The sequence below is a fragment of the Passer montanus genome, unplaced genomic scaffold, assembly GCF_014805655.1.
Source record: "Passer montanus isolate IOZ18808 unplaced genomic scaffold, ASM1480565v1 scaffold21, whole genome shotgun sequence".
NCBI classification, from domain to species: Eukaryota; Metazoa; Chordata; class Aves; order Passeriformes; family Passeridae; genus Passer; species Passer montanus.
This window is the reverse complement of record NW_024366703.1, coordinates 4288826-4433004: the sequence shown is the minus strand read 5'-3', so window position 1 is coordinate 4433004 and position 144179 is coordinate 4288826. Positions and strand designations below refer to the sequence as shown.

The 144179-nt window shown below is 39.2% G+C and overlaps 3 protein-coding genes and 1 long non-coding RNA gene across 14 annotated transcripts; 3 read left to right on the top strand and 1 right to left on the bottom strand.

The window, feature by feature from the left end:
• Positions 1–27872: 27872 nt before the first annotated feature.
• Positions 27873–37823, top strand: CCNJ (cyclin J). Of its 2 annotated transcripts, none has more exons than XM_039709337.1 (5): positions 27873–28208; positions 29899–30109; positions 32435–32734; positions 32860–32986; positions 34429–37823. In XM_039709337.1, the coding sequence occupies exons 1-5, from the start codon at positions 28140–28142 to the stop codon at positions 34838–34840; spliced, it is 1119 nt and encodes a 372-aa protein (XP_039565271.1). In that variant the 5' UTR covers positions 27873–28139; the 3' UTR covers positions 34841–37823. The 2 variants fall into 2 exon arrangements, with proteins under 2 accessions (XP_039565271.1, XP_039565270.1); XM_039709336.1 differs by having other exon boundaries at positions 32827–32986.
• Positions 37824–41993: 4170 nt separating this feature from the next.
• Positions 41994–52029, bottom strand: LOC120502149. Its single transcript, XR_005627469.1, has 3 exons — positions 51953–52029; positions 49444–49610; positions 41994–47037 (listed from the first exon to the last, which is right to left on the bottom strand). It is a non-coding gene; the product is annotated as an uncharacterized LOC120502149 (long non-coding RNA).
• Positions 51922–74161, top strand: LOC120502148. 9 transcript variants are annotated; one of them, XM_039709277.1, is made up of 13 exons: positions 51922–51989; positions 52430–52617; positions 52821–52897; positions 59387–59462; positions 62854–62985; positions 63990–64113; positions 66370–66430; positions 66531–66577; positions 67016–67091; positions 67957–68058; positions 68605–69516; positions 70319–70429; positions 71568–74161. In XM_039709277.1, the coding sequence occupies exons 3-13, from the start codon at positions 52869–52871 to the stop codon at positions 71875–71877; spliced, it is 1980 nt and encodes a 659-aa protein (XP_039565211.1). In that variant the 5' UTR covers positions 51922–51989; positions 52430–52617; positions 52821–52868; the 3' UTR covers positions 71878–74161. The 9 variants fall into 9 exon arrangements, 8 of the variants coding, with proteins under 8 accessions (XP_039565211.1, XP_039565216.1, XP_039565212.1 ...); XR_005627467.1 differs by lacking the exon at positions 51922–51989 and having other exon boundaries at positions 52099–52617; positions 71568–71929; positions 72563–74161; XM_039709278.1 differs by lacking the exon at positions 51922–51989 and adding an exon at positions 52101–52327.
• Positions 74162–80289: 6128 nt separating this feature from the next.
• BTAF1 (B-TFIID TATA-box binding protein associated factor 1) lies at positions 80290–125400 on the top strand. Of its 2 annotated transcripts, none has more exons than XM_039709273.1 (38): positions 80290–80372; positions 91276–91399; positions 92418–92532; positions 94850–94996; positions 96828–96991; positions 97283–97419; positions 98068–98179; positions 99458–99526; positions 101926–102015; positions 104076–104171; positions 104412–104588; positions 105113–105253; positions 105368–105492; positions 106666–106786; positions 106863–106967; positions 107184–107333; positions 107920–108062; positions 108228–108402; positions 108875–109078; positions 109979–110405; positions 111399–111589; positions 112501–112654; positions 112745–112854; positions 114146–114347; positions 114756–114904; positions 117244–117396; positions 117887–118008; positions 118214–118381; positions 118569–118646; positions 118727–118856; positions 119517–119658; positions 119813–119943; positions 120359–120484; positions 121204–121356; positions 121968–122179; positions 122338–122497; positions 123072–123242; positions 123479–125400. In XM_039709273.1, the coding sequence occupies exons 1-38, from the start codon at positions 80305–80307 to the stop codon at positions 123623–123625; spliced, it is 5589 nt and encodes a 1862-aa protein (XP_039565207.1). In that variant the 5' UTR covers positions 80290–80304; the 3' UTR covers positions 123626–125400. The 2 variants fall into 2 exon arrangements, with proteins under 2 accessions (XP_039565207.1, XP_039565208.1); XM_039709274.1 differs by lacking the exon at positions 80290–80372 and adding an exon at positions 82647–82667 and having other exon boundaries at positions 123479–123625.
• Positions 125401–144179: the final 18779 nt, after the last annotated feature.

Here is a 144179-nt window from a genome sequence, read left to right as displayed (position 1 = left end):
ATTTATTTCATAATCTGCTGGACTATCAGAAATGATTTCTATCAGAATTTATTTCACACCAAATAATTGGGACTGATGCATATATTTCCTCAGAAACACTGAAGGGAAAAAATGTGTTTTCAAAAGTATGTGCTAAGGCAAACACCAGCCACGAATAACCAAATGATTCTATGAACTAATTTTCTGAGGAAAACCTTGCTCATGCATTTGCCTGAAATCACTGAATTCAGTCTCAAAGGGGAAAGCTTCTTCCTCAGTTAGAAATAATAAAGTGTTGCTGCTAGCATGTTCTGTATTTGAGTTACAAAGAAATGGAAATACCTGGCTTAAGGTGAGAACATTTTTTTCTGTTGGATTTTCACATTTTCAAATATTCAGTGTTGGTATGTGTGATAGCCAGATTTCACAAATTTTTTTTGGTATATGAAAATTTTTATCTTGGTTCTCTCACACTTTTTATTCAATCTAACATGAATTTAAACTAATGAAGTTTACAAAATCTACATAATAAATCAAGATAGTCATGTATTCTATTTTTTTAGTGTTTCTGTGACTTTACTGTGTAAGGACATAAGAGTTAATAGTAAATAGCTCTTTCATTCAACTCATAAATCCTGTAAAAAAATCTGTGTCCCATATGCCTTCTTCTATTTTGCTTTCACTTAAAACATCAATTTTAAGTAAAAAAATCCATCTCAGACATAGTCATGCAGCTACCTCATTCTTTATGGCACTAAAACTCCTGGCTGTGATCATACTGGCTTTGTTGCTGTTCATTTGCTCTATAATCTTTTCTACTGACATTTTGAGACAATTTGACAGTCTTTTGCACATCTTTCGTAAAGAAGAGTTGGAATGCAGAAACCTCCACAAGTTTGTTGTTACAGATGTAACAGATGCAAATTCGTTTTGGTTTTTCTCCAGTGGTTTGAAATTCTGAGCGCTCATTTATTGGCTGTATGGGTTTTCTGGAAGAGTTCCTGTTTCTGATAGTTTTCTTATGGTGTGGGCTAAATAATTCCATAATTATAGCAGATAAAATTCTGAATCACTTTGTGGTTTTTAGTGACAGTAAATAAAACTAAATCTCATGCATTCTTGTATGTCAGCATTTAATAAATATATTAAATACATATTTTATAAAATATAATTAATTGCTATTTCTTTCTTGGCTTGTGTGTAATGAGATTATAAACCATTTTCTTATGTACTGCTTGGCAGCTAGAGCTTCTACTCAATGTCAGCAGAACAGCTTCAATGATTATGTGTTTCTCCAGAAGACAGCAAGTTCTGAATATGTCAGTGAAAAATGTATTAAAAAACATATGTCTGTCTTCATGGTACAATTGGGGTGGCAATATCACAGGTATCAGAGGCTCCAAATTCATGGAGGAAGGAACCTGGGGCTAAACAGATGTAGGAAAATTATGTTTAGGAATTGACAGGTCTTACTTAGCCTTGTAGGCAGACTACACAGCAGGACAGTCTTTGAATGATAAGCAAGAAAGAATTAAGATTCTGTTTCTTTTTAAAAACATCAGGATCACAGGAGTTAGAAAATACCTGTTGTGATAGTAACAGTAAGTCTGAGTCAAGTAATCTTACTGCTAGGTGGTTGTTTCAATTTCTTGTAATGACTATAAATAGAAAGTGTAATCTTCCAGGTAAACAGCACAGTACAAATGGAGGGTTCAAAGAAAATCCATCCATTTTTTTCTGTTCTGTGCCACTTCACTCTTGAGAGGTGCTAACTTGACTTTCTGTATTAAACATTTTACTGGTGAATTCTTACATAAAAGCCTTTCAGTGGAGCCTTTGAGTTCATTCTTCAAGTCTAGTATTTTATACTGCTCTGCTTGCAAAAATCTCCAAACTGTGCTTGTCACTTAAATAAATAATACATTGGCTGGGCAGAGCTCATTTCTTTCACAAAGTACAGTGTACTTCAAACAATGCTTATATGAGTAAGCTGTAGGGCTGTAAGAAAAGCTCCATATTTCTAAGATGAAACATCAGTACACAGAGAAAATAAGAAAATTGCCCTTTAAAGTAGTTTCTAATACACTACCTTATTGGTTTTGACAATGAAGTATTGAGCAATGTATGGTTGCCTATGTGTCACTGTCAGTGACATATGTCACTGTGATTTTGATTCTGTATTTCTTATGATAAATAGCCTACTTTTGTTTAGAACAAAATGGCAGGAAAACATAATGTTAAGGCTTCCTTTTCTACATATATTATCTTATAAACATAACAGCTTTAATGGTGACAGCTAAAGGTGTTATTATTAATATCAGAACATCTATGAACGCTTTCATGTCTCCACCTGCACATCTAAAGGAATATTGCAACAATGAAGGAAGTCAACAACTCAGTTTTCTTTGTAGATTTCATGGCAGAAATCAGTCTTGGAGCTATCTGAACCATAATTGTTACAACTTCAGGAATAAAAGATCAAACAAAAATGACAGCATTCAATCTAACATAGCATAGATTCTCAGCATAGATTTTTCAAGTACAACTTCTGATCACTTGCATACAAGGGGTCTGTTGTACAATTAAGAAAACATTCTTAGGTACTTATAGAATCTTCTTTGGAAACTTGTGAAAAAAGCATCTCTCCACCTTCACAATATGTGAAATGTGTAAGAGACTTTTTATTATTATAATTTGTGGGGAAGTGTTGCCAAACAGCAAAAGGAAGAAGCACTCTTAGAAATGTATAAAGAATTTTTTTTAAGTTTATAATTTTATTTATGGTTCTACGACGTGTAAATGAATTACTGATAATCTGCTAAAAGATGTGATTCACCTTCATGAGTAGCTTGAGCTGGAATTTCTACAGATCTTATTTCTTGTTTAGACTATCACTGTCTAGTCACTGTCCTTGGAAAATGTTTTAATCTCATGAAAGCTAAGGCTTGCTTGGTTAAGTGAAGATCCCATTTGGCTCATTATACTTTTAGTCTCAGTGTTTGCAAGCGTCTTCAGCATCATGGGCAGTCCACACTGCAGCAAGTTCAGGCAAGCTAATTTAAAGCAGAAACTGGAGCTGGAAAAGAAAGAGGCAAGATCTAGGAAGATGAAGGGCAGATTAAGATCTAGCACTCAGTAGGAGGAACTAGGACAAGATCTAGATCTAGAAAGCTGGAAATTGGATCAGGATTTCAGACAGGAAGTAACACTCAAATTAAGAATCTAGAGCACAATTACAACTAAAAGGTATTACACTTCCCAGAGTACCTGGCCCTATTTCACATGTACCGAGACAGGCTATACCAGCCTCTCAGAGGTGAGGCCATTACCCTTTGGAAAACTAATTGTGGCCAGATGACTAATGAAGAGGTGTCTGAGCTGGCTGTGGGAGACACCTTGACTTCACAGTTTTCAGTGGCAGCTGAGCAAGCAGGATATCTTGAGTGACAGGAGCATCTTCCTCATTGGCAGGTAGTCATGACCCCAGCACCCCTGCAGTCAAGTGACGTGTGAGCAGTGAGCTGGATCATGATTGCCCAGTGAAACAAGAGAGACTGGAAAACTGCAATGATACTTCACAGTTTTCAGTGGCAGCTGAGCAAGCAGGATATCTTGAGTGACAGGAGCATCTTCCTCATTGGCAGGTAGTCATGACCCCAGCACCCCTGCAGTCAAGTGACGTGTGAGCAGTGAGCTGGATCATGATTGCCCAGGTGAAACAAGAGAGACTGGCAAACTGCAATAAGGTTAATGCACATAAATGCTAAGAAAATGAGATTAACTTCATGCCTTTCTGAAAATGGGGAAGATTTTATTCTTGGTAGCAAACAAACTAGAAACCACACACCATTGCACATACTGTCCTCATGCAACGTTGCAAAATACATCCTGGACACTGGGCTGGCGTTCTTTAGCAAGGCGGGTGCTCATTTCCCTTTTGGAAGGTGCAGATAAACAGAAATATCTAAACCAACAAGTTGTTCTGTGCCATAACATAAGACATGGCACTATATATTTCATAACACTATAACTTCTGTCAATTTTTGCATTTCTAATAGTTATGAGTATCTGTCAGTAAAGCCCTCTGATGAGTTTTTACCATCTAGATGCACATGTCCACACCTGCACAGTTCAGGTCAGGCTGTTTACCCTCTCTGCTTCAGTGTATCTATCAGTGGAAGTGAAGGTGTGCACTCCTAAATAATTAGTTCATATAAGATTAATTTGTTTTTTCTGACCAATAGCTTTATACATTCTTTGATATCAGTTAGGAGATTCTTGAGTTTCTTTTTCAAGAACTACATGACATTTATCATACAACATACTTTTCTCATGAGTATTGACAGGACTTTCTGCATTTTAACCAGAGACACATACTCTTCACACCAAATTAAAACTGGAGAAGTAAACCATTCAGGCATGACTGTTTACTTCCTGTTGAATTCTGTGGAAATTGCAGAAGTATCTCCATGAATAATAGGACAGGACTTGTTTATCCTCTGCTGCTTGAACAATAACTTCCATTCTAGTCACTGCTGATAAACCTCTCCTCATAAAATACATACCGACTTTGACACAATGGGAAACTAAATTCCTTTCTTTTCCTTACATACCTTTGTTCTTTTTTTGTACCTCTGTTATATCATGACGTTGAATTTTATTTGATCTTCTAGAAGTTGCTTTGAAAATGTGTCATCATGGTAGCAAGTTAGATATTGGCAGAAATCTTTCCCAGTCTATCCAGGTTTGATCTGTTTCATTGGCTCCCTACAAGGTTTCAAATTTATTTTATATTATTATTCTTAAACTAATATCTATCAATCTTTTGGTTTAATATAGTTTTCAATTCTTAAATTTTGTGTCATCTTGCATCTTGAATCTTAGGCTAGCAGATCTGCTGCTGCACTGCAGGTATGACACAGGCAGCATCACAGGAGTTTCTCTGCATAGCCCCACAACTATGTAATTGCATTTAATCATCGGTAATTGCACTGCAAATAAGTCCCACTTCCATATTCATTCATCTGATGCACTTTTGCTGAGATTACTAAGAACTAGTAACTTCTTTTACTAATTACTAGTAACTTTTGGAGAGTGGAGATAGAGATTGAACTCTCTTTATGTAAGAGTCCCGGCCTTTAGTATTAGACTAAATTTGAAGTAGGAACCTACCATGGATAATCCTTCATATACCATCCTCAGCCTCTTGATAAGCTGTGTATTCTTTTCCCACCCATTTCAAAAGGTTTATTGAAGACTGCAAGTGTCAGGTTGCCTTTTAATTGTGCTCAGTGGCTTTGGGTTTCACTGCCTAATGGCAGGAGATCAGTTACACTGTGATGATGTAGTTTAGCAACAAGATAAATAAAGCATTTTTGTTTTTCTGGCTCCTTAATCCATGTGTTGGCTATTATTTTAGTTCTGTGCCCCACAAGGCTTTCCAAGCAGTTCTCCAGACTTGTACATTGTACCCACTGCTATTTACAGAAACAGGCAGACTGCTGGTGTGAACATGTTCATTGGCTTGTAATGAAGTGTCTTTGTGTTGGAAAAACTAAGCTTTTAATTAAAACCAGCTGGCACGATAAACTGTTTGATGCTGCTTAATACTGACCATGGGTTTCAGTTAGAGAAAATCAGAGAAAATACCTAAAAACTGTGGTTGCTGATTTTCCTCCTAGACTACTCCATCCCACACAAGAGATGAGTAAAACAACTGCATTGTAACAGTTTTGTATCCAAAATGCTGCAGTATTTGCATCACACAGAGTTTTACAAAAGGATAAATAAACCATGTGACAACCACCTTGTTACTGCTCCTGCATTTCCAGTCAGCCAACTTCCTTGAGTTACAATAAAGATAAATAAATGCAGAGTCCAGAAATTTCAGCAATTATCATGCTCTCACCAGCCTACATACTGACAATTGATAAGGGAGAGTGGTTGGATGTGCACAGTTTTGAAACATAAGAGATCAAGAAGAGAAGCACAACACAGCCATTACAATAACATCTCTCAGAAGCAAAATCCAGTCCTAATTGTTTTCCATTTCAGTTATGAGTTAGCTTTGCTACTGCTATTTCATTATTTCCCTTCTCATGAAATCTATTCCCCCAAATTAAGTGAGTTTGCCCAGAACTTTTTGTTGGTAAAACTACAAAGATGAACCTGTTCAGTATTTGCAGAAAGAGACTACAGTGATTAATTAGGCAAAAGATTAGGAGCAAGGCCGATCTGGGTCCTAATCCCAGCTGAGCCATTTATGGTGTAACCTTGGGGAAGTTACTTGACCTTCATGTTTCTCAGCAAGCTCTGCTGGAAATTGGATACCAGCTGCACCTCAGAGAATACCAGACAGTCTGCTGAACTCCTCCCAATTAGCACTGTTAGAGTAATGGTGGGAAGGTTTGCATTATTGTTGTGGAGTACTATGCACATAAATACAGCCAAGGACCTTCTTTCCCTTTCCTGGCAGGAATAAACTAATATTAAGAGGTGCCCTATGAACTACATATCCTGGCCAGTTGTTGGCTGTATCGTACATTAAAAAAATCGTGATCATGAGGCAATTAGGCTTTAAAAGAATTCCAATTCTTCCCTTCCAACCAGCATTCTTCTGCACTTTCAGAAAGGACATTTATCAGATTAACTGATTAGAAAGACTAGATTTATAAGCCCAGACTCTTAGCTGCATCCATTATGAACTCTGTGCAGTCCTTTAATAACAGATCAGTTTTATGCAACTGGAAAAGACAAGTCCAAGAGTTCATAATCCCTTAGGTGAAGTACCATTTTGGCCACATTTACCCCAAACACAGCCACCAATTATCCTATGCCAGTGACTAAGTCCTTTCATGCAACTAGGTTATTTTCCTGAACTGAGCCTAAATTTTCTTCTGTCAATCTTTGTTATATTATTAAATTAGAAAGAAAAAAAGAAAATAAATGAAAAGAACAAAAATTTAAAAAAAAAAGAAAGCAAAAAATGGAATGGTGAAGAAAGGCATGGTGAAGAAAGACCCAGTCACTTTGGCAATAAAATGATAAGAATCCCACATAATCCTCAGGGGCACAATATGGGGTCCAGTATTGTGTAACCTCCTGATAAAAGGCTTTGATGATGGGGCAGAGTGCCCCCTCAGCAGGTTTGCCAGCCATACTTGGGGAGAGTGGTCAATACACCACTCATTTTGCTGCCATTCAGAGACACCTGGACAGGCTGGAGAAATGGGCAGGATTCTCAAGGACTTCAGCATAACTAAGGACTAGATGATCTCCAGGGCTCCCTTCCAGCCTCGCCATTTCAGTGATTTTGTGAGTCTGAACAGAGCCAAAGAAAAAATCAAGGATAATTTTGTTGACTTCCTGATCAGTCCTGCAAGGACTTAAAATCCATAAGTTTATGCAATATCTATTTTTACACATGGTCAGTGGGGTTTTATTAGAGATTAATAGCTGAAATTTCACAGATAGTTATTCCTGAGCAGAATTAAACTTCCTTGCAACTACAGATGAAAATAGTTGAGCATACCTCTTTTCCCTTCTTTCTCAAAGGATCTTACAGAATTTCACTCCATGGATAGCAAAAAGCCTTCTAATTCCCACTTTAATTTTCTTCATAATTAATTATAACATTTCCCTCTTACACTGATACTGCTATTTGATATCTTGTTTAACTTTGTAAAATGAAGGTTAAAAGAAAACAAAGATTGTGTGAATTTTTTTGAGAAGTAGGTATCAAGCTAGAAGCGGTTTCAGGACTAAGGGTGAGTTGAGAAAGTTGCAAAAGAAGAGAAAGAACTGTCAAAAGCCCCTTGGGTTTTGTTAGGAGCTACTGGTGGCACACTAAGACTGGTGATTGTTGAGGAATGCAGGAGGGGAACCACAACCCTCAGGTACAATCAGCTTTGTGTGATGGGGCATTGTGGCTGACAAATTACTAAGGCAAGAAATCTACATTGAGAAATGTGTGAAACAGGGGTAAGCTTACTGATTAGGAACCTGAGGATGGAGACACAACTGGAATGGGTATTGTGAACAAACTGAGGGGCAAGCCTGAGACACAGGGAAGAGCTTGTGTGGGAGACTGACACTACAAGCTGATGACATAACTGAGTCAATATGTTGCAATCCGATAGAATCATTAATCTATGGGCTTTTTAATAAAGTTGGGAAATTATGTTTATAGAAGTTACTTAGTTAAAATTAAAACTAAGTAAAAAACTTGAAGAGTAACAGGACTAAGACTTATTAAAACATTTTATTCCATCAGTCTCAAGAAAAATCTGTTTATTATAAGAGATTTTTTTTATTTTTAGAAAGTGTGAGTTTAAACAGTAGTTGATAATAGCAACATTTGGACCAGCTCTGCTTTTAAGTGCTAATTGGATGCTGGATTGCTGACATAGGTAGGATCAGATTAGTTCCTTGGATGGAATGGCAGAAATGCTTGCTCAGGATTTTATGCTTGTGGTGGTTAATGTGTTATTTTGTCCTACTGTCAGCTTATTTATATTCCTTGAAGTGAAAACAGCGGCTAAGCTTCCACTGACCCCCTTAATTTAGCTTCACTGTGCATATGCAGCTCTTGCTCCAGTTGCAGAGAGCAATTTGCTATGGGATTGAATAGGGCTGTGTAGTGAGGGATGCTCTCTGTCAGCCAGGGAGCACCAAGTGGACAGGACAGGGTTACTGCAATGGTAAGAACAGCTTTGCACAGTAGGTGCAGCTGCATGGAATGCTGGAGAACAGTGTTTTATGTCTGTCTTTTCTAAAAGTCCCCTGGTATGCTGACTAGGCCACTGAAGCATCAAGTTACCTCTGGAATTTCAGTGTCTCATTTTCTGAATAAAAGCTATTTACAATCCCAGTGAGCAGAAGTACACAGCAGTTGAATCTGCCACCCACGCCAGTGGAGAACACTGTCAATTTGCACAGTGAAATATCATGCTGAATTCTCTGAAGGGTTACCTTTCAGTTTTCTTGAATCAGGCATCCAACATGAATTTCAATTTTATTCTCCTCATGACCTAGGTCCACTTCTATACAAGGAAGATGACACTTATCTCAAAGAGATATTGTGAAGATGACTATTAATGAAGAGACCCATGAAAAAGTTCAAACTTATTTTTTCAAAAGTCTAACTGAACTGCAGTGAACAGAGGCAGAAATCCTGCAGGGAAAAAAGGAAGTCTGTTGGGATGTGTGGTCTGTCCTGCTCCAGGCCACAGTGATCAGGTATGGGGCTGCTCAACAGAGACCCTACCACAGCCCTGTCTGCCTTGTTTTATATCCCTTCCCCACACACACCTTAAATAAGCAACCAACCCTGTTTTACTCCTTCCCCACTGGCTTCCATTTTGCTGCCTACATCTTTACTTGAGAGTTTCAGCCTCATTCCTGCCACTGTCCTTGAAAATTTAAACCCACAGGGAGCCCCCCCTCCCCTTCACATCTTTGTCTGCAGTCCCTCTTGTTACTCTGTTGCTGTCTTAGCCTTGGCTTGGCCCACTCCTTTCTCGTTTCCCCAAGGCCAGCAGTTTCTCAGCTCTCAGCCCGTGTTGCCAGTGAGGAGTGAGGGCAGCTCCAGCCCCGGAGCAGCCCTTGAGCAGCGAGGCAGCTGCGCACAGCGAGCGCTCTGCAGCGCCGCTGGAGAGGCTCTGCCTTGGTGGCACTCACCAGGTGTCCCTGGCCACCAGGTGAGGTGGAACACACTCCTCCTCCCCCTGGCTGGTGACACGAGGTCTGGGCCCTTTGCCTGGCTTGTTCTACGGGCAGGTCTGACCACCAAATGATGGAATATCCCTCCCGGTGACACACTCCTGGGGCCACTGCTGCGCTGTCTTTCCAGCTGACCCACTCTGCCTTCCCAACGCACCCACACAAACCACAGGAAAAATTCTCATACATTTTCACAGGAGCCATGCTCTGTTTCACAAAACAATGAAACTGACTTAGTGGGAATTTCTGCTTCAGAAGGGTAACTTGGATCAAAGCCAGTTTGGTGTCATTCCCACCTAGCACCCGCTTACTGTGTTGTAAGTGGGGTAAAGGAGTGCGTGTGTTACTCCTTGGGGATGTGTTCACAGCTGCTTTTAGGACTTATTACAGAAATTGGATGTTGTCCCCTGATATTAAATCAACCCTTAAACTGGGAAAACAAACTTTTTAATTACAACTAACATTATCTTCTTATTCTGGTTATTTTGTCATCCAGATACCCAAGCCTCTAAAGTTTCTCAACAAGACTATAGTTGACTTCTTCCATTTTTACCCCCAACATGATGATTTCACTTTAAAGTTTTGACTACTGCTTTCAGTGTAATTGTTAAAAGGGGAAAAAAAAAGACAAAAAAAAGCTGATCCAGGAACCTAAGTAAAGTTGGGGTCTGCAAGCAGCAGATGGAAAACAAATACAGACCACTAGAAATAATGTGAAAATGGGGTCAGCAGGAAAGTGAATGTAGCTTCCTCTATGGAAAATACATTTGCATTGACTTCATTAGCTTTGTTTAAGAGAAAAGGCAAACTTTAGGCTGCAGAGTTTTTTTCATTTCCCTTGAAAGTTTGCTAATACAGATTTAAGGCATTTCATAACTAGATAATTTCAATAAATAACAAACAAATGGAAATTAGAGGTACTATAACTCTTCAAAGCCCCTTCTCAAGCACGTATCTATACCATACCCAGCGTAATGACATCCTTGTCAGTGACTGGGCAGAACTTCCCATGGCACCTCTCTGTTACAAACAGCAAATAACGAAATAGAAAAGTGACTTGTGAATATGTCAAAAATATAAATTTTAAAAGTAGGGTGAAATTTTACAGTACAAACAAGTGTCTCAGGAACGTAGTTAGATCTCCTCTTGCAAAAGTTGATTGGAAGTGTTTGATCCATCCCCTGCTCCCTCTGGGGTTACTGTCCATGTGGCTGACCATGGCCTGTCCATGGCAATCATTTGTGTCAATGCAATTTGACACTTCGATTCTGGGGGTGAAACCCCCCAGGGAAGGAGTATTAACAGCAGTGAAAGAAGGTATGTCAATGCATGAAGCCTGAATATTAATTCTTTTCAGACTGTTTTAGACTGTGACCCATTTATTTTACTGGAAATAAAACATTTACATATAGATTTTAGCACCGTGGTCACTGGGCCTAGTTTTAATTCCAAGTCTACTTTTGTATACTGGACAAAAATGAACATGAAGTTATGGTAACCTCCTCTAAATTTTCTGGGTTTTATGAAAAGGAAAATCAGAAAATCATAATGTAATTTAATATCAGACAGACATTTGCTTTATAGTCTATTAGACACATAAACAAACAGACACAAAAAAAAGCCACCAGAAGCACTTGAATGTACAGGCAAAAGAAGTGAACCACTAAAAACAAAAAAAAGAGGGAAAAATTTTGTTTTAGAAAAGGAAAATAAGAAAACACAATAAGGCAAAAACCTACATTCATTAAGGATTCCCTAATCCTTCTAAGAGCTCTGTGTATCCAGAGGAGAGCAGCAGAAGCATTAAAGATGGAAGATCAATATAAAATAGTCAGTTCTTGTGAGCAGTGACTTCAGCATTTAAAAGTTCAGAGATCGCTGGGGGGAAATTAACCTCTACGCAGTGTTCTGTAACAAGGAAATAAAAAAAAAACAATCTGGGCACACTGCCTGAAAAATTACAATACTATAACATTAAATATGAGAGTAAATAAAATTCAAAGCAATCAGAAAAGCCTACATGTTTTTCTTTCACAGCAGCAATGAGAAATCACATCTTGTGAGCATGTAACTGATACAGAACATAATTCTGCAGATGCTTCCAAGAGTGTAGAAGCTGACTCATGCAAGTAAAAGCTTGCAGGAGTTGTGTGTTCAGCAATGCAGGTAACAAATTCAGTGCATGATAATGAAGACTTCAAACCTGTTGGGCAGTAGAACAGGTTATTTTGGCATCCCTGACACCCATTTCATTTTGATATGCTGCCAAGAATGGATTTAAAACAGCTCTCTGAAACTGCTGGTTGTGATACCCACATTGCTGCCACCTAAATGAGGGTAATGTCCCTTTGTTTAAAGATAATTGAAACGATTGAAAACCCCGGAAGAGATTCAGAGAAAATGGACAGTAATACTGTGTGGGGTTTTCCAAAGGTGTGATAAAGGTGGGAGAGGTAAAAGTCTGGTTTATATGGCAGGATGAATAAGAGATTTAAAAAGAGAAATGCCCAAGGAACACTCCAAGAGAACAGCAAAGCCATTACACAGGGCTGTCCCTGGAATTTTTCTGCTACTTTCCTTTTGCATAATCTTCAGAAAAGATACAGCAAAATAGCATGGTTGCTATGAAACTGCTTCCTGCTGTTTGGTTACTCTCTATCTACAGGATGCAAGAACAGGATGGCAGAGGAAAAAAAAAAAAACCAAACCCAACCCAGTTACCTTCATCAGCACAGTCTTCTCCTGAGAGTGACTACCTGCAACAGCCTGACTGTAAGGGTAGCTGTAGGAAGATGAAGAGTTAGCATGGGGAAAGGGTGAGGCTGTTTTCAAGAAAGAAAATGTTGAGCTGTTCTTGTAATTTAGCAGGGGGGAAACTGTAGATGCCTGCAAAAAAAGAAGTCCCTTGAGCATTATGATCTGAAAAAATTAAAGAGTTGATTATTTCATGGAAGGAATCAACCAATTTCAAAGTTTCTATGGAAAACAAAACTCATTCCATAACTGCTGTAAAGCAGCAGCAGCCCCCCAGCCATGCAGAAAAGACAAGTTTCATCACCCACTGTTGGAGGCAGCAAGCCAGACCACAAGGGTGGCCTGTATTATGTGGAACAATTTCTCCAGAAAAAGGAAAGTCATAAAAGAGCTTTGGTCAGCCAGCTCTCTCCTGCAACTACAGCCATCCCTTTACATCATGCAATGGTCCCCTCTCTTCCTCTTTACTTCTTTCTAAAGGAAAAGAGGTGAGAAGTATCCCAGGAAGACACAGCTCATTCACCTAAAAGACCTCCCAAAAGAGGGTTTTCCCAGAGATGTGACCCAAACCAGTGAAAACATATAAACTACACTGCCTAACCTACAGATGTTGGTCTTGGTTACTCTTACAACAACAAAATCTATGGCTGGGAAGTCTCCTGAATTTTGCAGTTGGTTTGTTTCTGACAATTTGTTTTGCAACCACCAAGCGGTAACTTGGTGCTTGCAGCGAGCTGCTCACTTGCTACATTCAGCTGTTGCTCCACAAACGTAGACATCCGGTGATGTGTAAGGGTGAATAAAAACACACTGGGAAGTCACCTTGCCTCCAGTCTTTCAATTCTCCTTTGGAAGCAGAGCAGAAGCATACACAGCAGAGCAGGGCTGAGCAGTGAGTGCAGCAATGCCCAGCATGTTACACCAACTCGAGTTTTAGTGGTGGAGCTCAGAGCTCCACAAAGCAATAGACAATCAGCACCCTGAGAGCCTGCCTAAGTAGACACCAGAAAATAAGTATTATTATTCTCATTGCAGTGATGGCAAATGGAGCCTCAGAGAGATTAAATGACCTGCCCATGGGTGACAAGTGATATCTTGCAAAGCTAACTTGTAAATCCAAGCCATCAAATTACTAGTCTAACATCTTAATAACCAAGACACTCTTCTTCAGATTTTTCAAGAGTTTGTCACTGAAGGCGAAGCAGAACTGTAGAAATTTTCTCCCATTTTTTCCAGTGTCCCTCAGTCTTTTCCAGTCAGATGCAAAGAGGCTACAGGCATCACATTATCCTGTGGGCTCGCGGATGTTGAGGAATACATTTGGTGCAGGTAGCTGGGTGTTGCAGGTACAGCTCCGGTGATGGGAGCCCGAGACAGGGACGGGAGGCCGTGAACTGCTCCCTGTGCATAACAAAGGGCCCGGGACCCCTGGCACCGGCTGGGGACCGGACACTCACACACAGCAGGAGCCGCTGGCCCCGGACTTGCACGCACGTGGATTTTAAGGGCATAAAAACTCCAGGGTTTCCTTTGTTCAGGATCCCTCCTCGAAGGCTCAATCTCGAGCTGTTATGCTGTTGTTGAGCCAAGATTAAATTCTTTTAGGGATTCAGACGCCTGAGGCTCTGCTGTGGGAACCCTGGAGTCGAGCCACTGAGGAAACCTGGTGTGGCTGTGAGCGTGGCGAGCCAAGGGAGCCCAGCAGGGCTCAGGAGACTCCCTGGAGCCTCCCGCTGGGAAAGGGCCTCGGCCCCAGCTCAGACTGTGACTGCCAGGGCGGCTCCTGATGGACGGGAAAGTTTCCTTAACACAGATACACGCTTCAGTGTAAACCTAAAGAGAGATGTTTAGTCCAGGCTTTCCATATGAAGAGCAAACAGACGTTTCAACTCCACAAATATCAGTAAATTCAACACCAAATCATCTTAGGTAGAACACAACTATGTCAATAGTCAGTATGGAGCAATATAATTTAAAAAACATGTATTGTGTGATCATCCAAGCACGGCCCAGAGCTCTGAGCTGAAGAGGAAGGACTCTGCCTATTGGAAATTTTATTCCAACTATTCTTTTATCTGGCTACAGTGTTTTCTATATAACTACATTTTTGTACCTAAAGTTCCCCATTAATAGAGGTTTAAGATCAAAAAGCTGAAAATGTTGTCAAAGCATTTCACTGTAAGTAGTTATCAAAAATAAGTAAATCAAAAATCATGGAGACATTCAGCAAAGAGTATAAGGAAACTGTTCAGAAAGAGTCATGCTGAAGAGCAAGCTCAGACTAGTTTGGAGAGACAGTAACAAAGAAATCATGCTCACCTTGTTCTATTCTGAATCAGAGGCCAATGAGTGATTTCTCATCTTTTGTCAAGTGCTGTTTTCTTCCCTAACTGGTCCTAGCAGAAATTTCACAGCGCAAATGCTTAGTGCAGAGACAAAAATGCTACAGGCACGTCCAGACATCATGTAACCCACCATATTCTGAGGGCTCATCCTGCCCTGACGGTGGTGGCAGAGGCCAGAGTGGAGAGAAACAATGCTTTAAAGTTGTTTGAACTGCAAATACAAATGACAGAAAGCAATAACACTGCCTACATGAAGCATGAATGCAATCATTTGCCTACACTGGCCTCTCTCACGGTGAGGAAGAAGACGGAGCAGAAGACATTGGAACCCTGTCAGGAGGGATTTTTCACAGCCCTGAACACTACACGTTGCCAGTGTCATTCCTGTAAACATTTTGCTTCCCGCGGTTCCTCTCCTTTCAGGATTTCGGTGTTGCTGTTCTGGAGAAGCCTGGGGCAGAGCTGTGTCCTGAGGCAGAGCAGGTTCGTGAGGGGAGGCAGAGCACGGAGCGGCCGCGCTGCCGCCCGAGTGGCAGCGCCTCATCTCCGGTCCTGGGCGTCCCTCTAGAGGTGAAACAGCAGCCTTGTCCCCAGATCTGCTAATGTGCAGGGCTGGCAAACAGCGACAGGAGTGTGAGAAGCTGGCACGTATCCGAGCAGGTCTCGCTGAGCTGCTACAAACGATCAGGGTGTCGTAGGCATCGAGCGGCCCGGCCACAACCCCACACGGGAGCTGAGCACGGGCTCCGCTGGCCCGGCCCTGCTCCCCCCAGCTCCTGAACCCCGAGGCTGAAGATTCCAATGTACTAAGAATGGTTATGCTTGATGGACTATTTCTTTTTCTGAACCTTCATCCCTTCCCCCTACAGCATTCATGTCTGAATAAAGGGAAAATACAATCACTTAAAGGAGGACTGTTATGTGAATAAACAAAATTACGTTAACTTTTTTGTTTGTTAACTTTTTTATATCATCTAACCTGTTTAATTATGATCAGAAAAAATATCCAAGTATTTCTAATTAAAATATATATATATACACATGTGTGTACATATATATATATGCAAAAAGATCTACTATTATATATATGCAAAAAGATCTATTATATGTAGATATGAAATACAGATATATAATATATATATAAGATCTATTATATATACCTATAAAAGCTCTAATATATATATATATGCAAAAGTTCTACTATTCCTTATATATTTATAAATAAATATATAAGGAGTAGTAAATCTTATGCTTCTTTCTCACAGTGATTATTTATTGATCGAAACAAACTCCTCAAGAGAAGAGATAGCAACAGAAGCTCTTTGTCTGATTGCTCTGCTGTGAATTGATAGCATTTCACAGTCTGGATGCTCAATTTCACACACAAATACATTTGCCTCTGCTCTGCAGTCACACACAGTCAGTGGAGCTCTAAGCCACCAGCTTGTCACTTACTGTTACCAATGAACTGTGCAGTTCAAATGAGCAAGGCACCCAAGGGAGTTCAAAGGATTTTGCCATTGCATTTCACGGGAATTGAGCTGGATCCTTGGTGAAGAGTACAGAAAGAAATGTACACGGACAAACCTGGAAGCCACAGCTGACACAAGCCCAGGACCAGTGCCTTGCACTGTGCCTACCTGGGCTGTGGCATCTATCTGGGAATGCAGCTACTCAGCCACAGGCTGCATTGCTCCAAACCTGAGTCTTTGCTATCAGCACTATTTTCTCACCACAGCCCTTCACTAGATCCCAACCAATCTAAGCATTATGGGAGACTTTCCAGGATGTATATTCTGGAGCCAGACATCCATACCAGCCTTTTTCAAACCAATATGGGATTCATTATCTAGCAAAATCAAACATTTGTGCACAGGCACCTACTAGACAAATTCATAAAAAGCCAGAAAATTCTCCAGCGCCTTTTAGTTGAAGCAACTAATCCAAATGGCATACACAAGATATCCACAAATATAAGTTCAGTTCTGTACCTAGAATGACAGAAAATTCAATAATCTACCAATTCACTTATATCTGAAAATGATCTTGAAACTAAGACACTCCTATGCATTCTCAGAGTTGAAATTACTTTCAACTTGTGAGCATTTAATAATTTCTGTTTCTTTTACAATAGCACTGTGCATATTGTAACCCTGTTTCAAGTGAGGTACTTCGAAATTCTTTGCACACAAACAAACCTGACAGGCCTCCTTGCAGCATCCACCTGGCTAAGTCTTTGTTCACAGGACATAGATGCCACCTGGCTTTTCTTTTACAGGGCAAGCAGTTTTAAATCACACTGCATTATCAAGAGCCTGCAAATGACCTGTAATCTGTCATAGCTTCCTATTCAGTAACTCTGAGTCTTGGAATTTAAATCCCTAAGACGCATACAAAAAATTGTGGATCTACATCAAATTACTGCAAAGTAAAAACTGTTTGCCTTTGCTGCTGTCTCCTTATTCTCATTGCAAAAGCAATTCATTACTTAGTTTCTGCATGCAACACCTTCATTTACTGGAAACTAATACATGTAGATATTAATTTACCCAGCTGTTACTTTTGCTAACAACATTCAATGCCTTCTTTTAAAATATGTGAATGGGGCTAATTCTAGATATACACCTCAAAAGGCTCTGCTAGTAGGAACAAACTTGCAGCAACGAATAAAGAGAGTTAGGAAGAGGGCTTGAGTTTTGTTTGTTGTTTTTAATAAATTGTTTCCTTGTCCTGTTTAAACCAGAACATTGTGTGAATACCACTGAAAAAACAGCATCATTAGATACTATTGAAGAATTAGAAAGCAAGTGGCAGTGCTAGATTTGACAGCTCCATAAACAGAAACATTACATTATCAGGAAAAGGGCCATGGCAAGTTCAGCAAATTTCAGCCCAGAGCCTTCATCATTCTCAGCCAGGGTTTCACGAGTCCTTGTCTATGCTCTTTCCAAATACTGACCCTCAAAGTAGCCCCGATATTCTCTGAAATCCATTTGATTCATATTGCAAAAGGCAGTTACTGTGACAGTGTCTGGGAACATACTGAGGATGAAGGATGGAAGATGCACTAAAGCCACAAGCCACACTAACACAAATAGCCCCCTTAGGGTTTCTAAGTAACTGCTCTTAGTGAGCAGGCAATTGATGTAGTCTTTTAAATGGCATGCATACAAAATTATTCAATCTTCTGTTTCTAAAAGACATATTTTCAATTATATCGTTAATATCTCAGGTAAATAGACTCTGTGTGAGAGAGAGAGCTACACTTAGATTACAGCTATTCTTACAACTGGGAATAGGAATGGTACCAGAACTGCTTCTGCTGCATGTGGCACTGAAAGCAATAAATTATTTAGTAAAGACTGTACAGGTCTGATGATTTAAGAAAAAAAAATTCTCAGTATCAAAACTTCAACTGACTTCAGTGGGAACAGAACCAAACTGTTGCAGTAACTAGAATCAATTTTTAAAATCTGGATTATGGGTAGCCCTCAATTAAACCTTGGTGATGATATGCTTATGACATGTTTAAATTATGCTAATACAGCCTTTGAATGTTTTATCAATTCCACTGAGCAACCTGGCTGTTTCCCAGCTGGTTGAAAGCAGGTCAAAGTTAGGCAATGCTTCCAGGGCAGCCTCCTGCCAGACATGAGTAATTACCCTGGAATCTTACTCCTGAGAACTCTTTCTAAATGATGTGAAAAATAGCCCATGTTAAGCTGCATTTTCCAAACGGACATCTTCTCTCCATACCAGGCTCTTCGTTAAGTAGTTCAGGTGTTCATAGGAAAACCCTGGCTGTAATTGTACCATTTATTCCTCTGTTTCAGAAAGTAGCTAAAAACAGAAGGCAAGACAAATGCTGTGTTCTTCTACAATGCTGCTCAGCTCATTTGCCTGCTCCTCCTGATACAGCTAAATAAACGTGATGATTCCATGAAAGTATAAAATTAGTCTTGATACATTTATATAGATTTGTGTTGCAAATAATCCAAATTTGAAAAAGGCTGCAAACAGATGCGTGCACTGCACCTGTTTTCAACTTCTCCTACATCCATATATCCACTTTTCCTACTTTGTGGAGATTTTTCTGATCATATTGCTGAATTGTTCCCTCATTTTCTCTGCCTAAAGTATGTCTTAAGTGAAATGTACATTACCATTATTAAATTTACATCATGACATCAGTAGTTTAATGAGAAACACAAAATCCCAGTCAAAGGGAATGAGGAGAGTGAAATAATGTTTCTCCTGTTGTGAGGGGGACGTTGTAGCTAGGCTGAAGAGCTCTGTCAATTCACTTTGTATTCTGCAACCTCAAGAGTATTTCACTGCTTGCCCTCATTTAACTGCAGATCATTAATCAGTCAAAAATGTATATTTTGGCTTTGGAAAGAACTCACAAACCACTAGAGAAAGACCATGAAATAATACTCAGTATGACCTAATCTGAACTCAGAAGCAAACCCAGTAGATTCTTTTATTACTTCTCATGTGTTTTTTCTTTGAATTCACTTAATCTATATATAAGATCCACAAAGTTGATCAATAAGGATGCAATTATATCTTTTTAAAATAATTTCAGTTTTCAACCTCCTCCATTGATGGAAAAACAAAAATAAAAATCTAAGTCTTCATTGTTTTTTGCTTCCAGTAACTACATTAATAGTCACTCTATCTCATGTACTCTGCCACCTCATGTTATTAATTTGATTTCAGTTTAGTATTTAGGTGAACATGATTTGAGGGATTATTTGCATCCAGGGATTGTATGGCACAAGTGTCACAAGTTACTTGGGCCACAGCTAACTAACAGTTTTCACAGAACAAGGAAGTGAAACTCAAAAACCCTGGATGCAAATGTTCCTATCCACAGCTAAGACCAGGCTTCCACAGGCACTACCACAGATCTATGGCTGTTGGATCAGTCAGCAGCAGAAATCTGAACAATAGAAGGATCTACACAGATCACATTTAGATGTGATAGAAATAGTAAGAATATAAATTACTGAGCTTATACTGGCTTTATATTTTTACATGAGTTTTCAGGGTCTGTCAGAGGACAGGTGATTCCTGTTCTTGTATAATGTAAGTGTCATAGTAGGAGACAACTGTTGATATAAACAGCACAAGAGTAACTCAATAAGTATTTTAAACAAAGCTGAACTATCAGAGAAACTTAATGCCAAAGATCAAAGTTTTGGTTTCTGCAGCAGCACATTTTGAAACTACTTGTACTAATCCAAAAGTTGAACTTAATATTTTGTTAAACCCTTACCCAAACTGGTTCTAGCATCTGTGATTCCATGTCTGCAGCATTATACCTCTGATTTTCGTAAGTAATGTGGGTGAATTTTTTAATTTCACTTCTTTCAGTTTATCACCATGGAAGTGCTTATTTGAAACCTTAAATAAGCATCATTAGGCAGTAAAACCTAAAGATTAGAAGTCAGTCTAATCTGACATGATTTCTTTCCTCCACATTTAGCCCCTGTGATCTAACAGACATGAATAGATCTAGCAATGAATACCTGAAGCTGTTTGAAGCACCAACTTTTCCATGGTGACCCCAACCAAGCACAATATCAGCGTCTGAGCATTGCTTTGAATATCAATCTCTAAAGATTTACCAGTTCATGGTCAATCCTATTAATCATCTGTTTCTGCTCTTCTCCAACTCCATCCCACCACATGCCCCCATCCCAATCACCCGTAGTCACACGTTCACACCAACACTGCTGAGGTGCATTTACCCTTCACCTTCTGCAGTCCAGAGCTCTTGCTCCCCTACAACATCATGGAGATACAAAAAGCCAGTTTTGAGCAGTAAACACACTAACACATGCTCAGGATCACTTTTAAAAGGCACTGTTTATGTTCACGAAACCTTTAATGGAAGATCAGAACTCAGTTCAATTCAATTCTGATGGTTATTTACAGAAAACAACAGTAAACTAACAATAATAACACTTGGCTTTTACTGCCAAGTAACATGGTAAATGACCAACTGCAGATGTAGCTTCAAATGGCATATTCCAAAGAATTCTACAGACATTTTCAAGCAAAGAGTAATTTACAAACTACTCTCAAAAGCAAACATCCACAAAACAAAGACCCAGCAGTATCAATCAGCTTATTTCTTACAAGCAATACCTACACTAATCACAGTCACATACCAGGCAAAGTAATGATTCAAGCACAAAGATTGACTTTTACCATCTGCTTTGAAATTGTTGGATCACCACTTAAAGAAAAAACACAAGCTGGCATTTCATAAGACCGAGGCCATTAGTGAGAAGAGAAACATGAAGTGCGAGTTTATTTTCTTGCCAAAGAGAATCTTGTACAAATTTAAGATATGGTAGTGTCTGAGTGTTTCACAGATACTGTTTATTTACCATATTGCTAGCTCTAATTTCAGCCTGAGATTTATATCATTTTTTCATATGCAGTGTTTTGCATTCAAAATGCTAAGCAAACATGACTCCATTTTGCAAGCAGCATGAAACACATGGTTCTTAAACATTGTCCTTTAAAGTACTTCTGAATGGGACAAGAAAATGAATATATGAGTTCCTTTGAAATTGTGCACATGATCACGGCAATGTGCAAAGCAACTAAACAGAGCCCACAGATGCACACTGACTCTTGACAGCACTTTTCCCCCAGCTCTGAGGTTGATTAAAGCACGAAATGAGCAATGCCTCACCAGTTCCTCCCATCTCTTACACAGCAGTTGTGGAGATAGGTTCTGCTCCAAGAGCAGGGCAATGTTAATACTGTCTGTTATTGTCAGAGAACCAGTCAGTGCTGACTAATTTCAACAGAAAAAACACTCTCGACTGAACCCTTCCACCCACAGGTTGTTAACTACTTGTTAAAGGCATTGCTTTTCTGCATGTGTTCATCAAACACATGTCCCAAACAGTCTAACTCAAAATAAGGGTCACAATTTCAGATGGGAGCACCACAAGCTGTGAAACCAAACATTTTAGGTTAATTTTACCCTTCCATCCGGAGATCCTTTCAAATGTATTGATCATTTAACATACCTGTCAAACCAGTTATCACAGTGCTTTTAGCAATATGCAAATGGAAGTATGTTTCTGCCTTTTTAATAATGCAGTGGGTGTAATGAGTCACAATGCAATGGGTGAAAATAAGGAGTACTGACTCATGTCTATTAAAACATGTCTTGACTAGATGTGTGGTGAGTAGGCAATGACACACTAAGGAGCATGAGGATATTAGGAAGCAGAAGTGAGGGTCTGCTTGCCCATAAACCTCAAGAAAGATACATCCACACCATCTAGATATATTGTTTATCAGGTCCTTCAATATGTGATTACGTGCCTGACAGTCAAATGTGTCCCAAACACATAAAAGTTTCAAATTCTTTCAGCACAGTGAGTGAGATGCTAAGATTACATTAGGAGCTCCTGGGCTCTGGCTGTCAGAACCAGATTTGGCCACATGCATCGGATACTAATGCAGAAGGAGATCCCAAATCTCACTGTCATCTATGATCACGTTGGGAATCGCTATTCCTATTTACTGCAGCCCCAAACCACAGGCTCATCCCTAACAACACAAGTGATTAAGGCGCAGTACTTCTGAATAATGGATCAAGGAGCACAACACTTTGAATATACATAATCCCTGGGATTTGTGGGATTTGGCAGAATTTTCCCCAGCCCCAAATCTGCTGAAATTTATCATTCTTCATATTTGGCCAGGGTTTTTTTGTTTGTTTGCTTTGTGGACACAGAGTAAACCATGCTGTGACCCTGGCAAACATCCTGGAGGGAGCACAACACAGACCAGCTAGCACTGCAGGGAAGCTGAAGGCTCCTACAGCGGCAACATGAACAAGAGCCAACAATATGCTCTGGAACTGAAGAAGGCTGACAGCACTTGGCTTGTGTTAACAGAGTCATAGCAAAATAAGTTATTTTTACCATTTCCTTATCACTTGTTGTACCATATCTAGAATACTGCATCCAGTTTTGGGACACCTTCCTTCCCCCAGTACAACAACAACACTAACTGGAGCAAATGCATCAAAGGGCCACCAAGATGGTTAGAGACTGGAGCACTTGCCCTTTGAAGAGAAGCTGAATGATCTGGGCTTGTCCAGCCCAGAGAAGATACAGCTCCAGAAGGACTTTGGAGTAGCCTTCCCTAACCTAAAAATAAGTGCTGCACTCTTCTCATCTCTGCCCTACCTCTGTGCATGTAAATCCCAACAGAGGAAACCAGTTTACCAAGTCCTCTGATCAGAAGACAATAATTTTTGTACTTTCACTAGCAACAATTGGCTGTTCATTAGGAAGAAACTGGAAGTGTGAGGTTTTCCCCTTGTGCTGCTGCTGAGATGGAACCCCACTAGTTAAGTACTTCAACAAGAAGCACCACAAAGTGCCCCTGCCCCACATCTGCAGTCACTTCTCCTCCTGGGCCACTCCTAGCAGACAAAGCATTAACTTTGTGGTGCTCTGCCTGGGCAGGCATATTATATTTAAAAAATAATATAGATATTATATTAAAATATATTATATAAAAATAATTCTGTGATGGACCTCAATTTTTAAATGACAAGGAATAGGCCAGCTTGCCCTACTTAAATTCTGTGGATATAAGTAAATCAAAACATTTGACAGGAACAACTAAGTATTCCTAACTGTTCTCCCCCATCTCTAAGCTAACTGCATGACAAATAACCTTTACTAAATTCCAGTCAAATGAGCTGCAGCCCTCCAAGCAGGAAGTACATTTGCTTTAGATGCAAAATTCCTCCCATCTTTTTAGTTACTGACAACCATGAATGCAACTCACAGAAAAGAACAACCCCCCAGTACAACTTATATCCACCAACACCCTTCCACTTATATGAATGTTTCCTTCATCCAACACATTATCAAAAACATATACATTCATCCTAATGCCAAATAAAACATTCATGGGTGCACATTTTTATAATAGCTTTCCAGAAGATGGGAAAATATTTAAAGCCAAATTGTTCATTAAAATGCGTCATGAAAAGCATGTATCGGTCAGGCCTGAGCATTCTCAGATGTTTTCTGTATTAATAGCCATATTAACAACCAAAGTCAACAGTTCCAAAGGATATTTACCAGCCCAGATCAAATCTATTAATCACATTTCAGTACCTATTCTGGGAATTCAAATCCCCAGACAACTTTGAAAATCCTACCCACAGAGTACCTTTAGCATTCAATACAGGACACAAATACAGCCCCAGAGTATTTTCTGTACGAGACTTCCTCCATTAATCCTTCTGAAGTGTTAAGACTTTCTACCAACATGGCACATTTTGTCTACCACCATGCTGTAAAAGAGCTCTGTGAGCAATTACAGTCCTGTCTTCAGGGTGATTCACTCCCTTTAATTAAATGTCCTTGAAATATTACTGCTATGAATGTCATCAGATGCAGCCTTTGTTTGAAAATAAGATCAAGAAGCACAGAACAAAAGCAGAACTTTCTCAGCCTCAAGAAACTCAGGAACTAAGTTTACACTTTTTTTGGGTTAAATTATTCTCAGTTCTACAAAACTGAGATCCCCTTACATTTTAATTCCAAAAACGAAGTCCTGCAGAAATGCCTTTTAAGGAATTATCATGTCTTTATTCAGATGAGAATGACCAAGGAGCAACAAAACAAAAGCAAGAACCAATAAACAAAACCCACAATTAACATAGCAATTGAGCCATTATTTAAATGTTTCCTCCAGTGCTATGTCACCCCAGAATTTAGCTTCCATCCTGGGTGCTGATTGTGTATTGATTCATCTCATTCTGCCAGTCAAGATAAATCCAAACCTCAGAGATGTATCTTATGGCAAGGGACACAGAAGAAGTGTCAGTCTTTAGAAACTTGTTCTTTGTGGCTGATGTACCATTAAAACTAAGAAAAGTACACCAGGAACAGATCCTTTTATACTGGGAGGGGTAAACGGGTTCTAATGTGGTTTTCAGGAGCAGAGCATTTGCTGTACTTGGCAATTACTTCCAAGTTCCTAATTTGTATTTTAAAAGTCACATTTCTTTTTTCATAGGCCAAGAACCATCAGAAGAAAACTAGGGGAGAAAAAAACAGCTTAAACACATAAATACATGCATCAACTCCTGAGATACAGATCTAACCTCCCAGTAACTACAAAGAGAAGCCAGCTCACCCACCATGTCTGAAACCGTGTTAAGACTATAACCTGTGAATTACAGGTCCATAAATTTTAAGACTTCTGCAGCGTCCTCTTCAGAAGATTCCACAAAAATGTTACAGGGATTTTAGTCCAGATTTCACAGGTTACATTCTAGCCTATTTTGGATGTAGTTCAGGGTAATAATTTTTCTTGGTGAGTTCCAAGAATAACGGTATTTCCTGCTACTTGGCACCTTTTCAAAGCACAGACAGCAGCTCTCACAGCCAATTTCATTCCCCCCCGAGACACACATATTTGCTCAGGTGATCCAGGGTCATTTACAGAAAGAGGACAGCAATTTCAAAATGATTCCATAACATTTAATTCTGCTGTTTTCTCAGGTTCTATGTACTACATATACTTCATGCTTTCAGTTTCTTGCTAAGCAAATGTAACTACTGCCACTGAAAGTCATGTTTAATATCCTCTGTTTATTCTAAAGACTTGCTGAGCTGGTTTTTGTTCTATCCTGACTTACATACAGGGGACTAAGGTAAGAATACTTAAAAAACTGTACACAGCCTTGACAATTGAAAGTAGATGAAAGCTGAACTGGCTAAAAAAACTCCACTGGTTAGTACACTTGGGATTGATTTTAGGCATGTATAGAAGCTGTGTTAACCTATTCTCATTGCAGTTGTGCTACTCCCATTCCCATTCAAACCTCAAAAGCGTGATCTTGCAAACTCTGAAAACAATCAGCCTCAGTTTTGCACTCCAAGATTATTCTCAAATCCTCCAGCTGGGGCACAAACTGAGGTCACAGAATACCAAGTTGGAAGGAGAGCTCCAGCATCATCTGGTCCACACCTTCCTGGCAAAAGTAAGATGTCCCAACACTCTATCCCACTGAATGTTAAAAGTGTCCAGCGCTGGGGAATCGAGCATTTCCCCGAGGAGATTACTCCAATGGCTGATTGTTAGCAGCTGATAGGATGTAAGCTTCCTGCAGACAACCGGGCTGTACTTAAGTGCTCTGGCTTTTTCAATAGGATGATTTTCTGAATGCCTCCAAGAATAGAAAAATGCATGCCAGAAGCAATCCTGGCCTTGGGCAGGATGCTGAAGCTCTTTCCAAACCTGTTTTCATCGCTGAAAAGCAGACAGATGTAACTGTTCACAAGACCAACAACTCAATTAACACAGATTGTAATGGGAAAAAGAATCTGCCACAGCTCACTCCACCTCGAAGTAGCAAGTAACAATGACATCATTGTTTTTCTTGATTATGTATAAATTGAATAGTTCTCAGAGTACATACCCTCGTGAGATGGTGTTTCCTAGCCAAGCCAATCACACATATCTTAGAAACAAGCCAGCATCAGTATTTTTTCCCTTGCTTAACAGTTCAGCACCAGACTAATCCACACAGTGTTTAAAAGCTCTAGGGGGAGGCAGCACTGCTAACAGCAGTAGGAGAAGGACCATCACCTCCCTGTTTGGGCCCATTGTAACAGGTTTTAGCATGTTGGTGTTTATTAGGCGTCTCTTCATGCAGGCAACACATTTTTGAAGGCAATAAAGATGTTATAAAAGACAGTGTCCCCATTCGGAATCTGGTTTTGAGACTTTGAAACACAGTTTGGTATTGCCTTTCTTCAAAGGTAAACAATTTAAAAACAATATATTTGCAAATATAAAAATTAGATTGAACATGCATTTGCCTGTAAAATAATGTACAGAAATGAGACAAAAAGCCATCAGACCAGGAAAATACTAATGTGTCAATAGTCCATAGATCTCAGATAGCTAATCTAAATAGTTAAAATATTTTGCAATTACGTACCAAGAAAAAAAACCCCAAACTTTCTTGTTTTGTTGGTTTTTTTGTGTTTTTTTTTTTTTTTTCCCAGAAAATTATGTAGCATTTTATGAAAACATCTGTTATCAATGGAAACTGTCCAAAAATGTGTCCTCAAAAAGAAAAGCTTCCACCTATGGGTACACGTCCTCAGATGAAAGGGACTACTGCAGTCTATAATATTACCCATTAAACACAGGAACAGGCTTTTACAGTTCCCACTACAGAGTCATTGAACTGGTTATGTCAAAAAGTCGGTTTCTATTTCCTTAATTAAAAGGAAAAAAAATCATGTCTGAGCATAGGTAGAAACAAAAAAATTAAATATACTCCCTCAACAAATATATTGCACCCAAAGCATTTCTTCTCCATCACTTTGCATCACCTGTTGTACCAGGATTTGTATTCTCATTAACTCGTTGCTTTAATATTTATAAATTCAAATATGTAAAGGACTATGAAGCACTAAGTTTTATTTTGTAAGGTGCCCGTAGCGGGGGGTTAGCAGGGAGCAGAGAGCAGCAGGGAAAAGAGCTCTGTGAACGCAGAGCAGGGGCAGAGCACCCCCTGCTAAACCAGGGGCACGAGTGGGAGCTCTCGGTCACCAGCACGGGACGCGGAGCCCCGCGCTCAGCTGAGCGGCACCGGCTACGGAGAGGGAGGCTGCGTGCTCCTGCAATCCTTCTCCCGGGATTTAAGCAGCGGGGAACCGAACCAGCCCGGACTGGAGCCTCGAAGCTCGGAGGAGGCGTGTGCGCCCCGCACAGCTCCCGGGACAATGCGCCTGCAGGGCAGAGCTGAGCGAGGCGCTGCCACCGCCACGTGCTGAAACCTCACAGCTGAGCCCGACGGGAAAGAGCCGGGGGAAACGAGGGCAATGAGAATAAGGACAAAAAAAAGGTGTTATCTGGAGCTCATGGGGGCCCACAGACCGCTGTGCTCCAGCAGGGCGGGCACGCTGCCCCGGTCGAGGGACCCCGACTGAGGGACCCCGGCCGGGCCGCGCCGCCCGCAGCCTCCCCGGGCGCTCGGGTGTCCCGGGCTGCGCCCCGCCGCCTCCCCCGCGGCCGCCGCCACCTCCGCGCCCCCCTCACCCGGCCGTACCCCGCGGCGGGAGGGGGCGGCTTAACGAGCCGCACTTGTGCCCCGTATGGCGGCCAGCTGGGCCGGGGGGCCGGGGGTGCCCCGCGGCAGCTGATCGCGGTTAACCGGGGGCGAGCCAGAAAGGGGCGAGGGTGGCGCTGCCCGTCCCGCCCTCAGCGAGTGCCGCTTCCTCCCCGGTGCCTGGGCCCGGGCGCCGCGCCGCGCCGCCGATGGAGCTGGAGGCGCAGTGGTGGACAGGACAGCTGGCGGCCGACATCCACCAAGCGCTCCGATACAAGGTAGCCCGGGGGGAGCCGGGCTGGGGGCGGCCCCGCGTCTTTGTGAGGCTCCGGACGGCGGAGCCGCCGCGGGGGCAGCGGGCGGAGGGCGCGCGTGGGGTGGCGGCGTTCGGCCGCCGGGGCTCGGCGGAGTTGGCTTTTGTGATTTGTGTGCTCGCCGTGTCCGTCTGTCCGTCTGTCCGCGGCCGTGACAGCTGATCCGAGCGGCTGGACTGTGCTCTCGCTGCTCCCCGGAGAGGGGAAGGGCTCACGGTGCGGCTCCTAGGACGTTTGCAAGGTTTAAACTCGGCAGAAAGCATTGTGGTGTTACTGGAACAAAAAAACCCCAATCAACCAAGCAAAACCCCAGTGAAATAAACGCTGGGTGCGTTAGGAATAGTAGAGGGTTTCGGTGATTGCTTAGAAGTTGCTTCGACTGTCTCTTGAGTTGTTCTTCGGGACTGTTTTCGTAAAGCATCTCTTAACACCTGGGCTGAAAATCAGTTTACAATGACTGAACCTGCTAAAAACGTTCTTTTGTTGCCTGATGATCCTCGATGAGCGGATTACTTTTCCCGGAGTCTTGATTGCTTTATTCTTTTCCGGTGATGGGGGGAGATAAGGGAAGAACAGGATCCTTTATGTGCTACTAAAGTTATCTTTACTAAAGCTAAGTTAGTGCTGAGAGAGGTGAATTATAAAGCTTAGTAGGTGGGAAGATTGTTTGTGGGCTTTTGTTTCACTTCAATAGCACGTTTCAAAACTTTGAATTTACATTAAAACTTTGAAAAATTTGTGACTCCATTCCAATTTAATGTCATTAAGTTAAATTAATCGAGATATTTTTCACTGGAAATGTAAGCGTACCCAAAATCCTACTTGAACACAGCGTGTGGGTGCACAGTCTATCTCAAATTTATTCATAATAACAGGACAGCACCGCTGTTCTGCTGCATACAAGAAGAGGTAGAGGCTACTGGGCAGGAGCCTGGAGGGTTTTTTTTTCTACCAGTCCAAATTTTGTATTCAAAATAGATCATGGCACAGATTTTCTCAAATGTGGTGTTTCTAGAACCTTTGTTTTGAGGGGCCTTCCCCCTAAATCTGACACCCTGTGAGCATGACTGACTGCCTTAGAGCGCTCTGTAATCGGTGTCAGTGTGACATCAGTCACTCCGGGTCAGTGTTAGCATACACGAGGCGAAGGTTGGTTCACGCACACCCCGTTCCCCTTCCTAAGGTTCGGGTGGCTGTTCATGGTCATTTCCTGGAGGCATGGGCAGGAGATTTGGCAGCTCTAGAACACGCAAACACTTAAGTACAAAGTCTGGTTGCCCAGATTGAGCTGTAGCAAGGGAGCGGTTGAGTTAAACTATTGAACTTTGCATTGAAGCAGCTGAGGAATACTTGCATGCCCTTGTACAGCCTTTGCAACAGACATGGTAAAAGCTGAAGTCACTCTGGCTGACTGCCCAAATGAAAGATGTTAAATTTTAAGTTGTTAATATTGTGCAGAAACAAAGTAATTTTTATTTGTTCTGTAATACAACAAATAGATTGTTTGCTGAAAAGGAATTCTGAAATGATGGGAACAGAGGGAGAAATACTTTCAAACTTCTGTTATAAATATTAAAATATCAGCTGTATTAATCTGATACCACTTCAATCTAAATCATAGTTTTAATGAAATTACCTGCTGCTGTCCATCTAGGAGCTAAAGCTGCCCTCTTACAAAGGCCAGTCTCCCCAGTTACACCTGAGAAGATACTTTGCAGACCTGATTGCCATTGTGAGCAACCGGTTCAGGCTGTGTCCTGCTGCGCGCCACCTGGCTGTGTACCTGCTGGACCTCTTCATGGACCGCTATGACATTTCCACACAGCAGCTGCACGTGGTTGCTCTGTCCTGTTTGCTTTTAGCAAGTAAGTATGTGCCACCAAACTTAAGTAGACTAATCGATTCTGCTGCCAAATGCAAGGCGTGTCTTGGTGGGATGGAGCAGGTGGGGAAACAAAGCGTTCATAAACGATGAGCATATCAGTTTGGCCCAACTGGTAGAACATTTCTTTAGAATTGTTATGATTTCTGTTGGCACCTCATGAAACTGAGGGTGGGAAAAAACAAGCTGTGATTAAAAAATAATGTTTATAGTTGTAAACAAATTATTCTAATGTGAACTTTAAGACTTGTGTTGTAGAAACAGAAAGACTGTCTTTCTAGGGGTATCTCAAAATAGGTACATCCTGTGCTGGAAATGAGAAATTTGCCTATCTGTGATAAAGAAAAAAATTAAATAAACCGTGTGTAGACTGCACTGCATTCTGCTGATTGTGCTGTGTAGTTCTAGAATACTCCACATTTTTGTAAATGGCAAGGTTATTTAAGCAAGCTAAGGCTAACATAAATCCTGTATTGTCACATATAAAATGTAACACAAGTAAAATACACTGGTGAATATACAGTACTCTGAAGACAGAATTAATTACAAACACTCGTTATAAACAGTGCTGCTTATGTTGACCTCAGTTAGATTCTTGAGGCGTGTATCAATCTTTCAACATTTGGGGACCCCTTTTCAACATCCCTGAAAAAATAAGGGTGCTGTTTGCTGGGAAACCTGCTGGCACTTGCTCACAGACAAATACAGTCAGAGAAACTGGTCCTGGCAGTAGAACTAACTGTTGGTTCAGTTTCTGCTGATCTGTTTCTCTGAATCTATTCTTATTTTCTCCAGTAAGGGTTCTAGGCCCTCTTTGCTAGAAAACTGGAGTGCAGTGGTATTGGACAGATTTCATCTTTTCAGTGCATCCTGTGTCCACCAATACAGATATTCAGCAGAGCAGTTAAACCAGAAAAGGGTTATTTCAGATTCTTCTGAGGGTAGACTTTGACTAGGTGCCACCAACCAGTAATCTTCTCTTGGCAAAGGGTGTCATGCTGAGTATGAAAACATTGCCTCAGAAACCACTGTAATCCTTTTAGGAAAATTGATTGACTTTGAACTAATGCCGGATTTTCAAATTAAATTCATGTTCTGAAGAGAATTGTTTTTTAAACAAACTTCTGCCATTGTTCGTGGCAAGCTGCAAGTAGAGATCTGAAAGCCTGGAGTACTCTTCTGAGAAACAGTGTATGGGCTGGTTGAGAGAGAAGCAAAATGCTGTTTTAAACTTTTGCCCTGTATGGCTTAAACAAACAGTGTAATCAGTGGTGTAATAAGTTTTGACACTGTGATATATCTGATAAGGTTAAAGAAGTAATAAGAGAAATTATTATGTGAGTCCTAAAGTTTTTATTTCTGTAATTACTGGAATATGGGAAACAAAAGCTAACAGACTGGCACCAGTATTGGATTAAGTCCTATATAAGTACCTCCACTGCTGAAAAAAGTAAACGTTCCATGTATGTTCAGTCCTGCAAAACTCAAAGAATGTGCATTTACAACCTATCATGTAGCACTGAATAGAAAGTGTAAGATGGAAAGAATTTGCAATGAAATTGAAATAGCACAACCATATGGCAAACTGTATGGAAATGTGACACTTGTTTCTCTTATTAATGGTTTTTCTACATACACAGTTTTGCTTTAGGCTAAAAACATACAGGCCTGACAAGTTGAAAGTCAAAGGAAGGTTGCAACAGTGTGTGTGGTGGGGAGGTTTTCAGATGCACATTGCTGAAATCCACTTGTTTGCCAGATCTCAAGTATAAAACTGCACCTACCATTGCAGGCATTAAAAACAGCCAGGTTGGCTGGAGCTCTTAGCTATGCTCTAATGAGTTTTAGACACAAAAAGGGTGTGTGGGGGTGGGAGGGTGATTACAGCCAAATGCTCTTGTGGTGTGTTTGCCAAGTCACATCAAAGTGGTATTTCATTGATGATGGGGGACACATTATACAATAATTTGGTGACAAAAACTTGCATATGCAGTGTCAGTGTTGTCCTAATATTGTGCTCTTGGCAGCTGGCTTCTGTGTGCCAGCATGGGAAAACCAACAGGAAACATGACACTACACAATATCCTACATAGTGTTTGACATTATCTGCTGAAATTTAGCCCATTTTAGTACATCCCCCTTTTTGTCTCTAATGATATAGTCCATTTGAGCTTTACATCTGCAGGAAAGTCTCAAGCTTGTTTGACATAGTAGAATTAAAATATGACCAACAAGACATTAGCTGCAATCCATTTTATAGTGCATTTGTGCTGAAACTTTTTTTCTCCCTCTTTCTGTTCACCTGAAGGTAAATTTGAAGAAAAAGAAGACAGTGTCCCCAAACTTGAACAGCTGAACAGCTTGGGTTGTATGACTAACATGAATTTGGTACTAACAAAACAGAATTTGCTTCATATGGAGTTGTTGTTGCTAGAAACATTTCAGTGGAATTTGTGCCTCCCAACTGCTGCTCATTTCATCGACTATTATCTTTCTATTGCTGTCCATGAGACTGATCTTCATGATGGCTGGCCAATGGTTTGCTTAGAGAAGACTAAGTTATATATGGCAAAATATGCTGATTACTTTCTGGAAGTATCATTGCAAGGTGAGTTACAGATTTCAGATAATAACTTCTTTGTTGTCTTGACAGACAATGTCAAACTTAAATTAATCTTTTTTCTTATTCCTTCTTTCTAGATCATGAATTTTTAAATTATGCCCCTTCTTTAGTTGCTACTGCATGTGTAGCTTCTTCAAGGATTATCCTGCGTCTCTCACCCACGTGGCCTACGCGGCTGCATCACCTCACTGCCTACTCCTGGGACTTCCTGGTGCCATGCATTGAGCGACTCTTAATGTGAGTTAACACCAGTGGCTTTTTTAAGCCCATTTCTGCATCTGTTGTTATGCTTAATTGCTGCCAGCAGTGCAATTACATTTCTTTATAAATTTCCGTTCCTCTGTTCTAAAAATACTTATGTATAAGTTTGGTACATATTTTTAGGCAATAACTGTTTTGCTCTTTCCAAAAGAGAACTTTATCAGATCTTATCTCTTTCCTGATCTTTCAACAAATAAACTTCTGCCTTGCATTTCCACTGAACATCTGGGATGCTTTGAGCATCTTCAATAGCTTGTTCCCAATCTCTCTAGTCTGCTCCGAAAGCAAAGAGATAGTAAAGAGTACCAAAGGCATAGGAGCTTTTGACTGTATGCCTTGGAAGTTCAAGGAATGCTCCAAAGAGATGATGGATCAAACCTACAGACCATTTAGGTGACCAGCTTTGGCAGAAGGAAGTAACCAGGAATTTGTTTTTATTTTTGCTGTATCCATTTTTGCCTTACAGCTGACATGAGATAAAAATGCCAGTGAATGCCAAGTGAACCTTCCTGGGTAGACATGTTACACAATTTGCTTTCCCTTTACAGAAATTTGCTCTTACCCAAGTCTAACATAGTTGTGATCAGAGGATGCTCAGCTGTATCTGGAAGAACCACATCAGCCTTAGAAATGTGACATTATCACCCTTGATGGCCTCTGTTGGCTTCACTTGTGCATAATGAAAGAAGTAGTACCTAAAGCATGCAAGTGCTGTTGCAGAAGTGTTTTCAGTATTGCTCTGGAACAGAGGGAGGGCACCATCAAAAAGTTAGGAATGAAATGTGTAGGTGGCATCTGCTTAACCTCAGCACAGAATTGAGAGAGAGAGAGAGCGTAGATAAATTTCAGACAGTTGTAAATCAAAGGGAGTTCACATGAGCCGTACTGGATAGGCTAGAAAAAAAGGTGAGAGGAAGGAAAAAAAATTGGTTTTGCTCTCTAGAACAAGATCCAATATGAATATGCATATGATCTTTAAGTACTGTAATGCAGATATTGCAAACCTTTCTGGTATTTTTTTTTTTAAGAAGCCTTATACTGTGTTTAATTTAAATCATGTAGAAGCAACCAGTTCAGGTTCTGGTAATCCAGTAATTTACTGGGCTACTAAAGTACAGTAGCAAACCTTATTGCACTGTAATTCTAGATCCTGCTCTATTACATGTATTGTACTTGGCTTCTATCTATGTTTTTTACTGCCATACAATGAAGTGAAATGCTGGAAAGAGAGACTACTCTAACCACATTTTAAAATCTTGGGTGATTGTAAAGGGTAGCTAAAACTATTTTTTTTTTAAAGTTTTGGAAGCTGTCAGGTACTTGCATAATTTTTTAAAGTGTTCTTAAACGTTAACTCAAAGTGTTTAAATGATATTAATATCTATTTTGATGCAGTCTGTCTTTTCAATTTGTTTTAGTGCGCACGATAACGACGTGAAGGAAGCAAACAAGCAGAAAGGCCAACAGGCTCAGTCCGCCCAGCACGCCGTGTTCCAGCCCCCAGCTCCAAGTGCCCAGCAGGCCAGCGCTCAGCAGCACGTACCACAGTACCTGCAGGCTCATCAGCCCTCCTTGCAGTACCACCACCCCGCATCACAGCAGCAAGGCTGCCAGCAGATCCTGTCATCCGCTCACACGGCCTCCTACCCACTCCAGACCTGCCCTGCTGCCTTACAGACCGGTGCTCAGGCGCGAGGCCACGTCCAGCCGGGCGCTGCCATGTCGCTGGCCGTGCCACTGGAAGTGAAGCCATGCATAAGTGTCTCCTACAACCGGACATACCAAGTGAATGGACGATATTCCTGTATTACTCCCTGCTTTGAGAGGTGATAAGTACAAAATGGGTTTGTGCTTGTTTGTTTGGGGCAGAGAGTTGTGTGGAAAATGGTTTCATTTTTTTGTTAAACCTCTAAGTTGGAGGGCAAAAAATTGAATAAAAAAAGGTGCCTTCCCAGGAAAAAAAAAACAACTGGATTGGCAACCAGCACCACAGCACAAAGAACAGCCTGCAAGAAGTTAGCACACAGACCATCCTCTGAAAAAGAATCTGTATGCTTGGGGATAATGTGTTCTTACTCTGACATTCAGAATATTCTGCTTCTAATGTGTCTGTGAAATACTACTCAAAAGAAAAACAGCTGTGGACTAACTACGGACTAATCTTTTAATGAAGGAGATATGCAGTATTATTTTGAAGACATTTGTCACCCCACCGTACAGTATTAACACTTACTTTATACTTACTGAAACTTAAGAATCCACTGAATGCCAGACTTCTACAGGTACATGGAGATCACAGGAAGAAACAAATCTCATGTGGCTAACTCCATAATCTTGCCCCTTTTTCACCACTTGTTATTTGCTTTAGGCTACCGCACGTGAATTAACTGGTATTTTGGATAGTTTTATAAGTTTTGTACCTTACAGAACCGACAGTATATTTTTGCCTCTTTTATCCTCCCTATCTTTTTTGTGTTTAAAGTAACTCTTTCATACTAACTCAGGGACTTTTCTACTCATTACTCTGTGCTGCTGGTTTGTACACTCATTGGGTAAAACTCGGGGAAGGAAGGCAGAGGGGGAAGAGACTATAACAAATGGAGTGGCTTTTCTTCAGGGCATCTATGCAGAGTACCAAAGGGACATGTTAGTGTTCACAGAATGTAGATGTGAACTACTGCCCAGCAGTGTGATAATTGAAGAAAAGAGAAACTTTCAACTGAACTTGTACTGTACCAGAACTACTACAGTGGCTGTGATTCCTCTGTGTACACACACAAAAACACATGAATATTATTAACCAACAGAAAGCATCCTCCAGTTGTACTGTCAGTATCATCCCTACAGAAAAAGTACACCTAAATGCTGACAGAAATCCAGTTCTGTCATTCTTACAGTGGAGGGAAATACTCAGGTAATAAAGGGGCAACTTTTTCTTCTACTGTTTGGGAGTTCCAGAAGAAGATGTAGAGATTTGCTCTTCCAAGTGGGTGGATCAAAAATATTTTGCAGAATGAACTGCTTCATCACAAGTAAGGTGCTAATAATATAACTTTATGGAATTACACTATCTCCTGTGGAGTGGATGGTCTGAGGGTAGAAAGTTTCACTCATCCACCTCTTGGATGAAAATTATGGTAGAGATACTAATGGAGATGGTTTTTGGGGTCCTTTGTGTGTTGGGGTTTTTTGGGGGGGTGTTTTGTTTTGTTTTGGTTTTTTTTGTTGTTTTTCTTTAAATACAAGAAGACATCAGACTTTCTCCTGTGGTAGAATATGGGAGGAAGTGGTATGAATAACAGGATTCTTACTACTTTAAAATATCTTTATAGTACATGGGCTTAAGGCTTTTTCTGGTAGTTTTGTTTGGTTTTTTACCATCTTCTTCCCTGTCTTAGTGGCAGCACTTAAAATTGTGTACCATCACATGACACTGAATTACTGTGAATTGTTTTGAAAGCAGGGGCAATTAAATTACAATATCAATATGAAGATGAAAGCTTTATCACCATAATGTTCAGAATGGAGGGAGGACAGCTGTGTTCATTCTTTCTGGGACTAAATTGTAACATGCTACAAAAAACTATTTATTGTTGAGGAGAAGAAATCCTGTTTCTCTTGGTTTGTCTTTTAAATTTCAATTTTTGTTGTGGGCTTTTGTAGCATAGATGTGCAAGTCAAGAAGAATAGGAGGATGAATGGAAAAGATGACCCTCTCCCTTTTATCCTAGAGAATCAACTTTAAAATAGGCATAGTGTGGTCAATTCCTTATTAAAATGAAAGTTGGTTTGGTTTTTTTTTTTTCCTCTCCTCTCTTCATCTCTTAATGAATATTTCCCTGTGTCTGAGAGTAGTGTTAAGTAGAGACTTTCCACCTCGTAAGATGCCATGTTTTTTACTCAGCACTGTTACCCATTTTAGAGGGAAATGGACTTCTTTCTGCTGGTTTCATTTTGTTGCAATGTATCCAAGTCCTCAGTGCTCTAACTACCTCTGATGCTATGAATGTACAGTCTTGTAATAGACCATGACTTGAAATAACAGCAGATGCCTGTAGCAATTTTTTTTCTGTAAAATCTTCAAGTCAGCTAACTTGTCATCTTTTTTTTGTGACACAGCAGTATAGGCTCTTCTTTTTTGGGGGTATTAGTAAATTTATCCCATAGGCATTTGATATATAAAAATTTAACTAATACTTAACACTGGAATTATAATGGGTGGGGGGCTTTTTCAGTTAGTTAATACCACAGCTTTACATTTAATAGGGTATTTTTTATTTGACTATTTTAAGACATTAGGTCAATTGTAAAAAGATCCACTACATACTGTTTGTTTTTAATTTATTACTTAGTCTGAGTTTTTTTTTTCCTGACACTACAGCTGCATCATGACTACAGAGAAAATGTACACTGAACAGTTTCAATCTATATTATTTAAAAGGGCTTTATCAGTGCACATTAAAAATACACTGTTCTTACTATTAGAACCAAAATGTGGTTTTTATGGCATAAATAAGAATGGTGCTTCTAAATGCAAAATGTCCAAAACAATGGAATCTTTGTGAGTGCTATGCATTCAACTTATTTTTTAAAATAAAACTAGTTTTGAGTAAGAAGGCTCCAGTGTGTATTATGCTTTTTATTTTTATTTTTTTTTAATATGTAAACTGTCTTTCCTTGTGTAGCTGGCTGAAGCTGTAAGGACTTCTTTCCCTTCCTCCCCCCTTGTTTTCTGTGACATATCATAAGCTTCAGGAGCACTTGGACTTCACAATTGAAAAAAAAAAGTAGGAAGGAAATGGTGCAGGAAGGAGCTTTAAAACTAATTGCAGCCACAGCATATGCTAAATATTGTACACTTCAACAATGAGTCCAGTACACAGCTGTAACAAAGAAATAAAGAACAAAAGAACTCGAGTAGTTCAAGAGCCAGCGGGTGGAATTCATTTTGTTCTCATACAAAAAAGCAACCATTAATGCTGGCAATCTCAGATTTCTAATGCTAGAAATCATTTAGGAGACATGGGAATAGCCTCTTGTCTAGAGCCACAAGCACTTGTGTTATTTACAATAGCTGTGAAGGCTCAGTCATGCTGCAGGCACTGGAGAATCACATGATGTGTCCTAGCACAGATATTTTTGATTGTTTTGAACTTCTGATAACTGCTGCTTACCAGAAGAAGTTCTGTTTTTTCCTAACACTGCACATTGTGTATTTGTAGCAAGGCTGTGATTATGGCTTAAGTCACAGAAATTAATAAGCTTGCTTAAAATTTAATTTGTCTGTAGTTAAAAAAATGAAATTGTGAGGCCTCTTTGCTTTCACCTATCCATTTAGGTATCACTGATAGTGAAAACCTTTTTGGGGGACCTAGGGCCAGAGGGAGAGCAAGCTGTACTCCATCCCTGTAAGGAACAAGGGCAATGCTCCAATACAATGACAGCATGCATATTACATGGATACTTTGATCTGGAAAGTTTGTCCTCACTCTTAAGGCAGCAAAAGTCAAGTCTGTCTAGACTGTGGCCTTGGAATCTCAAGTTTTTGGGGTTTTTTTCACTGTAATTAAAAAATAGGAACTAGCCATGACATTTCTGAATCTCCTACCAACTACAGGGGACTGCCAAATACTTTTCAACGTTTCAGTAGAAGTCTCAGCTTCAGATTTGAAATTGCAAGTCTGAAGCTATTTTTGTGTTTGTACATAACAAGAAAAGCCTTATCTCTGCTTCCCATGACCCAGGTTCATTATTTACTTTAAACATGAAGATATTTATGGTCTTCCAGCATTGCAAATTTAGTTTAAAATATGAATTTTAAAGTCAACATTTTAGTGACTGACACATCACCAGAAATAAAAACTTTTTCCAACTGTAATACTGTGGTTAAATCTATATATAAGCCAGAAAGTAATGTAGCATATTCCTGCAATAATTTATTAACTCTGCATTCAGAATGTTCACAGAAACAAAAGTCTTGTGAATAGATAAGGCCTTATCTGAGTGAGTGCAAGTGCCCAGTTGGTCATCCTGTATTAAAAGGTTGTCAACAGCAGTTTTTCAAAACACCAAGTAAAGCAGCAATAACAAAATTCACACTGTTATTTTTAGTCTCTATCTCAGTGATATTTTAGAAGTACAATTGTGAAACTTACATTAGACTGTTTGCTCTTTCCTGAAATTAAATGTAATGTAAGAAATTGCTATAACTTCAATAAACAAGGCATGCATTCTGACAAAGGAAAGCATTTACTACTGAACATTGAAAAGAAAAACCCCAAACCAAACAATCTGTAAATACATAATTAGTTTCTCCTTAAACACCTTTTTCTATGCACCTTCAGGTATCTACATATCTTTATCATATTGAAGAAAACAAAGGATATATGCAAAGCATTGCTTAGAAACTTTTAGAAAATTAAAACATAAAATTCAATAGAAGTAACTGAAAATTATTGTATGCACAGTTACACTATGGATGTTTCAATACTCAAGCTCACCAGACTGGGTATTTTAACACTTGCCCTCCCTTCAGTTTGACCTACAGATTTATTAATGAGACTCCATGCAGAAGAGGACAGATTGTCAATCTGCCTGTTGTTAACATGGTGTCATAAAAGATTTTGCCAAATGGTGTTCTACTTTACCCTCTCCAACCACTTTCAACTATGTTACTTAGTTCTCTATTTACTTATTTTAAGAACACAAACAGCAGCAAGGCTTTGCTAAGTGCTTCTGTGTGCTTGGATGGGCAGATTTTGCAGGAGGGTGGATGACACTCCAGACAGCACTGCTGCAGATCCCCAAAGGTGGAGAAATTCTTCAGAAATAGCACAGAGCCTGAGTTTCCAGGCAAAGTGCCTGTATTTTGGAGAGCAGCTCTATGCTCCTGACCTTGCATCCCATCTCAGTGTTCATATCTTATCTTAGCTCCTGTTTGCTGTGGTGCAGTAAGGACAATCTCCAAGGACTTGGATATTCCATTCCCTTTTAGCAGAGATTAAACACCTTGAAGACTATCTGCACTGACAGATGAAGGAGAGGCGTGTGGCCACGCACCCAAAACCAGCTGAATGGCAAATGGGAAAATTGGATAAGGCCCTACTGGGCAACGCGTTCTCTGACTAGTAGGAAAGTTCCCTTCAGACATCTATACCTGGATTTAGGTTATGTGCTCTAAAGGGATCCTCCCACAACACAGAGGTGGCTGTAAGACTCTTTTGGGAATTGTAAAGTATCCTAAAACTTGAGAGAACTAGTTGGTAAAAAGGTAGCAAGCATGCAGCACTACACCTACAAGAGACCATCAAGAACATTTCCACTTCCTCAATAACCAGACTGTGACAACACAAAACTAGTTTGGAAGCACTTCCATTGCCACTTTCTCGTGGAAAAAACTGCCTGTTTTGTTTGTTTCCATAAGCCATCCCTGTTTATATATTCCTGTTTACATTTGATGTTAGTACAGGCCTTGGGTTTTTTTTTTTTAACAGGAAACCATACTATCGCCACATTCTTAAATTCTCCCTATTCACAATGCAGTCAGCATTCTGGAGAGGATGAAAAAGTATCAAACTGCTCATAACATATCCCCCTGCAATACAGCCCCATTAAGAGATTCCAAAAGAATTTTTCCAGAGTTAGTACAAGTGCAATTTTCCCTCCTGTATCAACACAAAATGGATAACAGAAATTGCGTGTATTTCCATTAGCAAAAAAAGTAAAAACACTATTTAGCTTCCTTACATATTTGCAGTAATATAAAACAGATTTAAAGCAGCACTTGCTTCTACAACCTTTTGCAAGTTGTTCTCTTTCCTTTGGAAAAAAGGTGCAGGACAACTCTGAATAAATGTAAGTCTTTCAAATGTCAAAAGAATAATTACAGCCAAAATCACAGCTGTCTGAAATATTACTCTGTGTTGAAAAAACAGGATTAAAAACATCAACTTCCATAAGTATTTAATTTTACCTCACAATTGCAGTGACTGCATTGACAGATTGAAAAAAGTGGCATTGTTCAAAAGAAGATTCTAAGGCCCAACAGCAGAGGGATGAAAAATAATAAAATAAAGAAAAAAATTGTGTTCTTCTTCATCTTGCCATTATTAAAAAAAAAAAAAGAACTGAAAGGCTATATATTTAAATAAAAATTAACTAGAACAAATTATCACAGCTTTCAATGAGGGCAAGAGCTTAGCAGGATTTTCAAGAGATTAAGCCCTTACATAGCTAATGAAATCATTCAGGATTTAAGCCAAATACTAATGGATGTGGGGAAGAAATATCTCTCAATGCAAATTAGTCAATAGGGTCTATGATGGGATTTCTTGCACCTTCCACTCAGTGAATCTAATTAAATGCAGAAAGCAGAGCACTTTCCTAGACTTGACACAGTTACTTTTCAATAGAATTTTGTGGTATATTAGATGTGTATATTCAGCTCTGCTGAGCACTGCATGTGCTGTATGCTTTCCTGGGCACAGAAATAAAGATGTGCAAACATTTATTGAATTAAAGACTTAGTTCTAAAACAGACATTCCCAAAAGCACATACTCTTTTAAAAACACCTTTAGGAATTGTGATAAAAATTACATTTTACTGGTTCAGCTTCCACAGCCACTACTAGCAAGTTGTCAATTACTGTATTAAATTGTCAGTCAATGAGTGGGACATGATGATCCTTGTGGGTTCCTTCCAATTCAGAATGTTTGGTGAATCTGTGAAATTCACAAATTCTGCTTTTTTTACTGGATGCTAAAATAACTTATTTAAGTTGAAACAACATTCAATAGCTCTTGTGGCACATTCAGCACTTTTAATACAGTTCATTGGTAAAACTCTTTTTCCTCCTTTGTCAAACCACAAGTTATTATTTATTCCATTTGGAAATTGTGCTTTACATTTCTTTTAGAAATACATGTTCTTTGAAGAACTATTTCTTTTAGTATCCTATGAACTAGAACAGACAAATTACTTTGATTTGTAACTTCAAAGCCTGACTACAGAAGAAAATTATGTAGGTAAATATTATGTGCTCCAAGGCATTAGGAAATAAATGTCTATTTCAAGGTGCATCCAAGTAAAACCTGTGGTATAGTCACATGAAATCCACTACAATTAATTATTCATATCTTCCTCAAAGGATTCTACTTGCTAAGTTCTGTAAAAGGACACCAACACTTGACATGAAGAACAGTAGTGGACTTTTCCCAGGAGGCTATGTCCTGAAAATTATCATGGGAAACCCTCTTCTAGTCTCAGAGTCGAATACATACCTTGGAATAACGCACTTAAAACACTGACAATCTAAGGAACTTGTAAAATTAAATGGACTTGGCAGTCTTCTCCAACCTACATGATTCCATAGTTCTATTCTACCATGTTAAGACATCTAGTATTCTGCTATTCACTTTTCATGACCCCATTCAAGTTGAAAAAGTTAAAAGTTATTTAAAATTTGTTTCAATAAAAGGACTCTGAAACAGCCTATTCAAACATTTTATTGCACATAGCCATATTCTAAATACCCCTTAAGTCAATTTTTTCTTCCAACTTTCTACGGTGTATATGCTCAAGATAGTCATCAGCTATGGCTGAACACAGAGTCTGGAGCTTGAATAGACTAGAATCCAAATATTGTGACTGAACTTTCTATTCTTCTTGGAACTCCTTGTGTTGCTCAGACAAACTTAATTTCAGTTCCTCCTTGAGGCCTCCATGCTCTCCTCACCCTGAGGGAAATATGCCAGCACCTTTCACTGTAGTCACAAATCGGACAAAGAAGTGCTTCTTAAAAAGGTTTTGAGAAAAGCCTTTTTTGGAGTCATGCAACAAAAGCAGGGAGCTGTCTTCATATCAGCTCCAAGACACACAGAGACACCAAGAGCTCTCACAAATGATAATACACTGGAGCTGTTGTTAGAATATGTACTACTGGACTCTGCAGAATGTCATCACTCTGAAAACCTTATCACCTTACTTTTGTAACAACAAAAGCTCCTACAGAGTTTTGCAAATACCACAGAAATATTTTATATTTCATTTTGCATGACTTTAATTGCTCCAGAGGAGCTGAGAACAGAGTGATAACTGATCCAAGCCAGTTCTTTCTCATATGAGTGGCCAATGTGAAACACATCCTATCAAAAGCAAAGATGATATAACTGAACACAAAGCTAAAACTATTTGTTGGCAGATTGAACAAGAAACAACAGTGCTGCTGGTATAGATACCAGAACTGGTTGCTCATATGCTAGCTTGGATCTAGCCAGTTTTCTTAGCTTAAGATGGAGCATAGAGTTGATGCAGTCATATAATTTCCAAAGCCCACACAAGTCAGACATGATTTTCATATATTATTGTACTTTGAAGTAAGCACTGCTGGATAAAATATGATGCTGTGCAGATCAAAGACTCAAGAGTCCTAAGCTCAGAGTTCACCTTTTCAAACTGATATTGAAAATATCAGTTTGAAAAAAAAAATCAAAACCACAGAAGAGCAAAGTAACTATTCCATATAGTATATATACTATATAGTTGCAGTATCCTAGAGCAATTTCAGTATCAGTTCCAGTGTTCCCAGCTGTGAACACTTTCTCATTTCACCACCCCTCAAACTTCCCTGCTCATGGAAAGACAAGCTGTCTGCTTCACATCAAAGCATCTGGAAAGTTCTCTCTGATGACAGATTTGAACTATTTGAAGAACAGTAATACAGCACTAGGTTGTCATAACTGAAAACATGGAAACAGAAGTCTTGTAAAGGGATCTGGAGCTCAGCACAGAGAAAAATTAGAACTTTAAAATATTATAAAGGCAGAGATGTCAGCTTCTGGTTACACAGGTAAAGCTACAATACCAGTATTTTTCTGCCACCTACTGATGCCTTCCAACTCCCTTTTTACCTGGCAGTTTATTCAGAAGATGTTCTATAAATGAATAGGTAACTCCGCTGTTTCTGCCATCTGCTCATGCAACTATAAATTTCTTTGGAATTACTAGAATTTTTTAATTTACACCTATTCAAATAAGCATGTGATGAACAGCCCTGCCCAGTATGGCTGCTACTGACAGCACTCATGTGGACACACCTGTTTACAAGAAAGATGTAAAATAATTTTATAATACCTATAAATATAACAACTGCATAATTAGTCAGGAAGGGATCTTTTTCAAGGTCGCCATGCTACAAAGGGTTTGAGAATTGAGGTAGTAGATACCTCAAACTATCAGTCTATGTGTCAGTTGTTTGTATCAATCATCACAGTTTTTATTTCCATTTATGTTCTCTGTATGGGAACCCACCCTGTTTTTTCTGCCTCATCTGCAACTATCAAGAAAAGCGTAAACATTGGCAGGAAACTATAAAAAATCTCTATAAAAATGGACCTCAAAAACTAGTAACTCCCAGAATATACCCATCCTTTGCATGAAACGAGTTAAAAACACCTTAATTTCATAGCTAATCCTGCCATAAAGACTGAGCACTATGAAAATATTTATAACAAAAAAATCCCTAATTTATTAGTTCAATGAATGGGAAAGCTTCAGAAAGAGTTGCAAGAAACATTTACAAGAAAACTTGCATTCTAGAGACAGAGTGAAGAAAGTCAATTTAATTTAAACACAGAATGCCACCAACAGCCTATCAGCTCTGCACAAGAAGAACATATCTCGTATGGGATCCTGAACTAGCAGATATGGGCACACCACAGAAGAGTCCAGGAAGCTGATTCGTGATAAATTTAAACTGGAGTACGTGACAGAAATAAAGCATTGTGATATCTAAGTATTAGGACAACTCTTGTAAGGGTGTGATAGATATTTCCTCATGATATCCAATTTTTGAAACAACTAATTGAAGGAGGAGCTATAAGACTTTGAATGAAGGAAAAGACAGAAGTTCATACCAGTCAGCTTTTTGAAAAAAAATTTCCAGCATTTCAACTGCAAAAGTATTTCACAGGATGTCAGGTTCTTTTGGAAATTTGTAAATGTAGCTGAAGAGTTCACACTGTAGAGAAGGCAGAATTTTTCCCAAACTAGAAATATTAGAAAGGGATAATGCCCATAGTGCTGTAGTGCCACTGCCTTTGCTGACTCTTGCTCTGCCTCAGAGCTCCATCTCATGATAAATTGTGGCAGCTCAGTGTGAGGGTTCACAAAGTTTCATAGAATATACAATCCCATATATCAAGAATGTGAAGGACTGCAGTCTACAAAAATCAGCATGCTAGATGAAGTATCAAATTAAAATGTTGGGTTTTAACTACATTTAAAAGTTTTTACCCAGAGCTTCACTTTGCAAACATTTGAGAGAAAAATTGTGAATTTTGTTCAGAGGACCATAGCATCTCAATATGTATCTAACACCTGTAAGTAAAATTTTGCAAGCTATAATAAAATTCTTACTGGATTTTTAATTTGTACTGTTAGCTAATATATCTAATATGATTCTAATTACAGTAAATCCAAATGTGTTGAAAGTATAGATAGATCTAACTTGGCATTTAGATTGATAATGAACAAAATTCTCTGCTACATAAACATATAAAAGAACAGGAAATATTGATTCACAAAATATAAAAAAATCAGAGATTAAATGTAACACAACTTATCAGGTACAAGTTTAAAACAAAAACTGTATCTCAAACACCAAATTCCTGAAATACTGTATGTTTTATCTCCCTATAAACAGAACTTTTACTACTGCAACAGCTGGAAGCATTTACACTTTTTAATATCTTTTTCAGTAACAAAGTTAAATTCTTCTTGCAGCTGTTCAAAAATATTTTGGAATGGTTTGTTCCCTGGATCCTGCATACTGTGAAAGAATGTAAGGGCAAGACTGAAGGGTTTTACAAATTGCCTCAATTTCCAAATAACTTTTTAAAATCAGCTATTACTGATAATAACCTGTTAGTCACGAGGTGCATCAGACACGTGGAGCACAAGCAGGTGAGCTGCACAGGACACACATCAATCCAGCACAGCCCTCGCACAGCAGAACTGAGGCCTGAGCTCTCCAGGGTCAATCTGAGCTCACGCAACAAACCCACTGTGTTCAGAACATCCCAGAGCTACCGAGGGCTCACAGGACAGCTGGGTGTCCTGGAGAGGACAGGACCTTTATCCCAGGCACACGAGTGACCTCTCTGCAACTGCAGCAGAAGATACAGCTTCCTCTGTTTGGCTATTCTGGTATGAGACCTAATCTCAGGCAACAGTTCTGCTCTGGGGTTTTAAATAACTGTGATAACTACTTCAGTTTGTTCCCATGCTTTGCTTTTATCTGTTAGACTTTTAAAAAACATAAAGAGCCTTAACTTGGTCCCTGTTATTTGTAATCTTGGAGCCAAAGAATTTGCATGAAAAATATTAAAAGTATTTACAATTACCCTGTAATACCCTAATATAGTATGGACAACATGTATTTCCTTCTAAAAAACATGTGAAGATGGACTATCAAAATCTGCTAAACATTACCATAATCAGTCCCATCATATATGAATACCCTCATACATGAAGACTTAGGGTATTTGGGATCAAACTCAACTGCTTTAGCCTATTTGATAAATTTGTGGGTGACTGAGCAATCAAATTCCAGTAGCTATTTCTGCATTGGTATTTCTTGGCACATTAAAATAAAGCCATCTATCATTAATTGCAGAACATTTAAAGGAACAAATGGCAACAGAAATGTCTTATAACTTTTAGAACACATTTCAAATTCTGACAGATTAATCAGGTTATCTAGTTTAATATTATAGCTATTTTAAAAAATCAACTAGGAAGCACTAAGAAACCCTAAACCAACTTACAAACAGTTCCCACAGATCTGAACATGAAATTCCAACAGATGAGAACGCTGATAAAACTTAAAAATATACAACTCATTACCACCTGCATCAAGCAGAATTTATCAGCTGTGAAACAGGAGCAACAGGAAAGCACTTCCCTCATCAGGTGCCCATGGTAAAGCATGCAGGAGTTTGTCTGGCATCAGAGCATGTAGTTTCTTCATCTAGAAAGAAAGATACATCTAAATCAAAATTTGCTGGCAAAATAGAAAAAAACCCCATTAAATAAGATTGTGTGTGGATACAGATGTTTAATATGTATGTTTAATATATTTCAAAAGTCACCCTCTCTGCCCCTCCAAATAAAGTGAAACTCCCACTTGGTTTTAACGGACCACAGAAACTACATGGCTTTCAAACAAAATATACACTTTGCTGCCTCAGAGCCATAGCAACTCACCTGCATTCTAACATCTGAACTGCTGATGAGTTGTGTTTCCCTGAAAGAGGATGCTTTCTTGAATTTAGAGTTAATGGAGGAGAAAAAATGAATTCTCTAAAACCTTCAGAAAACATGCTCCACAAACAAATACTTGACAAAACAGCTAGAGGTCAATATTGACAGCCTGTCAGATCAGAGTTAAAAGAGGACTCTTTTTGGTGAGGAAATATCATATTCCTTGGTGTCTCCTTTCAGGATAAGGACATGGTGTTCAGAACCCAGCCCAGACTCCATCTGGTTTTTTTGAGCTGTCACTTACTGTAGCTGTAACAGAACTTACTACAGAAAGGGTGCAGTCAGGGACTTGGGCACTAGTAGTACAAAGCATGCTGCCTTCACTTCAAATCATTTTACAAACTGGGGAAAAAAAAAAAGCAAACTGGCACACTTTGACTGGTGTAATTTTAAAACCACCTGAGCACCTCACCACCTTCCCTGTGGCTCTCCCAGTAAACTTCATCAGTTAATGAAGTATCACACAGCCATTTTAGTACAAAAGAGCAAAAAGATGTACCTATAAAAGCATTAATGCCTTTTATTCAGGCATTAGTCATTAAACATCTAAATTATTTTCAAAGTGACTATGAAGAACAAGTTATACTTTGTAGACATAACCCCCATTTTTTAAGTAACAATGACTTTTTAATGGCTACAAATGCAAATTTTCATAACTGAGTAATGAAGAGATCTGCACCATTATGTATGAGTGCCTCCTTCCAGCAGCAGATTTTTTTTCCCCAGTAATTATTTTAGATCATTTTCAGATAAGTGGTATGAGTGCCTCCTTCCAGCAGCAGATTTTTTTCAGTAATTATTTTAGATAATTTTCAGATAAGCAGGAAGAAAAATACTCAAATTTCAGATTATTAAAAATAATGAGCTGTGGATTCCCCATCCTGGAAGTGTTCAAGGCCAGGTTTGACAGGGCTCTGAATAACATGATCTAGTGGAAGGTGTCCCTGTCCATGCAGGGGCTTTGGAACCACATGATCTTTAAGGTCCCTTCAAACCCAAACTATTCTATGACTCTGTGATTGTATGATTCAGACTTACTACTGATTTCACAAACAGTGATTCTGTGTGATAAAAATTTATCCATCTGGTGACAGTTACATTAAGGTCTAATTTCTACCCAAATTTTCATACGTTTAATGTATGATTACTGATACTATACATGAGAATTCTTCCCAATTATTATCTGATTAGGAGTCTTAAAATATATTTAATGAAATTTATCAGCTAAGTATGTAATTTAAGTGATTTTTAAAGAAAGATTTATATTAGGTGAATAATCATATTCTGTCATTCAGTCATTGATAAAATCTCTTATATTATCAGATCTTGAGGCTTGATGTCAACCCTCCTACAAGCAATAGCATTTCTCTGAACCTCATTACATCAGGACCATGCAAAGCAGAGATATTCAGAGTGCTGTAAATTAGATAACTGTATTTTAGGATTAAGATCAATTTGGTACACAAATGCAAAGTATCTGATGAATATCTGATAGCAGATAGCACTTTAAAAACTAAGGAAGACAGTGATGTGCTGAAGACATGTTTATAATTTTAAAATATTTTTATAAAATACTTGTGGAATTTCCAGTTTATTTCTGTTCCAGCATGTGGTTTACAATCCACAGGATTGTAAGAAACAAAAGGAAGAGATTTAGTCATGAAACAAAAACAAATCACCAGAAGATGAATGAAGAATGTCTGAACTGAGGGGAAGAAAGTCAATTGGAAATTGCAGAAGACTGAATTTAGTACTGGTCCCAGCTTTCAGGTAGGAACCTGGCAGGCAGATGTACCTAACAACCTGACCTTGGTGAAAAAGCACAGTTGCTGTAGCAGGCACTGTCATCCTGGACTTGCTCCAAGAGCAGGGGGATCGTGGAGAGAGGTTGTTTGTGAATATACACTTAGAGAAACTTAAATGGGGTCACAGGCAGCTCCAGCAGGACCAGGATATCACGTTCTCTTAGTAAGTTCACAAACTTCCTCCAACTACTAACACAATACAAGTGAGCAATCATTTGTATACTTACTTTCTTCTCATAATATGTTTAATAATATACCTGAATACATATACAAGTTTCCTCACTGATCTCAGTAAAATAAATACTTACATGTCCTAAGGAAGACTTGTTCTACCAGATGCTCCATCCAGAGTACCATTAAGTGTAGATCAAGGTACAGAACTATCACTCTAAATGCACATCATGTATGCTAGACCAGATTTTCCAGTTAACAGCAGTGCCATTTGTCTTATGACACAGCGTAAACGGCAGAGAAGCTGGGGGTGCTAGACCAGATTTTCCAGTTAACAGCAGTGCCATTTGTCTTATGACACAGCGTAAACAGCAGAGAAGCTGAAAAAAAAAGAAAAAAGTAATGGGTCAGATTACAGGTCTGTCTAGGCATTATTCAATCTCCAATAAAGACAATACAATGCATCTGCATAACAAGTAAATGATATTTCCTTTAAGTACTCTTTCAACATTAGGTAGCCTGTATTTTGCATACTGCTATACCAACGTTGCTCAGGTAGGGGCAAAGTTGAGGCTGAGGTGATGGGGAAGGCCAAGACAGCAGCAGGAGTTCCTCATTTAGGGCAGTGAAAGGATTCCCAGAGGTTTGGGAGCATCCCTGCTCAGCAATAAGACCTAACACATCATCTGCAGTTATTGCTGCTGCTGAGAGAATGAGAAAACTAAATTCAGAAGCCTCTACCTTGAACCATGGGAAATGCCACCAAGTTCAATGGGACTACTCAATATAAGCACATAAAAATAAAATTAACATATTCCTAACTGACTTGTTAAGTTTTGCTGCACAATAGCAGGAAATATGTAAATAAGCATTTTTATTGCACTACCTTCCTGCAGGTTCTGATTTACAAGCCATCCTATTTGTCGACACCTCAGTGTCTCCAGCAAGCTATGGAAAACAAATGAGGACAAGCTTCCAGGGGAGCATAACCCCATATATTTTTTTTCCCCACACACTAAGCACTTGCCCAGCGGCTGTGCCGCTCCCACAGGCGAGGATTCAGTGCGGGTTTTAAGAGGCTGGAGGGCCGGGCCGTGTGAGGGCGACGCGGCGGTGCCCGCTCCCTCACGGGGCCCGCTCCCTCACGGGGGCCGCGCCCAGCCCGCCGCGCCCCCTGGCGGCGGCGGGCTGAGCCCTCACCAAGGAAATTAAAATAATGGCTTTATTTCATCTACATTGCTTCTGGCTGCGTTCTCTCAAAAATCAGAGCAGAGCGAAGGCTTCGGTGAAATGCTGTAAAGAACCTACCACAATGTTTAACCCTTACTGGATGAGAAGTGTTGGGGAGTGTCACACTGTACTGCTGAACGGAGAACACCGATGTTGTTCAGAGGGCTCTTTCAACTTTTTGTCAAGATCACCTTTCCAAGATCTTTGGTTTACCGTTACGGCTCAGCCATGATTACTTCGTCTTCCTTCAATCTATCAATACAATCAAACTGTCTACAAGCATCCCTCAGAAATGCAAATATATTTATTTGTAAAAAGTCCAAGCCAAATCACTTGATGGAAGTTTTCATTTTTCAAAAAGGACTCCGCTCTCAGCTATGGCAACTCAAACCCACACATTCAAAACCAAGAGCTATTCCTGATCTACAGGAGCATTGTTATTAACAAAATGTTCTCTTGCCCTTTTCAGTTTCTACTGACATCCCAAAGACTCAGATTAAAATGAACTTCAATGAATGATTCAATTAAAAATATAAGTTCTGATAAGTATACAAGAACTTAAAAAAATACTAAAAGAAATATACAAAAATGAAGAGGTGTGATCTATCAGTTTGTACTGAGCACCAAGAGGACTCATCCAATACGGAATGCATCACAAGCAGTGTATGGAAAGGGGATTTGTTCCATGACTGAGGCACCTCAAAACTGCTTCCCCAAAGCACTTACTGAAGACTGAAGGAAGTCTTTGAGGAAAAACGATACCACAGAGCAAAGAAAAACACAGTAGGGAAAAGAAAAAAAAAAAAGCTTAGAATATTTAATGTACTTGCTCCACGAGCCGTATTAAAGGGTACCGTATCGAGCAGAAATGAAAACGAATTAACAAACAAATTCTGACGACCAACATTGCAACAGCCGTTTCACTGTAAATCATAGTTTAAGTTTTCAGAACGTGCTTCTAGTACTGACAACCATCCCGGCTGCCTCCCACTGACACCAACTCAGAGCGGCGTGCAGGAGTACATTGCAATAACAAATTCCAACAACTTTTCAAACAAAAATAAGTCGGCTGAAGCACGACAGATGATTAGCTGGTTTCTAAATCGACACCACTTGCACATCCTCGACTACTGGAGCTGGTCTATTCCCACACACCCAGCCAAACAACAACCTCGCACCAGCACTGCCGAGGTTGAGGCGCTCCCGGGGCTCAGCCTGGCCCTGCCTGGCCCGGCCCGGCCCGGCCCGGCCCCGCTGCGCCTCCGCTCCGCCCCGCCCCGTCCGCGCCCGCGCGGAGCGGCCGCCGCCCCTCGCCCCATTGGCCGCGCTCCCAGCGCTCCGCGCCCCTCCCCGCCCCGCCCCGCCGCCGCCGCGCAGGCGCAGTCGCGGCCCTTTCGGGAAGGTTCTGTGTCGCACCAGCCTTTCCTTCCTCCGCCAGGGAAATCCTGTCCGGGTACGGGCCGCCCGCAGCCCCGCTCCTCTCTGCCCCGCCCCGCCGCCGCACGGGCTCTTCCCCGTCACCGTCTGCAGCCCGCGCCCTTCCCCTCACAGCCCGCCCGCCTCCCTCCACAGCCGCCTGCCCGCCCCCCGCAGCCGGGCCGCGACCTCTCCCCGCCCCGGTCTCTCGTTTGTCCCTGCCCCGAGCTCAGCCGCTGTGGAGCCCTGGGCCGGCCCCGCAGCCGGTCCTGCCCCGGGGACATGCGGCTGTGAGGGGCAGCCTCATCGGCGTCGTCCGTGCAGCGGGGCCATGGGGGCCGCTCCCCTCGCCCCCCCCAGCCCGGGGCCCCCAAGGTCGGCGGGCGCCCGGCGTCCAGCGGGCTCGGACCGGTCCAGGTTAGGGGGGAGCAGGTGATGGTCCTTCCGTTGCTGAGGTGCCGGCCTGGCCTCTTGCAGCTCCCTGGAGGTGCTTCTCGTTGAGACGGGTTCTAACGGGCAGCGCAAGGGCGGAATAGACGGCTGCGAGCCGCAGGAGTGGGACAGGAGGGACTGCCAGGAAGATCTTCGTGCCTGCAGCGCTGCTGCCAGAGTTACAGAGAAACCTGCCGCCTCTCCTCTCTCTTGTGATCACCTGGAGAGGAGAGGTGAGTTGTCTTTCCCTCTTGTCGTGCTGTAGCAGTGGAGAAATAGGCTAGTTTGCAAGGTGCAGAACTTGTTCAGGACGGCTTCAAGCCCCAGCTGGCTGCTTGATTTGTTTTATTTGAGACTCAGCCCTATGCAAAGGCCCACTGATGGAGAAAGAGATTAGCACCGTGTTAACCGCGCGGTTCTCTCTCCTTTGCTGCAGTGCCCACTTTCACCGCTGCCTCCTGCTCTGCCTGCTCCTGCTTTCAGCATGGTAAAGAAGAATACTATCCCTGATGGGTAAGTATTCCTCACACTAAGCAAGAGGCAGGAGCGGGCATCCCACAGAGAGGGGCACTGACTGCCCCGGGCGCTTTCTTGCCTCAAGCATCTTCACCACCTACAGACAGGTTAAGGTAGGTATCTTCTCCAAGACAGGAACAGCCCAGCCATTCATTCCCCAGGTGAGTATAATGCTCCAGCCTGTCTGTGAACACTTCTCCTTCATCGGCCACACACAGTTCCTTCTTCCTAATCTTTTTACCCGCAAGTGTATGTGTACTGGGGAAATGGGAGAGAAGTCCATACTCCTGGCTGCTCGTGTTTGCTGCTAGGAATGGCAGAAGAGTTGTTAAGATGGGAGCAGGTGGTTGCATGCACAAGATCAAGGAATATTTTTGTGAACTCAGATCGAGAAACATCCTGTGGTTTTGTTTCTAACAAGAAGACAACAGAAATGTTGTATCAGCAAAAATAATCCCAAATTATTCCAAATGCACTATACAGGCCATATGATGACTTGATCATATGTGCATATGTGGACCACAGAATGACATCATTTAAAACAGATGCAGTTCTATTCTTCAGCTCTAATAAAGCACAAGAAAAGAAGTCCAAGTTAAGAGTTTTAACCCATGTGTTCTTGATGGCATCAATACAAACTTTTTAGATAGCAAGGTATAAAGATAGATATTGCTGAGATATAAAGGCACACTGTAATGGGACAATAACTTGCAGTTTATACACTATTTGAGGAAGAGTTACATTATGCTGGCTTCAGCGGGAGTGTTAAGTAGGTTTATTAAGAGCATTCTTAGGAGGAGCAATAAGATACAAAATACATGCTCTCCTGTAATATTTGTCGGTCCAAAAACCAGTAAAAAGAAACAAAAGATGAACAGAATTTAAAAAATAAAGATGCTGAAGTGTTTTCCATGGCTGACAAACTCAGGGATTAAAATTAGAATAAACTTTTAAAAAAGCTGTTTAAATATGTCTACTCTGAAAATTTCAATGAAATTTTAGTTACATGTTGGATAAAAGGGAGCTAAGGTGGTTAGGTTTTAGGCAGCAATTCAGAAATTGGAAAAAAATTAGTTGTCCTTGTTTTCTTCATCCTTGGAAATTGCTACTAAAATTTTGAGAATCAGATATTCTCAAATATTTCTCCATTCTTATTCCCCCCTTGCATTTGAACTAGAGAAGCTTTCAGATTACACAGATTTCTTAAGTATGGAAGAATCAGCGGATTGTACTTTGGACTTCTACAGTTGGAAACTAATACCTGTCAGGGAGAGAAACAGCTATGGTCAAGTATTTGGTTATAAAGTTAGGATTACCTTCTGACAAAGTGCCTGATACTGAAGTGCTTTCAACTTCTCCAGATAGTTTTTGTACTGCTAAGAAATAAAGCTAGACATCCACAGTAACAGGGGTTTGGCAGTAATGAAGTTGAAGGCCTTGTCAGCCCCTCAGTCTCCTGCAGCAGGATATGGATGTCACCCCTGTGCTAGCACAGCATGTTGTTCTTTACTGTCAGTTCAGTAAGCCAGGAAGCCCTAGAAGTGAACCCTGGAAGGGGTTTAAGGAAACTAATTTGAGTCTAGGTGATCCTGCATATGCAATTTACTGGCTCCACAAATAGGTGTTGGCAGAAGTGAGATGGTGGTACCCTGGAGCATAAGGACAAGTGCAGACTGTGGAAGCACAACCTCAGTCTTCATGTTGTAATAGCAATACTCTGACTCTTTTGGTTTAGTGGTACTGCAGGAGGTAAGGAAAGTGACAGTACATACTTGTGTCTTTTGTCTTCCTGTTAGTGCCTCAATTCTTAACACGTTTAATCTAAATTTCATTTTGCTGATTCAAGCGATACAATAAATTGGAGGCTTCAGTTAAGGTAGTAAGTAGGAATAGTGTAACTAAACAAGAAATGGTGAACCTTTTTTTAGGACAAAGGGTAATGACTTTAAAGTTGAAGAGGTCTACATGAGATGTAAGGAAGAAATTTTTCACTGTAAGGATGGTGATGGACAGGAATGGGTTGCCCAGAGAAGTTCTGGGTGCCCTTCCCTGCGAGTATTTTCAAGGCTGGTTGGATGGGTCTTTGAGTGACCTGGTCTAGTGGAAGATGTCCCTTCCTGTGACAGGAGAGTTGGAACTAAATGATGTTTAAGGCTTATTCCAACCCAAGCTGTTCTATGATAAAGAAAATTATATTTTTTTTTTACCAGTAATGTTTTGGAGCAGAGCTATGGTGTAGTGTCCATTGCAGTCTCAAGCCTACAAAATAGTGCTGGTGAAGTAATTTTGTAGCAAAATGAAACATCAGTGTAAAAGAGGGACTCGAGTGACCCCTTGCACTGCAGTTTCCACGTGGAGGCAAGTTCTGGTTCTTCACAGTGTCTGAAATGGTTTTAACCTTCAGTAGTTGTACTGTGATGTTTTAGTGGATAATCAGACAGTCCAAGCTGCCTAACGAGTCATAAAATACTATGATGTTTTTACAAATTTATACTCACTTGTGCTTCAGCATCCAAAATCCTGCTGTGTGTATAATTACATAAACTCCAATGCAGTTCTGAAGAGCATCTGCAGAAATGTCACCTTCTGGCAAGTATCCCTTGAATAATATAAAAAATACTGAGTGGGGTCTTTTTGTTGGAAGGGCAAATCTGAATTATTTTTGCCAATACACTATAAACATATTTCTTTAATTGAATTTTTCCTGTCCAGACTTAAAGCATCAGCATTTTCATTTAGACAGGAATATTAAATACTGTGGCATAATGGATTGTGCATGTTCAACAGTGAGTGGGAGAGAAGGATGACATTTTATTTGTAAAAGTGTTTCCTATCATCAGTTTTGAGTCTGGTGTCTGTAGAGGTATGGAAGTCACTTGGAAAATCAGGCTGCATGTATATCATACAGTATCAGTAGCCAAAAAAAAAAGGAAAAGAGGTTCTAAGTAATATTTTCTAAATGGACTTGCTAAAGGTGACAGTAGTTGTAGAAGTAAATCTTACAGTGAATCAGTTCTAAACCAGAAAGTTTTACTGGAAATTAAAGCTTCTATATGACCGTAACAATGTTAATGTTAAAATAATTTATGAAAAAAACATTTGTTTCACATCTGACTCTATTAAAACTTTAAAACCAAAGCAGATAAAATATGCAGCTGGACGTAATCCAAAATCAGTTTCTTCATGTCCAGCCAGTTTTTCGCTCAAGCCTCTGTAGTCTTAGTCACTGGAACAGGGATGATGATGGTGCCAGGTCTTGTGGTAACACCTCTGACTCCTGCCCTGCCTTTCTTCCTTCCACTCACGTTCAAGCAGGACACAAATCACGTGTCACCAATCTCATTCACACTTGCTGAAATTAAAACTTTAAAACCAAAGCAGATAAAATATGCAGCTGGACGTAATCCAAAATCAGTTTCTTCATGTCCAGCCAGTTTTTCGCTCAAGCCTCTGTAGTCTTAGTCACTGGAACAGGGATGATGATGGTGCCAGGTCTTGTGGTAACACCTCTGACTCCTGCCCTGCCTTTCTTCCTTCCACGCACGTTCAAGCAAGGACACAAATCACGTGTCACCAATCTCCTTCACACTTGCTTAGTTAAGTCTTTGCTCCTGTACTGCCAGTTTATGTGAGCACCTGCAGATGATCATCTTGGATCATTCTGCCTTTACCTGTACTTATTCTGTAAGAGTTTGACTTTCTTTAGTCCAGGCCACTTTTAATTCCCAACCATGTTCCTTTGTTGAGAATGGAACAAATGTAAATTTATTTCCTTAGCTAATCTTTGGTTAATTTCAATCTGCTGGTTTTATTTTAGTTCTGCAGCAGTGTGCTGAAATTGCCTTTTTAAATACCATTTTAAAGATAACATGGAACACATACCCTTTATATTTTTGATGAAAAGTGCCTTCTGCTCATTTTCTACCATAGAGCTGTCAGCAGCTTTTGAGTTTCTTGCGGATTGTGCAGATTTTTTTTCGGGGAGGATTTAAATGGCTTTAAATACAAGAGAATAAAACCCCAAGTTTATTAAGGTCTGACAGCAAATTGGGTAATCCTGCGGTATTGTTCTGTAAATCCCCTAATATAAAAAAAAAAAATCTGACTTTTTACAAAGCCTTTTTTCCATGTTAATTACAGAAAATGAGATATTAAAGCTGTTTTTTGATACTTTGTTTTTGACTTCTAAATGTTCCTATTTATGATAATCATGGTTTATTTCCACTCATATGTTTCCAAGTGAAAACAGGTTAAAACAGCACTGAATTTCTGATCTTAATGGATTAATGTACAGTTTACATCTCTTAAATAGGAGTAAATGGAACACTGTCTCAGATTTTAGTTTTCATACTTGACAGCAAGCATAAAGCTACCAGACTCCAGAGTTTACAAATTTGAGAATTCACTTAAGAAGACTTATTCTGCAAAAAAATTTAGAATTTAGTAAAAGGTTTTATTTGAAACAGCTCTCAGTGATCTCATCTCTAGCTTGCCCTTACACTTTCTCTCCAGACCAGCTGTTTGCAGCAGCCTTTAATGATGAGTTGTTATTACTCCTTTGTTGCTTTGTGTGTTTTCTGTTAAACTAAGCACTTGGATGTCTGCACTGTGATCCTTGATCTGTTCTTTGCCTCATGATGAAGATTACAGAGAGAAGTTAGTGCTAAAGACACTGTAGAGATTCTTATGTGATTGGTTATTATCAAATACCCTGCTTTGTGTTTCCTTTTGTTACTTCCAAGCATCTCTGAATGGTGACATTGTTATTTATATACTATGATAAACATAATTATAGATATTTCATTGAGAATTTTTCCAGCCAATTTCTAGTTCTTTTTATGGTTCAATACGGGGATTGTGAACAAAGCAAAGTACTCAGTGGTTAGAAAATTTTAAAATTGTTTGGTTTATTTAATTAAATGGTGTAGTTTTATGAATATCAGAAAGCTGTTGGATGCTCCCTTCAACAGGAGAGATTAATTCAAGCATTAATTCAGAAAATTGCAAGGGAATGGACACCAGTGTTAAAGAATCTAGTGGAAATGTTTTGTATTTTAATAGTTGAGCTATTAACCAAAAATACAAAAAGCCTGTGCAGATTGTAAGTCATCCAGCTGCACCTTGTTAGGTTATGGAGATGATTTGCACTTGCAGAAGAAGAAATAATAGTTCTAAGTTTAGAAAGTTACCTCTTTGAAGGTAAAATTGATCTGCTGATTAACTTGTTTTCCTCTTCAGATAATGCTTTACATCGTTTTTTAAAAATTTAAATCTCTGAAATATTATATATGGAGAGCTTTTTCAGCACAATGTAGAACTTGTGCATACCAGCTCTTTGTGGTTTTGGAATTACAGGTGTTTTGAGTGTTGTAACAAGTCTTGTTATTGGGGATTTGTGATAGGTTTTGGTGTGGTGGAATATCCTCTGTATTTTTCAAAATGGTGAGAGAAAGTTCAATCAAGAGTGTTTCTTTGAAAAAGAAACTTATTACAAAGGAAACATTTTTGAAAAATACAAATTATTTGTATTGTTAATGAAAGTTAACTTTGAATTTTGTTGTCAATTAAATGATTGATGTGTGCCTATGGCAACTTTTTTAAGGTGTTTGATTCAGTCAGGTTGAAAAATGTCCACCAACTACAACAATGCATTTTTACCTGTTGAACCTTACACATCTGCTTTGCTTTATATTGGTGCTACTTGTTTGTAAATGTTACCCTGCCATTTTGAGGACAGGAATTTCTTGGAAGTTGAAGAAGAAGGAAGGAAAAAGACTCTTTTCAAGTGTTCTGGTGATACTTTGAAACTGCTTCATGGAATAATTTCAAATTTGGGGACCTAATTATACTTTATGAACTTGTGCATACCAGCTCTTTGTGGTTTTGGAATTACAGGTGTTTTGAGTGTTGTAACAAGTCTTGTCATTGGGGATTTGTGATAGGTTTTGGTGTGGTGGAATATCCTCTGTATTTTTCAAAATGGTGAGAGAAAGTTCAATCAAGAGTGTTTCTTTGAAAAAGAAACTTATTACAAAGGAAACATTTTTGAAAAATACAAATTATTTGTATTGTTAATGAAAGTTAACTTTGAATTTTGTTGTCAATTAAATGATTGATGTGTGCCTATGGCAACTTTTTTAAGGTGTTTGATTCAGTCAGGTTGAAAAATGTCCACCAACTACAACAATGCATTTTTACCTGTTGAACCTTACACATCTGCTTTGCTTTATATTGGTGCTACTTGTTTGTAAATGTTACCCTGCCATTTTGAGGAGAGGAATTTCTTGGAAGTTGAAGAAGAAGGAAGGAAAAAGACTCTTTTCAAGTGTCCTGGTGATACTTTGAAACTGCTTCATGGAATAATTTCAAATTTGGGGACCTAATTATACTATTAACAGCAATTTTAATGTGCTTTGTGCTGCGGGTGTCTTCTGTTGAATCATGCAACTTGAAAATATTTAAAATTTAATATTTCTTTCCTTACAGATGGCGGAGTTTGACACCAGTTGGACAGCCTATACCAGGAACAAGATTTATTGCATTCAAAGTACCTTTAAAAGGGGTATGTATAAAAGTAACTGCAAATTGGCTGTATTAGATAAACTGCAAAAGTAATAAAGAATAGCATGTCTATACATGCAAATTTCAATAAAGTTTTTTAGAAAAATCATTTATTCAGAGCTAAGCCTTTCAGCCATCTGGCTTTTTAAAATAACATTCTATATTTTTTCTTATTTTTCTTCGTATCTGATGTTACTGTTTTTATTTATCTTTTAAAAATAATCAAGCTTCTAAATCAATCAGCATACTTCATTTGATCACTATTAAGTCACCTAAATTCATAATCTTATTAAATATCTTTTCATGGCTGTTTTAAGAAAATCATATGGAAGAGTTTGTGATATGAATATCAGTTTAGGCAATGTAAACCAAAGGGTAATTTTATGGAAATTAAGCACTCATTGAAGGATACCAGCCACTGCAGAACTTTTAAAATTATAGATCCAAATTGGCAATTTCGTAAGTGAAAAGCTTCAGTGATCTGGTGGAATATATTATAGCTAAAAAAGAAGTCTTCATAGATTTCTTCTATTTTACTAATTAATTTTAAAAGTACTTCTATTAGTATTTCTTTTAGAGTCTTGCTAACATGAAGTGCCATCTTAAGCTATTAAATTCACTGAGTTCAATCTTTAAATTCTTTCTTTCTAAAATATGTGGAGGTTGTCTTGTTGAGACTGTTCAGTTCTTTAGTGCCTAGGCCTTTTTGGAGGCATAGGGCAAATTAGTGTTAATTTATACAGAAGGGCAAATAGAACAAGTGCTGCATAAATTGACTTCTACAAGTCCTTGCTTTAGATACAGAGAAAATAAAAGTTTCTAAGCACTTTTAAAGAAAGTACAGTGGTCTGACATGACTCCAGCAGTTAAAGGGAAATGTTCTGTCTAAGCTTTTGTCTTCAGATTGCTCTCTAGCATTCATACACCAAAAATTTGGTTCTTTGGGTATATTACTACCTATTATGTTTTCAGTTACCATTCAGTTCAGTTTTATTAGGAATGACTGAAGTGAAATGCAGGATTTGCTTCCTGCAGCTGCTTTTACAGCTTTAGGATGATAGTTTGGTTGCTTGGACACCAAGGATCTCATACTTAACATGTCATATTCTGAAAGATGTGGATGGATTGTACAGCAGTCGTATGATTTTCCACCAAGACTGCTGGTCAGCAAATCAAGCTGTGAATACGAAATCCAGGAAAGTTATAATTGGCTTCTTTGCTCTTGTCACAAGGACTGCTCCACGTCAGCATGTTATTCATTTCCTGTCCTACTGGTCTCACTGGGCCGTAGATCTCTGTTCTGGGAAGCTGTCTTGGCCAGACATAAAGTCTGGTACCCAAGGATGCAAAATCTGTAACATTTCTGTCCCTTCCGTTTGTTCAGTCTCAACTATGCAAGACAGAGAAATGACAAGTCTGCCAGAGGCTGGAAGGTCACAGAGTTTGTGGCAGAACACACGTAAAATGTGTAACTGGCCAGCCTGTGATGTCTTTGCAGAGGTGGTCAGTAAATCTGTCTGAAAATGCTGAAGACCTGATTGGTTATAGTTTGTTGGAAGTCCTATTAATAATTAAATTGGTTGAACAAACCTTTTAAATATGCAGCAGTTTGCTTCTTTGCTGTTTATTAGGAACTTGATTGGTGATTTCTCCCAAAGGGAGACAACATGTTTTCAGTATTTCGAAGATACAGGGTTGTTGTCTTAGAGATGTGCTGTTAGTAAAGATCATGTGTTTACTTGGAAGGATTTTCTGTCTTTCACATCACCTTTATAATGCTAACAGTAACATTATAGTGTAGTAAGAATTGAGCAGTTTCTTTCCCATGCCATTAGGAGGATTTTTAGAATTGGTTCAGATTTCTCACATTCTCAAAGCCCTATTAAACACCTAAACTACCGAGTACTCAGCAGGAGTTTTTCAGAAAATTCCAGCGAGCCTTTTGAAACATAGTGTTTTGTAACACATGTAACTGTCTACTCATCAGTATGTTTGAAGAGACCATATTTTTGTAAATTACATTCCTTCTCAGTTTCTATCATGTCATATAGTAAACATTTTTTAATATTCTGCCATAGACCTCTTGCAGATTCACCTTTGTCAGAATCTTGTCAGATTCACCTCAAAATTGTGAAGTTCAGTTTCAGATTGTACTAAGAGTCACTGCTGAGTAGCAGTGACATAACTGACTCATGTTCATTTTGTTTAAATTTCTACAACATCCACTTTTTCAGTAATGCACTGGTATCTGAAATACATACGGCTGAATACTTTATATTTCCTTTCTGTCCTCCTCCTTTCAGCTCAAGCTTCCTAATCACATACCAGCTTTGATATGACTGCCCTGCTGTTTATTCTTTCTTCAGTTTCCTGTCTTTGTTTCCAGACTCGAGACAAGTGCTTGCTAGCATTTTACATTAGAACCTGTACAGTCAAAACAAGGAATGGTTAGTTACCCTATAGCATCTGTGGTTCTAAGAAGTATGTGGTCTGTGGCTGCCTTCCTTTCCAATAGTTCTGAGTCCAGTCTGCTTGAATTTCTTGTTGACAAAGGAACTGACAGGTGGTTGAGGCTGCTGCATCTTTTGCCACTGTCTTTATTGGTTCTGGCTGAGCCTGTGTCAAAAGGCTCCCACAATGGACAAGTGCACTGTTCAGAGAAAATCCAGTCTTGAGTATATGAGGCATTTTCATACCTAAAGTGAAGAACACATTTCAAAAACCACAGCTACAATAGGGTGAGTAAACATTTTTCTCACTGTTTGTCAAATGAAATGAATTATTCATTATCCACCAACACACAGCTTTCTTAGTCACGATATTTAGTCTTATTTAATATACCCCAGTCCTAAATGATATGCAAGTACACTCTGTTAGGAGATGAAGGAGGGATAAAAATGTCTGCACAACATTTGTGGGAAGAAAGTTAAACCTTTAGAAATGAACTCTTGTATCACAATGTCTTATGTGAAATATGAAATACACTTTTAGTTTTGAGTTACTGTACAGGACAGAATTTGTTTGGGGGAAGTAGATTGTAGTGTTTTGGTTTTTTTAGTTACATAAAAATTAATATATACATGCTGCATTTTTCAGAATTTTTGGGTCTATCAAATTAGAGCTAATTTGAATAATGTTTGTTAACACTGTACAAGCAGAAATGCTCACATTGTCTTGCAGTTTCATCTAAATAGGAATACATAAATTTTTGCTTTCTTTTGGGTTCCTCTTACTTGTATAATACATGGATGTGGTTCTGATAATTAAACACTCTTTGTAAACACTCAATGAATAATTGATGTTTCCTAGTACTAATTAAAACAGAGGAATATTACAAATGTCTTATGATTTGAATGTAAAAAGAAAAGATTTCTTTTCCATTTTCTTTGTAGGCAATTAACCAGAGGCTTACCCCAACCCAGAAATTTACACCAAAAGACTTAATTGCTGCAATGAAAGCCCTAAATGTGGAGCTTGGATTAATTATCGATTTAACATACACCACACGATACTATGAAGTTAAGGTAACAAAATCCTAATAAAAATGTAAAATAGTTACTGCAACTTTTGTTTTAAAGTGTTCACTCATTTTCTTACCTTGAATTGGAATAGACAGACTAGCTAGACTACTTTTATGTCTCCAATAGAAAATAAATGTTTTATCACAGAGGAAATAGTTCATTCTCCCAGCTAGTTGCATTTATAGCTTATTAATATTATGGTAACTCAGTAATGGATGAAGACTTCAGTGCCAGGCACTGCACAAAAAGTGCAGAAGAGTTTTATCCTGCGTCCTGAAGATATTCTCATTTATTTTATTCCTAGGTGGTTCTTTTTACTGATCCTCAGTGGAATCCACTTAAGAAGGTGTACATTTTTAAACTACTTCATCAGTTTAAAAGTTTTTGCCATCACAATGGTTCAAACAATTGGGATTAATCAGCTACCTGTTGAAAAGGAGAATAAATGATATTGTTGTATCAGAATGCAAATCTTTGTATGCATGTGGGCTCTAGGCATTAAGGGAGTGAATTTGTATGTGAATTTGTGGGTTGGAGGGACGAATACTGCTAATAATTGTAAAATGGGTTAGGCTGGAATGTCAAGAAACTGGTCCCTTAGTTAATGTGCAGCCTTATTAGCAGGGATAAATAAATCTTAGGTAGGAGCTGTTCTTCGTCTGACATGGTCTTTCATGTAGAAATGTTACGACGAATACTGCTAATAATTGTAAAATGGGTTAGGCTGGAATGTCAAGAAACTGGTCCCTTAGTTAATGTGCAGCCTTATTAGCAGGGATAAATCTTAGGTAGGAGCTGTTCCTCGTCTGACGTGGTCTTTCATGTAGAAATGTTATTGATAATTTCTGAGAGTTTATTTCTATAGGATTGTGTCAAGATTGTTTTCAGTTTCTGTTCAGGATTTGAACAACTGGTTTACATGGTCATTATGTTAGATACTGCTTAAGGTTTCTCCTTGTTGCAAGACTCCAGTAATTTTTACCATTGCTTTTTTCTTTTTTTGTTAGGATTTACCTAAAAGTGTGCAGTATAAAAAACTTTATACTGTTGGACTGGAGGTCCCTGATAATGCTACTATTCTACAGTTCAAGAAGTGGGTCAGAAAATTCCTTTGGGAAAATGCAGGAAATGGTAAATATCAGCATCCTATGCTGTAAAAAAAAAACTCACCAAAACTTTATTTCAGTACTAACCATGTCATTTACTAATTTCAATATTCAATAAAGTTTATGACACCAGGGATCTCTGCAGCACTTTCCACTTTATTATCATAATAAGATCCATTATACAAGCAACTATGTATCTTTTTTTTCAATCAAAGCATGTTTTTTTCAAAAATGACTGGTAACTTCAATGCCCTTCCTAATAGTGTTACATTTGTGTTCTGTGTCAAAGTAACTGCAGCAAGGCCTTCCTGTGTGTGACCCAATTGTTTACCATCAGCCCTTGATGGGTGTTTGAAATAGCACTGGGTCTCTGGTGGCACTGGGCACTGATATGTGTGAGCAGCTTCAGTCCATTTAGTCTGAAGTGTTCTTTGCCTTAGGAGTCCATTATTGCCCTCAGATCTGAACAGTTCTTGAAAATCTTATTACAGACCCGATGTCAGTGTTTCCACAGTGTGGCTCTGCTGCTGTTTCAGTGTCTGTGCACCAGGAAATTCTTGCTGAGATTGGATAAGGTGCATTTTGTAAAAATAAATTAGTGTGTGTTTGTAGCTTTAAACTTCCCACTTCTTTTTTTTTGATTCTTTATAGGCAGATTTTACCTGGTTTTTTCTCCAGTAATGGTGGACGGTTGTTTCAGGCCTTTTTGTGGTGTTTGCTGTGGTTCCTTTGGCATTCTCTTTGAGAAAGCAGAGATATTAACTGCCCATGTACATACAGTTTTTACTGCAAAGCATAACCAGGGTCTTCCTGTGAGTGAGCAACTGTTTTGTGAAAAACTTCTGACCTGAATTTCAGATATAAGAGCCTGAATTAGAACTACTGGGAAGAAGAAAAAGTATAAGAAAAAGCCTTTGTCCTTGCTCAGGCAGTTAGTTTGTATGTTCTTCCTTTGCTCTTTTTTGGCTTAAGGAGATTACCTGGTGATTATTGGTTTTCTTTTGGTTTGGATCTAGTGCTCTTTTTGTGACAAAGAATAGTGTGTATCTAAATCTGATTTTGAGAGAATCAGTTCTTGATTTGTTACTGGATGTTGACCTGCAGTTATAGCTTGTTAAGGGCATTTTGGCAGAGCTTATGGAACTTCTGACTTGAGAGAACTTTCCTCCTTGTAATTTGGCCTCTGTTTTAGATAATCCCTAAAATATCTCAGAATTCTTTTTACAAATACTTTTTAAGAAGGTGGGTCTTTTTTAGTGTTTGAGTTGTTAGAACATCAATTTGTAATGAACTTCTGTGGCAAGCAATTTGACTGTCACAATCTGTGGCAAACACTTATATTTTGTTTCAGTTATATTTTATGTCATTCAAAAGTTTATCAATGTCCTGTTTCAAAGACCATCTGTCAGTACTGTCTCTGCCAAAACTTTGTTCTTCTGATGATGATCATTTTTCTTCAAAAATCTAGCCTAAAACTTAATCAGTTATACATTTATTCTTCCACCAGCTTTGCCCTTTAAGTGTTGTTGTTCTCTGTCCCCACTATTACATTCAGTATCTCAGATTTGGTTTTACAGACTTAAGACAAGCTTCCTTCTTTTATGACCAACATAGTAGCCCTTTCTAAATATATATATATATCTCAAACTTGTTTGTTTTTCATTACACTTCAATATGAATAGTCTGGATGGGGTTTTACCAGTGCCTTGCATGACTGTATTAGAGTTTCCTTGTTTCTGTTGGAAGTCTCTCATTTGAAACACCCTAGCAGTAGTAAGTTATTGTGCTTTTTAGCCTTTGGCCAATTAGTAGAATATTTTTTAAAAATAATTCTGTAGAGAGGTCCTTTTTTTCTCCATATATTATACTCCTAAGCCTTTCATACTTACAGGTGCATTATGTGTAAGTTCCTCAGTTCTACATTTGCTTGTTGAGATTTGCTTTCAAACCCATATTTTATTCTTTTTCTCCTGTTACTGCAGTGGCTGAGGTTAGGTGCTTTACCTGCTATCACTCTTTTCTTTTTTTCTACATTCTGCAAAGTCAATCTCAGCCATCACAGGTTTGGAAGTAGTGAGCTAACAGCTGTAGAGAACCAGCATGGAGAGGACATATGTCTTGTTTTACAGGCGTGACATTAGAATTTGTAAATAGCAAGCATTATTTATTATTGCTTTGATAGAAAAACAGAGATTTTTTTGTTTGTTTTTTTTTTGTATTGTGCTAGCTTTCTGTTAATTTCACTTTCTGGACTATTAAAGACTCTTTCCTTTTTTGATAGAGAAACTCATTGGCGTGCACTGCACTAATGGAATTAATAGAACTGGCTACCTTATATGTAGGTAAGGCTGTATGAAAGCAGAAATTATTCTTCACAAAAAGTAGCATCCTTATATTACTCTGTGTTCCCTTTGGGACAATAACAGTCATATTTTTCTTCAGGTATCTTATAGATGTTGAAGGCTGGGATCCAGAGGCAGCAATTCAGGGTAGGTACATACTTTGAATTAAGGCACATGTGAGGTTGTACTTCACAATTACTAAAAACTCACAAATACAACAATTCTATTTTAGTATCTTTTCAGTAATTTCATGTGCTGGTTTATATAGAAGATGTTATAGCTGACTGTTGATTCTATTCCAGGCAGGACTTGAGCAATAGCAGATTGAGAGCATAAGAGGAGTACGTTTTATCTGCTTAATTTTTTTATTTTTACTTGAAAGAGTTACCACTCATAGTTTGCTACCACTACTAGTTTCAGGGGTCTTTTTAAAAAATGCTGCGATGATGCCAGCTTGCTGAAATATTTAAAATACCAAGTTAGAATTGTTTCAAATTCAGCATCTCATGGGGAACAGAAACTTGCCTTTCACATTTTTGTGGCTCAGTTTGACCACATTTCATTAGACTGTTTTCTCTTCTTTAGCTTTTGGCGATGCCAGAGGTCACCGCATGGACGGCCTCGTGTATCTCACGGATCTCAGGACACAGCCCATGCGAAGGTGAGCAAAAGCTTTTAGTTGTATGCTTAACATCTTCCACTATGTCTCCTGGCATTTTTAAAAGTTCATTTCCAGTCCTAAGCCAAAAGTAATTCCCACTTAAACCTCTAATATGAAACTACACATAGATGTAAAACATATGTGTAGTTGTTTGTGTATTCTCAGATGAATAACATGAAGTGCAGTGTACTTTGTTCATCTTTTCAATGTATACAGTTTGAAAGATTGTTTTTAATCTGACATCTACTACTGAACCTTGTTGTGCTTTTGTCATACTGTGACAAGTGTACTGAGTCTGTATTCTCTCAGAAGCTGAAAGGAGCCACTGCAAAGATGTCTTTGTAAGCTCTGTGATCTGTCTGCTGTTGTCAGCACTGTAGAACAAGATAGTAAAAAAAAAAAAGATAGAATGGTTTTAAGAATAAAAAAATACAGGAAAGTGGAACATTGTTCTTGTCCCCTCTGCTCATAGTAGTTGTATTTGTGATGTTTAAGAATGTTACACTTATCATCTTCTCCTAAGAACAGCCAGCCTTTACATCTTCCTAAGGTATTTGTGCCAATGATGTCTTGTAGCAGTAAATGGGTTTTAAAATTAATACCTGAGTGTTTTTTTTCTTTTTATATTAATTGAAGGTCCTTTGTTTTGCTCTTATTTTGTATCATAGTCTCTGCAGGATTAAGTTGGAGTCAGCTTTTTAAAATAAATTTACAAGATTAATATTTTCTGAGTTGTCTGTAAGTTTTACTTAACATAAAATTTCTGTGATTCAGGACTGAAGAATTTTATGGGAGTGGGTTTTTTCTCTGTCAGTAGTATGCTTTAAAAAAGGAAGCTTATGTGAGATATTTTTTTCCCTCTTAGTAACCTTGGAATGGATGTATGGGATGCAGATGAAGATATTATCCCACCACCACATGCAATGGAAGGACCTGTAGAGCGGTTCCCAAATGAAGATTTTCAGGGGTAATAGGCTGAAAAATGGAATTCAAAACAAAGCAAAAAACCAACAAACAAACAAAAAAAAGCCACAAGGGAAAAGAATTTTTTCTTATTGAAAATACCATAGATACTGGACAGAGATTTTATTAATATAGCCTACCGACATAAAATGTATTTACAAGATTTGACAAAACAGCAACAAGATAAGGGTAAGAAAGGGAATGTATGCTGTTAGAAGTGTGTAAGTAATCAGTTCACTTTAGAAAAATTCAGTTTTACTTTGCCTGTCCTTTTTCATTATTCTACAATAATCTGCAGTTATTTTTAATTAATTTTGAATCACTGGTTTTGCCTGTTTAACAAGTACTATAGAATTACAACTGAATGTTTGTCATAGCTTCTGCTTTAACAGTGACAGTTTTATAATCTTACATAGAGTTTGGATTATTAATAATTTTGATACCTTCATATTTGATTAAGGTCTTTCATGTAAATTCTTGGTTAAAAAGGAATTGTTTTCATTAATGACTTGTAGCACTTTTAAGAATGATATTCAATACTTCTCAACAGGTCTGGGAAAAGATTAAGAATTTATGATGACCACTCTCACAATGATTTGCAAGGACAGATGCAGTTGCGAGATTTTGACTTCGTTAATAAGGGGCCTGGACAAAGACGAAGACCATTTCATGACCATCAAACTCAGGATGAATTAAGAGCATCAGTGCAGATGAGAAACTGGGACTACAACAGGGGACCAGAACAAAGAGCCTTTACTGATCACCAGTTTTATGATGACTTTCAAGAAGACACGCAGCAGAAGGACCTAGACTTCAGTAGCAAGGGACACGGACAGAGTTTGAGACCTTTTCATGGACACCAGTTTCCTGATGATTTGCAAGCAGACAGACAGTCCTTTGACTTCAACAGAGGACGGGAACAGAGGCAGAGATCCTTTCCTGACCATCCACCTCCTAATGATTTGCAGGAAGACAGGCAGTCAAAGGATTTTGATTTCGGTGGCAGGGGCCGTGGCCAGAGGCGAAAACTGTTCCATGACCACCAATCTCATGATGAATTTCAGACTCAAATGCAGTTAAAAGAATTGGATTCTGCCAGTAGAGGTCCTGGCCAAAGACTAAGATCCTTCCATGACTACGAGTCACATGATGGCTTGCAGACACAGATGCAATTGGGAGATTTTGAATTTGTTAAGAGGGGTCGTAGGCAGAGGTTGAGACCTTTCAATGATCACCAGCCTCGTAATGACTTAAAAACAGAGATGCAACTGAAAGATTATGATAATAAAGGTCCTGGACAAAGGTGCAGACCTTTTCATGACCCTCAGCCTTATGATGGCTTACAGGAACAGACTCAATCAAAAGATTTTGATTATGGTAATAAAGGGCACGGACAAAGGCCAAGACCTTTTCATGATCATCCAGGTCACAATGACTTGCCACGTGAATGGTGTTCAGACAGGTAAAGCATCCTTGAGCTGTAAGAACAGAATTAGAGAATAAATGTGTAAACCTGAGCAGTTTTAACTTAAATTTCAAATGAAGTATTTTTTAAAACAATTTTTTAAAAAATCAATCATTCTTTTTCTATATAAATGATCAGTTCATTAACTTTTCTTGTTTTGACTTATGGAGGTGTTTGATGTAAGCTGGAGTGTCACCGTTTCAAAAGTCAGTGTTTCCTTAATTAGAAGGTTGTACTTCTTTAAAATTTGTGTTTCCTTTGCCTTTTAGTCAGCTTGAAACAAAACTCTTGTCCCACTTGTTTTGTACACAAACTTATGCTTAAAAAGAAGTCCTCTGGGCAAAAGAGGATATGAAATATTATTTATGCTCTCAGATAAACAGAAGTGCTACAAAGAAGTTTAGTTTGCCTTTGTTTATTCCATGAGTTAATAATTTGTTAGGAATCTGCTTCAGAACTTGCATTATATTCTCACAGATATGTACATCACTTACAAGTAAGCCTATTGGGTTCTGACATATTTCAAAATTTTAATATTGCGAATGTATTTGAGATTCATCGGACTAGTTAAATTTGATTTAATTTGTTCCATTGTACAGCTATAACAGAGGATATTATTACAGTGAAGCATATGATTTTGAGGTATTAAATTAATACAGTTATTACAATTTTTATTAAAAATTTAAGCAATCTGTATTAAAAGAAGAAATATTTTATTTCATTTGATGTGTATTTTTTTTTCCAAATCTTACAATTGTTGGCGGTCTTCTTAACATGCAATTCTTTTGGTTATTTGCAGAAGTCAGTCCTTTCCTTCCCACGAAAATGTACCAGAACCTCATTTCTCCTCATCTCCTTCACTTCACAGAGATTATGGGTCTGATAATGATGACTTTAACAGAAATTACAGGTAAGTGTCAGGTATCATACATTGTTTCCTGACTTACCTTTGTAGTATTACTCCCCATTTCCCAGCTAAGAAATACAAATTAACTGCACAGTGTAAAAATCCGTGTTAATATTTTTGCTTAAATGCAGTTTAACCCACTGGATTTGAGCACTGAGCAAATAATTTGTGGCCCCTTGATGCTGAGTTTGGAGTGTTATTATTGTGTGAATCCCTGACATAATCATTGACATGACAAGCACAGTTCAAGCTAATGAACTACAGAATATGAAAATCAAGTATCAGTGGGCAAAAAAGCAAAGCACAGATGCTGTATTTGACTCCTAAAGGCTGTGTACAATGAGCTGTGGAGTTTTACTGTGTGGGATGGTGGGCACTGAACTGGGTTGCCCAGAGCCAGCGTCCCACATCCTTTAAGAATGGACGTAGCCCCTGTACAAACTCTTCTAGTGAGACTTAGTTTGAGTCACCCTAGCTACTTCCAGAGATCCTTTCCAGACTAAGTGAATGTATGGTTCAGTAAGGGAGAAGATTTAAAAATTTTTAAAGATTGTTTTGAATTGTCTTTATACACCACTTACTTTACTAAGTAAGGAAGGTATTGAGAGTAAAGAGAAATTAAATGTGTTTGTGTGTGTATATATATATTTATATATAGTATCTGCATTTTTAGACCATTCCATATGTATTTTATAGGAGAATGAGTCTTCTGTTGCAGAAGAATTAATAATTAAAATACTTTGCAAAGTACATTATTGCTTGTTGAGGCTATGTGCTAAAGAGCTTTTGTTACGTCTTGCACACAAAAATGAAAACACAGACTTAAGAAAAAAAGGTCCCCTAGATAAAGATATCCTCAGTAAAGAGGTAATTTTTATTGTAAACAGCACTTGAAACAAAACTTCCTCTAGCAGAATTACTTACTGTAAAGAGTTGTAATTTTAATCACTAGAATTGGAAAATTAATACAAACAAGTTTGCAATATCCATACAGAGGATTTTAATTTCAGGGTGTAAAAACAAGAATGAGGGTTTGAATTGTTCTTTCTGTGTTAGACACAGTTAATTTCTAGTGGTGGCCATCAACAATAAATCAACTGGTTTATTTCTAAGAATTTCACTGTCATATTTGTTCTTGCAGTAATCGACCACATTGTCCTGAAGACAATAGGAGAGTGCATCCCTCAGAGGAATTTAATAGAGGAAAAAACAGATTTGCACCATACTCTTCACGAACAATGCACCCATCTTCATCCTTACACCAAGAAGATAGTTCAATAGACTATGAAAGAAAGCCTTTTCAGGGTGAAACTACCAGAAGCATGGAACAAAGTAAAAGATTACCAGTTGTAACAGTTGATTACAATTATGGTCTGCCACTAGACTGTGGACCTGGAGAGGACAAGAGATCCCATTATGATTTACCAAGAGACCACTACAACTGGAACTGATGAAAAGGACAATGTTTGCTCAGCTTAGAATTGCTTTTACCCATTTTATTTTGTATGTGGACCAATTTTTTTTTCAAAGCAAGTTAGTTAAATGAAAATTTCAGTACTAAAGACCAGGTCTCTATTGTAAGATTAGCTTCTACTGATATTTGGTTCTTTAAATGTATTAGGCTGTATTTGTTAAGTGTCGTCGGAGACAATGTCTCTGTACACATGGAATTAAAGCAGTCCTGCCTTTTAGTAAAACTGCAACCCTGATACAAACAGCCACTGAAAGCAAACAACCTTCTGAGTGATTGTGTTTGGTTTTTTGTTTTACAGTTCTTTAAAATACATGTGATTTCCAGATGTGTAATAAAACACTGCACTATCAGGTAGAGTAGCATTGAAATTATAGGGAAAATACTTAGAAATGAATGAAGCCAGGCTATGTCCAGTTCATCCTTTAATTTGAAAACAAAATTTTGAATTATTGCTAAAAGTCACTGCAGCACCACAATTTACTTCCATATTATCTGTACCATCCACTGAACTGACCTAGTTGCATTCTTTTTCATAGCAGAATTTTTCCCAGATTGCTAAGAACATGTAAACAAGTGGAATTTGAATATTCTGAATGTCAAACTTGCTTTTCAGTAATTGGAATATCTCATCCTGATTGTGTACTTTTTTCCTGATCCCTTAGGTTATCTATGTTTCAGAATAGCCCACTGCAGGTGAATGTCACCAGTTTCTCAGCTGGTGAGAATCCTAAGGAAGGTAGGTCATGTGTGTCACTTTCACTGTCTGGACTGGCCAAGGGACTGGTGCCTATGAACTTACACCTCCTTGTTTGTCAGTCACATCTGTCCTGCTCCTCTGTTCTGTTGTTTACTAGTTTCTTCTTACAGCAGAGCAAGGTAATCAGAACAGAAAATTTACTTCTTCAGGTGAGCTCCTTTTAAGGGCCATGTATTGAACAGTCTCCTGAACTGCCTGTGGCTCTCACAAGGGTAGTGCAACAAACAGTAACTGAATTTATGCCAGCAGCTGCACTGTAGCACCAACAGCTCCTACTATGGATAAGGAAATCATTCCATAGAATGGAAGACAGTATTACTATAATACTTAGGTAAATTAAACTACCTACATTTTTCATTACTATTACATTTTAACAAAGTAATACTTTGTTAAGTAAAAGGGATCACAATAAATAAGGATAAAGGTAGAGCATTATATTAAAATAGACAATTCAATGCAAGCTGCTTAAGTTACACAGTTAAGACACTGCCTTAAAAGCAACGCTTAAAGCATCAAGCAAGAGGGTGTAAGTATACACTGGAAAACAGGGAAAAAACGCATTTGTACCAAAACCCAGAAAGTTATTTTTTGGCTTTTAATGGCAGCATAAAACCCAGATTTCTGAATTTGTGGTTCTGTACTAAATAAGAAGTAGATTGGAGTATCTTGTAACTCCTGTTGTTTGGTAACACATGCAAACAGTTCCCCTAGTCAAAGGACTCCATGGTTATAAATTCATACTGCAAATGCTTCATTGCCTGTGCAACTGGTAGAACAACTTTGGCTTTGTTCATTGTACAAAGTAAATAGTTTTCTCATTTCACAGCAGCTTTGTATTTCCTATTAAATTGTATTTGCCATCAAATCTGATGGTGAGCTTCATTCATGTGGTCTCAGGAATGAAGCTCTGTCTATATAAACCGGTTGTGGAACTGAACACTAAATGTTACCAAAAGGCATTTGTTCCTTCCCTTGCCTTTCTTTTTTTTTTTTTTTTCTTTTTAAATTGAGCTGTAAGATGAGAATCTTTATCTAGACTTCTTTATTTGGAAGCAAGAAAGATGTGCAACATGGGCTTACTATAGTGCTAGATCCTTTTAAAAAATCAACAAAAAAAATCCTTCCTGGCATTTTCGAGCAGGGATCCAAGAATTACAGACTGATATTACAAGCACTTGTTTATTTCTACTATGTATGCAGTATTCATAAAGTGAATAAAGAACAGCAAACATTTGCCCTTTGTACTTTTGTTTTGGGGTTTGTTATTTAGTATTGCAGTGACCCTAGAGTCAGTCCTTTGCTTTACTTCACTTCAGACTGAAGAGCTGAAAAGCTGGTGCTCTGCAAAGCTCAGTGAAGATGAAACGTGGCATAAGGAGTGAGGATCAGCAGCAGCTCTTACCAGCCCTTGTCAGTTCCTGCAGGACCCTTTGAGGGTTCAGGTGCAAACAAGCAGGTGGTGATATTCTGGTATCTAAGAAAATAAATGTCACTTTCCTACCTATGTGGAATGTCTCTCTTCAGGGAATATTGTTAGACATGATGTTTCCACAAGTGGTTTTGAGAGGACTGTATGGAAATAGACATAATTTTGTTTATTTATTTATTTATAATTTAGGATAAGGCTTTCCATCTTATTGTTCCTAATGGAATTATGCAGAACTAAGCCCACATAATACATTATGAACTCCAGCTGACATTTATCTCAAATTCCACAGTTGGTTCATCACTGTGTATTCACATCTGTACTATTTAACTGCTAATTAAATTCACATGGTAGAGAATGAAATTAAATGTTTCTTGTTTTTTAAGGGAATATTGTATTACAGCAGCACTCATAAATAAAACATAATACTTTTATTTCCTAGTTGTATGAAAAGGTCATAAAATTTTTCTGGTCACTTTCATGTATGTTCTCAGCAAACATAGAACTAGCTGTTGTTGTATCACAGAGCATGAAAAGCCAGATAGTGGCCGAGTGTGAAATTTTTAAGAAAAACACAATACAGAAAATTCAGACTGAGCACAAAATTATTTAATGAAGTTGTAACAGTTCTAATATATATAAGTGTTGACTTCAACTCTCAGAAAACTTTTCTGTTGCTGTCCTGAAGTTATGTTTTCATTGGATTTTTATCAGATGGTGAAGCCTTCAAGCCAGCTTCCCCTGAGCTATGATCATCCTGAGCTAAGAAATGTTCAGGTAATTCCTGAACATGAAAGTTTACATGAGCTCTGTGCAGGAGGCTGATTCCCAAGAATGGCTTGGGAAAAGGAGAGGTCAGCTCCAACAGGAAACTAAAACACATGGATACAACAAAATTTATATGTAGAAATCTCCAATGTACAGCATTCGGTTTTCTGTGTGAAGAACAAGGTTACCTATAAAAGGGGCTAGGAAGGTTTGCATGTGATTGTTTTTTCTCTCAGCTGAGGCAAAAGGTAAATGCCCTACAAGGAGCCACAAGTGTAATTCAGATCTTTCCCTGTTTATTTGCCTTTGAAGTAACTGCTAGCAAGCTGCAGGCTTTCTGTTTGTGTCTGCAGAAATGATCAGTGATGTTACCCATCAAATCTGGGGGCACTACTACAAGCAGTGTGCCAGGACCAACAGTTCAATGACCTGAGCAGCAGCTTCTCAAAGGAGATCCATTCTTTCTTAAAATGTCTTTTGTGAAGCATCCAGAAACACAGGCACCCAAAGGTCATTTGTGGCCTAAGAACCTGCTCAGTGCTGAGGAAAGAAAGAACGTATCCCCCCATGTGGGGTTTAGCAAGGGGATATGCATTCTTGGCTGCTGTGAAGAGCAGTTTATTTAAAATGTGTGTGCAAACAAGAAGCAATAGCTTCCATGCTGTCACCAACCATTAGAGCTTGTTTCCTCTCCAGGCTGACTGCTACTTGCTCCAGGTGTCAGCAGACCGTGCCTTACTGGTTCCAGTGGACAGCAATTACCAAACCAGCAGCTCCCTTTCTTCCTCTTGTGGGGAGCCAGAAAAACAGATGACAAAAACAAGCCAGGTGAGGAAGCAACTTGATTCTTTGTCCTGAGATGAGAAGACAATGCAGGGGTTGTGGGGAAAGGGCAGGAAAAAAAATGTTTTAAAAATAAAAAATGAAGGAGGGAAAATGAAAATGCAAGTGTCAGAGGGAGAGAGTCACTAGTGTGAGGGAATAAACATGCAAAAGATGCATGTGTAAAAAACTGGTGAAAGATTACTGAATATAAAAAGAGGACACATGCTGAAGGAGGAGTTCCTGGCAACTTCTTATCTGGGTCTTCTGAGCTGTGCATGTGGCCCTGTGTGAGCTGATGTAAATAACACTTATCAAAAAAATACAGGAGCACTCAGACCTCCTCTAATCTTACAGTAAAGTCATGTGGGATCTTAAAACTAATTAAGGCTTCACTCTAAGCTTTAAATCTAGTCTATGTGTAGTATAATATCCTGATGATATTCCCTGTAGAATCCAATGAGAATTTCAGACAATCAAGTAAGAAACTACTCCATAAAGCTATTCCAGAATTGAAAACAAGCTCAGTTTTTACTGGGTATCAGGAATCCCATCAGTTTAGGAATCCATGAATAAAATTCAATTTGTCTATTACAGGTACATAGTGGTCTTATCTCACACTTTCAGGACAGCATAAAAACACACTATAATGTTGCTATTACTGTACCCATCACACAAAACTTACAGTTATAAATTAGTTAAAGTGTAACAAACAAATCTGAAGTAACTCTCTAACAAGTACAAGCAGGTCAATACAATACATACTGAAAGCAGGAGACATTTATTCCTTTCTGAGGAACACTCAGGACTGAATGTTCCACAAAGGAAGATGAAAGAACCCTCAACATAGATAAGTCTGATAAAGTTGTTACAGATGAGGATGTTCCCCATGTAGTTCTTCAAAGGGCATCTCCTAACATAAACAGAAAGAAGTTTTTACTTTCAGAGTTATACTACCAAACAAAAGTCCATAAAACAAGATTAACTCTTTTAGGAAAAGAAAAGAGATATTGTTAATATCTGTTTATCTCAGTCCATCTTTGAGATGCACACAGTACATTTAAAGGAAGTATAAATGGGTATATCCAAATGCTAGAGCTGATTGATCCTTGTCTGCACACTTCAGATGAAAAATAGGATCATCCCATCCTGGTATCAACATCATGTTGTAGATATTCAGTAGCAATTCTGCTATACAGTAAATGGGAAATTATGATATTCACACTACATGCTGGAAATCTTTCATAAGCCTAAAAAAATATTCTGAGAAACAATATTTGCAGATTAAAGTAAAAGAAAAACAGTTATTGCTTTCTATCACTTAAATATAGGAGTTAAAATATATAGAGAGCAAAGGGTACATGCACCAGACTTGTTTTTAAATCTAATTTAAACTCACTAACTGCTGCAGAACTTGTGATGATGGCCACAGATTAGCTTTCTTTTTTATCTTTGAAAAGCAACAGCTTTTGGAAAGAGCTGGACTAGATGTGAAACCTCTGGCCTTGTTTATTCAGCATTATAGTGTGCTTCTGAATCCTTATGTCCCTGATGACAGAGGTGCTTTTCTATTTATGCTCTTTGTATTCAGTTTGTGCACACTGGAATTAGATGCACTTTTTTTTAACTGCACAGACTAATGTCCCTCTTGCATTAGGTCATGAAAAAATAAAGAACAATCAGACTACTGAAATTAAATAAAGAAAAAAGCCCTTAAAACCACACAACTTTAGATAATAGAAGAACTTAGTAAAAGGTCTCTAGTTGCTTCTCTCATGTTATTTTCATGTTGCATTTTTCCACAGGACTACGTAGAAAGACCTGCAGACTTAAAGGAAGAGTTTGACCTAATTATTTCACTTTCTTTTTGTCTCTGACTGGCTCCTTTGTATCTGTTACGTTGATCCAAACAAGCCCAATTAGATACTTGACATGAGTTTTTCTCCCCTTCAGTTTTCCTTCTGGATATGAAATACTAAATTCATTTTTATATAGGTGTATATATGTATGTATATCTATGTATAAATGTAGGTGTATGTGCATTATAAACATTAAATAAATAAATATATTTCTATGTATGAATGGAGATCTCTGCTATCATAAATGTCAGTCAGAGACAGCAGGTATAAAGATGCAATTGTCCATGGAAGTTATTACTGTTAATCTCTTAATACTTCAGTATTAACTTTATTTACTGAATGTAAATTTACTTTAGTTTCTTTCTTGACATAGAAAGTGGTGCAGTTCCATGCACAGAGGGGTTAAAAGAGGGAGGCTTTAAATGTAAACAAAACAGCTTGTTTGAAAAAAAGACCAAGGGTAGGCAATTCATAGATAATACCATTTCCTAAAATGCCACAGGAACAATAAACTACCCAAACTATAAAATATGTATTTAACTTAGGATAGCATAGATAAGTGCTAGACAAAACTAAGAAACTTACAGTTTTTGTATATAAAAGGTTTCCAAAGGATATCAGTAATTTATGTCTTCATGTGTTATAAGATAGGGTGGAAAGTAGAGCTGAGTTAGAAAATGGGAATGTCCTGATTCATTTCATCTAAATGCTGAAGAAATTAGAGTCCATGGCTACTAAAAACAAGGTGGTTGTACAACCTTGTACAACAAGGTTGATCAGTTGTACAGAATATCTGTTTAAAATGGAGATGGGCAAGAAGCAACACTTCTGAACAAGTCTGTGCCCTCTCATGAGATAAAATCCCTGAAAGCAGAAAATCACAAGAAGAGAAACACAAGTTTTCCCTCTCTATTTGTCTTATCACAAGCCTCTCATTCAGGAAAATTGTCTCAAATTGACAATGTTAAATATGATCAGAGGTAATGAAATCTAATGAGATAATTACACAGCTCTGGTGACATTGGGAATCTTTTAGATGTTGGTGATTTTCACTACCTAGTGGTTATTGCAATCCTGTTTGATGTTGACAAATTGAAGGCCATCAAACATTTTTCAGAAATGTTGCTGCTGCATGTTGTGGGTGGCAATGCTTTGTCCTGGTTTGTCTCTCAGAATCCAGCACTTCCTTGGTGTCTGAGGTGTTTCTAAACTATGAGAATTATCAGTCTGCATCCAGCCATCAGCACTTATTGTGAAAAACTTAAAAGGAAGGCCATGAACAAGTTGACTTTCTATTAAGAGGCTTTTGAGAAGGTTGTGTAGCTACTAAAAAAACCTCCTTGGAGTAAAAATGGGACAATTAAAAGCCATGAGAGTTGGCATGGAAACTAGCGAAAAAATAAATACACCTTTAAATAAAAATCAAGCAGAATAGCAAGAGACACTATTAGCAAGCAAGAAACAAGATTACTCAAGAAAAAAAATCCTTCAGCAATCAGAACTCTGATTTTAACAACACTAGTAAAGAGGGGCCTAACCTATAGAGAAAAAATATCAAATATAAACAAGGAAGATTAAATAATACTTGAAGAAGAAGCAGGTAAATACATAAAAACAAATAAGAATTTTAAAGTTTAAATGCTAGAAATAGTCTACAAGATATCTAGTTAGTTTGCAGACCTCAGAACAGAAAGCATTACTAAGAAATACATGTTGCAAAGAACCTGCACAGTTTACCTGAACAAGTTCATACTGCATAAATGTATCTCCCAGAAATTTTCCCCAGATTATCAAAATAATCATAGTGATTAAGACACCCAGCAGAGAAGCTGTCTAAGCAAACTGCTAAGCAGGGGCAAGCTCCTAAGACTAGCTTTTCTTCAGACAAGTTTTCCAAGGGAATTTGGCAATTAAATAACAGACACTAAAATACATGCAAGCTATTATGAAAACAATCTTTTTTTTACCAAACTAAAAGGCAGCAAATGTTATACCTACCACTACAGAGAGGCTGGTGTGATCCTGAGCAACACAAATCTACAAACCTTCAGGACACAAAAAACTAACTGCAAGTTAGTCTTCTAAAAGTCCAGAACATGTAAAAGATGATGTTCTGTCAGGTCTAATCAGGGGAGAGTCCACCTGAAAAACAGAGCCTCTGTCATCTGCTGTTTGCACAGCTGGAGCTCCTGGAGGCTGCAGCACTTTGTGCCTGGGCTCTGGCAGCCAACAGGGCACCCACCCGAGCTGCTGGCACTGTGCACCTGCAGCCCAGGCACTGGGAGCCTGCAGGCGAGCACGGCTGGCAGGAGGAAGAAAGCAAAATAAAAACAGTTGAGGTGAATGCAGGAAGTACTAATCAAAACATACCAAAGGAGTGAAATTACTGAGCTTTATTTAATTTAGGAGCAGGTTGGAGAGAGTATACTGGCACACAACAGATTTTCAGGGGGATTCTTTTAACAGAAGAGGAAGGAAGGAAATGTATAGGTAGTCCTTGAAAAATAGGTCAAAAAAATTGCAAACAAAATTGGTGTGACTTACAGAGACACTGAACAGATGCATGGAGAAGAATTAGTTTTCATAGGGTGTAGGGAAAGGATTGAGCAGAAGATACAAGAGAACAGTTAAGTGATGATGTGCTTTACATAAACGTCATGTCAAAATACAAATATATATGATGTGATACTTGAATGAATTGTGAGTCCAGAATGCCTGCTATAGCAGATCATTCTTTCTGTCTTCTGCAGATTCCTGGAAGTGCAGTTTATCATGATTTCAACAAGTACTCAGAGCATACGACCCACCACCAATATTTTCCCTGCATTTATTTTTATCAGGTAGGAGCTGTCCAAAACAAATTTTATTGCATGCTTGATGTGCCCTCTGCCTTGACTGCTATGAAAACTGTTTTTAAGGAACTTAAGAGGAAATAGGTGTTAGAATTGGAAATATCACCTGAGGATCATTTCAATAATGTCCACAGTAGGACAGGATGGCTGCTGATTCCTGGCTAAACAAACAGGGAAATACCATCAGGGATGTTTGCTATACATCCATGTCAACAGCACCAAACATACAAGGAAAATACCTCCGCCCTCAGTCTGTTCCTTGCTGCTCCCTACTCCAATTCCCTGCCTCCCTCCCCACACATGGCTAAATCAAACACGTACACACACAGGAGAGGGCCTGGGATCATGGGCAGGGACCCAGGCAGGAGCACCTGCAACACGAGGGCAGAAAGGAAGGTGTGGGGAGGTTTTGGAGCATTCTGGTGAGAGGCTCTTGGCTTCCAGCTAAATCCACTGTACTTTTTTGTGTCTATTCAGCTACTGAAGGTATATTGAGCTATTTAAAAGTAGTTACTGCATCAGAACCACGACAGGCAAAAGGCTTTACCTGGGTCGTTGAGTGTAGCACTGTGACAAAACCCATGTCCACCGCTGAAAAACAGGTCTGTGGTTTGCTCTGGCCACACTCTGTTCAGAGGCCTCAGGCTGACTCTCACTGCCAGTGTTTGGGGCCACTTCAGTGCCAGTTTCCCGTTGCCACAGTGCTCCCACCAAAGGGCAGAAGAGACAGGCAGGAAAGTGGCACCCCGGGCACATTTCAGGAAAGGCTGAAGTCTAGGCTGGACCTGCATGGATGAGGATAGATTGAGGCATTATATCCCAGTGGCTTGACAGAACTGTCAAAGTCAGTGATAATGCAGACAGCATTAGAATGCTTGTTTGGAATATGTGCTCGTGGGGATGGAATGAGTGAGCCCATGCACAAAGAGTTAACTCTCCGGGGAGAGGGAGACAACCAGAAAGGCTGGGGCGAGCACAAATCCCTCTAGAAGGGTTGGGTGTGAAACACTCACACCACAATGGGCTTCAGAGGAAAACTTTATCATACAGCGCTATGCAAATTCATGTGTTTATCCAAGTTTATGCCACTACGGGAAAAAAATAATCTATTCTTTTGTTTCCAACTTATCACATGAAAGGTTACCTGCGTCAGCTCACTTTATGTACCAGTCTGGGACCATTAATTTAAATGATTAGTCGAAGGCTAATTTCTTAATCTGGATCTGATGGGAGCTGATAGCGAGCTCTTGGGAGCCTGGTGTGCCTGCCCGGGACAAGGGGCACTGCCGGGATGGCTTCCAGGGATCTTTCAGCATCGCCCGGGGCCCGCCGGGCTGGGAGGACGGGCCGCTGGCCCAGCTGAGGCGACGGCAGAGAGCGGGAAAGAACGTGGCCCCTCACAGAGGCGCCGTGACCGGGCCGGACCAGCCGTCCCGTCGCTGCCTGGAGTGGCCGGCGACGCTTATAAACGCTTGGGTGTCGCCACCCTCGCGTGCCGTGACCCCTCAGCGGTACCAGCCCGCGGTGTCACAGCCGCCCCTCACTGCGGGGGCTCCAGAGCGGCGCCCGCCCGCAAGGACGGCGGGGCCCCGCCACCGAGCCCGGCCACGGCGCAGGGCATGCCGGGAGTTGTAGTCCCACGGGCAGCGACTTCGCGCCGCAGCAGCGGGCATGGCCAACAGACGGCGGACCTCGGCAAGAGGGGTGTGCGGTACTGCTTCAGTGAATACCAACAGCCCTCTTTCGCCGTGCTGGCGGGGCAGAAGGGCCACCACCCCGTGGACACGGAAGGAAAAGCGTTTACTCCGCCTTGTCGTGTCCTTTTCTCCCCTCGGGGTTCGGGATTGGGGCGCTCTCCTTTGAGTTCGCCCCCCCTCCATCGTCCTGCAGATGGAACGCCCCGGCAGAGGCCGGCGCCCCCCCAGCCGGCCCGGCGGGCTCCATGGCCGATCCTGCTCAGTGCGGGCGCTGCGCGCTCCCGCCCTCCTTGCTCTTAGAAGCGCTCCCGCCATTGGCTGCGGCTGGGCGCTCTTGCCAATCAGGAAGCGGCTCTCATGGAGGAAGGGAATAAATACAAGATGGCTGCTCATATAAAACCAGGCATTGGGCTTCGCCCCGGTGATGGGGGAATCGAGGCTTTAACCCGCGCTCCGAGGGTCCTTCGCCGCTGCCGCCCACGCCGCCGCCGCCCCGCCCGGGGGAGCGACACTCCGACCGCCGCCGGCCTCTGCCGCGCTCAGCCGCTGCCCGCGGATCGCTCCGGGCGGCCATGGCCGTCTCCAGGTCGGTGGGAGCTGGGAAGAATGGGGGAAGTAGGGCCGAGAGCGGCGCCCGGGCGCTCCCGGCTCTCCGCGGCCTCGTGCGGGGGGGCGGAGGAGGGCTGCCCGCGTTCCGTCTCCTTTTGCTTCGGGAGCCTGCGGAGACCGAGCCGCGGCTCCGCTGGGGTCTGGGGGGCTGTGTGCTCTGGCGCCGGGGTTTGCGTCCTGGCCCGGGGTGACTCCCGTGCCCCCTCCCTTCCTCGGGCCGCAGGGGCTCTGCCTCGGGCGTCTCGGGCTTCCTCCTGAATTCGACACCTTCGTTTTGTCGGCCAGTCTTTCCTAGGGTGGCTAAACTGATAGGGAATAGGAAATTATGATACTGAGTCCCAAAAACTGGCGAGAAACCGTTTTTGCGTTTCAGAGCCCTTAGTTGTAAAGTAACCAAAATAAAACAGGCTTTCATGGAGAAAAGTGATCAGTGTGTTCTGGCTCTGCCTCAAAATGTTGGGCAGTATCTGCTTGCACACATGTGCTCTGGGGTGTGCCAGCGTTTAAAGCACTCACAGATACAGAGGTGTGTCTTAACAGAGCTGTTTTATAAAAAATGCTGAGCACAAATTCCTGTTTGTTTTTTTTTCTTTCTTTCTTTTTTTTTTTTTTTCACTCTGTGTGTGTGAAGCAGGCGGGTTAAGCTTCTGAACAGGATAATTGAAAGGAAACCATAAATCCAAATTAAGCTTGTGATAGATTAGCTTCAAGTCACGTGTTACAGTATCTCCACTTCCAAAGTGCTATCACAAAAGTAAATTCTGTTTCAGTAGCTGTGTGTGAATAAGTTTGCAATTCTATATAGCAAAGTAAAGGTGTGCACATTTATAATGGAAATCCATTTTTCATCAAAATTAATGGCAGCAATGCATCTTTTAAGGACTTCTAGTAGCAGGTGTTTTATTTTAAGCTTTGTAGTTTCTACAAAGTATCCCTTTGTGTTTTCCTACTCTTATTTTTTTATCAGCTTCTTGTATGTTTGTTGTGGCTTTTTCTCATCCCTCAAATCTCTCCAGAAGAATGTGGAAGTAGTAAGGATTGCTGTAACAAGATTATCATGTACATTAAAATAAGTCATCATGTAAAGTAGAGGAGTCGTCTAATTACATTTGGTCTGGTCAGTCTGCTTAACCAACTTTGCTGATGTACGTGTGATATGGGGGCTAACAGGAATGTCAAGATAGAGCTTTTCAGCTGTGTGCTGGGGCTGTGTCTGCTCTAAGGGCTGGTTTCCATTTCAGTTACCAAAAAAGCAGCAGTACAGAGGTTAACACCTTTTGGGAACTGAAAGTAAAACTCGATGTGGCTCATTCTGAGGCTCAGTGTGAAGGATTGAAAGTTCTGTGCTAGTAGTAGTGGTATGTATTGCTTCAGATTATAGTTGTAGTAGCCAAATGTTGCACAATTGAACACAAGGTATTGAATGTCAGTGGAGGTGCTGTAATACTGGTGAGGTGGTGGAGTCGGTTCAGCTTCACATGTAACTTAGGTAAAAGGATACACATTTTGCAGTGCTGTAACATCTTGACTATTCCTGGTGAGCACCAATGTTTATGTAATTGTAAGAAGTGATAATGTGTAAATTTTGTCTGTCGGTGTCCCTTTGAAGTTAGACAGCAGCTCCTGATAACTGGAGTTTCCTTTCTGCTGCTGGACCATAGGAGCACTGATAGTGTCAGTGCTGCTTTTGTAAACAAAGATACCTTCCTTCACCTCTTACTTCAGAACATTGAACTTCAAAGGTCCTTTCCTTTCAGACATATTGCAAATAATTGTTTGTGCACTTGTGTATATAACCACAGAACTATTTTTTGTTTGGTTTAGTTGATCCAGCATCTGTTCTAATTTCACTTTTCCTCTAGGTATTTACAGTTACATTTTTTTATGGACTACCATAATATTTCATTGTTGAATGCTTCTTTATCTGTACAAGTTTGGAGAGTGAGGAAGAGGCTGACTCAATTTAATCTTTCTCTAAAGCCCACAGTCCTTGTGGAGTGCATACCAAGCATTACTATTAACAATAATTTCATTAGGGTAGTTCTATATTGGAACAACTATTGTAAAAAATAACCTTTTTTTGGAAGTGAGGGTTGGAGTAGTTTTACATTCTCAATCTAATAAATTATCAGGTGATTGTTTTCCCAGGAAAGTTTAGTTTATGTTTTTTGGTCAGTTGAAAACCTTTCTCAAAACCCTAATCTGTTCAGGGAGATGCAAGAAAACAGAGGGAATGCTTTGAAATACCTCCAAATTAGATGGAGAAGTTGCAGCTTTGCTATTAGTAAGGTCATCTTAAAAGTAATTGTAACTAATTGTAACCTATTGACAAAAAAGTCTGATAATTAATTCTGCATTTTATGTTGAAGACCTTTTATAAAACATTTGTGTTGATGCTCCAGAAAACAGACATAAAGCGAAACAGTAGATACCTCATCAAAAAAGATGTTGCAGAATATTTGTACTGTATATGTTCATCTGTTTGGTAGTTTATGCTGGAGAGACTAAATTATGAACACCATCCTCCAGAAGTAGGGATAGGTGGGTGGCAAGGTTGGTATTCCTTCTGTGAATGTGCAAACTAATTTGGTAGGCCTTAGCTTCTGCCACCAATCTCTGCCACTTACTTCATCTTACAGATGAAATAGTATAATGTTTGCATAGTTAATAAAATCCCAATGTTTTTGGTAGTGGAACTGAGAAGGAAAAAAGGAAGTGAGAAGTTTTGCTTCAGCTTCATTCCTGCAAAGTGCGTGATCTAGGTGAACAGTTGCAGTGGCTCACTTGTGATCTTTTGAGATACTTCAGAAGGAAAAGTAACACTTCCAAGAGGATGACAATTCATAGATTACTCAAGATGGTAGAGTTTCAGTAGGTAATAAAATGATGATAGTCCTTCAGTATCTACTAAAACTTTTTTTCAGTTTCTTAATGTGTTCAAAGGCAACTCGTGTTATTCTAACACCAAGGTGTTAATGCCTTTCTCCTGGTTTTGAGTGCCTTTGCAGCATGAAGGAGAACCAATGTACTTTTAAAATGTAACAAAATTAGGAGGCTGATAAGGTGCATTAAGAGTAAACAATTTTATTTTAGTTGTTATATCCTTTTAAGTTCTCACTGAAGTACCTTGAAGACAACCTCTTCAGAGTATGTTCAAGACAGTTCCTTGCAGAAATACAGAGAGCATAATGTGCTGCTCTTGCAACCCATTCCTGATTTGATCTGTGTAAGATTAATACTGTTTTCTAGAGTTTTCAGTGGTTTTGTTTACTTGAATTTGTGTATGACTGGTAATGTGTAGATTAGGAACCTAATTTGTATTTTAAAATAAATAATGTCAAAAGGCTGTGAGAGTGAAGCTCCTGGGAACTAAGCAGGCCTCATGTATTGCTCTCAGCTTCTGAAGTGTAGGGCTGTGACTTCCCAAGAACAAGTGGCTGCACTGGCTGGCATCATTACTTATGTAACATTTCAAATTGAATACTGCATCAAAAATCTCTTATGTGCACTGTATACCTTTTAGAATTTTTTTGAGGTTATCACAGAATTTCTTTATGAAGCATTCAGCTTTTAGCTTCTGTGGAAGCTATTACTTCATGGCTGCTCTTGCATAAAAAGCAGGAGTTAACCTGAGCAAGTATGTGTTCACTACTGCTTAAAGGCCTGTGCCCAAAGCATTAGAATAGATGTTCTATAACCAGTGTGCTTATGGGAGTTCAGACTCAAAGGGGAGGAGAATAATGTAACTCTTCCCTTGTTGGGGAGATTAACTTGAAGAGCAGAACAGTGGACTGCCTTCTGTGCTGCTCTATGTGGGAGTGATACAGTCATGGGAAGGGGGGAAGCAGAGCTAGCATGTGCACTGCTGCCCAAATGAGATAGAGCTCTCAGTTTCTCAGACACACTTTTCTTTGTAATGGATTGAAGTGAAAATTGAAAGCCAGGATTGCGTGCTGATAAGAATGCCAACCTGCTCCAGCAGATGGAATTTGAATAGTCACTGAGGTGTTCACTTTGTAACTTACTGATACACATCTTGTATTATCTGTCCTGGCAGCTGCTTCAAGTTGCAGTTCTCACTCACAGGTTTTGTAATGCAATTGGTCACATTTTGGGTGCATTGTTAGTTGTAGATACATATGTAATAGTTAACAAGTAAAACTTGTACAGCATAAAGTTGTAGGTCATACATGAAATACACAGTCCATATGGAATTAATTATACTAATTTTAGCTTTTGGTTGGATTTCATATGCAGTGTATAGTACTGTGACCTGGTGTGGTCATGGAGCTGTTGTTTCATTCCAGATGTTCCTTCAGCTGCTGTGTAGGAAACAAGATTTCTTCATCGTCCACAGTCCCACCTTCATAACTGTTTGCACACCTAGGAGAAGTAAAATCACAATCCATTCTTTGTATATCATTGCACTTCTGGGTTTTGTTCTGAATTCTGTTGAGTGGGTTTTTTTCTCTTACTGGCTGATTCTGTATTTGAAAGTTGCTTATTTGATTACTTAACTGTTCATGTGAGCAAGTGTTTAGAGCTGACCAAGCTGGGATTTGACCAAATGGTGAAGTGACAGCAGAGGGCTGTCAGGTCAACAAGAAAAGTCAGACTCCATTAGAACTTGGGTTGAATTTCACCCTTGTCAATTCTAAAGTTTAATTTAGGGATGTTTTCAAGGTGTCTGGGCTATTTCTGTATTAAGAAATAGTGCCTGGGAGGAAGTTTTCTGGATGTTGGAAATATCAACTCCTAAGAGGATTCCCTTGCCTTCTGATGGGTGCTTGGTAGCAGCTTTACAAAGAGCTCTAGGCAAAGCTTGGCATTACTGTTCCAGGGACTATGCCAGTAAGGATTTTTTGTACAGTCACACAACTTTAATGGCTTGGAGGATATGCTAAAGTAGTTACAAGGTGTTCATACCAGATGGCCTTTATTATTAGATTGCTTTCAGGATAGTTTAACATGCTGGAGCACAGAGATGTAAAGTCCAAACAGATTGTTTCATGGGCAGCAGTGATCAGGTCACTGTCCCTTTTAAGCCTCCACTCACTGAAAATAACAAATAAGAAGTTTCATAATCTGAAGTCCTGTGGGTACCCAGTCCAGTCAGAACACTTACACTGGGACAGTTGGGATCTTTATACATTGCAGCTGCATGTCTGTGCTTTTGGAAGATTTTGAAGAGGCTGTTGCTTCCACCTTGGCATTAATTATCCAGCTACTAGCTTTCTGATGCCTCTGGAGCTGAAGGGCTCTCAAATCCACATCATCCTGTTTCCACAGGACTGCCATAAGGTTCACTTTAAACAGGATGACAACTGTCACTTTAAATGGAGATCAGCCCTCTGTTTGGGGCAGCAGCAAAGATCTGCAGATTTTAGCATGAAGAACAGAACATGTCATTTATTGCAGCATTTGCCTCCTGTGCCTGGGTGAGGATCGTGTCTAGCTTGGTTTAATGCTGAGTGTGCAAAACTGGTGACTAGAAGAATGAATCACTGTGGTACCTGGAGAGTGCCACCACTTAGTTGTGGTGGCTCTTCCGTAGGTGAAACATTTCAAATGACACTGGATTCCTGTTCTTAAGCACCTTCACTGATGTCTGTGTCAGAAACATTTCTAATGGACTATATGGACATTTCTAATGTTCATAATAATGTGCAGTTATTTTTCATAATAATTTATAAACATTTTTTGTTTTAATCTTTTTCCCCCAAAGTATTCCTTGCGTTTATTTTTTGCTTGTGTCTTCCATAGGCTTAGAACAATTTTTTTTGACAGAATTGGCATATTTAATAAAATAATTAAACATTTTAGCTGCATTGTAGAGCACCTCACTCTACCACATTGCTTCGCACTTCTGAGAATGATGTGAGGCACGTGGTGCCCTGCCTACAGCACTGTCTAGCATGAGAAGCAGAGAAGCACATGCCACTAGAAAACTTGGTTCTCTTTGGCCTTAGTAACTTGTTTAGAGACTGCTAGTTTGTTCTGAAAATGAAAACCTTGTCAGAACTTAAGAAACTACTTTTTGAACTGCAGGTACTCAAAACTAATTTGTGTGGAATTTTTAGCGGGTTTTTTTCATTCTTAGTGAAACTCAGATTGAAAGCTTTAATTTGAAAAACAGACCAACAACCACTGCTGATCATAGACAACTTTTTCAGTGCTACCCTTCCAACTCATGCAGAATTCAGGCTCTGCTGTACTCTGCTACAGCAGCACCAGCACTCAATTTGAAAATCTTAATAGTTCCAAGATATCAGTTTGGGAATTTTACATCCTCTTGTGGGAGGAAAAGAATGATTAGTGTGACCAGGACTACTGTTAGTCAGATCTTGTTGGCTGTGTTTGCTAATCCTGTTTCCATGTATTTTGCTGGAGTTGAAAGCTGAAACCTTCCTGTAGTGATGTCAGACAAGTGAAAGATTTTGTTTGGTTTGCATTTGTATGTAAGTTAAGCAGATTACAATTTAAAATAACAAATTCCAAACCAAGCACATTGTAGGTTAAAGAAAACTCCAAGAAAACCAGCTGTGTTTTGCAGGTAACACAGCTTCAGAAAGTTGTGGGTTTTAGGAGTGAAGGTGTAGTGTTGTAACTACGTCTGGAATTCAAGTTGTGTTTTTGAGGGTAGGCTGACTTAGTGGTTTCCTCCTGTTTTGACTCATGAAGAGTTCTAGCTGGGGAAGTGGTCACAGTTACACATTGTGCTTGACTTTGAGATAAAAAAAGATAATTTGATGATTAAAGGAGCGTATGGTACTAAATGGCAAACTTGAGTATGGAACACCGAAGTTTCACAGAGAGCTGAAGAATGAAAGGGGTGAGAACAAACAAGTTGGAGCAAACAGTGGTTCTTCTGAAAGCCAGTGGGTTTGGTATTGAATAATAGTGACTCCTGCAAATCAGGTTGGGTTATTACTGTCAAAAGTGCTGGAGAAAAAATACTGGCAACTAATGAGGTACCTGGTACTTTCTCATGACTAGTCCACTATCAGGGATTCGGAAGTGTTGCATCTGTAAAGCTTTTTTCTTCTTGACTGTCTGATCACACAAAACTGCTGGGTTACATTATATCTGGGGTTTAATTTTGTGTCTTTAAAACAAACTTACTAACTAGTAAATCATAGCAATTGAAACTCTAGTTTTATCTACCGAGATTGAAATAAGCTCACCTATTTTAGTAGTAGGAAGAGAATTATTTCTAGGATGGCAGATAGCAGAATTGTGTCTAAAAAGTTATTATTTTAATTCTAATGAATACTTGATCTAATACCTCCAGTTATGAGTATTTGGGTTTTGGTATTGCCTTGGTCCTGCACTGCAACTCCTATTGTATTGTGACCCATGAAGGTATACTCAGGATTAAGTGCAGTTTCAGCATGCCAAAATTCAGTGATGATGGAAAGAGGTTTTGGTTTTGGTTGTGTTTTTTTTTACATTATTTGAGCTAATGTCAAAGGCAATTTACATGAAATTTAATTAGTAGCAACAGACTAACAGGGACAAGGCATTTGTCCTTTCCTGTGTGTGCTCACACCAAGAATGTGTGTTTATGAAGACAGGTTGTCCAGGATACCTTTATATTTATTCTGCCAAGCTGGTCTAGGTGAGCTTCACTGCTGTGTAAGGTCTGGTTTTGAATTGTTGCAGTTCTTGGAGGAGTACTTCTATGATAAGACTGGAATGAACAATTTTAATTGCAATGTGTGAACAGGTTCTAGATTCATATTCATTAATAACCTCATACTGCCCAATAACTAAAGCATAAACTTGGCACTCATTGAGAGCTCTGATCCACCCACTGATAGTGGAGGGAATAATGAATACTTGAAACTTCAGTCATAGATTTGAGTATCTAGATAGTTATGTGAATATATACATAAAGAGAGACTTTATTTCTCATTCAATAACTAAACAAGGAAGAAATTAATTGTTCTACAAATAGATGATTGGAGTCTTTCACTAAATACAGAGTTACTGTGGAAACAGATCTGCTGGTTAAATCCCTGTATTTTGTGGGTAGAGCAGAAGCATCAGATGACTTCCAAGCTGTAAATACAAGAGGTTTGGTTTTAGGTATTCTGGGTAATTAGGGGGAAAGATGTGAAAAGTAAAAATTTGTCATCCTGGAGAAGCAGTTTGGTGTTACAGATAACAGACTGTGAGGCTGTGATGCCAGTAGAAGTGATAATGCACAATAGGAGCAGCTGAGCCCTCTGCTTTTTCTGTCAAATAGAATTTGATGATCACTTAAAACATATTTGTGTTTCAATATTGAAAATGTTCTATCACAGAACAAAGACAGGAATGATTGATTTTTTTTCTTGTAACTGAAGATTTTTTTTAAACTAGCATTTCTTACAATTATTTTTTTTTGTTACCAAATTAAATGTGCTTTTAGAACAGTATGCTTAGAAAAATAGTACATTATTCACCCTGCCAACTGACAGTCTTCAGGCAGGCATGTCTTCTCTTTGAGTTATATAAACTGAAAAATGTGGGAGAATATTAATAGAAATGGACAGCTGAGCTATGAATAGCATAACTTTTCGGTTTTTGTCAATCACATTTAGGCTTGATCGTCTCTTTATTTTACTGGACACTGGTACAACACCTGTAACAAGAAAAGCAGCTGCACAGCAACTTGGGGAAGTAGTGAAACTGCATCCTCATGAACTGAATAATCTCTTATCTAAAGTAAGCATATGTTTTTTTTCTAGTACTTTAATGGTGAGAATCAAACTAGCTTAAAGGGGTGTGCTTCTTTGGGAAGAACAAAATGCATTGTGATCTTGGGTTTTTCAAAAGTAAGAGAATGAAGAAAATTAGGGGCTGCTTCTGTTAAAGGTACTGTTCTGTCAGCTTCTGAAATGATTATGCAAGTGAGGTTTCATATTCAGCATTTGCTGTGAGTTCAGATCTTCTATAAAGAGAAGCTCTACTGCCTTACAAAGATTTCTGCACTTGCCTTTCAAGATTATTACTTGTGTAATAAAGCATTAAAAAGTCAAAGACTGCACGTCTTTAAAAGAGCTGGAAATTGGGAAGAGTTTTCCATTAGCTTGAGACTTCAATCTGACCAAGTCTAGTAAAACCACCCAAAATAGTCTGTATCTGACAGATGGAGATGGCTCAGTGACCTCAGTTCTGTTCTTACTGAACACGTGTTCTCACAATTGATGCTGTCAACAGAGTGGTCAGGGAATAATGAATATCAAACTGCTTTCAGAGAAAGAAATAGTTTTTCCAGATGTGTGACATAGTGATAAATTAGTTTTGAAGAGCATATATTGCTTCAAGTGACCCATGTTGTATCTCTTCTTGGGTTAAATGACTTCAGTGTTTTAAGGTCTGTTAATCAATTTTGAACGCTTCCTTGTAGAGAAAAACCAACCAACCGAAAAAATAAAAACTTGTCTCGAGCCTTGTTCAGTACCTGGAGGAAATCAAGCTTCAGTTTAACTGATTGGACTAAATATATCTTATAAAATCTTAAGATTTGGCTCTGGCAAGTGTTTTGCTAAGCAGTGAGCAATATAGAGAAGGCTGGTGGCATTTCTTGGTTTGGTTTTTTTTTTTCCCCTTTGTATTTTTGTTATGAATGTTATATTAATCCATAGCATTAAAGTACTTGTGTTTTAATAAAGCATAGCAGCTGATGGATTTTTTTGAAGTATATTTAAAGCAAATATTTATTATGAATCTCTCCTTCAAGGTGTTAGTGTATTTAAGAAGTACGAACTGGGATACTCGAATTGCGGCTGGCCAGGCTGTCGAAGCAATAGTGAAAAATGTACCTGAGTGGAATCCAACTCCAAGATCAAAACAAGGTGCTCCTTAAATTAATTGTGTATAACTCATTGTTTATCTTAGGCAAACTGTCTGTGATATGAGACTTTTCAAGGCATCTGTGTCATTTGGTTTTTTGAGTGTAAACTTTTATTTACATGTAAGTTGTTTGGAGCAGGGTGCCAATAATGCCAAGGTCATGGGTTCAGTCTCTGTATGGGCCACTCACTTAAGAGCTGCACTTGATGATCCTTCTGGGTCCCTTCCAACTTAAACTATTCTATGATTCTGGAAGTAGAACTGCAAGTAAACCTCTTTGGCTTTAGATGCTCCTGATCAGTTGTACCGGACCTTTATTTCTTCCAGAATTCCTGTGCTTGTGCTTTGTACTCTCGTAAAGCTTTTATAAAGAAAAGGAATAACTAATCATATGGTAATATGTTTAACCAATCAACTTTGTCATGATAGTTTACAGAAACTCTTTTCTTCACTGTTCCCTTAATCTGAGCACCTTTCTGAGAGAGGTGAAATGGCAGTTTGTTCAAGTGTGTTTCTTTTCATCTGCAATCATCATGTTAGGGCTGTTAGTTTCCGTAGTTGTTAAGTTAGGGACTAAGTGATTTTGCCCAAATCCACTGGTACTGCCTGTGTTCACAACTTTGTGGCACAGGTTCCAGAAATTCACTAGCTTGTTTAAAAACAGACACACACACTCCCTAAAACAGCAACAATGAAACTCACATCTGTTTGAGATGATCTCATATTTGTTTCACTTGGTGCCTCCCAGTTCTGTTGGCTTTGAATTTGACAAGCAAGTTCTGCGTTTTCCTTGTCTATTGTCTTTATTTTTGTAAACCATCATATTTGCTCTCCTCCAACAACTTCTCTTCATCTTGAAGTTTTGCCATCTTTTCAGTCTTTCCCAAAAGCTGCTTTGTCTTTTAGGTAACTTATATTTTCTCTGTGCTTTCTCTTATGTGTGTCATCCTTGAGATGCACAGAGCTCCACACAGGCTACCTACATCTCTGGAGTACTGAAATTCACACATAGTGACAAAATGATGTGCTTTGTCCTGCCATCAGGGCCCTTCCTGGTGAGACCCAGTACTTTATCTGCCCTGGCTTTCACTGCTCAATAAACAGATGAATAAAGCTGTCAGAAATGCCTCCAAGATTTTTATTGAATGCAGTGTTGTGTAGGCATGGTTTAGGTTATTCATTTTACACCTTGTGTACTTATTTTGCCCATCAGTCTGTTCTGAGAGTCCTCCTTAGATTCCTTAGTGCCATTGTGACTTTGGGCTACCCAAAAGAGTTTAGTGTCACCTGTGTGCTGGGAGAAGAGTGCATTAGTGAATGTCTTTTCCATCTTGGTGCCCCAGAGGACTCCAGAACTAATTTCTACCTTTCAGTTTGTAAAAGGATCTTCTCCCTGGTTCTTTTGATTTATTCTTTCACATGAATCCTTGCCAAAAGATTTTAAATATATTATGTTCACTGGATGCCCTCTATCCACTTGTTGCAGCTCTTTAAGGACATTGACAACCAAGTTATTGAAAGGTGTTTTTATCCAGAGCAATTATCTTTCTCAGTGAATAATATTTATCCATGTACTTTATTTAGTTATAGAATCATAGGGTAGTTTGAATTGGAAAAAACCTTAAAGATCATTTAGTTTCACCCCCTTCTACCACAGGTGGGGACTCTGCTACTGTATACTCTTACCTTACCAAGGACAGAAGTTCATTTCACTTGTCTAGTTCAAGGATTACTTTTAGCATGGAAGTTGGGGAACCTGTTAGTCTTAGAGTACAGCACACTTTAAAATGCATTGTCCGGTTCCGGCGTGTCTGCCTCTTGGATTGTTAATGAAATTGGAAAGATAATTGTGTGTTTAAGAAAAGCTACAGTTTGACAAGAGCTCACAGCTAGGTGTCAGCAGCCCTTTCTCTCATAGCTGTTTAGACACTCTGCAGGTTCCCAGCTTTGGATGCTTGGCTGGTAGGGATATGCAGCAGTGTGGGTGTGCTTGTGATACTATTTGTGAGCCATGGGCAGTTCAAAACTGTGAGCTGGCCCTATGTGTACAGAGAAGGCCTGGTGGTAGGTCAAGATTTTAAAAAGTTACATTCATCAAGGGAAAAATGTTAAATTTTTTTTCTTTCTATTCAGGTACATTTAGTGACCTATTTCAGTTTGTTTTTGTGAAAATAGAGTCTTTATACTAGGAATTAAAATGCTGTATGTCTTGATTATTTCGAGGAGAGATTATATCTTGTTTTTCCTTTATCTTCTGCCAGAATGTTGAACAAGAATTTCATCATGTTGTCCTTAATATTATTTTTATTTCCAACCTAGAACCAGGCTCAGAAAGTCCTAATGAAGATTCACCTTCAACAGATCGGTTGCGTTTTGACAGATTTGATATATGTCGGTTGTTAAAACATGGTGCATCTCTCCTTGGATCTGCTGGTGCAGAATTTGAAGTCCAAGATGACAAATCAGGTATCTGTATTTTACTTGCAGACAAGAAAACTTAGTGATTTGAAAAAGTTTCTTGTGGCAGCATTATGAATCTAGCTGTCCATGGATTCTCAGAATGTTAGGAAATAATGACAGAAACTATTCTCAACATATGGTTTGTATTTTCTTCCTCAAGTAACACAATTTTTTAGGAGGGATGTATTGTTTGTTTGGGTTTTTGCCATAACAGTATTACTGCATGTACAGTGGGGAAGAAGGGGTGGAAACTTGAAAAAGCATCAAAGATTTCTGTAGAGTTTTTTAAAAGGAGTAGGCACTATCACTGCTTGTTCTTTACCTGAACAGTGTTCCCACATACAAAAGTAGGATGTGGCTTATTTAAAAGCTTGAAGGTTTCAAGTATAGAAAGACTGCTTGAAAAATACTGTGATAAGACTGCCAAAGTTAGAAGATCAAATACCAGTGCCCGTGTGATGTTTTGTGTTTGAAGTGACTTGTCTAACATTTTCTGTAATTTTTTTAGCTGAGAGTTGCTTTGTCAGTGTAATGGCACTGAATTATTTTAATCTAAGCAATTATTTTGCTATTACTGTACTTACTGTATTTTGCTATTACTGTACTTCCCTGTTCTTAATTCCAGGCCAGCTACCAGTTTCTGCACCAAGTTAAGTGATGCTATTGATAAGAATGTGACTGTGTAGCCCTGATTCCTTTGTTCCCTGTGTGTGATGGGTTCTGTGCAGGGTACTCTGTGCAGAAGATCAGTAGCTCAGCAAGGAGCAGAACATGTGGCTGCTGAAACTTGAGCAGTGTCCTGTCTCTTCAGGCTGGTTGCTAATTTATTGCTTGCCATCTTTTAAGCTAAATTAATAAAGTGGTGTACAAGTTTCACCTCGTCTAATGAAACCCAACCCTTCAGTTCATAGAAGCCTCATGTTTATTCCAGTGTCACATGATTTCACATAAAAAAACTTAAAGAATGAAAATAAGTACAATATCAAAAAATAAGAAAATGAAACAAAAATCCTTAATTGCTGCTTTTTTTAACTCATGGGAAAATGTACAGTCTGCTTGCTTTCTCTTCTGTGTTCTGTAGCAACTTCCCTTTTCCAAGTAAGTAGACAACATGAATGAACATAATGTAACTTAATCTTTAGAATTAGCAGTCTTTGACAGTTATTCCTGAGATGATGTTAAAAACAAAAAATATTTTTAAAGCATGGAAATTGCTTGTATTTGCTTGTCAGTTAAATGTTTAAAAAAAATGTACTGGTATAGACAATATTAACTACTAGTTGCTACTCAACCTGTAGTTGGTGTACACCCCAAAATTGTGTCTATATTGGTTATCTGCTTAAAAGTTTGTGTTGGTAATTGGAAAAAAAAAAACCACCACAACACCAACAAACCAAAACAGCAAAAAACCACCTCCTCCTGACTGGTTTCTGTACTGTGCATGTAAAGAATGAAGTCTGACAGCCCTACCAGCTACAAGTTTTGGGTTGCTTGGAGGTTTTATTCTACTTGGATGCTAAGAGCTTATATTTTTAGTGTAATTGTAGGTGCTCCCAAAGCCTAGGTGTTCTGTAGTTATGTGTTGAAACTTCACACATTCCTGAGGTGGCATCTGTTAATTTCCAAAATGAACCTTGCTTGATCACAGTTGAAGTACAGTAGCTACAGTTGTAGCTACAGTAGCAGAAAAGGTCTTCCTGGGTATCAGTGTCATTTGTTTTAGAAGATTGTATTAGCCAAGTACAATTTAATCCTGTAAATTTTGGCTTTGGTATGTACATTGAGCAAGTTGTCAGTAAAATATCTGACACATCTTCTTTTAAAATCCCTTTTTAAGGTGAAATTGATCCTAAAGAGAGGATAGCACGACAGAGGAAACTGCTGCAAAAGAAACTTGGCTTAGATATGGGTGCTGCAATTGGAATGAATACTGAGGATCTGTTCAATGATGAAGATTTGGACTATTCTCCTTCTTCAGTTTTACTAGTAAACAAACAACCTGTAGGTAAAACCTTGGGCTATTTGATTGCAAGGACTAATACAGTGGGTTTGCTTTATTTGAGCTTCTGTGGTTATAATATTTCTATTTTAAGTAAGATTATTGGCATCTAATGTGGTGTGCTTTGGCCTCCTGAATTCTTACATCCCATAGTTGCCTGTTAGTATTATTTGATGTCAAACTGCTGAAATGTTTGAAATGAAGGGTTGGGGAAGTTGAGAGCATTGTGGGTTTGAGAATTTTTCAGGCCTTCCATCATAAGAAGAATTGACAATGAATGACTTTTCTTTCAGACTCTTCAGGCTGCTGAGTTAATTGACTCAGAATTTCGAGCTGGTATGAGCAGTAGACAAAAGAATAAAGCCAAAAGAATGGCTAAGCTATTTGCAAAGCAAAGATCCAGAGATGCAGTGGAAGCTAATGAGAAGAGGTATAATAGTGAACTGGTTTCCTTTTATTTCTGTTAAGCTGGGATTGTGATTTGATTTATCTGTTGAGAAACTTCCTACAGTCTTTGCATCTTAAATCTCTTATGTGCTAATTGTGCTGATGGTGGAAAGCTTGCATGCAGTGCTTGTTCCCAGGAGAGCTTTGTTGAGGACCCAGCTCCAGAGGCATCTTGACATAATGGGATGCTACAGCTGAAATGTGTGGTTATTAAATATGGCTTGAGAATAATGCATGAAAACAGGGTTTTTTAAGAAAATGAGCAACTGAAAATTTAGGATACAATTTTCTGATGTGTGCTGCTTTCTTCACTGTAGTTTATAGTGGCACATTATTGTATCTACTTTGTTTATAATGAGTGATGAACAAAATTCTTGATCTTATTTAGGAATTGCTGGGTTTCTTGGATAAATCCGATACAGACTGTGAATTTGGGACAGCATTCTGCTGTCTCCTCACTGCATTTTTTGTTTTTACGTATAAACTCAGCGAACTTGCATATTTCAGTTTTAAGCCTCTTTGTTTTGTGTTCTTGCCATACTTTATTGTATTTGAAGATATCAGTTGTAGATGTAATTACTTCCCTTAAAGCATACCTCAAGTTCATAAACGTGTACTTGTTCCTTCTCAGCAATGATAGCACTGATGGGGAACCAGAAGAAAAAAGAAGAAAAGTTGCAAATGTTGTCATCAACCAGCCTGCCACAGATTCAAAAACACTGGTAGAAAATGCTCAGGAAGAGGTATGAAGTATTATTCTGCTGTTAGCAGGAGAGATCATTCAGTTTTTCAGCAGAGCAAACAAACTTCCTTCATGTGCCCAAATTCTTTAGTCCATTTAGCATTCAGGGAAGTGGAATGAAGAATGTCATAGCCAGCTTACTTTTATACATAATGAAGCAAGTGAGCTTCTAACTGTGTTACAGCATTGAGGAAGAAATACATTTAATCCTTTGGTAGCAGTTTGTGACCCAAATTACCACGAGTAGGTGGCTGCAGGTGTCAGACCTGGGTATTAAACTGGAAAACTGTGCTAAACACTTACATGGTAGGATTACAGTGAGCCTCAAATAATTTGATCTAAATGCCTATTTAATCTTTATTTAATCTTTGCTGTACTTTAATTAGGCTTAATTTAGAATTAGATTCTATCTTTAATAGTTGAAGATTAAAACTATTACCTTAGTCTTGGAAAAAACTGAATTTGTTTCAACAGACTGAAAAGCTAAAAATTAAGAAATGTTAAACCAGAATATAAATGAGGCACAGAAGTTTATTTGAGAAGACTTTAGATAAGTCTACATATATCCTACAAAAATTGTTTTCCAGACATAGTTCAGTAAATAAATTTTTATTTGCATAAAAATGGTTGGAAAACGAATCTGAAATATTAATAACTACAGATTGAATAGCTGTTGGTTTTTAGCTGTCTTTCAGTTGCTCTGTGTATGTGGTGAAGTGAACTTACTAATGGTAGTAAAAATTCCTTTCCACAGCCACGTCAGTTTCCTTGTAGAAAATTTTGGGACAGTGAATATGCTTTGGTTTTCAAAAAGTGGAATGTGTTTGGAAAAGGGTGCTGTTTATAGCTAAATTCCTTTACCCAGTTTTGTTATGCAGTGTGTTTTCAAACTAAGACTTACCTATTATGTTCTTCAAAGGCAAAGTTCATAAATTTAAAGGATCATTGGATAGAATAAGAAACTTTGCTTAATTTTCTTCTTTAGCATGGTTTCTAAAGGAAAGGTGAATTCCAGAACATCAAAGTTAATTCCCATAGAGATGAGGTTACACTGTTAACAGAAACTTCATAAACTTCTTAAGAGGTCGAGTGCTAATCAGTGAAGTTTCTGAGCTGGGCAAGAAGATTGTTTTTTCAATTCTGTCCAGTAATGAAGAAAAGTGCTTAAGCTTTTGGAGTCTTTTGCATGCCATTTAAGTGTGCACGGACAATAACATAAGAAGTGTTCATGATTCCTTTCTTTTTTAATCTCATACTTAATAATTTTTTATGGATTTAGGCAAATGAATGGCCTCTGGAAAGCTTCTGTGAAGAGGTGTGCAATGATCTCTTTAACCCTTCTTGGGAGGTAAGACACGTGCACTATTTAGGGTGGAGCTAAAAGTTTTTTAAAAAGGGCTTCAACATAAATGCAAACATTGTATGTGTAGAACTTAAGAAAATTTTGCCAGATATCAAAACTTGTATCATTTGTGCATACAGATTACATAGCCAAGAAAATTTGCTTCTAGCAAACTTGAGTGTTTTTTAGACTCATTTAAAGGGGAATGGAAAGCATGTGTAATGTATACTTGTGGAGAGTGAGAAAGATCTGAAAAGTGGTCATTGTATAAGTGTGAATTATGGGAGTGTTGAAATTCAAGCAAAATAAAATCCCATCAATCTATGGTTAAAAAGATTAAGCAGTTAAACTTGGATTCATCAAGGCTTTGAGGAATGTTTTGTGAATCTTGCTGGCAACAGTGGTATGTTTGTCTAATGCTGTGCTGGTGGAAACGGAAGGGGAGTCAATCCTTTAGTAACTACAAAAGCTGTATGTTTTGTTGCTTAGACCATTTATTTTCTAGATTCAAAATGGTTCACTCACCTTTTTATTCAGTCCTTATACAATTTTCCACAAACTTTGGTAGAAATTTCAGGTAAAAATATGATGTAGCTGATAATGATCTAACTTCCTTGCTCAGAAGGTAGACATAACTGTTGTCAGCTAACTTCATTTTCTTAAGTTGATCTTGTGAAGGGTTAAATATTAACAGCAACTCTAACATCCTTATGTGTATCTGTAGCGCAGTCTCGGTGATGTCAGTATGGGCAGAGCCAGCTTGCTCTCAAACTTGGAAACAGAGATAGAGCATATGCAGCCAGCACAATTATTTTGGTCCCAGAAAAAGAATCATTATATTTGTGTGGCACATCACTGCATCTGAGCTAAAAAGCCTCACCTTATTTGAAAGCAGGCTGTTTGCAGTTGAAGGCCAGGTCCAATTGTCTTCTGGTATGTAGATGTTGTCATAGCTTTCTTAGTACATTTCATATAAGGCACATATATCTTAATAGGGGAAGTAGATCAATACAGAATCATTATTACAGTATGTTCTGGGTGAAAAACAGGCTAACCTGCCTCAAAATGTATGTTTAAATTGGCCCTTTGGCAGCATCTTGCAATGTCAAGAGGTTACCTGGGTGACTACTTCAGGCTGCTTGCCACACAGGCAGCTGAATTCAGGCAGGCTGAATCCTACTACTGGCATTGCCTTTACACATTTGTGTCTTGCTGGTTTGTGTTTGCAGAAGCTGAGACATTAACTAGCAAAGTCTCCTTCTTTTGACTTGTAAAATCTAGCTCATGAGCCATTTTGGACCAAACAAATTGTTGGTTTATGAACAATTAGGATTTTAAGACTAGACTCTCTAGCTATTTTTTATTGGCTTGCTTATAGCTTTAACCAGCAGGCACTGAGCTGTACCTAGGGGACATATATGTTTGCATTTCATATAAGATATTCTGGTGTAGGCAGTAACAATTCGAACTGAGTACCAAGTACTCAGTTCTAGTTGTTACTGCCATGAAATGCAACAATTTTTTGCTAGCAACAAGCAAAAAAGCATGTATATGGACTGTTTTTTAAAAAAGTTGATTCTCTTCTAACTTATATAAAGAGCTCTCAAGAGAACCCAGTTCAAAACTCTGCTTTTGCAACTTTGCATATCTGTTGAGTGAGCTTTCCTTGAGAAGCCAATTACTAGTCCAGTGAGGTATCAAAAATACCAGGAAGAGGTGTGTCTTTGGCACATCTTTCTGCTGCTCTTTTGTTATTTCCAGAACTCTTCCTAGTGTGTTCAGCTGTTCATGTTTGGTGAGAGCATGCAAGTGCCTGTAATTTGCTTTCCGTTATTGCTTGTTCACTTATTTCTAAAATCCAGTCAAGCAAGGCAGGTTTGTAAGTTATGCAGAATAGTAATTTCTAGAAATTCATTTTGCAACCTCCAGAATACTCAGTGAGGATCCAAACTCTGTTTAAGCAATACAGAGAGTGATAGAAAATATTAAACATGAAGTGCTTGAAACTATAATAATATTGATTTGCTTTAGCTTGTAAACTTAATAAAAACAGTAACATCTTCAAACTTCTCTTTGACAACTAGTGCCATATAGCATAGTGAGGTAAAGATAAATGACTGTTGGCTACATTACTGCAAATATCATAACCTGTTAGAAAATAGAAGCAGTTCTTAATTGCTTTTGTTCATAAGCTGGCAAATACTTGGGGCATAGGAGGTTGATGTTTGGACAGGTGAATATTTTAATAGGTGATTTGATGTAATAATTCCCATGAGTCTAAGTTGTGCTGCAACTCTTGAAACATCTCTGTTAAAAATACAGTAGTATTATTTCAATTTTCTAGCATGGGTTTTGACTTCTGTTCCCTAGGATTTTAAAACTGACTTTTTATTTCACTTTCTTAGGTTCGACATGGTGCAGGTACTGGACTGAGAGAGATACTTAAAGCTCATGGTAAAAGTGGTGGTAAAATGGGAGATAGCTCTTTAGAGGAGGTAAGTTTCTAGTCATGTAGACTTAATACTTAAATGAAGTTTAGAAAAGAGACTTATTAAAATACTTTGTAATAGGTGTGTGATATGGGAGAATATAAAGACTTTTCTGCTCAGAATCATCTGGATGACATCACTGTATGCACTGATGAAAGATTATTTTTAAAAGGCCTATGCAGAACCCAATACTACTGTATAATTAGCTATGAATATGTTTGTTGTGTATGAAGTTATTAAACATTAGTTTCCATATTAGAATATACTGTTTTCGTGTTCTGGTAAGGCTGTACAGCTGTACTGAAACAGAATTGACAAGTTGATTATGTTACTCTGGTAGTGTCTCAGACCATTTAACTCTACTTGCTTAAATAATAAGAGGACTCTATCAACCTGGTCTCTTTATCATGAGAAAAGGAATTAAAATAGTCTTCTTAAAAGGAGAACAATTTTTTAAAGTATCCTGACAGTAATAGCTTGTTTACAATAGTGAATTTCATCCAGATTCCTACTGACTCCCCTGCTGTAGAAACAGCTGGAAGAGCTTGTGGCTTAGAGAGTTGAAGCATGAGATGTAAATCAGTGTACTTCAGCATACTTTGTAAATAGAGAAAACAAAAACTTGTCTCTGTCCTTGCTTCCCTGTAGAGTAGTATTTGTTCCATGGAGATGACTGCGTGGTGATAACACAATCTGCAATCATAAAATACTTGAAACCATTTATTTACTACTTATGGAAAGTGTGTGTACTCCAGCTAGCTTCACAGCCTGCTGTGTGTGCCCTGTGCTGGGTATAATTCTTTGGCATGTATGGGAATATGAAATCCAGAATATGCTTTAAGTTTTGTTCATGAAAAGGGTAGTTCTCAAGGGAAGTGGTGACCTAGTAGGCACATAGTGGAAATGAGAAGGATGATGCCTGAGTAGTTGTTTTTATGGGACTTCTGCTCTGAGGTAGAAAATTAGAGTAATTGGTCTCTAGCAGAGAGAGAGTCTCTAGCAGAGGCCAGAGCTTCAAGATGGGCTTTGATAAATGTGGAGGAGATGGGACTGAAAGCTCCTTTCACTGGGCCTCCCACAGTGAGGTACTGCTTTAGAGTTTTACGTGTAAATATGCTTCCAGCATATTAGTTAACTTCCTAGGATGTGTTGCTGTTTGTCAGTATAGATTGTCTGAATGACTACTTTGTGCTGTATAGGAATAAACTGTCCCTCCTAAAAGATGCTCTCAAGGTATTGTGTTGTAGCTCCAGCAGGCAACAAAGCATCACACAGTCTCTGTCTCACTCCCCCGTTTGGTGGTGTGGGGAGGGTTAGGGTTAGGGGACAATCAGGAAAGAAGTAAAATTCATGGGTTGAAAAACAAGTTTCATAATTGAAATAAAGTAAAATATTGTAATAATATTACTAATTGCAGTAACAGTAATAACAGTAATGAAAAGGAGAGAGAGAATTAAAATCCAAGAAGAACAAGTGCTGCACAATAGAATTGCTTACTATCCTCTGATCAATGCCCAGCCTGGCCCCAAGCGCCACTCAGCTCCTTCTGAATACCTCCCCCAGTTTATATACTGGGCATGGCATTCTGTGGTGTGGAATGTTCCTTTGTCACCTATCCCAGCTATGCTTCCTCTCTTTGTGTGTACCTCCTCACTGGCAGAGCATGAGACATTCAGAAGTCTTTGACTTAGGGTCAGCATAATGTAGCAGCAACCAAAACATCAGCGTGGTATCACCATTATTGTTATGCTGACTCCAGAACACAGTCTGTACCAGCTACTGAGAAAAAAACCCAACTCTGTCCCAGCTGAAAGCAGGACGCTAGGCTTTTGATAAAGGTACGGTGGTTTTAGAGACGAAAACATCCAGGTTATGATGTTTATGATAATCCAAGCAAGCTGAATTAGTGCTGACTACTTGGCCTGAACTGTCTCTGCAAGAGAACTGTATTGAGTCAATGTGAACATTTGTTGTCATGTCTGTTACAGATTTCAGCTAAAGTAAGCATATCAGAAATGCTTTATGAATAAATGTAGTCAAGGTGTTCAATTTTTCTATTCTTACAGATGATTCAGCAGCATCAGGAGTGGCTAGAAGACTTGGTTATTAGACTTCTTTGTGTGTTTGCACTAGACAGATTTGGAGACTTTGTTTCAGATGAAGTAAGTTTAAGTTACCTTTGCATGATCAGGCAGATCAGCAGGCTTCTGCTGGAGATAACACTGCAGCAGCTTGGCTGTGCCTTGTATAGTGCGCTGCATGTGCCTTTTAGAACTGCTCAGAGATGCTTACTAAAAGGTAGCTGATACATGAACTTCACCTTGTTTGTATTGCAGTTTGATCATCTGACTCTCTTAAAGTCAAATTTCATACAGAAGTATTTATTGTTTACTTTTTCCTAGGTAGTGGCACCAGTACGTGAGACTTGTGCTCAGACTTTGGGAGTAGTATTGAAACACATGAATGAGACTGGTGTTCATAAAACTGTGGATGTTCTCCTGAAGCTGCTTACACAGGAGCAGTGGGAAGTGAGACATGGTGGTCTCCTAGGAATAAAGTATGCTTTGGCAGTACGTCAGGTAATAACCCTCATGGCAAATTGTTGAGAGCATGGGATCAAAAATCTCTGCTCCAAGTAGAGAATGTGGATGAACAGTGACTAGGTGTGATAAAGCAAATTTGCTTGCAGTGCAGTTCTGTGGGTTGAGATGTGGCACTGCACTTCTATATCCATGCTGCAAGTATATAGTTAGTGCAAGCTGTGCTTGCAGAAAACTTCAGAAATAAGAGGATATGCCTGCCTGGTCTTGGTGATTCTCTCATAGGTAATAACAGAGTCTTACAGGAAGTTTAAGCTATCTGTGGTGGTATTCTGCAGACACTGAGCTTTCTTTATACCAAAACTGAGCTGATTTACAGTTCATTAAGTGTATAACCTGTATTTGATTTCATGAATGGTAACTTAAAATATTTAGATTACAATGTTGGTCTTGTACCATCCCTTTGAAACTATCAGGTTCATTCACACAAACATAATGCATCTTACTTGATTGTATCTTTATAAGCTTTTTCAGTTTAAAAATGCTTTTGATCTTTTTGACAGGACATGATCAACACTTTATTGCCTAAAGTGTTGCCTGCAATAATTGAAGGTCTGCAAGATCTGGATGATGATGTCCGAGCTGTTGCTGCAGCATCTTTAGTACCAGTAGTGGAAAGCCTGGTCCAACTTCAATCTCAGAAGGTGACTGAACTGTTTTAAGTTTACTTTTGGTCTAAGTGAAGAAAATAACACTTAGAGGCAGCGCTGGTTTCATTGGCTTTTTTAATGATAAACCTCCTCTGCTTATTTGTGTAGGTGCCTTTTATCCTTAATACCTTGTGGGATGCACTTTTGGAGTTGGATGACCTGACAGCTTCCACAAACAGTATCATGATCCTCCTTTCATCCCTTCTGACTTACCCTCAGGTCCGCAAATGCAGGTAACTTTTCAATTACTTTTGCTTCAGTATTACAGGTCTGAGTGTCCACTTACTGTCAGATTGGAATTATCAGTTTCTTTCAAATCATGTATCAAGGAGATGATTAATTAAACTCAGTATTTTGTTTCTACTCTGTTTTTTCCATGAAGTGGAGGTTACAACAGTGCTTCTGTTTTGATTATGTTAGTGAAATGCAACAGAAGAATTAAGTGTACTAGACATGGTTTATATGTGACTTTTTTCCCCTGTCTCTGTCCATTTATCTTGGGTGTTTTAGTAAAGGCTATTTGCTCCGCTCACATGGTAGTCCTACTCACAAGCATCTTGTTTGTTAACAAGGAACAGAGAAACTCCAAACAAGACCAAACTGTATATTGAAACACATTTATGAGCCTGTAGAACTTTACTATTGGAACAGTTTTGAAGTAAGCTACAAACATAAATTCACATCAGTAGTACAACCAGTAATTCTGAGACTGGTTGACAACACTGCCTAGTTGCTATTTCCTCAGGACTTTGACAAATTAAATTAAAGGAACTGCACCTTAGTATGTTAAATTTTTCATAGTACACATGGTAAACTCGCAGTATCTGCATTTAAGGTAGATACTATACACATTTGATTTTTCTCATCCTATATGATTAGCACTGTTAAAGCTAGTGGTTGCCCAAAACTAAAATGAAGAATGAAGTTTTGTTACTAATGAGTCTTTAATTCGGCATGTACTACTTGCATCAGCTGGTATGCCAGTTGCATCAGTTGATATGCCAGTTCATGCAAAAAAGATGCAAGCGTGTTTTAAATTATTTGTAAAGTCATAACTGCCCAACAGCAACTTCAGAACAGAAACAGCCTCTCCTTTTTTCTAAACAGTTGAACAAAGCCTAAAGTATAACCTGTGGAAAAAACATGGTAAAAATACATGCTTAAATTGACTAGTTCTCTGTTCCAGTTTTAAAAACCCTTCCTGAAAAAGAATACCAACTCAAACTATTTTAAATGTATAAGCTGTAGTAATTTAATCCTTCATTTAAAATCCCCAAGTGTATGCAATACTTTCTTTTCTTAAAGCTTTCTTTTGGATAAAATGAGAATAAACAAAATTAACTTAGCTCTGTGTGTAATGTATGTTTTTGTCCCTGACACTGCCTCTACCTCTCCCTCTCCTGTAGTATTCAGCAATCCCTGACAGTTTTGGTCCCACGTGTGTGGCCATTCTTGCATCACACAATATCTTCTGTGCGAAAAGCAGCACTGGAAACATTGTTCACACTGTTGTCTACCCAGGACCAGGTAAGAATTAGAGTTATTAATGTCTTACCATGATGCATATTGGAATATATTTGGTCATATGATATCCTTGTTTCAGAGTTCTTCAACATGGCTGACTCCAATTCTGCAAGACATGTTGAGGCACATATTTCAGTTTTGTATCTTAGAAAGCAACCAAGAAATTCTGGATCTGATTCACAAGGTATTTGCATGACTTACTCCTGGGTATAGTGCTTGTGTATCCCACTCTTTCAAATCCTCTGTACTTCGGTGCAGATGAAGTGTGCTAATGTTAAATACTTTGATGCTTTGCTGTAGAGCAAATGAGAGAGTGTTCTATCAGTTTTTCAGCATGTGTATGATCTTATGTAGGCCAGGTACAAATTTGTCATGATTTCTACTGTGGTTCTTTCCCAAGGTGTGGCTGGAACTGTTAAACAAGGCATCTGTACAGTATGTTGTTGCAGCTGCTTGTCCATGGATGGGAGCCTGGCTCTGCCTAATGATGCAGCCATCTCATTTGCCCATTGATTTAAACATGTTGCTAGAAGTAAAAACCAGGTCCAAAGTAAGTGAAATGTGCTCTCACTGACTGTTCTGTGGAAAGTAGGAAATTGCTTAGCTGTATATAAAACATGTTCTAAGGGTGTTGGAGGGGAGTGGTGGTATCTTTCTATAGTTCTAAATGTAAACTGTCTTGCAAGCCTCAATTCTGTAGAGCAAAAGGGTTCTTATCAGGTTATCCATAAAGAATTAAGTTCTGCTGTGTAGCATTCTCTACATGGATACTTTATAAAGTCTTTATTTACATGGCTCTAAAGCCATCTGTTTGCAGGTTAAATCCAAAAGCAGTGTGTTATTTCTGAAAAGATGCTGAGAGATGTTTCCTTTTTCCTCTGTGTGTTTATGAGCTGTGTGTCAAGTACTAATCTTAACATTCTAGTGAAGAAATGTAGCATACATTTAACTGGATTACAGAATGCTGTTAGTGGAGAGATGATTTACAAGTATTGACTGCCTTAAGAAATCTGTTACCCGAGAAGTGTTCTGTCTTAGTCCAGCTTTTTCATGGTGTGGTGATTATTTGTTTTGTTGTGGAATATGAATTCATCTTTTCATTACAAACACGCTTTAACCTTTCCTTTATTCCACAGGAAAAAGCAGGTGCTAAACTGCGTCAAGGTCAAACCCAGAACAAGGAAGTGATTCAGGAATACATTGCTGGGGCAGACAGCATTGCAGAAGATCCAGCAACCAGGGATTACGTTGTCATGCGTGCTCGGATGATGGCAGCAAAGTCAGTTTACTGGAAATGTGAAAAAAATACTTAAAAGCAATGTATTTTTTCATAATATGTAGTGGTTTTGCCAAAATCTAATTAGCATTTTCGCATCTTCATTTTAAATAATTGATTGCAGAGTAATTAGAGCATTGAAGTGACTGTTCTTTTTCATCTTGTCAGGTTGCTGGGAGCACTTTGTTGCTGCATTTGTGACCCAGGTGTAAATACTGTTACTCAAGAAATAAAGCCAGCTGAATCATTAGCTCAGCTACTGCTCTTCCACTTGAATTCTAAATCTGCCTTGCAGAGGATTAGTGTTGCGTTAGTAATCTGTGAGTGGGCAGCCTTGCAAAAGGTAGGATGTTTCTGCAGCAAAAATATATTTTACTTACTATCTCAATCCACTGTTCATTGTGTGGTAGTTAGCTTGAAATAAGATTTCAGTAGGTAAGCTAAAATGGTGTTTGTACATCTAAATACCAAATCTTGATTGTTAGACAGTGGAGGAATACAGGACTCAGTAGATAAATGCCAGCTGTCAACTATGAATCAGTAAATATGCTCACATTTTTTCTACAAATAAATGTATTCTCAAGATGCCTTTATCTAAGGTCAGTGATTGCTTTTCAAATTACTGTCTTTTATCTACTCACTATCATTTCTAGTGGCAGACTTTTTGTTCGTAATCCTTTATCTTTAATATTCTGGATTATGTATGTTAATAGTCCCTCTGGAAACTGGATTTTTGTAGCTAGATGGAGCTGTCCAAGACTAAACAAAAGAAATTGTGATTATTCAGAAATGCAAATTTTGTTTTTCTGTTACAGGAGTGTACAACTGTGGCTATTTGTGTTCAGCCTCGTTTACTTGGGGTCCTTTCTGAGCATCTCTATTATGATGAAATTGCTGTTCCTTTTACACGAATGCAAAACGAATGTAAACAACTCATCTCATTGCTAGCCGATTCACACATTGACATTGGAAACAGAGTAAACTGCAGTGTATTTACAATAGATCAAGCTAATGAGCTGGTAAGTAGAGGCATGCCTGCCTTTCCTCCAAATCTGTTCTTGTCTTGAAATACACCTTCAGCATAATTATTACATGGACAGTAACTTGCAGAAATAATGTTGTGCCCTTTGCATATCTCATGAAACAGAACGTGTAAAGATTCTTACTGTTTCCCCTGAGGTGTGTTTACAGTCTGACAAAACTCAAGTGCAATGCAAAGTATATAATGGGAGAATAAAAGGGAGCGTTCTGATCCCAGGTGTGGATTCACTATTGAAATCTACACACAAGAAAACAAAGCAGGCTTCAAAACCATTGTCAGAAGACTTGTAAATAGACTGTGTAAATTCTAGACCTTCTCCCCTCTTGCCTGTGACCTTTTAATCTGCTTTTAATCTTTTTCCAGTGAAAGATTTAAGCAACAATAGTCAATCATTTGTGAGTGGGGAAGGATATGGAAGGTTCTGCAACTACTTTGTTGTGCTTTTCTTATATTTTTATCCCAGTCACTTTCCTCAAAAGAAAATGCACTGAGAAACAATTTGTTCATGCACAGGACCTTGCACATTCTTTCTGGATTGTTGTAGTTACATTCTGCTTTGCTAATCTGTCACATGCTTAAATATTTCCAGAATATCTGGGTAGAACTGGCAGATATGGGACAATCTAAATTTGCAGGAGTACATAAACTGCTCTTGTAGCTCTGGGAATGTAGACTTTAAATGTCTGTGATATACCTGATTTTATCTTTGATCTGCAGTTCAGGATTCCCAGAAATACATTTTGGAGCATTTCCTATTATTTACTGGGAAAATTGAGATGGTGGTATGTGGTCAACTGTTCATGTTGTGCCCTGAGGATATCCTGTTTTATAGTCAATTAAACAGATTTGTAATTCCTGTTTTTTCCCTTTCTCCTAGGTTACTTCTGTTTTCAATGAGGTGACATCATCCTTTACTTTGAATCCTAAAGTTCTGCAACAATTGGACAGTAAAAGGCAGCAAGTCCAAATGACAGTTACAGAAACAAATCAGGAATGGCAAGTGTTGCATCTGCGAGTCCATACCTTTGCTGCATGTGCAGTTGTGAACTTGCAGCAACTGCCAGAAAAACTAAATCCTGTTATAAAACCCTTAATGGAAGCTATCAAAAAAGAAGAGAATACACTCATACAAAACTATGTGGCTTCATGTATAGCAAAGTTACTTCAGCAGTGTACAACAAGGTCTCCTTGTCCCAACTCAAAGATTATAAAAAATCTCTGCAACTCCCTGTGTGTGGACCCACATCTTACCCCACTGGCAGCATGTCCTGCACAGCCTCAGAGTAGCCATGAAAACTCAAAAGGTATGACATCCAAGACTGCCAGGATTCCTAATATGTTTGTGTTTATTTCTGAGCTGTTGAAATGGGTATTTGAATGAGGCTTGTTTTCACTGATTTTTCAAATGCCAGCATCTGAGTATTTAATAATTATTTCATTTACATATTTTAAACTGTGTGCAACTAATGCGTATTGTTTTATATCTATATGTATCTATAAAACACTTCAATTCCAATTTCCAAGTATGGACTCTTGTTTGGTCAATATCTAGTTCTGATCACATTTACAGATGTTATTGAGTAAAAATGGAAATTAAAGCAGCCTGTCAAAAATGTGACTTGTATTACATTCCATGGGCTAATTATAAGACAAAAAGATGAGGCTAATGTTCAAAATTAATAAAATAATCCTATGCATGCTATGGTGATGGATTTTTTAAATGGCTGTCCATTATGGAAAATGTATGGATTGAATGAACAACCCAGATTAACCCAGTTAAGATCTTAATACTCTCAAACATTCTAACCTCCTTTAAGGTTTGACTGTTGTACATTTTACTCTTTCTTAATGAATGTGCCCTCCTTTATCTCAGAGTAGAATAACATTCATATCTGATTGAAAATTAAGCTCTCTAGTATAAATGGAAACATCAACAAATGCAAAGATACTGATGGCATCTTTATTGTATCATGACAGAAGTATTGAACTGTTTTAAAAGGCACAGAACATAAACTGGTTGGAACTTTAGAACATAATGTGTTCACAGGTAACATACATGTTACCTCTGCTTCTTCCTGAATTATAATTTCTGGCAGTTTGCACACTTCTCATTCATAGTCTGTAATGTGTCCTAGCACAGTAGCTTTTTGTACTGAAGCTCCATGGTCCTCAAGGGTGGAAAAAACTATGGTTTTTTTAAAGCACAATCAGCAGATGACTTGTAGGTAGCTCTCACTTCCCCCGATGTGTTAAACTGCAGCTTAAGTTGTTGTCAGCTGTTCTCCCTTTTCTTTTAGGGCCCAACTCTGATAAAGATGGGATGCAGCACACAGTTACTAAGCACAGGGGAATAATTACACTGTACAGACATCAGAAAGCTGCTTTTGCCATCACAAGTCGGCGAGGTCCTACTCCAAAAGCTCCAAAAGCCCCTATTGCAGATCTCCCCACAGGCAGCAGTGGAAGCATTCCTACAGAACTTGATGAGGTACATTTCAAAAGCTTGAATTTGCAACTTCACATCCACCCCTCCTTTCCACTTTGAATTCACTGAAGTTGATACCATTGTAAGTAGGGATGGCAGGGGTTTTGCATCACAAAACAGGAAGTGATGCAAGCAGGTTATTTTTGATGTTTTAAATGTTCGTCATTAAGAACATTAATAACTCCTGAAATGCTGTATTTACTATAGAATCTGAATATAAGCTCATGCAGATGGATTTCCACAATGGGTGGAACAAACACAAGAGGACACGAACTGTGCCCATGTTAGTGTTGGTCCATCTCAAAGCCTGGTGGATGCATCTGAAGCATCAAACCAGCAATTGAACTATGATTGTGTAAAACAGCATGTCTGTGTGACTTCCATACCTCATGTCCTAAACTCTTCCCTTTTATTAATTTCAAACTTCAGCATGTTTTAATAAGATTCTAGGCAGGACTGTAAACTCCTAAACAGTGTTGTGGATTTTGTTCTTAATTATTAATGGTTTTTATTAATTCTGCTTGCCAAAGAGGGTGGGAACAAGAGAGGGGGATAAATAACAAATCAAGTGTTGTAAATTTTCTAATAAGTACTGTTCTTGCTATCAAAGTATTGGCCATATCTGAAGTTCTGGAACTGGAACCACTTAGAACTGTGTTGTTGAAATGGACCAGTACCAGCAAAGACCAAATCTCAAATTTATAGACTTTAAATAATTGATTAGAAAAGATTTTAGGTTTTTCATATGTGTAGAAAGTAATTAACTTGGGGAAAAAAAATCTATTGGTGAATGTGTTGTAGGTAGTTCTAAACACAATCAGAATTGAATGCCTATGTAATGAGAGGTCACCCTTGACAATAATTGTTAGTAAATGTATCTAACCTTGCTCTTTTGTTGAATTGTTTAATTCTAGGCTCAAAAACCTTATGTTGTACAGAGAAGAGGAGCTGAATTTGCCTTATCTACTATAGCTAAACATTTTGGTGCTGAAATGGCAACGGGATTGCCACATCTCTGGGATGCTATGGTTGGTTCCTTAAGGAACAACATTCACATAAATAATTTCGGTAATTGCACTTCTGATTTAAGATGGGAGGGGTGGCAGGCTGGAGTCAGTGTGTCAGTCTTAAACTGAGCACCTTTTCTGTCTTTACCAGACCGAAAGGCATTACTGGAAAAAGGAGATGCTCCTGCCCAGGAGCTGGTGAATTCCTTGCAGGTTTTTGAAACAACAGCAGCTTCTATGGACACTCAGCTACATCCTCTGGTAATCAGCTTTTGCATGAAACACTTTAGTCTCTTTATTGCTAGTGGTTTAAGTCTTTATTTTTCTGTTTTAGATGCTTTTCTGATTTTGCTCAAATAATGTTTTAGTCACACACTAGCCTGCCTGTTCTCCAAGTCCTCCGTCCTAGTCTTGATAAACTAAAGGCATAGCCTCCAGCAGACAAAATGTGCCATTTTAAAGCTGTTTTTTCCCCCTGTATTCTGTAGGATGTTAAATTCTGTCATTTATGCAGGTCGTAGAATAAACCACAAAAGCAAACAGCTACGTAAAAGTTTAGCCTTTGCCTACCCTTTTTTGGATGAGATCCCAAACAGGATTGTCCAGTGTTTTGAGTTATGATAATACTTGTGTTACATTGGGATCATCATCTCTGCTCTGCTTTATTCTAACTCTTTATTTCCTAAACCTGGAGAACAGACTGGTAATATGATGTCTTCTGTTTGTTATGAAAGTGCAGATAAAAATGTGGTTATGCAGCACTGTGTGGCTGACTGAAAGACACTTTTAATACATGCATTTTATATACATATATACACATAAATGTGGTTTGTAGTTAATGTGTATATTGGTTTTGGTGGTGCTAACACTGTATGCAGTTTAAAAAAAACCTTGCAGAAAGTCAAAGAGGCTGAACTTGGTTCATCAAAGCTAGTTTTTAGGGACTTTCACACTAGGACAAATCTGACCATCTGTTTAGGTATCTGATACAAAAGCATATCTGCACTGATTAAAAGGAAGACACATACACATATCAGACAGAGATGTATACCCTGCTGGGGAGATGCGGATTTCCTTCTGGGTGTCCTCCTTGTCACACAGAATTATTGAGATTCCCAACATGAGTAATTAATGTGCCTAAACACAATGGGAATGAGTCTAGGACAAATTTACTATCTGGAAGGAATTCTTAAACATATGCATCTGTATTTAAGAAATAATTATTTTTTCTTTAATAAAAAGTTCTGGGTATTTAGTACTATATTTTCAGTGTGAAATACTTCCTTGCTAACTAAGGGTTCATTAATTTTGATTTTGACTGATATGCTAAATATTTTGTTACTCTGAATTTTATCTATATTGGGAAGTAATACATGTTCAAATTGTCTTTTTCTTCTGAAATAATTTTTCAGTTTTAAACAATTATATCTTGCAAAGGAGCCATTTTAAGCATTCTTAAATTACTTTAAAAGACTCTGTAGTTCACAAAAATCTCTAATTTTTTTATAATTCATATTAACCTTTACTCCCCACACCTTTTTCTTTTGTTCAGTTAATACAGCATTTGCCTCATCTTTACATGTGCCTTCAACATCCCAGCACTGCTGTGAGACACATGGCTTCCCGTTGTGTGGGTGTTATGAGCAAAATAGCAACCATGGAAACAATGAATATCTTCCTAGAGAAAGTTCTGCCGTGGCTGGGAGCAATAGATGACAACACCAAACAAGAGGGTGCAATTGAAGCACTTGCATGTATCCTTGCTTGGGTATTCAAAAATGCAGAAACTTCTTTGCTGTTGTTTCATTGGGGTGAACAAAAACGGGTGCCTGCAAAAATGGGAGGAGGAATGAAATCAAATATTAAGCTGTTTTTTCTTTTGTGGAAAGAAACAGAAGAAAGTTTTATTTCCATTGCCCTTATTTTACCTGCCAAATGACATTTTGGTGGAGGTAATTCAGTTTTTCAAACTATGCACTTTGCTGGCTAAATGTAATTGGGTAGGTCAGACTTCCCTGCTTCTGCATTGCTTTGTTACTAGAAATTTCATTCACCTGAGTGTAACAATTAATGACTCTTACTTACTGTGTGAAATCTCATGGGTGTATATTTGTCAGACAAACCTGAACTGTTAAAAACTATTTCCTTAATAACCACTCCAGGTGTAATGGAGCAGCTGGATGTTGGTATTGTCCCATACATTGTTCTTCTCGTGGTTCCAGTTCTGGGTAGAATGAGTGATCAGACAAACAGTGTACGTTTTATGGCCACTCAGTGCTTTGCCACACTGATCAGACTGATGCCTCTTGAGGTAAGCTTGAGCTCTGAGTGTTTGGATATGTGAACTGTCCTCTGTCCACTCTCACCAGCTGCAAAGTCCAGGCTGCTGGCATATTAAAAGCTGAATGAGTAACTGGTTTCATAGGTGTTGAGTCCCTGTCAGGTAATAGAAGATGTTCCCTTTAAAATGAGAAAAATTGGACCCTGTGCTAGCAATTTTCTCATTTAATGTTAAAATAAAATTTCTCTTTATAAGAAGCTCGTGTCAGCTGTATACACAGAATTAAACAGTAGATTCATTAATTTTGTGTGTAATGCTGCTTAGTTTGGGTTTAAAAGTTTTAGGCATTTTATGTGCACTCTCCTTAGGTATGGGTGTTGCTGAGTATGTTGTCAAGAGAAATGCACAAAAGCAATACTGGTTTAAAAGCAAAATCAAAAATAACAATAATAGAAATAGTGTGGGGGTAAGTAGGGTCATTTATTACTAGTTCCTAAAATCAAAAAGCCACCTACATATTTAGGCAAAATAATGTATATTCTGAGGCAGTAGTGTTTAATCAGTACAGATCTGCTTCAGTCTTTCATTCCTACTACAACTTGCATAACCCAGCCAACTTCTGATGTTGTGCATCAAGGACTACAATGCTTCTAAGTAACTTAATGTGACCACCAGATGGTAATAGTAGACAGTTTAGAATTTCCACAGCAATAATGAAAAGCAATTGTCAGCTTAATGCATTTTTTATTCTTTCACTTTTTAATTTTGCATAATAGAACCTCAGAATCTGATAACTAGTGATCTGCCTTAATAGGAGCACCTTTACTTTGTGTGCTTACACTGAGATGTTCAACAAATGGAAAGTGAGCAAAGAACTTAATTTCTAGCATGTCCATTGCAGTGCCATTTGCACCAGGGCTCTTCTTCATCTGCACCTTGTGTATTCCACAGGACTGCATTTAGCTTGGGGGAGGGTTAAAGCTATTTTAATAAAGTTTAGTGAGCATCTCTTAAAGTATACAGTACTTGTTTTATTAATTATGTGCATATGCATGATCACTTCATATTCTTTAAATTTCCCTTTCTGGTTAAGTTCAATATCAGGTATTGAACTATATTAAATATGTAAGCATAGACTGGAGCAGATTAATAGCAAGAGAAAATACTTGTATTGTCATGGAACAGTATTTTATTTAACAATAAATAAATAATATTAAGTGAGTTGGGGCAACTTAACTATGCTCTGTTTCCTGCATCTTTATGCTCCAATTGATTATTCTTGCAACCATAAAAATGAAAGTATGACTGAGAGAAGGTTTGTAAGATAAGTGGTTCAACTTGATCAAACTTGTATTGCTAAGCAATTCTGCTGCAAGTTGACAACATATTTCAACCAAATTACCTGTCATAGTGTTCATACTGCAGGTAGGTTCTTCTAAAAGGGAGTGTAGGCAGAGCATTGAACAAGGAGGCTGCTGTCTCTGTATGTGTGTACTTAAATGTCATATGGGGCAGTACTAACATCCCCCCTCCTTACTAACCACATACATGGTGGAAGTTTTTTTTTTTGTTGTTGGTTTTTTTGGGTTTTTTTTAGAGGTTTTTTTTGGTTAGCCAGGAGCTCTCTGTAGGTGATTAGTAAGATGGGTTTTGAAGTAAAACTGACTAAAAATGGAAGAGGCCCAGAAAAATGGGATGACAGATGTGATGGTGGGAAAATGGCAGTGCCTCTGCTGCTGTATGTTATTAGCAGGCAAGAGTGAGCAAATTTGGTCCCCAAATGCCTTCTTTGGACTTCTGGCCTGGTATGGGGAGTAACTAACAAGTCAAGGTCTGCTGTTACAAACCTAGAGGGGTTCAGGGTTTTTTTTTTTTTTTCTCAGCAGTTTCCAACTGTGTGAATTCATCCAGTGGGTTTTAGTATCACTTTAGATCTAATTATGCTAAGTAGGAGAAAAATCCATCCAACTTCAGATGGTAGCTTGTGGCTCAAGAGGAGTGGGTGTCATAGCATTCTCTAGCCAGCAAGATAAACCCTCTGATTAGAGGTAGAATAGCTCAGTCTCTGTAGACTCTTGCAGCATGACCAGAATATTTTATCTCTTGTGTCATTTTTATCAATCTTTCCAATGTGTCCTTTTGGGGCAGGTTTTGTCTCTTGCACCTTACAACCCTGCATGTGTTGACTTGTAAATAATCAAACAAGTATAGTTAAATATTTAAATTCTGAGTTTAGAATCATACAGTTGAGAAGATTGCAGATCTTTACAGTGTGTTTAAAATGTCTTGAGTATGAGGTTTAAGTTCTTCTCTGTGTGGCAGTTAAATCCTATAGCACTTACATGACTGCTTAAAAAATGTTACCCTAGGCTGGTATACCAGACCCACCAAACATGTCTGAAGAATTAATCAGAATGAAGGCTAAAGAACGTCACTTTCTGGAACAATTACTGGATGGAAAAAAACTTGAAAACTATGAAATTCCAGTACCAATCAAAGCAGAGCTCAGAAAATACCAGCAGGTAACGCTTACACTTTTTATTCTTAAAGTTCCAGTCTGATATTGTTTCATGGGATAGTAATAGTCGTTCAGATACATTTTTCTTATGTATTTTTTAAGTGTTTGGTTTCAGTTGTATGGTGTGTATCTTGGACTCGGGGTAAGGAAGAGCAAATGAAGTAATGCATGCTCCTTATACTGTTCTAGTGGGTTTTTGCCCCTTTCTGGGTTTTCTCTTTTTTTCTGGAATGACCAGTGGGCTGTGCCTTGCTAACACTGACTGTGGCAGCCCACCACTGCAAAGCCAGGCCTCACTGTACCATTTGGGTGTGTGTTTTTCCCTTTATTCCCCCTGCTTTTAGTGAATGGGCTCTAGTGGATGCATTTGTGGTGGGAAACCAGCTCCTAGTTTGGCAGTGCTGGGTCATTGAATATATGGATGTGTGAACTGAAGCTCAACCAGCAAAAACCCAGGTTTTACTTGAGGCACTCTCCTTCTTTTCTGATTTCAGGATGGAGTGAACTGGCTTGCATTTCTCAATAAATACAAACTTCATGGAATTCTTTGTGATGACATGGGCTTAGGAAAAACTTTACAATCCATTTGCATTCTTGCAGGTGATCATTGCCTCAGGTAAGCTTAAACAAATCACATTCTGTCTTAGACTTTAATGATAGGTCTTGTGTGGTAATGAATCTGGACGTAGTCCTGGGCAGCTGTGACTGTAGCTGGCTGTGCTTGGATAGGGGGTTTGGACCAGGTGGTCTCCACAGGTCCCTTCCCACCTCAACTCTTCTGTGAAAAACAATTTTTTAAACTCTATTTTATACTCTTCAAGGGCTCAGGAATATGCAAGAACAAAACTGGTGGACAGTGTTCCTCTTCCCTCCTTGGTGGTGTGTCCTCCTACACTCACAGGACACTGGGTGGATGAAGTGGGCAAATTTTGCTCAAAAGAATATCTTAATCCACTGCACTATACAGGACCTCCTACTGAGAGAGCAAGGTAACCCATCTTGCATTTATAACTGGTTTAGAGTAAAATATCACACAAGGAATTTTTCAATTTACTTTACCACTACTGCTGAAGCATAGTTTGTGGGCATAGGAACATTTGTGGTGGTATCTTTAAAGGCTGAAATAATAAAGTGTAAGGTACACTTTGATTAACTCCTCATTTTTTTTTCCTTAAGATTGCAACACCAGGTGAAAAGACACAATCTCATAGTGGCTTCATATGATGTTGTAAGAAATGACATTGACTTCTTCAGGTAAGAATTGGCTTGTTTTCTGAGGTTTTGAATAGCTTAGAATTTTAAATGCTACTTAAATCTGTGTTCTTCTTTTCTAGAAATATTAAGTTTAATTACTGCATTCTTGATGAAGGCCATGTAATAAAAAATGGAAAAACAAAGCTGTCAAAGGCAGTAAAACAGCTGACTGCTAATTACAGGATAATTCTTTCTGGCACACCAATCCAGGTAACTGATTTTCTATTTTGGATGAATAGTAGAAAACAAACAAGATAGACCTATCTTGCACTCAGTTTTATTGTACCTTTTAGCAATCATCTTGTTCAAAGTATACATTGTAAAACAGCTTTTCATTTCTAAATGCTCAAAACAACATCTTTTCCCTTTCCTGGTGTACCTGTGTATAGGAGAATGAATGCAAGTTTTGTGTTATTAATGGGGTTCAAAAGTTGGCAGCAAGACTTTCTCTACCACTTCCTCTTTAAGTGTCAGACAAGGAAGAGACCTGTTTCCCTATGCCTCAAGTAAAACTAGCAGGACACTCAATTCTAAGATCTCCAGATTTTGAGCTTTGTCCAAATGACTCGGCTGTGCAGTATCTGTCTCACCAGGACTAAGACCACTGGTGTGTCCTGGGTTTTGTTAACCAGGAAAACTCTGGGTGTGGTTTAAGGCACTGGACACAGTGGGAAGTCCACTTATAGATTCAAGTGCGTGCAGAGGTATTTCTGTTACTCGGATGAAAGAGCAACCAAGCTCCAGGAGCTTGGGACTGGGTTGTACTGTGAAGTTTGCAGGGTTTTAAATATGTATGGAAATATTTTCTGATACCTTGCAACGATTTAGTACTTATGAAAATAATTTAACAAATGTTTCTTTTATGTTCAGAACAATGTCTTAGAGTTGTGGTCGTTGTTTGACTTCCTAATGCCAGGATTCTTGGGCACTGAACGCCAATTTGCAGCTCGTTATGGCAAACCAATCCTGGCCAGCAGAGACGCCCGAAGCTCCAGTCGAGAACAAGAAGCTGGTAAGGATCAAATGTTTAATCTTTGTGGTTTTAGCCTTTCAAATGAGAACTGCTAATGAAAAGTGTGGTTATTTCTAACATCAGAGATTGAGGGGGAGCTGAATGTTTTGAAAAATGTTTTTCTTCTAAAACATTGGTGCTGTGCCCTCACTAGGAGTACTTGCAATGGAAGCTCTGCACCGCCAAGTCCTGCCATTCCTGCTAAGGAGAATGAAAGAGGATGTGCTGCAAGATCTTCCACCCAAAATTATTCAAGATTATTACTGTATTCTCAGTCCTCTGCAGGTATGCTTAAAAAGTGGCTGAAAGATTATTTTTCAGCACAGTTAAGATCACAAAGGTATGATTTCTGTATTCCTGTGTCAGTCTGATATCAGCTCTGACATTCTCTGGATGTACTGAAAAGAATTTTTTAGTATATGTTTAAAACACTAAGTCCAGTCCTGTAGTAATAGAGTATTTCTTGAGCTTAATTTTGGGCATTGTTCAGGAACATGTAGGCATCTGCAGATTGCTTTTCAATAACGCTTTCCAAGTTCAACGAAAATAAATGGCAAGAGATTCTGTTGTTAGTGTTTATCTTCTGTTACATATGAAATAGCTTTCTTGATGTATGATAATTCTGAATTTTAACTTGAAAGTAAATTCTGAATAGGACTATCTTCTGGCAGAAAAAAACATTCTCTTGTCTGGTCTGCAGGTTCAGCTTTATGAAGATTTTGCCAAGTCTCGTGCCAAATGTGATATTGATGAAACAGTTTCTTCAATTTCATTGAATGAAGAAACTGAAAAACCAAAGCTTAAATCTACAGGTCATGTATTTCAGGTACAGATTTTTTCAGTAATTTTTGTTACCTAGTATATACGTTTTTGGTAACTGTATTTATAGGTTTAGTAAAAAATGAAAATCAAAATACTAAACTTAGACATTTGTGGTCATATGATCTAAGTAGACTATTTATGGCTGGAATGTGAAGTACAGCTGTTATGTTTAAATTATGGGTTTGTGTCTTATGAAGCATAACACTGCCTCATTTTTAATGTGATCTGCTCAGCTGGTGTTCAGCTATTTTGTGGATCTTGTAAAAACTGAGAGAGCAAAACCTCAGAATGAAGGAAGTAATTCTGACTGTATCAGCTCTTACACTTCAACATTAAGATTCTAAAACATGGACAAAATGTTTCCTTAAGATCTGAATTTATAAAGGTTCATGATCTTATAGAATTGAAGAATAACTCTTGGTTAATTGGAAACAATTGTTCTCAAACTGCTCCCACAGCCATTTCCTCTATTGCAGACTCAGATGAAAGTGTGGGAAATGCATTTTTCCTGAAAGAAGGGACCAAGATCACAATGAGTGTAACAGTGTTTGGATACAATTTGAAATTAAGGTTTTAAATGTGCAACTTTGAAAATACACCATAAAGTCCAGATTGTGGAATGCAGCAGAGCCCTGTACTTGCAGTTAATTCTGTTAGTCCTTTTTTCTGTAACTGTGTTCTTGCTTATTATTTCTTTGAACTTCATTTCTTAAATAATTAAAGGCATTGCAGTACTTAAGGAAGCTCTGCAACCATCCAGCATTAGTGCTCACAACCCAGCATCCAGAATACAAGAGAATTACAGAGCAACTTGCAGCTCAGAATTCATCCCTTCGAGACATCCAACATGCACCTAAGCTCTCTGCTTTGAAACAAGTGAGTAGACATTTGTTGTGCCTTAAATTCCCCAAATGTCTTTACTGCTGTTACAGTTCAGGATGTTTTACTTAAGATTTCATCAATATGGAAACTCCTTTTAATAAAATTAAGTAGTAAATGAAAAAGAATGCAAGGGTGTTTCAGGGATATGCCCTATTTTCCCCAATAATTTAAGAGGGAGGGGGAAACACAATCTTTCCATATGCCAACAAGTTATATAAACATCATCGCCTTCATAACTTGTTGGCATATGAAAAATCTTACTTCTATTTTATTCTTGTCCCTCTTGTTGCAGAATTTTTTTCATTTTTATTACACAGGACACTGCTTCCTTGCTAAAGTTAGATTGCATTACCATAGCTTTACTTACAATAGAATTTAAATAAGTAAAGAAAATGGGGTTTTTTTGGTTTTTTATGACTCAAGTTTTTCATAGTTTGACAGGGAAGCCAAACTTTGCCTTCTTACCATTTAAGTGACTGGCATTTTGATACTTCCTTCTGCAGTTTGTTTCTCTAATTTCTGCATTTGATAATCAATGAATGTCAATGTTTTCATGTGCTCTACAGTCATTTTAATGACACACTTTAATGTTCTTTTACTTAAAGCTGCTGCTAGACTGTGGTTTGGGGAATAGTGGATCTTCAGAAAGTGGTACAGAAGCAGTTGTGGCCCAGCACAGAGTGCTTATCTTCTGTCAGCTGAAGAGTATGCTGGATATAGTGGAGCATGACCTCCTCAGACCTCAGTTACCTTCAGTTACGTACTTGCGACTCGATGGCAGCATTCCTGCTGGCCAGAGACATTCCATTGTTTCCCGGTATGTGTTACCCCTCACAACCACTGTGAGGCCAACTTTGATGAACTGTATTATTTATATGGTGCAAAATTGGGTTTTTGTCTGCCTCAAAGTAGATGAGATTCATAAATTCTTTATTGAAATGGAACTTACCATGCTTAACTTTTTCTTGTGTGCAGGTTTAATAATGACCCGTCTATAGATGTTCTTTTGCTCACCACTCATGTTGGTGGACTGGGACTTAACCTGACAGGGGCTGACACAGTTGTGTTTGTGGAACATGACTGGAACCCAATGAGAGACCTGCAAGCCATGGATCGGGCACATCGCATTGGGCAGGTGAAAACCTCTTCATTTCCCATAAGGGTGCTGTTCTCATGCTGAACTTGCTTGAGAGAGTTTGTAGTGTGTAGCAAAGTGACATCTGTAGGTTTCTACCAAGCTTCCATTCATACTGATTTCTTGCAAATATGCCAGCTGCTGAAGTGCATACTGCCCCCATCTTGATAAGTCTTCTCTTCTGTACTTCCTGAGCTGCTGGGGGGAGGCCAGAGAAGAATCACCCTTTGGTGGAGGAAGAGATGACTGAGGACTGAGACAAGAAACTGAAGGGACAGCCTGGGTTCTCCTTCTCTGGTGCAAGACAGGGCAAGAATAACTGTTCGTAGTCTTCCCCTATAGCTGTAAAAATCGGTGAATTCTTCCAGAGTACAGAGGCAACTGAAGATGCTTCTTCTGTGTAGTGGCACAATCTTGTGCTTTCCATCTAATGTCTGTCAGACTGAGCAGAGTTACTGAAGGGTAGCTCTAAGCCAAACTGCTTCTAGACTGTCCATGATAAACACCGAAAGCTTGTGCTTTCCTGAATGCCTAAGATGATGCTTTTTAGCTAACTGTGCTTTTTTCCTTTCAGAAACGTGTTGTTAATGTATATCGCCTGATAACCAGGGGAACTCTGGAAGAGAAGATCATGGGTCTTCAAAAGTTCAAAATGAATATTGCAAATACAGTGATCAGCCAAGAAAATGCAAGCCTACAGAGCATGGGAACAGAGCAGCTTCTTGATCTGTTCACTCTTGACAAGGTAAAGAAACAGTTTTACAAATACCTACCAAAAATAGAGTCAGCTTAGGGAAAAGCTTTGAAGTATAAAATTTAATCACATGAACACTTAAGTTGGACTGATGAATAGTAGACAGCTCTCTGAACAACAGGAGGAAGTGATATTTCCCCAGAAGAATTACCAGACTTGAAGAACTTACTAGATTCTTGAAAACATTATTCTGTATATTAACAGGAATTTTTTTTTCTTTTGTGAAGGATGGCAAGACTGAAAAAGCAGATACCTCTACCTCTTCTGGGAAAGCTTCAATGAAATCAGTACTCGAAAACCTTGGAGAACTATGGGATCAAGAGCAGTATGACACTGAATACAGTCTTGAAAACTTTATGCATTCATTAAAGTAACCACCACATATTTGTAATACAACTGCTGCTAGTTCACATACTTTTCTGCTGATATTCAGCAAACTTCAAAGCATATAGAGTGAACCTTTAGCTTAATGTGTAAATAGACTTACTGAAAGAAGAATCTTCAAAAGACTGGCATGAAGTAGTGTCAGCTGTTTCACTGGGAAGTTATTCTGTCTTAAACGTTTGCACTGTATAAAAACTTTAAATGTAAACTTTGTGAGGTGGTTTGAATTTTACTTGTTCTGAACAGCTGCAAATTCTTACTTGGTAGAAGAATTAAAACAAAGCAGGTTTTTACATCTGTTAACAAGTGTGACTTGTGTTTGCAGTTAAGTCCACCATTATTTCTTTCTGTATCTATTACAGTTTTGTACAGTTGTTTCAGTGAGTACTTCAGGTTGTTCAGTGTACATTTTTCTTTTGAACACAAGTTGCTTTTATGGTATATTTAAAAAGCAATTTTCAACATAAGCTTTCATTCAGATCATTTCAGGAGTTACATCAGCAGAGGCAAAGCCTAGAAGCCTTGAAAGTATTGAAGAATGGAATGGCACTAGGCCTGTGCACCCACCTTTGTATATTGTCTATATATATATATATCATGCTCTTCAGTCTTTTGACACCATCTTGTGAGAACAGCTGACTTGAACTTTTTAATGTAATGAGCTCTATTAAATACAGGTAATGGCCTATTTGATGCCATGTTTGCATCCTGTTAGCAGGGGTGTACTTTTTTAATTTATCTATAAGGCTAGAATATAGCCACTTTGAGAGATGCATGTATTCCATATGTTTCAATCCTATATATTTTTTGTAACTAAAAGAAGAAATTAAATATACAGACAGACATTTTCCAGAAGTAGATTTTACACTGTCTAGGATTCTAAAATCCATGCTAAAAGTGACTGTGTACTAAACTGATGCATGATTTAAAGCTTCTTAAAGGAATAGGGAGGACTTTTTTTCTTTAGGAGAAGATATACATAGAAATGCCTACATTCAGTTTGAGGTAATTGAATAGTTAAAGTTGTGTAACAAAGATAGTAAAAGACTTTAATAGCAGTGAGTGAGAATAATATGGCTGTATGTTATGCAGCTTTTTATAAAAAAGGGAGGCAGTATAAAAGTGTTTCTAGATGTGCATATGTACCAGTATATGCACTTTTTATAAATATTAAGTTATAGATAAATTACAGCAGTTGTCTGAATACATAGAATATATGTATAAATATAAAACCTAAGGTTTATAGCTTGCTGTGTGCTTAAGCATCAGAGCGTAAAAACCACCAGAGACCTCAACTATTGTAAAATAAGATTGTTTTAAAACTATATAAATCAAGACAGTTCTATAGCATTGGAGAAGAATTAATGTCACATTTCAGTAGTTATAAACTGCCAGATTGTAACTAAATTAGCATTCCATGAAAATAAAACAAACTGGGAATATGTAAGTTGCATGTTGGGTTTGTCCATGTTTAGTTTTGTTTCTGTAGGGAAGACTTATCTGGCTGTAAAAAAAAACCTAATGTTTTTGAAATTACAGCTAGATTATGAGTATTACATTAGTTAATTTCTACCTTCAGACTATTTCTGTTGTGCTTTCAGCTGATGATCCAAGCAGGGGAGACAAGATGGGGCTTGGTGGTGTTTGCAGAGAAGTTACAATGCTGGAATAATGCATACTTGAAGATAACTTGGTGCAGTAATTTGGTGATAGTGCCTAGAAATAACAAGATATTTGAATAAAGCAACTTCTTTAGTGGTAAAAATTGCATATGTTTTTCTTCAAGAGTTTTATTAGGTGCAGTGGTAAGAAGCTCTTTGGGTCCTGTTGGAAAAGAAATAAACAGCCTAGGACTTTTTAAAGCTAGTTATTTATCACATTGTGGTTGCTATGGAACCATAATAATTTTAGTGATGGCTCTCTTGGATATCACATCAAGAAGACTCCTGCACCTGAAAAACAGAGGAAGGCAGAACCTACAATAATTATTTCAAGATTATTGTATGTACTGGCTGATCTTAAGTGTTCTGTGAATTAATGCTTTGAAATGTAACCCAACAGGAACCCTGCACCAAATATATAAAAAATTTTATTTTGTTACCTTAATATTTAAGGTAAAGCTCTTCTGTGCTTTTCAAACTAGCAGAATGTTTGCTAAGATCTGGGTTGTTTGTGCAGTGTCCTCAGTGCACAAACTGGATTTGCTTACAGCAAAACTCCAGCAAGAAATAGCTCTTACAATGCTTCTAACTGCATTTGATCTCTTTAATGGGTATTCAGCTGGATCAGACCAGGATCTGGGCTGGAATTGGTAAGTTTATTTCTAGGCTGAAATGAAACCTTCCAATATATCAGATTCTCAGCACCAACCATTTTGCTCTCCAGCTCTGCCCTTAGTACAGGTTATGTGCTAATGAGGATACAGCCTGAAGCCTTGACTGACTGCAGGTGGAGTCACTGGAGGCCCAGAGAAACATGAACTGAGTAGAACCAGGCATAGACTCAGAATGCTTTGGGTTGGAAGCAATCCTAAAGATCATCCAGTTCCAAAGCCCTTCCATGGGCAGGGACACCTTCCACTACACCAGATTGCTCCAAGATCTGTTCAACCTGTCCCTGAACACTTCCAGGGATGAGGCATCCATAACTTCTCTGGGCAGCCTTCTCCACTGCCTCATAATCAAGATTTGATGCATTCTGTGTAATTTGCACTGAGTTAAACTAGTCTCTCTCTTCATTTAATAGCATCAAAAAAATCCATTAATAGTTACCAAAACCAGATCTCCAAATTAATGTAGTTCCTTGCTAACCTGTGAAAAAACTAAGTACCTCTGACTGGTGATCACATTCCGGGCTGGAAGGAATGACTTTGGAACAAGTGTACACATAGTGCTGCTTTCCAACCAAACGTAAGGACTGCTTGAAATCCTGCTCAAAAGTAAATGGAGAACTACCTTCTGCAAACATGCACCAGGTCTGCATAAACACACCTTCTGCTGTGTCTGTTGTACTTAGACTTGTTAGATTGAATTCCTAGTTTAACTTTCTCCATGCATGTTATATTTGGAATTCACTTGGTCAGGAAGCTGCTTGCTTTCTGCAAATTTACTTATAACTATTGCAGGTTTCTAGGTTGTTTTTTTTTGTCCTTCTCCCTAATGCTTTTGTAAGTTTTTTTTCTTGAAGCTTGCTGAAAGTGAAATTACACTGAATATCCAAGGTATACATAGTGATTTAGTTTAACTCAATTCAAGTTACTTTAGTCTTTTACTTTAGTTCATTATCTTTACAAATCTTATATTTTACCTTAAGATTACCAGATTTAAATGCTTACATTTGCCATTAGTGGCATCCCCAACTTTCCTACTATCTTATGGTTCTGCAGGTTGTAAGGCACAGAGCACATGTTTCTAATTAAGCCTTAATTCAAGCAGAAGTAGGGCAACTTTTAGGCCATACTAGAAACTGTGGAAAACTTCTAAGATGAAAACATATTCACATAACCAAAGTTTTTATTACCTTGCTTACAAATGGTGAATAATGTAGTGTTAAAACTAGCTTGGTGTGCAGTGTTAATAGAGCTTTGGCACAGGGCAAGCTTTAAAGCTCTTAAGGATCACAGCAGTAACTGACTTGTGCTAATTTGCTTTGTAATCAAAAGCTTGGAAGATAGAGGTCTTTCTTTAAACCGAGTAGAGAGATGCTTTAGAGTACACATTATTTTTCAAATCACATTTAAGTGAATTACTCAAGGAAAGTTCTCTGAATATAAGGATTTTTATAGAGATGATAATCCATCTAAATTCTTTCAGTGGTCTATTAAAAGACATGACCTTTGAATTTGTGTCAGAAACCCTTTCAGTGGGCTCCTTATCTTCTAGTAGCTTCACTAGTTCCTCCAGTATTCTCTTGTACAGCAGGTTTCGAAGTATCTGTTCAGTTACACTGTTTTTAAGGCCAACTCCCTGTTCAGGAATCAGGATTTAATTGGTTCTCTGGCAGCCAGACCAGACTCAGGGATTGTGCCCAGCAAGGGAAAGTTTCCTTTGGTATGAGACTGACAGCACTACCCTCTCCAGTACAGGAATGCCACTCCCCTCCTGGGAGGACCAGATAGCAGCAGAGTAAGAGAGCTCTAAGTTCACACTGACAATCCTGTGATCTGGGATGTCACTCAGAAAGAGATGCTCTTCATCTGCTGTGTGTGTGTTGTGCATGGGCAGAGCTCTGCTGGTATGAACCTTGAGATGAGCTCTGGTGGTTGGAGCAAGCATGGTGCTCATAATGCCAAGTCCTCTGCATTCATCAGCCTTATGCAATAACAACAAAACCTTCATTTTCTTCTATTTATAACAGGTACCTTTAATTTAACATAAAGAGTAGAAGGGCCAAGCTCCTCTGTATCTTTTTTCCTTGGGCAACAGCTAAATACACTGTGCTTACACTGTGCATATGCTGCAGTAGATAGGCAAGAAGACGAGAGAAAGTTGTCCTTTGCCAAGGTTAAGGCATTTTTATTAACTTGTTGTAGACACTGGGATCCAGACTTGCAACTTTACATCTCAAGTTGTACCCACCAGCCTTGCATCTGCACAAACCAGCACACAAGAGTTTAGGAAATGTGTTAGGCTACTCTTCCTTAAGACTATCAAACCTTTAAAAAGTCATATGTTCAAGACTTGTTCTGTTTTCTTAGCTCAGTCATGTGGGTAGCTAACTTGGAATTGGGTGTCTGACAATTTACAAAGTAATCAACAATCACAAACTCTTACAGATGATGACCTTCAGTATTTTCTTTTAAAGTAAAATTCAGATCAGGATTTGCTAAGTTGTAAAAGGAATTCCACATACTAAACGAAAACATTTACTGCTCATTTTCCTTTTTCAGATGAGGGAAGGAAGTTGATCCAGAGAGCAGAAACTTCAAACCCATAAATTCAGCCTCAGGTGCGAAAGCTGCAGGAAGGGGAGAAAGGAAGGATACACTGCATCCTGCCAAATGGCTGTTCCAGGGATGCAGCAAAGTGAGCTACTCTGCAGTTCAGTGAGAGGCTCAGAAATAGCTGAGCTATCAGAACATGCTGGCCATGTCTCCAATGCACTCCAGTTCCAGGGGCCTTTGCAGGGCTGTGCTGTCCATGCCAAGGCTGTGCCTGCCAGAGTTTTCCCATATGTCAGGGTAATTACATTTCACAGTTTATGCAGGCTGGGTGCTTAGATACTCCATTGAGAAAAGGGAATAGTGCTCAGTGTAGCGGCCCAAGCATTTCATGTGGTTAACTTGTGTGCTTTTTGCTGCTGTTTCAATGTTAGCTCTCTCTGAGTAAATACTGTGCTCTCCAGATACACATTTATGTATTCTGACCCTGTTCCTCGTGACTCATACTGCACTTACAGAGATTTAATTATCAATCACAGCCCAGCATCTGAGAAATAAAGGCTTCAAGTAGAAATCACAGAATGGTAGGCCAAGAGAAGAGCTAACGCAGATGTTAAAGTCTGCTTTTGCAACAACAGAGCTGGAAAAAAAGTCAGTTGAATTTGTCATGATCTCTGCTGTAGCCAGAGAGGGAAGACATTAAAAATACATCAACTCCCAGAAAATTACACTTTCCAATTCCTGCCTTCCTTCTGAATCAGAGCTGCCTCACTTAACAGCAAAACCGACTTTTAACTTTGCATTACCAAAACAAGCGTGCCTTTAGGAAAATGCTGCACTGTATTCTGATCTATTTATCCATGCTGCCCTTGCCTCCACACAGTCCAGATTGTAAAACTTCTGGGACATTTGCAATTGTTCATTCTTGGCCTCTATTTTGCAATTATTACCATTCAAAAAGCACAACAATCAAACTGAATCAAATATGTCAACTAAATTTCAGGTACTCAGGTGCTATTTCATGTTCATTTGGACACATTTGGATTCATATAAACACAGGCAAAGTTCACTTCTGAGCATAAAGTCAAAATGCAGCCCATGTTCATATTCAAGAGAATGTGTTTTCAAGAGATGGCAGAGGAAAGAATCATGCAGAATAACAAAACCCACAGTAAGTGCCAGCCCACCAGTGTCTGTCTTCATTTATGACTAATTTAAAGTTCACCCACTTAGGCATCATATCAGTTAAATCATCGGTTCATTTGCAAGCTGAAAAGGACAACATGGCAGAATTCAAAGTTGGTACTTCTGCTTTCTTTGCTGCCCTGGTGAGAGCTGCAAGATGTGATCAGCATTTCAGGCTTCTCACGGCCGACACAGTCAGCAGTAGTTAATTATTGTTTATAAAATGCAGAACTCTGTGTTCTCACAGAAGTTGCATCAGTCTTTGGCTGTGCCTGTTATTTATCAGCCGAAGAGCAAGGCAGCAAACAAAGCAGGGAGAGTGAAAAACCACCAAAACCCACGACAGTTTACATGGGCTGTGTAGGGGCAGGGAAAGCAAAGGAGGAGGAAGGCACATGGGATGCACTTGCCACCAGCCTCTTTTCCCTGGCTCTGGTTTATTTCTCTCAGTTTCCCACTGTGCAGTATTTTTGCCTCCAATATAGATGTGGTCACAGCTGGCAAAGGCACCGAAGTACTGCTGTGGAAGAGATTAGAATGCCTTACCACTGGGAGCCTGGTGTGTGCTGCTTCATCCCTTCCCACTTAAGCAGGAAAAGGAGCTCCAACCACCACCACAGGAGCCTGCTGTGGCACCCCAAAGGAGAAAACAAACCAGCCAGACTCAAAGTTCCTATCAGTTTAAGTGGCAGGTGGCTACAAACACCCCACAGCTTCTTGCACCTGCACAGAAACCTAGAGAGAAACAACAACCCTTCCAGACGAGCTGAGGCCCAACATCGGCCATGAGGATGCAGCAGCCAGCACTGCCTCTACAGAGTCACGAAACCACGAATATCCTGAGTTGAAGGGGACCCACAAGGCCACGAAACCACGAATATCCTGAGTTGAAGGGAACCCACAAGGTTCATCAAGTCCAGCTCCTGGCCCTGCACAGGACTGCCCCAAGAGCCACATTGTGTTCCTGAAGGCATTGTCCAAACAGCTCTTGAACTCTGCCAGGGTTGGCAGAAGTTGCATCAGTCTTTGGCTGTGCCTGTTATTTATCAGCCGAAGAGCAAGGCAGCAAACAAAGCAGGGAGAGTGAAAAACCACCAAAACCCACGACAGTTTACATGGGCTGTGTAGGGGCAGGGAAAGCAAAGGAGGAGGAAGGCACATGGGATGCACTTGCCACCAGCCTCTTTTCCCTGGCTCTGGTTTATTTCTCTCAGTTTCCCACTGTGCAGTATTTTTGCCTCCAATATAGATGTGGTCACAGCTGGCAAAGGCACCGAAGTACTGCTGTGGAAGAGATTAGAATGCCTTACCACTGGGAGCCTGGTGTGTGCTGCTTCATCCCTTCCCACTTAAGCAGGAAAAGGAGCTCCAACCACCACCACAGGAGCCTGCTGTGGCACCCCAAAGGAGAAAACAAACCAGCCAGACTCAAAGTTCCTATCAGTTTAAGTGGCAGGTGGCTACAAACACCCCACAGCTTCTTGCACCTGCACAGAAACCTAGAGAGAAACAACAACCCTTCCAGACGAGCTGAGGCCCAACATCGGCCATGAGGATGCAGCAGCCAGCACTGCCTCTACAGAGTCACGAAACCACGAATATCCTGAGTTGAAGGGAACCCACAAGGTTCATCAAGTCCAGCTCCTGGCCCTGCACAGGACTGCCCCAAGAGCCACATTGTGTTCCTGAAGGCATTGTCCAAACAGCTCTTGAACTCTGCCAGGGTTGGTGCTGTGACTGCTTCCCTGGAGAGCCCGTTCCAGTGCCCAGCCAACCCCTGGGTGAAGAACCTTGTCCTGATATCCACCTAACCCTTCCCTGCCTTCATGCCGTCGCTATCCCTCACTCTCCAAATGGCATAACAGAAGAAAGGGCCTCAGCACCACCCTGCTCCTCGGGCTCCGGCCATCGCCCTCACGGGGCAAGGGATGGAGGCACGGCCCCTCAGCGCCTGCGGGGCCGCGCGGGCTGCCGGGCTGGGCACAGTGTGGGATCCCCGCAGCGCCCTCAGGAGTCCCACTGATGGCGGCTGCCCAGTGCAAGCCGGCCTCAAATTCCCCGTCTTCCCATTTCATCCCGCTCCCGGGTTTGCCATTGTGAGCCCCAGCCCCCGAAGCAAGGCCGGGAAAGCTGATGGTGCAGGGCCCGGCGAGGCGGGGCCCGGCGATGGCTTTACGCTGTTGGAGCGTTTGCGGAGCAGCAAAACCCACGGCTTCAGCTGCGGATTTTTAGATTCCTTCCAGGTGAGGATCAGCCCGGATTTGGGGCCGAGTTTGTACACCTTGTGGACTTTTCTAGTTATCCCCCCAAGGTCTCTGAAGGCAAGGAAGGCCCCTCTCCCTTTCGTTAGTCTGCTGCTGATGTGTCACAGAGTCACTTGCATCCGTGGCAGAGATGTATTCAAGGCACTAAATGGCTTTTGCAATTATTAGATGCCTTTATCAGCTTTGCTTTGGCACTTAATCAACCGCAAAAGCTATTTATTGCCTCATAAACTCCTCTGCAGCAAACATTATCCTTTAATTAATCCCTGAAAATCACAAAGACTGATGAGGTAACCCCTTTTTCACACCACCCAGTTAAGATGAGGAGGATTTGTTGCTGTTTTCCTCTTTCATTTTGTTTTTAGACGTTTGTCAGCTGTCTCAGTCAGAGGGCTTGTTAGGACAGGTAGCAGCAATTAAGCAGCATGTCCCAGGTAACAAATACCAGCCAAATCGCTGAGCTGTGAGGATTATTCACAGCTGGGAAAGTTAGGAGATGAGTAAAAGTTAAACCTTAATTTAACTCACATTAAAATAGGAAAGGCAATCTGAATGGCATGTTGCTGCAGAGTTAAAGGATGTTACAGACTCATTAAAAGATTGGACCAATTGCTAATTAGGATTTTTTGAAGCTAAGGACACAATGGCAGAAGTAGATTTCTTGCATACTGAGAGACTTCAAATGCATTCTTGCTTTGTATATCATTAACTCTTGTATATCAGCACTCAGAGGAATTCAAAGTAACTGAAAAGCATCAAGATCTGTTTCTGTCTGTAACAACTCCATACCTTAAACTTTCCACTAGAATAGTGTTTTTTGATCTGGATACAAGTATTCTTTCCAACACAGACGTTAAATTCTGCTATTTCTGTATACTCATACCCCCACCAGATTCAGACATTAGTTTTAAAGTAAAATAGTTCACAAAATAAAATAACAAAAATGTTAGGCATCACTTTTCTCTGACCTTATGAGAACTAGAACTATAGCTGGAAATTCAATGCTCTTGTGTAAATGTGTCAATTCTACCTTGCAGGAGGGTGAGAGGAGCAAGAAACATTCCCCTAAATATTTGGGAGTTGGCAATTCTGAGGCCTATCTCTTTGCTTCCCATGGATGACTGATAGGAAACACGATGTCAAGAGAGAAGGTGTTTCATCCAGGTCAGTTGCTGAGTTGTAAAAAAGTGTTGGGATCATGTAATCAGCCAGTTCTCTACAAACATGCAGAAAGTGTTTCATGAATGTAAACTGTATTTTAGGAAGTACCTAGTGATGCAGCTAGTTAAGGTAGAATATATTTGGTAGGGGACTTGAAGTATAGGAAGGAAGATTGCTCTAAAAATTATTGCAACAAATTTCCCCATCAGCATTTAAAGTTTCCAAAGCAAATTCTGAAAGGGGCAAAAAAAAAATTATTGTGTTTGAGAAATGGGAAAAGAGAAAACTGGAAAAAAATGTTGACTTCTATGTCTCTTAAAGCTCTTTATTTTTCCTCATCATTGAAAAAAAACCCACAACCCAAACCCAGAAAAACCTCAGCCTTGTTCTAATCCTAGCTCACAGCTGCTAGGGAATTTACATCTCCTGTGGCAGGTGTTAATCACGGTGAGACTAAAGAGCAGTTCCACTTCAGTGAGTCTTTCTGTGTGTTAGTAGGTGGTAGCATAGTCAGGACTCGAATTATAAGAGATTATGTTTTCAGAGATGGGTTGAAAACCCCAACCCAGCAATTATGTTTTCCAAAGTCGACCATTTGTTACTGCTGGAGACATCCTGCACTGCTGAGTGGTGCGTTCTTGCCGCCTGAGTTTCTGAAACATAAGTAGGGGGGGAAAGGATTAAGTAGGTGAATACTGTTAAAGCAAAACTTTGGAAGCTGGAAAGTCTGAGGCTTTACATCTCGGGAGGAGGTGTGGTGAGGTGCAGCTGGTGCAGTTTTTGCAGCATTAGATGGTCCAGCAGCTATCTTGCTGTCCTGCTGGGGAGAGAAGGGCTCTGCAGTGGTGCAGCAGCAGCGCAGTCACCTGCTCTGGCCCCAGGAACAGTCACATAGGCAGTGGGACACACCCCAGGCTGCAGGAGCACCTCGGTACCTGGAGTCCACAGCTTCTTGAAATTAAAGGAACCACAGTAAAAAACTTGAGTTAACTGGGAGTTACAGTGGGTAACTAAGTTAGTTCTAATTTAAGATACTTCTGAATTAACTGTGGTAGTGAGAACACATGCTCAGGAACAGTGACTTTCAGGATTCTCAGGTCTGTATCTTGCCCTTTGGCCAAAGGTCCAGACCTGTGAGTGACCCCACCTGAGGAAATGCCAGCAGAGGTCCCTCACTGCGACAGGTTTGGTGTTTCTATGCATTTAGTTGCAGCTTTCTCATATGCCTGTACCTTCCTTTCTGAGCAGTTTGGTATTTTTGTCATGCCTAAACCAAAGGATTTGGATTCAGGAATAATGTTCCGCATCCTGGTTGCATAACAGAGCACAAATACCAGCTGCTGTCCTTTTCTTTTAGAGCACAGCTGGAACACCATGGGGAAATGGCAGTCCCAGTCCTGTTTCCATTTTTATGGACAAGAGAGATTGTTCAGTGATTGTAGTGTAAAGGCCTGCAGCATGCAAGGATATGAGTGGATTTGTCTGGGATTCCTTTCACCCTGAAACTTTTCCACAATGCAACACAATCTAAAGTATCATGGGGAGTAAAGAATGTGAGAGTGAATGTGTAAGGATATCAGGCTGATCACTCTAGTCTGGGTTTTATGTGCTTCCTAAGGAAAAGAGACTGTGTTTGTGTCTCTGCATCACAGGCTGTTCATTTTATGCATGTTAAAGCAAAACTTCCTTTGGCTAAAGTGTAAAAAAAGTCCTGGTAATGTAATTGCTACTTACCTACAGCTACTTGAAAAACATTCTCTTGACTCTCCAGGGGATACAGAAAAAAAAAAAAAACAAAAAAACAAAGAGAAGGGATTTTGTTTCCCCCAAATGACATCACATCACACAATTTTCTATTAATCTTCTTTTCAGTGTAAAGAATATCCCCCAGGGGATACAGAAAAAAAAAAAAAAAAAACAAACAAAGAGAAGGGATTTTGTTTCCCCAAAATGACATCACATCACACAATTTTCTATTAATCTTCTTTTCAGTGTAAAGAATATCCCTGTTGTTTCAAAAAGATGACAGCATGCTGCTCAGTGGGCCAAAGGAATGATAATGCACTCTTAGAGCCTGAGGAAATCAGCCTTGTTAGCTCTTCTTCCAAGAGTAAAGTTGAGCAAAAAGGTTAATGCAGGGTTGAATCCTTTAGAGTAATTAATCAAATATGTTAATGAGATCACCACTTTGTTATCTTTTCTAAAAAAGAGAGGTTGGATCAGAACAACTTGGAATTAGAAACAATCTCAGCGTACTGACTCTAGGACTTGGTAAGATACAGACTCAGAGCTGCCTGAAGAGTCCCCTGCATCACTGAGCTCAGCCTTGCCCCTCCAGAAAATCTCTGAGCAGGAAGCTGCAGGTGAAGCTTCTGTGAGTGTCCTGGGTGGGGGACATTGTCTCCTACAGCTCCAGCAGCAGTGAGGTGCAAGAAAATGACAAAGGCAGAGCTGTTATTCATGCTTTATTTGGTACCAACAATACATTTTAACCTGCCTAACAGAAACGGAGCCAGACTGAGTCAGAACAGTTGTGAACTTGGATTCCTGAGTTGTTCCTAATGTCTGAGCAAACCTTTTCTTCCAGTTTCTGCCGATCTGATTTGCAATCCAAAGGGTCTGTAGAGTTAACCTAAGTACATTGAATAGGTTTTGACTAATTCAGTCTCAGTTGGAAATGTGTACGTAATGGGATATTGCTGAGAAACAGCTTTCTTGTGCTTTTCTGTGTACAAGTTTTGTTTGAATGCTGCCAGTCCTTATTGGACATCACAGCCATGTCTTTGAAACATTGACCTAATAAATCCAGGGATAGAGAGCCAGTGAAATGTTCATAACCTCTCTACCCAACACAGTTCTTTCAAAGACGAATCAGACTTTCAACCTCAGTTCTTTACACAGTGAGAAAGAACCAGCAATTAAAGCTCCTTATATCCTTGTAGTTGTTAAGTATAGAAATTAAATTATACCAATATATGTTCTCTACAATGGAGATAGAGGCAGAAAAAGATAATCACATTAATTAGTTTTTTCTTGTGGAAAAAGGACTGGCTTTATTGAAAAAAAAGAGACCAGTGAGACCAAGTCCATTCAATCACATTAATTAGTTTTTTCTTGTGGAAAAAGGACTGGCTTTATTGAGTATTACAAGTGAGACCAGTGCATTTCTGATTGGCTGTAAGATCTCAGACAAGTTATTTATTTTTGGTCCTTTTGTTACTTTTATGTGTTCGTTTTGTTTTTCGTGCTCAGACTGAAAGCTCTTCAGGACAGAATCTCACTCTCTCTGCCTTATGTAATGCCAGGCCTGACAAAGTTTTGCTTTGGGGCCTTTAGACACTGATGAAACATAAATACTTTCAAAGATAATTAACTGCACTGACTTTGAAAGGAAAGTTATAGTCTGGCCTGAGAAAGAGGAATCTTTGCTGCTCTGCCCTATCTGCTGATGAGTATTCTCTTGGAAAAGAGGAGACTGGAAATTTTTGCAAACATTCTAAACGTTCAAGATGCTTTCAGAGTTGCAGCTGAGTCTGAAGGAGCTGGAATGTCAGTGGTTAAACTGTGTTTGGCTGAAAATCAAATGAGCTTGATACCTGCATGTCTCACTAGCACTGAAAGCCTAGAAGAGGTTTAGTAAAAATTAAAGAACTCCTTGTCCTACACAGACAGCAGTGATTGCTTACAAAACTTAGCCATCAAGTGCCTTGAGGGGCACAGGGTTGCAGTGTGTTGGAACTCTGGATACTGAGAATCTTGACCTCAAGAATCCACAGCAGTATGGTAATATTTAGGCTGTAAAACAAACGAATCAAGTCAAAATAGGGTTTCCTCTGAAGAACTATATAAATTTTCCATTCATTCTTTTTTTCCTATTATTTTTATCACAACATCACCTGAAAGTCCAGTCAGCATAAAGAGCAAGGCAACATAGAAACCCTGCCATAAAATTCTCTTCTTCCTCTGAAGCACAGTTGGTCTTAGGGCACAGTAAGAGGGGCAAATGAAGTTGCTTAAGAGATGCTTGGTCTGACTACACCTTATGAATTTTTCTTCTCCAGAAGTTCTTGTCATGTCAGTTCTACCAGCTGATCTACTTTATTAATTTTTTTTCCAACTTGAGTTTTTTGTAGAGTGAGATTGCATTCTGTAGTAATTAGATAGATAAGAGCTGAGATAGCTGGAACTCTGTCAGAGACTTAGGATTAAGTGTCCAGGGAGTGGAAACTTCTTAACCATGATCAGCAGCAAAAGACACAGCAAATGAACATGCACTGATTAGATTAAGTCAGCCCTGGTGGCACAGGTGTGGGAAATAACTGCAGTCAGAAATTCCTTCTCATTTTGTTAGTGCCAGGCTGTGATGAGGAGTACCTGCAAAGACAGTTACTGTTGAAATTACTCTGGCCTTTAATTTTTTTTTTTTAAGCTAAAGGAAGTTCCCCCCTAAAACATTTTAATGAACAGAGTGACTGATGTCATCGTAGAAGGGCACATTTAAATATGGGTAGAGTATATACAGTTTGCTTCACCCCCCTTCTCCTGTACAAGGCACTTTAAACATAGGAAGTGACACTAATTAGTCCACAGATGCAACACAAAAATTGTGGTCTGTTTTCCCTCAGAAGATTTATGACTACCAGAATGTCCTCTGTAATCAGAGAAAATATTTCTGTCATGGGAGTGGTCCAGGTTTAGATATTGTGTTGGTATCATCATGGTGGACTATTCTAATTTTCCTTCTAGTTCAGAAACAAGCATTCCTAGTAATTGCAAATTTTTGAGAAATAACACCAGGTCACCTGCTGATCCTCAAGGCAGGCTCATCATTCACTTACCTGTAGTGCATATAGTTGCAGCTAATAAAATCTCAAACCTCAGTAGGGGCAGGTGCATCTTTATAGGCTGTTGGATGCCTGTTGGGTGGAATTTTGGGGACTTCTGAACCTGCCCCCTGTTGAGGGCAGTTAATGCTTTCATCATTGGCAAAGCAACTTCACCAGGAGTAGCTAAGAGGAAGTGGTGTGGACAGCAGTACACCTGACATCTTGCCCTTCTGTAGCATGTGAGAATGTCACGTGGGACTCACACCTGTGTGTCCTTGCAGTCATCTAAGTTTTTTTCTTTCTTCTTTAATATATCATTGCAACTTTCTTATCAATTGGGAGAAAAGGTGAAGGCTTGGTGGTGGGAAATGAAAGTGTGCAATGCAGGTCTACAAAAGCACTTGCTCTTTGGATTTTGGTACTTTTCAGGCAGCTATTTTATAGTGAACTACTCTGCTTTGCCAGGGCAGGTAGTTCTGGGTCTGTGCAGAGGCAGCTTTAGGCAACTAATTCAGCCAGAGAGTTCAGACAGCTTCAAAGTTATGCAGCAGCTGAATAGGAATTCTCAGGAACAGTTTTGGACTTTAATTTTTAATTGCATCCTTTTTTATGTTTTCAGTTTGGCCCTACAGTGAAATTTGATTAAGACAGTACTAAAGGTTTTTCCACACCAACAATTTCACCTTCAAAGGCATTTGCAGCTGTGACCTCAGATGTTGTCCCTGTTTCATGTATTTCTCCTCTACTGACAGAAGGAGGAATTCATGTTCACTGTTCATAAATAGGATCATGCCAGAGAACATCCTGACTCTGTGTGCAATCTCTCTGCCTGCAGTCTGTCTGCTTGATCTGCCAACCATGAATTTTCAGTTCTCCACCCAATATGAAAAGTGGCAGATATTAGTTTTTCTCTGAAATGAACTGCTGAATGAACTACTCTCTCGTCTGAGGGCCACAAATGGAAATGAAGGGCTAATTCCCTGTGCTGTGGTGCTAGCTCTGAATGATGTGGCAGGCACTCAGAGCAATGTGTATGATATTTTTAGAAAACATTTTGATGAGGTGTCATTACATCAACCGGGAGCAAATGCAGATGAAAGGCTCAACAGATAACAAACCAGAGGAATTTCCTTCAGTCCAAAGTTCATGTCCTCATTCAGAAGTTGGGTTTGGAATCTGTTTGTCCTGGGTGCCATCAGAGTATGTTTTGAAAGCACGCACACAGCTGTCCAGAAAATCTGAGAGGATTTCTGGCCAGCTCATTTGTCTTTACAGGTTATATCTGGCTTTGATGAGCTGCACATACATGCATATGATCTTTGTCCAGGTGGACAAATGTCTAGTTTAATGTTTAGCAATAGGTCCTTCATAGCCTTTCAGTCAAGGCTTCAGTTACATATTAATGGCACAGTGGCACAGGTCTCTCTGCAGGTTCAAGAGCAGGAATATTGGGACATACTGGGGTAGGGAATGTTTTGGCTCACCATGTCAGATATAGCTCTTGGCCCCAATTTGGCAGTTACTTCAGTGTCCATGTAATTTTAAGCACATAAGTAATTCCAGACAGTCAGGCTTGTCTTTAAAAGTGCATTGCTGACTGGGGAATTTCTGGCTTCCATAGCTGTTCAAATCTTGGCTCCCAGGAGTCTTCCTCCAAATTTAACGTTTCTGCTTTACTCTCTCATGGTAGAAAACTGGTAGCCTGCTTTGCTCTGTCAGCACAGACAGAAAATCTGCTTTAGTTTCCATCCTGTGAGACTCTGTCATTTATGGATTGGACAGGTACCTTGATGGGAATAAACATAGCATGGTTTACTTGAGAGGCCATACAATGTAGATTGCTGAAGTTGAGACTTGTTATTTAGGTTGAATGAAAGTGCAACCTAGAAAACTGGCAAAAATTTTACACACACTTCTGCAAAATTGGGTGCTTGTTCCACAAAGTTTAGAAGTAGGCCAGTACAGGAGCCAGAAGATATACTGGAAATGGAATTGCTTTTGCACCAGGATTGGGAGAGAAATGTGTAAGCTCCTTTGAACTGGTACATGAAGCTACATCAGCTCCATGCTGTATGTGAGATAAATATTGTTCATGGCAGTGGGAAGAATATATAGCAGCTTAAATCTTAAGAGAGAGGAAGGACTGTTTGGGACATTTATAAGTAAGGAAAATATATTTAAATCTAAGGTGCTATTCCTTTTCCTGATTTTTTTTTTTTTTACTTCACTGTATTGCACCATAATCTGTACAAGTGAGAGAGTTTCTTCTTTCTTCTGGGAAGTGATTTTTTGTATCTTTTTTTACATGATTATTCCCATATACTAAGAAATGTCTGCAGGCCATCAGCCATTTCCCCCTTGGCCATGGAAGAATGAGCCTATAATAGGAAGACAGTAGTGCCTTACAGTGTAGTCCTTTCTCTTCCTTTTTAACCACATCTTTCCCTTGAAAAGCAGAGCCTGTCCAGCCTGACCCAGGTCAAAATGGGAGAATGGCAAAAGCAGATTTCCCTGGGAAGCTTTTTTTTCCCATTTACAGCTAAGTGTCTAACTTCACATCAGAGTTGGTCTAGCTAAATGAACACCTTGGACACCACCCTCCTCACTACGTTCTAGCTGACTTCCTCATCTCCAGTTCTTCCTCCAGCTGGAAAAGCCACAAGTTGCTGAGGTCTTCTGTCAGCTGTACTGGCAGAACTACAGTCAGCAAATCCACAGCTGTTCCCAGGTGCACCCCAACTATCTCCAAACAAAGCAGTGAGAAGTAGGATTCAGTTTATGACACATTTTCCTGGCTACTGTAGAATAAATGGAAGCATGCAGCTCGGTGGGTTGCATCAGACAGCCCAGGGAGGTTTTGCTCTGTCCCTTCTTCAGCTGTGCATTGAAGCTTCTGTTCATACTTCAGAGCAGGGATAATCTGAGGAGAAGTATGTAAGGGTCTAGAGCATGTCTGGGACTGTGCTCGTGGGGAGAAGTGGAACTGACAGAGCAGTGATATGAGCACCTTCTAAAGCCTCAGAAGGGATATCATGTTCTTTAGATCTAGAGAGAACCAGCATCTTCCCCAATTGCCTTGTCCCACTGCCAGGGTGAGGCTATTACAAGTAAATGGCTGGGTAATAGGAGGAGCTGCAGAAGGCCCCAGGAGCCCAAGCAGGTGGTGCAGCTGGTGATGACAGGCTCAGCCTGTGGGAACAGTATGTGTGCTGGAGATAGCCAGGGAGAACCCATTTTAGCAAGAGCTGGGCAGACTCACAGTCACATGGCTCTGGCTCAGCTGTACAGCCTTTAGGAAGCTGAGAGAACCAAGTTTTCAGAATTTGCATATTGCAGCTGAGTGACTCCATGACTCCATTTCCTGGGGCCAACGAGTTGTTCTCACAGTCCTGTTTCTGCAAGAGTCACAAAATGGATGACCCCCCCCCCAAATTTCTAATCTGATAGCGCATTTGGTGTGGAAATTGGGCAAAGATTCAGCTTGAGTATTTGATATGAAGTGTTCACTTCTGGCTAATGCTATTTCTGTTACATTCCTCCTTCAGAGCATGATTTAAGAGGACTGATTCAGAGAAGGGCACTGAAACTTGCTGACTCTGTGTTACCTCCTGCAGCATTTTGAATGCAGCTTAATTCCCCTGTGAAAAGAACTGATACAACTGATCCCCATGAACTCTTCACACTTGACAGAAACACAAGTGAAGAGGGTCATCCATAACAATTAGGAAATTGGGATCAAAAGTGGGCAGGCTTAGCCCAAGCTGTTTTGCTCAGGGGCAATACTGCAGCTTATAATACACAACTTAATTACTAGAGAACATCCTTTCTGCAAGTGAAGGCAGTTTCCAGAGTGGAAAAGCTGCTATAAATATAGTTCTAAATTCTACTCAAAACTAGGTTAGGAGAGCATAAGCTTGAGTAGTATTTAAAAGAGTAAAAGGAGAATGTCATGTAGTGTTGTCCTATTTCTGGCATCACTCCTCAGTGGAAAGGCCATTGTCACCTATCTGCCCTCATATGTCATTCAGAAACAAGAGATCAAACACGAGATAGAAATGATGGTCCTTAAGATCCCTTTCCAAACAAAAGTGGTTGTCCTACTTAAGGGCAGTGGCAGACATCTTCAGCTCAGGGCTGCAGTTGCTCTGTCAAAGGCAGACTGAGCTGTGCTTGTGTGAAGAGTCCTTTTGTGTGTCACAGCTACTGTGTTAATAAAAGTCCAAACTGCAGAAGAGGTTCATCCTCACACCTTTCTGCTTTTCCTCTTACTTTATACATCTACCTTACATTCTATAGGCTCTGTTCAGTGGAACTAAGACTCACAAAATAGAGGTAAATTTAAGATTTAAGGGATATCTAATATGATGTGTAAGAATAGTCTGACAAATGCAGAGGGTATCACATATCTTAGCATTTGTTTTCCTTTGTCTCATACAACCCCCAGTTTCATTGAGGATTAGATGTCAACAGCCATTACACAGCAGGGAGTTAATTAGAGAAGTTACTGGGTTATATAATAGTGATTTCCAGATTTCCAGACTCAGTAAGTCATATCTCCTCATGACCAGGTTTTTTTCTGGCCTTTTGGCTGCATAGTCTATACTAAACTTTTTTTTTTCAGGGCAGTGATTGAAGTAGTTTTACTGAAGGAATTTTAGTGCTGAAATGCCCTGGTATCTGATGGATTTTTCCAGAACAAAACATTAGCAAGAGACCGTTACACTTTGTCATGTTTATATCTTATCCTGCTCTGAGTGTGGTGCTTTCATTGCATGGCCATAAAGTAATGGTACTTCTCTGCCTCTAAACTCTCTCAACAGAAAAGTGCTTAAACATTCTATTTCTGGATTTGGGTTTTTTTGTCCTTTGTAGGATTGGGGTGAGGGGCATGGAGAGGTCTGAGGGGGTGTGATTGCATTATCAATTATTTTATGTTTTGCCTCATACAGTGCAGGTTCTTCAGCACTTCAAGGCTTTAGAGAAATTTTCCTCTGTGTGTCAGGTAATTTTTTTCTCAGTGCATGTTGGAGTATGTATTTTCTGCTGTTGTCTGGCATCAATATTTAGCATGTTTGAGTAGGACAACCTAAGCACTTAATGTACACATTTTAAAACAATCTGAACTGAGAAAAACAAGTCAAGGTCTCAAAGCTGAATCTCCAAATGACGCAAGTGACGTTGAATTTGAGCATCACTGCATCTAATTGTTTAGCTTGTGGTGGCCACAGCATTATCCTGGTCCTTGAGTTAGGCACTTGTAAGTAAATGTGATGCAGAGCTACTCCAGGTGCTTTAGCATGGGCTAATTTAGTTGCTTTTCAGGGTGGTTTATCACACAGAGTATTTTATACTCACAGCAGTAGTGTTTACTTGCATTATGCTTCCTGTGACTGGAGTAAGGCTTTTGCTTTCTGTTGTTCCACTTTATATAAAACAAATCAAGTTTCTCTGGACTAAGAGGGTGGAGCACAGGAATGACTTACTAACTGAAAGGCTTGGACACCCACTTGGGAGGGAGGAGTTGTTGGTTCTGGTTTCTGTCCTGTTTCTGAATTCAATGTAATCAAATACTTTGCTTATTTCTGCCAGAGTGACTGAAATTTGCCCATTTACAAATGGTAGCATGCAGGTCCACTCAGAAGTAAGACAGGTAGAGGCAGATTGCTCAGCAGGACATTTCTGGCACGTGTCTATGCTGCCATTCTGTGGGCCCTGAGTACAACAATATGCACAAGGCACAGTTGGAAGAATTAGGTACATTGTGAACAAGATTTTACCCATCTCCTAGAATTTCATGGTTGTTATTTGTCTCTATCCATGGTCTGTAGTTTGACAATGAGATTAGAGGGTGTTTTGTAATTCTGAAAGGCAAAGATTTTGGAGAACAGATCAGTCATCTTTGCCATGACTTTTGGCAGTGTTTTGTGGAATTACTTTGCATATGAATTGTACCAGCTCTATCTCTTTTTCAGGCTTTCATTTCTGTGGGTACATGTTGCTGGCAAGGAAGTCAAGAAGGTGTATCAGAGGGAATGATCTTGTTACATATAGCTTTATGAACAATCACTTTGATTATTTACCTTAATGGTGATGCTTGTGCTCTTCCAGAGACCATTCTTCTTCACTTGGTACAGAGAAAAATATGTATCACAAAATAGTTAAGAGTAGTTGCCACAATCATGAGTAAATAGGTTTAGTTCTTGCTCCATTGTGCAGGAAATTTTGAAAA

Excerpts from the sequence above, each read along its gene's own strand:
- CCNJ (XM_039709336.1), top strand. The coding sequence starts at position 28,140 with ATGGAGCTGGAGGCGCAGTGGTGGACAGGACAGCTGGCGGCCGACATC. Across the intron at positions 32,735-32,826 it reads TCTGGAAGTATCATTGCAAG|ATCATGAATTTTTAAATTAT; the intron begins GTGAGTTACAGA and ends CCTTCTTTCTAG. Across the intron at positions 32,987-34,428 it reads TGCATTGAGCGACTCTTAAT|TGCGCACGATAACGACGTGA; the intron begins GTGAGTTAACAC and ends AATTTGTTTTAG.
- LOC120502148 (XM_039709277.1), top strand. The coding sequence starts at position 52,869 with ATGGTAAAGAAGAATACTATCCCTGATGG. Across the intron at positions 62,986-63,989 it reads CACGATACTATGAAGTTAAG|GATTTACCTAAAAGTGTGCA; the intron begins GTAACAAAATCC and ends TTTTTTTGTTAG. Across the intron at positions 66,578-67,015 it reads TCCAGAGGCAGCAATTCAGG|CTTTTGGCGATGCCAGAGGT; the intron begins GTAGGTACATAC and ends TCTCTTCTTTAG.
- BTAF1 (XM_039709273.1), top strand. The coding sequence starts at position 80,305 with ATGATTTCAACAAGTACTCAGAGCATACGACCCACCACCAATATTTTC. Across the intron at positions 94,997-96,827 it reads AGTCCAAGATGACAAATCAG|GTGAAATTGATCCTAAAGAG; the intron begins GTATCTGTATTT and ends TCCCTTTTTAAG. Across the intron at positions 114,905-117,243 it reads TCAGACTGATGCCTCTTGAG|GCTGGTATACCAGACCCACC; the intron begins GTAAGCTTGAGC and ends ATGTTACCCTAG.